At 39.2% G+C, this 143,699-nt stretch overlaps 10 protein-coding genes across 14 annotated transcripts in view; 5 read left to right on the top strand and 5 right to left on the bottom strand.

The window, feature by feature from the left end:
- The window catches only part of cldn23l (claudin 23-like), a 7,516-nt gene extending 6,445 nt beyond the window's left edge, over positions 1-1,071 (bottom strand). Inside the window, exon 1 of one of the 2 annotated variants that reach the window (XM_088314711.1) lies at positions 779-1,071. The gene's annotated coding sequence lies outside the window, so the exon portion shown is untranslated. The remainder of the gene's footprint in view (positions 1-778) is intronic. The other variant, XM_088314701.1, reaches the window with a different exon arrangement.
- Positions 1,072-1,710: 639 nt separating this feature from the next.
- grhl3 (grainyhead-like transcription factor 3) lies at positions 1,711-12,577 on the bottom strand. The gene is made up of 15 exons (XM_088314724.1): positions 12,434-12,577; positions 11,209-11,383; positions 11,067-11,131; positions 10,416-10,683; positions 9,872-10,111; positions 9,276-9,387; positions 9,100-9,194; positions 8,387-8,545; positions 7,516-7,591; positions 6,611-6,732; positions 5,974-5,999; positions 5,152-5,237; positions 4,981-5,066; positions 4,840-4,904; positions 1,711-2,659 (listed from the first exon to the last, which is right to left on the bottom strand). Exons 1-15 carry the CDS (start codon positions 12,448-12,450, stop codon positions 2,542-2,544), a joined length of 1,710 nt encoding a protein of 569 aa, XP_088170850.1. The 5' UTR covers positions 12,451-12,577; the 3' UTR covers positions 1,711-2,541.
- Positions 12,578-41,494: 28,917 nt separating this feature from the next.
- On the top strand, positions 41,495-48,056 carry nipal3 (NIPA like domain containing 3). Its single transcript, XM_088314737.1, has 11 exons — positions 41,495-41,705; positions 41,826-41,894; positions 42,152-42,323; positions 43,578-43,637; positions 43,985-44,130; positions 44,268-44,364; positions 44,465-44,600; positions 45,785-45,873; positions 46,120-46,183; positions 46,532-46,626; positions 46,714-48,056. Exons 1-11 carry the CDS (start codon positions 41,670-41,672, stop codon positions 46,899-46,901), a joined length of 1,152 nt encoding a protein of 383 aa, XP_088170863.1. The 5' UTR covers positions 41,495-41,669; the 3' UTR covers positions 46,902-48,056.
- A 572-nt stretch (positions 48,057-48,628) lies between these two features.
- Positions 48,629-87,531, top strand: rcan3 (regulator of calcineurin 3). 2 transcript variants are annotated; one of them, XM_088314750.1, is made up of 5 exons: positions 48,629-48,786; positions 50,588-50,845; positions 83,160-83,333; positions 84,561-84,732; positions 87,074-87,531. In XM_088314750.1, the coding sequence occupies exons 2-5, from the start codon at positions 50,633-50,635 to the stop codon at positions 87,226-87,228; spliced, it is 714 nt and encodes a 237-aa protein (XP_088170876.1). In that variant the 5' UTR covers positions 48,629-48,786; positions 50,588-50,632; the 3' UTR covers positions 87,229-87,531. The 2 variants fall into 2 exon arrangements, with proteins under 2 accessions (XP_088170876.1, XP_088170884.1); XM_088314758.1 differs by lacking the exons at positions 48,629-48,786; positions 50,588-50,845 and adding an exon at positions 62,062-62,321.
- Positions 87,532-93,400: 5,869 nt separating this feature from the next.
- On the top strand, positions 93,401-103,019 carry ncmap (non-compact myelin associated protein). Its single transcript, XM_088306315.1, has 4 exons — positions 93,401-94,180; positions 99,971-100,068; positions 100,148-100,232; positions 102,293-103,019. Exons 2-4 carry the CDS (start codon positions 99,975-99,977, stop codon positions 102,546-102,548), a joined length of 435 nt encoding a protein of 144 aa, XP_088162441.1. The 5' UTR covers positions 93,401-94,180; positions 99,971-99,974; the 3' UTR covers positions 102,549-103,019.
- A 604-nt stretch (positions 103,020-103,623) lies between these two features.
- Positions 103,624-106,299, top strand: tmem234 (transmembrane protein 234). Its single transcript, XM_088314866.1, has 5 exons — positions 103,624-103,873; positions 104,179-104,330; positions 104,418-104,484; positions 105,896-105,988; positions 106,115-106,299. Exons 1-5 carry the CDS (start codon positions 103,858-103,860, stop codon positions 106,204-106,206), a joined length of 420 nt encoding a protein of 139 aa, XP_088170992.1. The 5' UTR covers positions 103,624-103,857; the 3' UTR covers positions 106,207-106,299.
- Positions 106,300-107,562: 1,263 nt separating this feature from the next.
- Positions 107,563-117,567, bottom strand: dcdc2b (doublecortin domain containing 2B). 2 transcript variants are annotated; one of them, XM_088314803.1, is made up of 14 exons: positions 117,505-117,567; positions 116,023-116,320; positions 115,338-115,389; positions 113,897-113,967; positions 113,693-113,824; positions 113,474-113,608; positions 112,757-112,796; positions 109,643-109,708; positions 109,193-109,358; positions 109,008-109,114; positions 108,439-108,507; positions 108,263-108,343; positions 108,110-108,196; positions 107,563-107,761 (listed from the first exon to the last, which is right to left on the bottom strand). In XM_088314803.1, exons 2-14 carry the CDS (start codon positions 116,292-116,294, stop codon positions 107,699-107,701), a joined length of 1,341 nt encoding a protein of 446 aa, XP_088170929.1. In that variant the 5' UTR covers positions 116,295-116,320; positions 117,505-117,567; the 3' UTR covers positions 107,563-107,698. The 2 variants fall into 2 exon arrangements, with proteins under 2 accessions (XP_088170929.1, XP_088170938.1); XM_088314812.1 differs by having other exon boundaries at positions 116,023-116,317; positions 117,505-117,517.
- Positions 117,568-118,935: 1,368 nt separating this feature from the next.
- iqcc (IQ motif containing C) lies at positions 118,936-121,890 on the bottom strand. Its single transcript, XM_088314852.1, has 5 exons — positions 121,819-121,890; positions 120,492-120,635; positions 120,119-120,404; positions 119,835-119,956; positions 118,936-119,002 (listed from the first exon to the last, which is right to left on the bottom strand). The coding sequence occupies exons 1-5, from the start codon at positions 121,858-121,860 to the stop codon at positions 118,967-118,969; spliced, it is 630 nt and encodes a 209-aa protein (XP_088170978.1). The 5' UTR covers positions 121,861-121,890; the 3' UTR covers positions 118,936-118,966.
- A 219-nt stretch (positions 121,891-122,109) lies between these two features.
- The window catches only part of fancm (FA complementation group M), a 45,326-nt gene continuing 23,736 nt past the window's right edge, over positions 122,110-143,699 (top strand). For both annotated transcript variants that reach the window (XM_088314771.1, XM_088314780.1), the window contains exons 1-5: positions 122,110-122,851; positions 124,219-124,391; positions 125,296-125,373; positions 125,447-125,605; positions 142,345-142,476. In XM_088314771.1, coding sequence (XP_088170897.1) covers positions 122,200-122,851; positions 124,219-124,391; positions 125,296-125,373; positions 125,447-125,605; positions 142,345-142,476 — 1,194 coding nt within the window. In that variant the 5' untranslated portion in view covers positions 122,110-122,199. The remainder of the gene's footprint in view (positions 122,852-124,218; positions 124,392-125,295; positions 125,374-125,446; positions 125,606-142,344; positions 142,477-143,699) is intronic.
- soul3 (heme-binding protein soul3) lies at positions 127,714-136,023 on the bottom strand. Its single transcript, XM_088314838.1, has 5 exons — positions 135,459-136,023; positions 130,762-130,856; positions 130,066-130,207; positions 129,803-129,986; positions 127,714-129,254 (listed from the first exon to the last, which is right to left on the bottom strand). The coding sequence occupies exons 1-5, from the start codon at positions 135,685-135,687 to the stop codon at positions 129,083-129,085; spliced, it is 822 nt and encodes a 273-aa protein (XP_088170964.1). The 5' UTR covers positions 135,688-136,023; the 3' UTR covers positions 127,714-129,082.

Raw genomic sequence — 143,699 nt, forward strand, 5'->3', positions numbered from 1 at the left:
GTTGGCAGCAGGGAATGAAATGTCACTGACACGCAACACAAGTGTCACCTCCCCGCTGCCTTAATGAACGTGCTGTTGTTATACATGTGAAAATACATAAAAAATTATCATAAAAGTTATGTAAAATGATTATAAAATTTAAAAAATGATGATAAAATAAATAAAATAATAAACGTTTTAACTTAACTAATAATAAAAGACGATAATAAATTGCAAAAATAATAAAACTTATAAACCGTTTAACATGAAACTAAAAATACGAATTTTGACAAAAATAGAAAATAAAAATGTGTAAAATAAATTAAAAAAAATATATAAATATAAAGATAAAGATACATATGGTAAAAATAAAATATAAACAAACGGGCAATAATACATTAAATAGCAGTTGAGAATTTGAAGGTAAATAAGACAAGAATATATAACAAAATAATAATTATATATGCGTAAAAGTAAAATTGAATGAAAACTAACAAATTAAAATAAACACCAGTGACGGACAAAATGGAAGTGAAGACTACTGTTCCAGCATCATCTGCGCTGGGTGGGAATAAACCAAAATAACACGCTTGTTAAGAGTGGTACTGATGCAAAAACAAACAAAAAAAAGATGGAGGTGTCTGCAGAACAGTGCAACACTAAAAATGCTTGTAATGAATAGAAATGAACACGCTGAAGGCTATTTTTAACCCAAACACGTGTGCACTTTCTTACACATGTGCAGAGAATGCGATCACACAAACGCGCACACGCACACACAAACAAGAGAGGCACTTGCCATTCAGAAGGCTTTCCGGGTATCTGACTGCAGATCAATGGCTTCTCTCAGAAGAGCAAACACGGCGCAGATGGTCTTCGCATCTCGTCCTTATTCATCCCCGCCTGCCTCCCCTTCTGCCTCCGAGCTTGTTTGCGTCTGTCCTTACGTCCTTCCTTTTTCCGCTAGCCTCCCGCCCGTCTGCTTCTCTGTCTCACCTTCTGCTCAGTGAGTGTGTCTGTGTTGTATCGAGCAGTCTGCCTGCCTCTGCCAGTGTCTCCAAATAGGGGAAGAAGACAAGCTGCTTTCTCTCTCCATGCCCATTAAAAAAAAATAAAATAAAAAAAACTGAGAGGGCTAAATATATCAAAACGGACTAATTGATTGAGCTCTTGGGGTATTGTGAGGTCAAGTCAAGTTTATTTACATAGCTCTTGTTCTCAAAAGGCTCCATAGTTGATGAAAATTAACAACATCCCCATACTAGGAAGGTGACGCCCAATCATGGCTCAGCTTGCGAACATTGACAGGTATGTATAACAAAACGCAAGAGAGGAATAGAACTGTAGACTCAAGTGAGGTCGTCGGTTTTATTTATTTATTTATTTTCTTCATACTTGCGCGTATCATCTAAAGCACTGAGTATAGGCTGTCAAAGACCCAGTGTAAGTGCAACAAAGACATGTCTGCCATCTAGTGGTGATTGGTGCTATTACAACTTAAAAGTCAGATTTGCATATTCTCTGATTTATTCATTTATTTTTTTCAATATTGTTTCATATTTTGTATTTTAAATTTTTTTTTCGGGATTTTATGATGTAACACAGTGCTAAATATACCCCAGTCCCTTAAGTCACCTTAAGAACAGCACGTGACTACTTTTACCTATTTATCGCTCAATGGTAACAGTTTGAAATGGGGAAAAAAAAAAAAAACAGAAACAGACACAACAGTCTCATCCACTTGTTTATTTTCCTACAAAACAATTGGCAAGATATGACGAATGCAAACATTTGCCTTTTGCTTATATGATGAAATATTACAGGGATACATGTTCGCTTTGAAATGATAACATACGAGGAAGCACAAAAATGAAAAAATAATATATCACACACACACACACACTCACATTCACAAACACACATTCCATCCATACTATGAAAGTCCAAAGGCGGACCAACTATCTCCACCAAACAAACAGGAAATGTCCACAGTTTTGGGGCTAAATCATGACCAATACTAACTCGTGTGGTTTGACAGAGGGAAATGTGTGACGTTTGCTCGTGAATTCATTAGTGGTGAAACTACCAGGAAACCTACGAGGAGGTGGCAGTAAGAAACGTTATCAGCAGGTTTTTTTTTTTTTTTTTGCGTGATGTATTACAAGAAAAATAGCAACACACACTCGGTGACGGGTTCATTGAAAAAGAACGATGATAGCAACCTGCTAATGCTATATGCCGGAGTGCTCTGCTAATCATGCTACAGAGCGCCACGTTCATCTGAAATACATTGAATTGTAAAAATGGTAGTTTATAAAACACTGTCATAATAAAACACATTTACAAACGTATATGTACAGGTAGAACATGATAATTGCTTTGACAAATAAGAACAGGAGGGAGAGGATACGGCATTATTTACAAAATGGAGATATTTACGTCTGAAATTGAAAGGTCAGCTCAGGTGTCTTATTGTTTTGGTCAGTCCACAGCTGGCTGGCTTGTTTTGTTCTTCTCGTACTGATGGCGTAGTGCTTTAGAGATGAAGCTGTGATGGCGGCATCATACTTCGATGAGAGTGACCTGGAACTGACCGCTGGCGACCTCCGAGATCTCGATGAGGAAAGCAGATTGGTTGGTGTAGTGTTCGATGATGATGTCGTCCATATTGACGTAAATTCTGCAGGGGAGAGGGGAGAGACTTGAGTCGGCAGTTGCTCGAAAGTCGTGTACAAGACGACGCGTCTGTGTACGATCTCAAGTCTTTCAGGTGTACAAAAAATGGAATTGAAAGTAACTTTGAGGCAAATATAAAATCATTTGTTTTGGATTCATCTAGAAGACAACAGGATTACTTATGAGAAACCAAGAAAAGGATTTCTTGGCTATTGAACACAAAAAAGTTGAGGACCGAGAAGTAGTCATTCACAAGGCATCTATACGTCTTCTAGGTTCATGAACATCAAAGAAATTGATGAATTGTCAACTTGAGAAGTTCAGTCGCTTTCTTTTTCTGTTGTTGAAATGCAAGTTGTTGAATAGAAGTCAACTGGACTTCTTAAGAAGTGAAGAACTAAGAAATTGAACAGAAATCAACTTAGAAGTTCAATCGCGTTCTAACCGAAGCTGAACAGCATTCAACCGCAGAGATTGAGAGAGAGAGATTGAACAGAAATTGTCAACCTTAGAAGTTCAATGGCTTTCCAACCAAAGTTGAATAAAAGTCTACTTTACTTCTTCAGAAGGTAAGAACTAAGAGATTGAACAGAAATTTTCAACCACAAAGAAGTTCTAACAGAAGTTGAACAGAAGTCAACGGGACTTCTTGGTTTTAAATCAACAATCTTTCATATAAACCAGGCAATTGTCGTCTACTCAACTTCTGTTAGAAAACAAATGAATTTTTTTTCTCGGTTGTTGAACACCAAAAGGAAGACTGAACCTAGAAAAAGTCCAGTTGTATTCTGTTCAATTTCTTGGAGTTCAACAAGTCCAGTGACTTTCTTATTTATCTTTAATGGGAAACAGTTGGCCTTTATCCAGGTTTATTGAAAACTAAAAAGAATTGATTAAGAGGAATTCAATTATACTAAATTTGGAAATGAGCTTGGCTTTTTCTTGGTTGTTGAAAAGGAACAATTTGAATGGTAGGTGGAAGAGGAAGCGAGAAAAAGAAGAAGCAACAGGACTTCTAAGTTGTTGAGCAGAATAAGTTGAGTTGCCTTTATTTAAACTTCATCCAGAAGTTCAATGGACTTCCTAAACCGGATGTAAAACACGTGTACGATTGTGAAAACCAAGAATTCGAATATAAGTCTACTGGACTTTAGTGGAATAAAAGGCAACTGGATTCTTTGTCGGTTCAATCTTCTACTTGGTGTTCAGTAACCTGAAAGAAGTCAAATTGCCTTCTCTCCAAATTTAATTGAACAAAACGTGACTTCAACAACCAGTTCAGTTGAGTTTTCTTCTCTCAACCTCTTGGTTTCCCAAAAATCTAGAAGGCGTCTCTTTGCTTTCTAGATCAAGTTTGATCAAACGCGCCCGACTTCTTCCTGGTTTTCACCACCCTTCAACACAGTTCAATTGTCTTCTCTTCAAGAAGCCTTTTACTCCACTTAGCGGTTGGCTAAAGGTGAAGTCAACAACGAGGACTTAATAATGCCGCTTACGCAACCTCTCGTCTGACATAAATAACATGTCATCGTGCTGGTCGCGCTTCTATCTTGTAAAAAATGCTGCACTGTCCGCCTATCTCCAGCATCAGTGTTGTCTCGTAAATCAAGTCTGAATCTTTCTGCTCCCGGGCTTTTGCCTCAACCCTCACCTGCAAGCCCTTCAAAGACTAATGAGTGAATTAGCGGCACGCTCATGCACTGCGCCTGAAGACGAAGAGGGAGGGGAATTGCCGGGAGAATGTTACTGAACCTGTTGGCTCGGCTTCTGGCCCCTGCGGTGACAAGTGGCAGGGAAAACAGAGGGAGACGGTCCGTCCTTTCTCAACTTTGAACTGTTCGGAACTATGTCATCCTTAACGACGCCGATGTTCTTTTTAGTCGCATGTGTGACGGTTGCGTTCGTCAAATAGAATGACAACAGTGGAAAACTGCCTGATTCACGGGATAATGGAAAGACAACAATCAGCATGACTCATCTTCAGGACGTTTGTAATATTTATATCCTTCCTTAGTCGTATTTTTATTTATTTTTTTTTCCTCGCCGGGAGCTGCAATTAACACATTCCTTGAGGCTGAGCCAAACCGAGCGACCGACTTAGCCGGTCTGTCAACTTGAGATTCCGGAAAGGAACTCATCATGGAGTCCCATGAGTCAAGTAAAATAACACAAAAGGCCGCTCACCCTCGTTTACATTTCTTGTAGATTTTCCCAATGGTGTCTTCTTGCATGCCGTACTTTTCTGAAATCTGACAACGGAAGACGAGAAGATGAGTTTGCGTCATACGGCGTTTGGTATGTTTTTGTCAATCAGGATGTACTCACAGCTTCTCGGAGACCCGACACCGTTGGCGTGCTCAGCATAAGCGCGTCGAAAACCTCTTCGGCGGCTCTCCTCACGTACAGCAGAACTTTTTTGAAGGAAAACCAAAAATGGAAGCGTTGAGTACCTCCGATGGCTCGTTGACCACCAAAATCATCTGTTGGTTTTCTTACCTCTTTGGGAATCGTCTCTGCGCGCTTGCTTGCCAGGTGGAGAGCTGCTCTGCTCTCCGGCCGAGTACAACCTCTTCAGAGAAGTTCTGAACACACATCGACAAACATGTTACACCGGGGAGTCCATATATTGGGGTGCGCGTGCAGATCAGTAGTGGAAACCCAAATCTATCGACCAATCTTCGATGAGCTGCTTAGCTTCAATTCACATACAAGGATGATGATTTCTTGTTTTTTGGTGTTTCAGTTCAGAAAAGGGATGGATAATTAAACAGGACTGTTACCGATGCTTTGAGGGGGGTGCGCCGACTGTTTAACATCTTAAAATGTTTCAGAATTGCGGTTTTAGGTTGATAAATATCTGATATGAAATTACTATAAAGGGGCTTTGAGGAGGGGGCACCAATTTTGTAGGGAAGACTGAAGGAGGTGCACCACTTCAAAAGTCTGGAAATCACTTGTAAATTGCTAGAAACAGGCTTTGGAGCGGGACGCCAAATATGTCGTCTTAACAAGTTTGAGAATGGCTGCTTTAAATTGATACATGCCACAAATGAGCTTTGAGGGGGGTGCGCCAAATCTGTTATCATTTTTAAGGGGGGCGCGCCAAATCTGTTATCATTTTTAAGGGGGGCGCGCCAAATCTGTTATCATTTTTAAGGGGGGTGCGCCACTCTATATGGATGTGAAAGGCTGATAGGAAATAAATTGCTCAAAATGGGTTATGTACCAATGTTGGAATATTGAAAGGGAGGTGTGCCGCTGATACATTTTTGACTGCGCATTGCAACATTAAGGAAAGAGGTTTTTTTCCACGCTTACCTTTCGTTCTCGTCGATAGGCGTGGCCTGCAAAAGTAGGACACAAAGATCTGATCAGAAAGCTGATAAAGACATTGCTTCATGCCCCCCCCTTTGTAATGCGCTCATGAAGGAATGTTATCACGGCAAGACTGCGTTTCCCATAACCTCCACACTCTCAGGAAGTAAAGGCAAGACAGTGCTCACTGATTTGGCTGAAGATGCTGCTACAGCTGCTTTTATCTCAATGGAAAGCCTCCAAGGTTTTGTAACTCTCACACTCACTACCTTATATAATGCATAAACTCCAGTGTGGGAACGTCGGCTTGTCTGAACAGCACTGTTGTGTGTGAGAAATAAGATGAAGGTGGCGCACGGGTCTTGCGACGTGCTGACGTGCCAGGTGTGGAGGCCCCCATCTGCTTTGCAGCGGCTTGCGCTGGGTTTCGACTCCAATTAGCTCACCTCACTTTCATTATCCCCTCCCTTTTCCCACACTGACTTTTCCCACTGCATACTTTCCCACACTTTTTTCCCTCGTGCCTGAGCTGTTGCCTTGAGGGATGAGCGACGTGTTGGGAATATGACTCACTCAAACGGAGGCACCTTGATTCATTCAAAAAAAAAAAAAAATGGATGGATGAATATGGGAGGCCTACCATGCGTTGTAAACTGGACAGATGTGCTTCTGGGATAAAGAGGACCGGCTGGGTGATGTGGTCATCCACAGTCTGGAAGAAGGTACAGTCGCTGCCCATGGAGCTGCTCACTAAAGACTTGGCTGAAAATAAATAAATAACTTAATTAATTAATTAATTAATTAATTAAAAAAAAAAAAAAAAGGATTGTCACAATATAACAAGGACGGCAAGGAACCATCTATCCATAAGGGCAACTGGAGTCCAGGTGATCCAGTTGACACTATGGATGGATGTATAAATATATAAATGAATTTAAAATATAATATATAAATATATTATAAATCTCTCTCTCTCTCTCTCTCTCTCTATATATATATATATATATATATATATATATATATATAATAAATATATTTATTTATATTTCATTTATTTTATTTCTTTATATATAAATTAAAAATAAATATATATATATGTATATATATATAAATATATTATTAATATATTTATTTATATTTCATTTATTTTATTTCTTTATCTATAAATAACAATATTTTATATATATATACATATATATATATATATATATATATATATATACTTTGGGCTAAAGTACACTAAACATTTGATGATTTTACATTAATTACTCAATATTCAAGCAAATACCCGTTGCAAGCTTCACAAAAATAGTTGTTAAAAATGTGATTAATCACAATTAATAACGGAAATTAAAAAATGTAATCAATTGACGGAAATTAAAAAATGTAATCAATTGACAGCACTAATATATATGTATATACACTCTTCCTCTTCTACAATCCTGAGAAGTGACTTTGGAATGTGGGAGGAAACAGGAGCGCCCAGAGAGAACACACATACAAATCAGGGAGTCGTATTTTAATTCACCGTTTTGCAACACTCACCACTGGTGTCATTATTGGTCTTGCCCCTCCTCTTGGTTCTCTTCCTCTCTTCATCACGCATCTTCCTCTCAGCCCCCTGAGGACGCAACAAAGAACAATAAGTTGCGAACTGAAATGGTAATATGGTGATAATGTTACTGCACAAAAAAATAATTAAAAAATCTTTACAAATTTTCATGTTGTTTTTAATTAGGAAAATAGCACCCTACTGCTTGAAAATCTATTTATTTTACTGTTTAAAGACTATCCGTACTGCAATATCTGGTGTTGGATGTGTGGCCTGTTGAGATATTGTATGTCAAGAGCTGGAGTTGGCCGGTGTCGGTGAATGTGGTTGTTTGACTGCTTCTTCCATTTAAGAAGTGTCTGAAACATCATCAGCGCTTGTGGCTTCCCTTGCCCACATGCAAGAGCATTATTATCCCTTAGTTCAGGGGTGGGCAAACTTTTTGATTGGCGGGCCCAAAATTTGACAGAGGGGCCGGACCAGAAGCAGACGGGTGGAGTGTTTTGGTAACCTCACCTCATCGGAGAAAATAAAATGCATTTAATTTAAAATGAAAGTGAACCAAAGCATTACAACAAAATATATGTCTTTGAAAACATTAACAAGGTTTATTCATTTAATTTCTTTCAAGTTCGGCGGGCCGAATTAAAACGTATAATGGGCCGCATGTGGCCCCCGGGCCGTTGTTTTCCCACACCTGCCTTAGTCGGTCCATTAAATTTTTTTTTCTTACTTTACTCAAGCTGCTCGTCTCTCAAATTTTGCCTCGCAACATCAAGCAAAAAAAAATGACGGCTCATAACTCAAAAGTTGGTGCAGTCGTAAGTTTATTTTTAACGACCAAGATTAAACGCGACAACATACCTTATCGCAGAAAATCTTGACTTGGCAGGCGGCTCTGTGTATGAGCTGATTGTTCCCAGAGCTGAAGTCATACGTGTCGATCTGCAGGTTGAGAGGCAGGCCCTTCACGCCCTTCTGCGATGAGAAGTCGGTGCTTAGGGAGTTGATGCCAATAAACACCTGCAAGAAGACAAAAAGACAATGTTTGTGTTAGCATTTTTTTTTTTGCTCTCATCGTATCTTGCGTTCAGCCTTGGGGGATGTGATGACATGTCCGAGGCCTCTGGGCCAATGATAACAATTCGAGAGGCCGGCGTTTAGAAGGTGCTTTTCCTTGATCAGATGATGTACTTTGTTCATTGTATTTAATTTTCACGTGCATTTTGTAGGAGTCAATTGGTGCTGTTGAAAAATATTTTTTTTTTGTATCCTTGATACTTCTACAGCATTAGCGTCTTGTGTTCCTGATTCACTCTACGTGCAGCAGGTTTTTTACCCGCAGCCCCACCCAAGCGCCTTTGGGCCAAAGCGAAATGAGAATTGGCCTTTTGCGGTGGTGACGGAGCCTCGGGGCCAAAACACATTTCTTGGATTCTTACCCTCCCTCCTCAGCCACTCCTCCTGTCTTTCTTTTTTTCACCTCTAAATCTTTCACATCCACAGTGTCTTTAATACGCGTCTTAGTCTGATTTAAAAAAAAAAAAAAAAATTAATTAATTTATTTATTTTTTTACCTTGGCTTCTTCATGGGGATTCCAAATGAAGGAGAGGGCGTTGAAAGCGACCTCCTCAATGTTGCTAATGCCGGTGAACACTTCTTTGTAGTCGGCTAGGAAATGGTTGAAAAGAAGTAAGGTGAGGCTTCAGGGTGGCGAGCGTTTGTTGTCGGTTCGTTTGGGAGTCAACCAACCGATGTCAATGACCCTCTGCTTGACAGTTGGCTGACGTGCGTGCCAGTGGTTCCAAAAGCGAAGCTGCATTTCTGGCGTCTTGTCATTCTCGAACACGGCCATCACCACCGTCTAGCCGTAGAAGTAAAAGATAGAGAGAAAGACACGTGAGAGGAGAATTTAGTCTGGTGGATGGGAGCTCATTCATCACTCCAAATCCTTCTTTTCTGCTCACATTGTCATTGCTTATTTACTGTGACCCGTCGCGTGATTGTGTATTTTCTTTTCCTTGCAACGGCTTGACAAAGAAAAGATTGTGATTGACCTTATGTTTCAAAAAAAGAAAAAAAAATACACCACACCTTCCTGAGCTTCTCGGCTTTTTTTTTTAAATGTTGTTTTTGCTCACACGTCACCTCAGATATATGTAGCGGCATTGACAATAAATGTCACACCATGTCCTGACTGAGTTTGAGGAGGGAATTAGTCACTCACAAGGCGGTTCCTTGGGAGGGACACTTATTTGGGAAGATTGGCATTTTGGAATAATCATCCCTCATTTCTGCCCAAAAATTTCTGCCGAACATTAAACTGAACCGGGCATTTGTCTTCTTACCTTGACTTTGGTCGCAGTTATGCAGGCGCTGCTGTCCACTCCCTGAAGAGTGATGGGGTAGAATTGCCCCTTATTCAGGTAGACCATGGGTAGCTCGCTGGATTTGTAAGGGGAAGCCGAGGGAGCGCCCAGCGAAAATTGGAACTCGCTCCTGTATGTCTCAGGCGGGGAGCCAGAGTAGGAGCCCGAGTAGACGGGACTGGAGTGGTCCTCGGGGAAGTGATCGTTGTAGGTAAGAGTCTAAAGCATCACATAAGACGAAGAAAACCTCTTAATTTAATGCCAGCCGTTTTCCCAAGAGGAAACACTTCAATCACAGTGCTTTTCTTTGGCTTTTGACTGATTTTGCAAGGCCTAGAAATATTGTGTTCTAAATATTTTAAAAACGTGGAGCTCTGCCGCAAAATGCTAAGACGTATAAATACGTCTCTGGGAGGCGGGGACTACAATTTTGAAAACGTATATATACGTCTTATGGATTGAATGAGTTAAAAGATAGCAAATTGGGAATAAAAAAACCTCTTTAGGAGATCACGAGGTGTACCTCTGCGCTGTGGTCGGGGAAGGCGCTGCTCTCCGGCCACTTCTGGAGGAGAGAGTCGAAGATGTTACTGAGCTCCTGCTTGTCGCTGTCCGCTGCCACGCTGGTCAGAGTGGCGTAGGTGTCGGCGTTGGGCGGCAGGGAGACCGGCAGCGACGGGTTCTGCTTGGATCCTAAGACCTCAAGAGAGTAGCTGGCGGGGACGCTCTCGGAGAGGATCTTCATGACGTTGGCCGACGTCTCCAACGAGACGAGGTCATTGCTTGGAGTTCTGGTGGGGGGGGAGGAGGGAAAGCGGAGTTGGTTGGTCATTGGATCGGGATGTTAGCAAGTAGTTTATAATCTCGCATTTGATCTGTGTCGTGTCTCTGAGCACACACAGCTACTGCGAAAGGCCGTGAGTCAGGGTGGGTACTATTTGTGTCTTAAGACATCTCTTGTTTGAGTTTCTCGGTGGGGTGTTTGGCATGTTGAAGGTGAACACTGGAGACACGAGGGGAAGGGGCTCAGTGGGGACAGAAGGAGGGGACCGCTATTGTCTGCCCCGAGTGTTGTGCAACTGCTTAAGCGAGGCCGAGTTGATGATGGATTTGAGCCACGACTGTTTGACTTGAGGATTACCTCACGAGTCACTTCTTCTAATTTATTTTTTACCTCTCTGTTGGTTTGAAGATGCTGCTGTTTCGACTGCAAGCAGGAATTTTCTGCTCCTTCTGGCTCTGGAGGGATAAAATTACAAAAATGTTCAATATAAAGACGCGCCCGTGAATTATATTTGACTTGCGATGAGTTTTACCTTGCACTGTTCGTAAAGCATGGTTATGGCTGCCAGGTCGTCTCCCGGGTGGAGTCTGGGTTTGGCCAGGTTCTCCTCGGGCATGGGGTTATCCATGTACGACCAGGGGTCCATGTAGTTTGCGTTGTAGCGGTTATAGTTGAAGTTCTCGCTCTGAAAGACCACTCCCAGAGTCCTGGGAATAAGACGCCATTCATGACACAGGGTTTGACAGAGAGCGAAAAAGTGAAGTAGTGGAACCTCGGGCCAGCGCACAGTCTCGCCCCTGAGCTGGGAAGGGTTTCGATTGCAAAACCACAAAGTTGACTAACATCCGACAACACAAGTGTCTCAAAAGCCTCAGGACCACCCACTGACGACTCAATTCCCATCCTATTGACACAACATCCCATCTTGTACTTTGTGGTTTCCAGTGAAAGCAAAACAAAGAGCATTCTTCAATCCTCCACAAACATTCTTTATTTGTCCAACTCTTAAAAACGATGCTTGTCCTTTTCAACCAAACGGAATCCCGGGATTTAGAGGATTGGATTTGTTTGGAGAACCTGAGCGCGACGTCAGATAAAAATCCCAGAGCCCGCCAACTAAACGGTGCCCCCCCCCTCCCCCTTGAAGGTTTTCCCTGGATAAACAGTTCATCAAGTGTGTCGACGGCAGCAAAAGAACACAAGTGCTCAACGCTTTGAAGCCCTCGGACTACCGCGTTGCGTTTGTGTGTGACTCCCGCAGCTTAGTGTCTGGGTCACTTGCACCCAGGCGCACCTGTTCCTGACTTACAAACCTCAAAAGCACATTTAACCGACTGCCGAAGACACAGTAAGTGAGGGAGACTGCGAGAAAGGGGGTTGGCTTCTTGGGTTTCTCCATTATGTAATTCAATGCATTCCATGCAGTCATTGCCCAGTGTCTCCATCCAACACCATCAAGAGGAGATTCCTATTCCCCCGCTCTTCTTTTGTGCGCTTTGGCCTCTAGGTGAGATGCGAAAAGCACAGACCCAACCATCCCATAATATCCGTATCAGTTTTCCTCGCAAAAAACACCCCTCTTTTAAGTCAAGCATCTTTCACATGGGGGTCTCGTTGCAGATACAGGAAGAGGTGGTGGGTGCGCGGGGGTGGGGTGGGGGGGGGGGGGGTGTCAGCATGGAATCCAAAACATATCATCTCACTTTCTTTCAACCGTAGCGGATAAAAGCGACTTAAAATACAGAGGCGGAACTTACTCAGTCTCTTTGGTCATGTCTCCAGTCCAGGTGAGCTGGAATAGATTCCTTTAAGTTTGTCGTGATTGACTTTAGTGGATGACAGGAGCCCTGAGTGACACGCCGACAACTTCAGTGTTTTGATTGCGTCCTGACGCAGCCCACATTTGATTTATACAAGCGGCAGCCTTCCCCTGCTCGGCTCTCATTGGCTGACATGCCTGGAACAGGTGTCTGATAGGACAGGTGTAAGATCTTTAACCCCCTCCTGCCTGAAGAAGGAGAGAGAGAAACCGCCTTTTGTATGTGCATAGGAGCGCATAGCACTTTGCAAGACAATATGAGGCAAGGAGTGCTTTGAATGTCATTAACGGTGCCGCATAAAAGAGCGAGATTGGGGAGCCCAGAGTGGCGAGGCTTTAAAATGGTAATCCATTTCTAGTTTCATACACCGGTTTTGGTGCAAATGTTTTGCTGGCTGTCAGGAATAATAGTGGGATGAATTTGCTTTATCTGATTTCATGAAGTGGTTGTGTGAAATATTTTTAAGTCTACTTCTAAGATGTATCTCCATCCATTTCATGCAATCACTTGACAGATTGAAACGGAGTAAATTAAGCATTTTTCTTTTTTTTTTTTTATCAGCATTTCTATTCGTCCATGTGTATCTATGCAGCTAATGATATTTGATTTTGAAAAAAAAAAATGCACAATTTGATACATTTCATATTGTTGCAGTAAATATACACTAAAAAAATAATTTACAGTATTTACAGGTTTCTTTGATACTTTTTAAAGTGTCTTTTCATTTTTGCAGTGTTGCACACTAATGAATAAATTATATTTGTCACATGTGCATGAATAAACATTTTACAACGTGTTATTGTTGTAGCAAAACATTTATAGTTGAAAAAATAAAAGTACTCCTTCATTTTGTACTTATTTTTAATTAGAGCTCCATCCATTCTGCTTTATTGCAGGATTTTTTTTTTTTTTTTTCTGGTTCCTTATGCAGCTGTAAAAGTGTTAAGAATTTCCGAATATTGTTTCGTGCTTTACTACATTGCATCGTCTCATTTGTTGCAGCAAAATATTTTCACATGAGTAACATTTATTTGATTGTGATCAACTTTTCAAAGAGTCATTTTTTAGCAAAATATGTTGCGACACAATCCTTTCTCACAATTGTGCCCTTGGTGTCATGCTTTATTTGTATAACATGAAACAAATTAAAGAAAAAATAGGCTGCAGTATAGCATTCCTGAGTAAAAAAAAACCAACAAAAACACAAAACTATTTCTCACCATTAAATAGAAAATGCATTGTTTTGTACTTGTTATGATGCTGCAGAAATAATATAAAGAAATAAAAAATAAATATCATTTCATGCTTATTTATCCATCATCTGAGCCGCTTCTCCTCACGAGGGTTTGCGGGCATGCTGGAGCCTATCCCAGTTATCTTCGGGCGGTAGGCGTGGTACACCCTCAACTGGTTGCCAGCCAATCGCAGGGCACACAAAAGACGAACAACCACTCGCACTCACACTCACACCTAGGGACAATTTAGAACGTTCAATCAACCTACTATGCATGTTTTTTGGAATGTGGGAGGAAACCGGAGTACCCGGAGAAAACCCACGCAGACACGGGGAGAACATGCAAACTCCACACAGGAAACCCGCAGGCGGAATCGAACCCTGCACCTCTGAGCTGTGAACTTTATTTATACATCACGTACACAAAATGTAGTTTTTATCCAGTACTAATCAACATGCCCGACGATCAACGCTTGATCAACTGTTGCATGAAATCACATCAACACACACACACACGCTCACACACACATTCTCCGCTTGAACGTTGGGAGGTCTTCATGTCAATCAGGCATAACATCACAACGTCTGCCCACGCACTTACACACAAACACATGCACACCCTCACGCGCACACACTGGCATTGGCTTGAAAGAAGGAAGACTCCTCGTTATCCTTTGCTTGGCACAACTTCATTCCTCCATGCTATTGTGTCTTTCTAATCTTCAAATTATTTCAATTTATTAACGGTTAGGGGTAGGGGTTAGGTTAATAAAACAAGGCTCCACCCCCAGTGAGGTGGAGTGGGCACTGGCCTCTGATTTTAAACAAACTTATTTTAAATTATTAATTTAAAAGATGTTCCACATTAAAAAAAAAAGTAAAGAAATACTTAAATACGTAAATAATATTTTTTTAAAACAATGTCTTGGACACACCGTGTAATTAAAAAAAAATTGAAAATAAAAATAGAGGGGAATGTCCATTCTGAAAAAATATTGAGTTGGGATTAAAAGATGGAGTTATGGTTAGGATAAAAGAAAGGGGTGGCTTAAAAAAATAAATCTATTTGGTTGGGGGTAGCTACGAAAAAAAGGGGGGTGGTTAGGATCAAAAGGGGCAATATTATGATATAAAAATATTTGGTTTGGAAAACAAACAAACAAACAAAATAAAAAAATAAATAAGGGCTTGGTTGAGGTAAAAGGATGGAGTAGGTTATAAAATAAAAATATTTGGTTGGGATTAGGAAAAAAGAAGGGGGGTGGTTGTGGTTAGGATAAAAAAAAAAAGGGGGGGGGTTTAAAAATTTGGCTTTAGAATTAGGATTAGGGTTAGTCCTTTCTGATGCAAAACCATTTTTTACGTTTAAACACCGTCAACGTTTCAGCAGCAATGAGTTTCTCTTTGATCAGATCATCCAAGGCGTCTTTCGACGACTTTCTCCTCATTCCGTTTTTTTCCACTCTGGCCCCCGATGACCCCTCATTAGCATGGGACATTAGCCCATCTAAAAAGATTCTCGCTGTTATTTTCTCAATCCTCCAATTTCCTCCACCATCCACACACATTGTAATAGAAACTTAGAGTTAAATTCTAAATCTGGGGTGGCATCTAAAAAAAGGGCAACATCAATGAGATATTGCACTTAATCCAAGACTTTCCCTCCTGTTGTTGTGAAATATCATAAGCGTGATTACTGCTAGAACGTATCATTATTCGGCTGTGGTAAATTTATATTGTGGAACATGTTCATACTCGCATCTTTACAAGCAATGGGGAAGAGCACATGACCAACTGATTCCATCGTGAATTCATGGCAACAGATATGTTCGTCGTAAGATAATATTTTTGCAGTAGAGCGTTGGTTGCTTCAATTCGCACTTGCGCACTTTCATCAAAATCATTTGAATAAAATTTTGTTTTATATGACAGCAATTTACAGATTTTTTGGGTTATCTTCAGCACTTTGTAAATAATGTAGAACAGGCGTGGGCAAACTACGGCCCAGGGGGCCACATGCGGGCCGTTAAGCGTTTTAATCCGGCCCGCCGAACTTGAAAAAAATTAAATGAATAAACTTTGTTCATGTTTTATTTTCTAAATACTGTGGTTTTTCAAAGACATATATATATAGTTGTAATGCTTTTGTTCGCTTTTATTTCAAATTACAAGTTTTTTTTTTTTTTTTTTTGATGAGGTGAGGTGACCAAAACACTCTGTCCATCTGCTCCTGGCCCCTGTGTCAAATTTTAGAACCCATTGTGGCCCGACAATCAAAACGTTTACCCACCCCTGGTAGAGTGAGGAATTTCCGGATACCTTATTATTATTTACCTCTACAGTAGCAAAAATGCTACAAATCTTAAAACATTCTTGTTGGACACGCAGGATGAATGCTAAAAGCAAAAATGTTTGTTAACAGTGATTACGATGGTACCTTGAGACGTGAGTGAATTACAAATTGTTCAAGATATAAGCTGTCAAAACATAAAACAAAGAAAATGACACGGTGTCTATTTAACACTACTACATAGCCTCTGCTAACATACAATGCTAAATGCTACAGGCATACGGGAAAACAATTAGAAACTATGTCGCGGCGGTGTTCTGAACACAAACATTGCAGCAACACATGTAGACAGATATAAAAAAAAAATACTCACAGGCATGTGGTCTTTGCCCTCTGTGAAGAATGACTGATATGAGTGCCGTACTGACGAGTGGCGACGTCTCAATGAACATTATATCCATCTGTACGTTTTACTATGTGCTGCCAGAAAGTGGCCAAGACGAACACGTCACAATGAGCAGCACAATTTGCATGGCAGCAGAATGTGAGACAAGAAATTTTATTTCTTAAAATTCTGTATCACTAGCTAATGTCGTTATTTTATGTTTTTATAAAGTAGAATGTTCTAGAAGAAATAAGATGGGGTTTTTTTTTGTTGAATTTGTGAATTTGTTTATTTAACCATCTCTTTCACTTTCATTTCCGAGTGTGTGAAGGTCGTTAAAGACTCACAGCCATGCATCCCTGACACATAGGTTCAAAATGTAGATACTACATACGTGTGTGTGTGTGTGTGTGTGTGCATGTGTGTGTGCGTGCGTGCGTTCAGTCGAGCATGGCGGCACACATGCAGTCGTCACGACACCTCCGCAATGAAGGGCTTCTCTCAACACTTCTCTATTTTCTTCGCTTCCTCTCCAGCTCTCCTTCACCTTCTTTTTTTTCTCCTTCCCCTTCCTACTCTTCCTTTCGCTTCTTCAAAGAGACAGGTTGTGCAATGGCGCACCACATGGAAGGGAAGAAAAACGTTTAAAAATCAGACGAGGCCCTCGAGCACAACAGTTTTGTAACGTATGCCCTCATGTTATGCACAGTGGATGTGGTTCAGCATTCGCATATTCACCTGTTGGCTCAATTTTGGGTGGTGAACTTCTTCGTCAATATCTTTTTTTTTTTCCCCCCTGCTTAGTCCCATTTTTTTCCCCTGTTCGATCTTGGGTCTTGTGCCCAAAGTTAAAAAGAGATAACTGAAACCAAAATAGTCCGCAATCAAGAACTTCGTTATGCTGGATGCTCTCTCTAGATTTTTAAATTTTTTTCAATCATGGGCGCTCAATCATAGATAGAGCCCTGTTGATATTTTAGAATCATCCACAATTCCTCTCACTTGATCAACATGCATTATTCCACTTTCCAGTGAATTGAGTTTCTGTTGTGATCATTTGTTATCTGTTATGTTGATTTTGTCATGCTTTAGAATCGCCTCGTTAACGCAAAAGGAATGCAGAAGTAAAATTTCATTTCAACTTGAGCAGGGTGTTTTGTTCTGAGATCATGTGATAAAGATGGACAGCTTACAGTGTTTAAATTTGGATTTGCGAGATATGCTAATTATTTTTGAAGTAAATAAAACTCAATTAACTAAGTTAAAATGATTTTTTTAATTAATCTTGATTAATCACATTAATATTAATATATATATATATAAATATATATATATATATATATATATTTATTTATATATATATATATATATATATATAGATTTTTTTTAATTAATTGCAAAAAAATTCCATGATTAATTGCGATTAATCACATTTTCAACTACTATTTTTTGCAAAGCTTGTAACAGATATTTACTTGTATAATATCTTGGAATTGATGCAAAACCACAAATTATGAAGTATATTTAATTCAAAGACTACTCTAATAACTTTCTTGGATTGAATATAATCTAAATGGAAACATCTTTACAGCATTTTTCTTTTCAACATTTCTCAAAACTGCCCACAAGCGTCACACTCCAGCAGTGTTGGTTTACAAGGCCCAGTGGAAAATTGAACACGGTGTTTTGTTCTGAGATGTACAGCTAATAAGTCACAATATTTGCAAAGTATGCAAATTATTTTTGAAGTAAATCAAACTGAGTTAACTGAGTTAGAAATTTTGGATTAATCACCTGAGTTAACGCTTTAATTTTGACAGCCCTAATATATATATATATTTAATATTAGCATTAATCCTGACTATAAACATGCATATTGATAATTTCGCGTGCAACTCTTACTTGACTAATGGAGTTGGCCTTGTTTGATGCACTTTTTTTTTTTCGTTCATTGTGCTGAGTCTCTGACACAAAAGTGCAGCTTGATTTGTGTGTTGCAATGGCTTGACCCCTGTGTTGTGCTCAAACCCCCCTCGGCACAACTTTGCCGCTGTCACTTTTTGTTTGGTCGGACAGCAGAGAGGCTCCAAGGGTCTGTAAGACACCGCGCCCCCCCCAACACCCAACCCCCCCGTCCACCTTCCACCACCTTCCACCGGCAATATCCCCAGCCCTTGGCAGCCCCTCTTCTTTTGAAAATTCCTCCCACGAACCACCAAGAACCACTCCCAGAAACTCGACATTGCCCCAAAGTGACAGATCATTATAGTTGGAGGAGTGGCAGGGGGGAGCATGGAAGTTTAGCTTTGAAAGAAGATTATGGAGGCAGGTACGGGAAAGCGACATGACAGTATATATGTATGTCAGTCATGTGTTTCTTCAATTGAACAAGCTTTGATCTTGGAGCGCTGATGAGAACTGAAACAAAATTTAGTCCAGCTGTGTAAGCACGTACGTGCTACGAGTTTGCTCACGATCAGATCAGAAATGAATGACAATGACTCAAATAACTGCACAATCTTGCATTGCAAATCTGTCCAGTGCATGTGGTTCAAGTTTAGTAATGAAAATATTGGGTGAATTAATGGTTCAGCTTAGGCGTTGAATTGACGTTGTAACTAAAATTTGATCTTTCAAATTTCTTAATTCAACCAAAATAAAATTTAGATTCGATGTAGATTTGGAATCACAAACTTCAATGCTGACAAAATGTTGTTCACCATCAGTCTTCAACAAAAACCAAAAAGATACCCCAAATCAACCTCCACTCCAGTAGGTGGCAGTGGCGCTCTCATTGCTCATTGTGCACAGTGAGTATTAACTCTGCGTTGTTGGTTTGTTTTGCAATGAAAATGCTATTATTGTTTTCTTTTTGCTACGGGGGGGGGGCGTAACAGAAAATAATTGAGAAGCACTGCCCTAATGCGACATTGATTTAACATCTTCTGCTATCTGGGTGGACAAAATCTATAGGATGGAAAACCTACTTGAACCTTAAATGGTCACTTGAAATCAAAATGTCAGACTTACTGATTGTTTTAAAGTATGGTTTTTGAGATTTTTTTTTTTTTTTTGTGGGTCCACTCACAAGAGACGTGTCCACCAAATTTTGTGCTGCTAAGTGAGACTGACTTCAGGGTAAAATTTTCTAAATTGTTTTGTTGTCTTTGAAAGATATCTGAAAATTGGAAAATGATCCTAAAATGCTGGCGTCAAACGAAAATGACGGACTTTCTCGAATTGTTGTTGAGACCTTTTGGAACTTACTATCAAGGCAAACATTTCAACCAAATTTCATATTGCCAAGTGAGACTGGCTTCAGGGGATCATTTTTAAAATTTTGATGTTTGTCCTCAGAAAGTGAGCAAAATCACCCTCAAACCAAAATGGCCGACCTCCCGTTTCGTTTTTTTTTGTCTGTCCTGTCATGACATACATTGCCTGCCAAATTTTTTGTTGCTAACCAAAGCTGGTGTTACTGGAGCTAATTTTTTTTATTTATCTTTTTTTTTTATAAATTCTATGCGACACTTTATTGGGAGCACAAAATGCAACCATTTGCCCACGCGTGAATAAAACATCAGAGGAACTGCAGTAAAAAGGCCAAACCCATAAATACTTCTAATATATAAATAAAAATATTTTTGAGTGATGCTGCATGAATTGAGTAGGACTCTGAGATGTCTCATATAAGGAAAACGGGTTTTTCAGCCCTGATTCGTTGACGACGTGGTTTGGGATCCATACTGCCACTTCAAAGTTTAAGTGCCCGAATTCCATATTAGCGTCGACCGCAGCTCAGGTCACGGCGCGCCTCAGGCAGGGGAAAGCTGCGGTGGAGAAAATGATGCAAACGTTGCTTAACACGCCACTCTGAGCTATGCCTGAGGGCAGTTGTTGACAATGCACCCGCGTACGACAGCGGTGAGGGAAATGCCCCAAATCTTTGAAACATGCACAACTTGCTGTTGAGGAAAATGCTCATATTAGGAATTCATGATGCAAAAATACAGTTAGAATGCAAAGTTGTGCCAATACAATTGTATGAAATCATATTCTATAAAAAATGTAACCATGTGCTGTAATTTATAGCCATGCCATTTAAAAAAAAATCCACTAATTGCTCAACCTGACCATTAATTCATAAATGTTCCTATACCACATATGATATTATTATAATTATAATTATTATTATTATTATTATAAATATTATTATCGTGAAAACCTGAAGAGGGCAGATTGAAAATCAGCGTGGTTGGACTTCGCTGATTAAAAACAAAAATTGTTGATCAGTGCTATTTTTAGCCACCTGGCTGGAGTGGAAAATCTTTTTACTTTTAAAAACCACTAAAGCAAATAGAGACTTTCGCTTTGCACACCAATTACAAATATTTTGTTTGATGTTTTTTAATTATTACCATTGTATTGAATTTTAATGTGGTATTATTAGTAGCTGTGCATTCATGCATGAAAAGCATTCTTTTTTTGGGTCATTTTAATGTTTTGGTTTTTTTTTATCAAAAAGCCAGATAAAAAAATCTAAATACTTTTTAAATCAAATTTTTATGTGTGTCAGTTTATATATATTTCAAAATGTGTGATTATTATTTTTATCTCGTTGGCCATTGTGAAAGGTCCCCAAACTTTTACATGGCACACGATTAAATAAAAAAACCAAAAACAACAACACCAATTATAATTATTAATATCAATCATTACATTGAATTTTAATGAGGTATTATCGGATATTGTGTAGTAACTATATGCATGGAAGCAGTTAAAAAACGCTCATTCATATACTGTAATTTTTTTTATATACATAAAAAAAATTCCAGACACAAAAAAAAAACGAACAATAAAATTTAAATTAAAATTTAATTTATAATTTCACAGCAAAAATGTCGTCTATGTATATACATTTTAGCTGATTGGGAGGAAAAAGTAACTCCACTTCCTCATAGTGAGGCATACACTGTTTCGCATGACCAAATATGGTTTCTTTCCTTATACTCAACTCAGAGGTTTACTTCCCTGTAGATAAAGTCCAAAAGATTATCGTCTATATTCAAGTTAGTTCAATTAAATTGGGGAAAAAAAATAAATGTGTGCTTTCCTGAAAACGTTATACCACTTTGTGGAAGGAAGCTCTCTTAAATCATCTTCAATGATGCAGTGCACGGGTTATAAAATGTGTCCTTTTCTGACTTCAATTTTTCATCTCAATACCTCCCACACACGCGGGTGCACTTACCTCTATTTTTGTGCCTCTGTTGTGAGCACATCAAAAGATGCCGCTAAGAATACAATGAGTAAGGACACGCACGCCCACTCACGCACACACACACACACACACACACGCACACGCGCAGGTCATCAGTCACAAAAATAACACTACGTGCAGCGGACACTCCGAAAGAGATTGTGAGAAGCGATAAGGTTGTCCGTTGCCCACATCGCCACTTCATCTGCCAAACATAGTAATGTTGTCACAGATATATTAATTCCATTTACATGCCGGAAAAATTGTTCCTTTTGTAAGCGTAACAGACACTCATGCCAAACGGTAAGATGCCAGCATGTGAGCGGTTTGTGAGATTGTTGTAAAATATGCAGATGTAACTGCGTTTTTATTGTGTTTCAAGGAAGCTGAGTGCGGTTCCACCCAAGCAGAGCGTTAGCGGGTGAGCGGTGGTGGGCTCATCTGCATATTTGGTTTCATTCGACTTGGCCATGCAGGCCACAGGCTGATGTCGCCGCTAAACAAAAAAATTGCTTATCTGTTGCAGCGAACCACTTATAAGAAATAACGCATGATTTCACTTATATACCCTGACCAAGGGCGAGTGTCGGGAATTAATAAATACACACAAATACTTTGTTCATGTACTTGAGTAGATTTTTCAGGGCTTTGTACATTACTTGAATACAATTGTACAGCAACTTATGAGTGACCTCCACTCGCCATCGCTCGTTTATTTTTTCATCTTGAGTTGTGAGCGACAACGACATAAAGCCGTTTGACAGATAGTGAACGATTCTTCAAAAATAATGTCGAGTAGTTGCTTCAAATGTTTTATTGTCATTCCGAGTAGAAGAATACTAGAACTAAAACACACAGCAAGTAAAATTATAATCTTTGTACTTAACCAAACCATATAACTTTGCCTTATGAAAGTCCGCAAGCTTAATGCTAACAAACAATTCAGACGGGCTAAGGAACTAGCAACAATGTCAGTGTCATTCCAACGTTTTAAATAGCTCACATTTCAACACAAACAAGCAACACATGCAGACGGCTCAGCAATTCTCACAGGGCATATATTGTTTCGCTTTAAAAAAAAGCTATCTACTTTATTTCTAATTCCGTTACTTTGTTCAACAACACAATGTTAAAATGATGTAAGCTAAATAGAAAAAGGTCAATTCAACTGTGTTACCAACCGATGTAACATTTGCTAATTTAGCATTTTTAGCATAGCACGTTGTTCTGAGACATGATAGTAAGCGTACACGTCAAGCCGACGCAAGCTAGCTCTTAAACAGTAATGTCCGATTCATATTTTCTACTCAAGTAAGTGTACTACTAAGAAGTACAGAATGTGAATACGTTCTGAGAACCATACTAAATTTAGCAAGACGTGTTCTAACGTATGTTTGTTGTCATTACGGTATATTATTATTATTATTTGTGGCATACGGATAATGTATTTGAGGTTTTTCAAAATGACGTTGCAGGCCAGATCAAATGCTACCGCCGTTCAAATGCGGCTTATGCGCCTTCGATTTCTGTGCTTGTGTTAGGCTTAACCACTAATAATCCAACGTATACTATGAATACATTTGAATAGCTTTGGTCTGGAGTAAATTGCGCTAATTGATTGTTCAATTACAGAAACAGCTTGGCAAGTTTTCAACTTGTGTAAACAAAGGATGCAGCCAGGATGAGTCCCTCGCCTTTTGTAGAATTTCATACAAAATTTTATTTCATAAAGTGTGAGAATTCCATGACATTATTGTGGTTCATAGTCTGCACCCCCGCTATGTCACTGATTTTTTTTTTTTTTTTTTTTTCGGAATATAAATCATCAGCCTCTTAAAATATTGGCCCAAGTAATTTTTTCTTTTTCTTTTTTTTTGGGAAAACACGAGAAACGAAACCACATTCTGATTATTACTGACATTTGGGAGAGGTAAGCCACCGTTGCACTTTTCAGTCTTTCATTAAATGCTGGGAGAGCAGTAAAACAAAGAGCACATTAACGCATGATTTTCTGTGGATGACAGCTCACACCCAGACAATCACACGCCAACTCACCAAAGTCACACGACACGCCATCAGGCCATGACTCTAAAAAAAAGAAAAAAAACATGAAAGGGGAAGTCAAATCCAAATTTTCCTGACAATAATATATTCAATGCGGTCCTGAAAGTGTAAACATGGCATTCTGTTTAATATTGTTTTTGTGGAATCTGAGTTAAGCAGCAAAATCCACCTGTTTATAGCCATCTCCGGGGGCGGCCATTTTGCCACTTGCTGTCGACTCAAAATGACATCACAGCTGCTCGATGTTTGGTGAGCGACCAATAATGGCTCAGCTTCAGAAATCAGGTGAGTCCTGATTGGTCGTTCCCTCAGCCATGAGCTACTATGATGAGATTTTCAGTCGACAGAAGTGACAGAACGGCCGCCCCCGCAAATGGCTGAAAACGAGTGGATTTTGCTGCTTAACTCTTATTCCACAGTTTGCCTTATTGACTCTTTAGGGCCACCATACTTGTCCTCAATACAATGCAGAGTCAGTCACAGTCCAACTTTTACATCTGACCGTCTTTCCAAATGTATTATTTTACCCTTTAGGGCTACTGTACTTGCTAAAAGCATAACATTTTAGACAGTACAATGTGGAGGTGTGATCACAGTTAAACTTGGAAAAAAAATGTAGAGAAACTCTATTAGTCACCAACATTGTTTGCATTAGGGGCCACTCCACTGCTTACTCGCGCAGTGCGCCAGTGGCCAACTCTCAGCCACTGTTTTTGTGTAATTCAAAATATGAACTGCAGTTGTGAGATCAATCATAATGCACAAATTCTTCCAGGCTGACGAAAAGACAATTTTCAGATTTAAGCGAACGAGGCATAACCGGCCGCCCTCAAGACAAAAAAGTTATTATGTACAATACACATACAGCATAATGTGCTGTGTTTTATAACAATATTTAACCATATTTAAAATTTCATATCAACTTGTGGATGAAAGAGCGGAACTTGTGAACATGTACGTGAGCGCGTACATGCCGCACCGTTTCATTGTAAATGGGTGCGAGAGCCGCCCTCAAATGATCCCAAGTCTTTATTCTCACCAATGTCCTCCTTCTGTCGCAAACTGCGTCTTGCTTTAGTGAAATTTTTTGTATGGCGTAAAAAAAGTGATACAGCGCAACATGTTGCATGGGGAGCCTCAGAATGCGATACAGGTTTACACCGTTTCGTTCCTTGACAAAACGCTGCAGTGCTAACACAATTTTTGCAATGGAACGTCTTGATAAAATGATGCCCTTTTGACCCTTTCGTGCCACCGTACTTTTCCGCAAAGTGAGAGTTATCAAATACAGCACCTTTTCAGCCATTAGGTCCACATCAAACTGAAATAGCTGTTTGCAAACATAAACTTGTCTGGTCTGTTGCCATAGCGCCTTGACAAGAACTTGAGCTGCGATGTATCCACCGCAGCCACTCATCGCCCGCATGGAGTGTTACTGCCCGGAAGAAATTGTATCCAAAACATTTTCCTCAGTTGCTTGCAGGTCACTGAGGGCTCGAGGAAATTAACACTTACTGTAGCATCTACGTCGCTCAGGTTGCGTGATAGTCACAAAACCTTATATCCACATATGTACATCTATATATATTTATATTAAATAAATCAATGTGTTAGAGTTGTTCTAAATGAATAATAAATGAATAAATGTTTTCTCATAGCAGTCATCTTCGACAGTATCACCACCAATAAAGTAAATAATGAAGAGATTGTGTGATAAAAAACAAAAATGATTGGAACTGTTAACTGAAAGTCAACCCCAAAAAATTCCTTGTAACGATATATTGTACTATGCGCCTTCACGAGTCTAATCATGGCATTCTGATTAATATAACGTTTGTACAGTGGCGGGCGGTCAAGGCCTTCAAGGACTTCTCTGCTGGCCTAACATACTCAAGAAAAGATGATCATATTCTTCACATTGATGTCAAACTATATCCCAGTGTTGTATTTTTAGTGAGAGTTTTTATCCAATCAGAATTCGGCTAGCTCGTGTTGCCAGGCAGATTTCACAATACTAGTAGCACGCACTATTCGTCCGAGGCCTTCAGATACAATTGTGCGGGCATTTGTTCTGTCAAAGACTGTGACATTTCAGAGTTGATAAACAGTTGCGATAGCCAATCAGATCACAAATTGGTTCCAGTGAGCCTTCTCGCTGGCCTTACACTGAAGGTGATGAACGCGTCTTGTGATTGGATACTCGTGAGGGGGCAGCGCAATGCGGAATCAATACACCCGGAAGTCGTAAGTGGCGACCGTTCGAAAATCTAAAATATATTCCTGCTTTTTTAAACCATTTTCAAGACGGCCATTTCAAGAGAAGTTAGGTCGTCCAACACTCTCTCAAGTGTAATTGTCTTTCTGGATATTATTTCTCCAGCTGTAGTGTAATAAATTATGGTAATATGAGGGGGATTTATTCACTGAATGCCTACCTGTGAAATGCACGGCCCACCACAGTTATGAGAGTTTGTTCCATTATTATATAACTGGGGTTCTGACCATTTTCTTTTTCTGCGGCATACTTTTGTGACTTGCACCAAGATTGGCCTCAGAGCAACAAAAAGGCACATTTTTATTTATTTATTTAATTATAATTTTTTTTTAATTTTTTTTTTTACAAATTTTATGTTTACCCCACTCACTGACAGAATCATATATTTACCCCAAAGGACAGAAATTGTTCATTTAAAAACCCAATGTCTTACTGTGCTTCTTAACAAAAAGGCACATTTCTATCTATTTATTTAATTATAATTTCTTTTTTTTTTTTTTACAAATTTTATATTTTTACCACGCTCTCTGACAAATTCATATATTTACCCCATAGGAGAGAAATTGTTCATTTAAAAACCCAATGTCTTCCTGTGCTTCTTCACAAAAAGGCACATTTCTATCTATTTATTTATTTAATTATAATTATTTTTTATTTTTTGCAAATTTTATATGTTTACCCCGCTCACTGACAGAATCATATATTTACCCCAAAGGACAGAAATTGTTCATTTAAAAAAACCAATGTCTTACTGTGCTTCTTAACAAAAAGGCACATTTCTATCTATTTATTTAATTATAATTTTTTATTTTTTTTTTTACAAATTTTATATGTTTACCCCACTCACTGACAGAATCATATATTTACCCCAAAGGACAGAAATTGTTCATTTAAAAACCCAATGTCTTACTGTGCTTCTTAACCGAACGAGTGATTGCAGGTATGATTTAAGTGTGATCCAAAAATGATGAGGGTAGCTTCAAGGATATGTTTCTGGGAAAACGACACTCAACCAGGCGTGAGCGCAGCTTCCAACTATTATCACACGTCAATGAGGCAGGCCGTGATTCTTGACGATAAACATCCCCCCCCCCTCTCTCTTCTTCTTTTTCTTCAACCCCAGTCACCTCTCCGCTGCACTGAGTGACATTTACCCTTTTTCTTCCCTCCTCCTTTTCCTCATCCACGATCCTCTCTCCATCCCTCTTCCTCCGCGGATATTCCCGTGGGAGAGTGGGGGAGGAGAGCTTTCCAGGACTGTTGCTTCATCATCTCAAATAAAAAGCTTGGAACATGTTCAGACCACCACAATGTCTCGCCGCTTTTGCAGGCATGCCCGTCCTGCGCTCGCTGTCCATTTTTTTTTTCTCACTGAATGATTTAAATTCCCATCAATCACTTTGTTCTCTCTTAATTAATGGCACTTTCACCAACTAAAAAAAAAAAAACCAGGCCTTTATTGAATATGATGTATGTCCTAATTAGTTTTTGAATGACTCACAGCCAGTCTAATATATGCAAAATATAAAACATATATTACAATATAATTGTCATATGATCAAATGAACTTTTTGGAAGATTTGAGCAAAGCAGTAAAAAGTCAGTGTGTGCATTACAGCCAAACAAAAAATAAATGTTACAAGAATGATCATATTTCATGACAAAAAGTAGAAATATAGTATATAGAATGACCAAAACTCTATTTTTTTAAGGCAATATTTTCATCTTACAGTCATATTTTGTAAGGTGAAAATATTGTAATAACATCTGAAATTTTACAGCGAAGCAAAATTGTGTTGGAAGAAAAAGTGACAACTGCGTAGGAATAAAGTTGTATTTTAAGAAAATAAAATCATGTTTTTCTGAGGAATAAAAATGTAATTTATGACAACAAAAATCATATTTTCATGAAAAAAAAAAAATTACTTATGAGGAAACCCATTATTTTAGAGAGAAAAATATGTTACTACTGTGCAAAATACGTAATTGTAAAAAATTGTAACAGTATGAAATTAAAATGACCAACCTGTAAATTTTAACTCTTGATTCGTTAAAAAACCTTTAAATGACTTTCACTTTTAGTCACTAAAACCAAAAAAAAAATCTTGACATATCCACGTGTGATACTTGCCCATAACCTACTCCAGCTTCCACTCCCTCCTTTTTTCTTTCTCTGTCTCGTGCCCAGTTTCAGTCTACAAGTCCCAACTCGTCAGGGAATTAGAGGAACCGCACACTCCTTTTCTCCACAATCCTGCCAAACAATCACGGCGTGCCCTGCTCAAGGGCTGCAGCGGGGCGTGTTTGCTCTGCCGAGTGCAGAAACAGGAAAATTGACATCTTGCCACACTGGCCCGATATCAACCTTTGCTTTTACAGACTTCATTCACGCCAACATTCATATCTGGTCTAATTCTTACATTTACAGGAACTCATGTAAGAATAACATACTAATACCGCAATGCTACACTAATATGGAATTTGAATAGCACGGAAATTATTTTGGTCAAAATGTGCAATATTTTGGTGAAGAAATATTGAAAGATATTTTTTATCTTAGGCAGCTGGCTAAACCGAAGCCGCTTCTTTTTCGGCAGCACATTGAAAGAGTAATCAATGCCTTTGTTATATTTTGACTGGATTACTGTCATGCACTTCATTTTGGACTCAGCCAGCCCTCCTTCAAGCATCTCCAGTTGTTCCAAAATGCCGCTCCTCGCCCCCTAACTATAGCTTGTGGAACATTACTCTAATTCTGGCCTCCTTTTATTGGCTTTGTGTACATTTGAGAATTCATTTCAAGATTCTACAATTTGTATTTGAATATTTTAATGGTCTCGCCTCATCTTACATCTATGTGCTTGTCCACCTCTACATACCGGCCCAGTGCCTCAGGTCAGCGGACCAGACACTACCGGAGGGCTAAGTAAATCCTCAGAAAGAATTTTCTATTCGGTCTCGCCCTTTTGACAAGCTCGCTCTCTGTCCATCATTGAAAACGCTTTTTTTTTTCCTTTGGCTTTCGACTCAGCATTGTTTTAGGATTTGATTGTATTTTTAAGTGAATAGTTTATTATTCTAATTATACGTCTGATTTTTACTTTACATCCAGCACTTTGTAAGCAATGGTTGTTGTTTTAAAATAAAAATAAAAATAAAAATAAAAGTAAAAGTAAAAGTAAAAGTAAAAATAAAAATAAAAATAAAAATAAAGAATAAAGAATAAAATAAAAATAAAAAATAAATAAATAAATGAATAAATAAAGGTAAATTGGGTAAATTATGGAATGGTGTGGAATGCTGGTGAAAATGTATATTAATTGATATGCATTTATATCCAAGCATGGAATGATGTATACAATAATATGGAATAATTTTGAAAGGTATAAAATTATATGGCGTAAAGTGGACTTATATTGGTGTAAAATGAGGATTTTTTTTTTTTTTATGGAAAGGGTGTGATTCTGCTGTATTGAATGTGTTACTGGGAATGAAAAGCAATTTTTGGGTTAATAATGTGAAATTGTGGGAAAAGAAAATTGTTGGAATGAGACAAAGGTTAATTATAATTACTGTCAAATTTGCGACTCGTTTATTACCATGGTGTAAAGTACAGTATATGCCTGCGACCACAATTACATCATAGGGTGCCTGTAAGTTTTGGAGCAACTAGTCCGTAGTGGCTAGATTTTCAGTCATGTGAGTGACAAACGCGTCAGAAGACACTTAAGCGTAAAATGGTCATGTAGTCAAACAGGATACGTTTGGTGAAGTCAAATGGAAAACATTTTTTTCCCTCTTGAGGTGTCTTGATTTTAGTTTGAACAAAGACAAAACTTCAACGTTGCATGCAAAATAGTTACCTTGATGCTAGTCAGCTGCTCTAAGCTCGAAAACGTTCAGCATGTCACACGCTAAAACGCTTGCTGTCCAAGTGACGTTGCACAATTTTTTTTTTAAATGCCTTCTATTTTTAATGTAAAAAGTACTAAGTTTAAACTGAAATGAATATGTTTGAAATTGCTCCACAAAAAAATATTTACAGATTAAATTGTTCAGATTATGTGATTTTTTTTTTTTTTTTTAATTTTCCGCAAGATACACAAATAATAAAATATTTGCTTCCTGCAGCCCATTCAATATCCATTCGACTCCTCCGTTATATTCATATTTTATTGTTAATAAAACCTATGTTTCAGGTCACTACTCCTTCAAATTCAAAATTTGCTCCTCAAAGAAAAACAAAGTTATTTTCAGCCTTGACGGCACCCGTGCACCTACTATTGTCATGAACGAGATTCCACCTGTCAAAAGAAGGCGAGGAAATGAAGAAGGGAAGGAAGGAAGGAAGGACGAAAGGAGAGAGACGAGAGACAGTCACGCCTTGCAGACAAACACCACGTGTCACCCGTTTAAAAAAGAGAAATGTAAATGGAACCAGACGTGTGAACGAATCAGTGGAAGTAATTTGAGGGGGAGCACATCAGGAGGTTAGAGGAGGAGGAGAGGGAGTTGTCTCCTGCAACAAGTCTAACCTGAATCCAAAGCTAACAAGATGCGCTGATTGCAGGGTGCTGAAAATATGAAGCGGAAAAAAAAAAAAAAAAAAGAAAAGAAAATTAAACACAGTCTTTTGTTCCACTCGCTTCGCCTGAACTCTGTTGCTCAGGTTTCAGCACTTAGTGTTTTCTTTTTGTCTCGCACAAATACGAACAAACAACGCTCACGAAGGCTAATGTTGCATATTAAACTTTCAACGTGTCAAGTCTTCGACACACACCGATGGTGAGTGTTTATTAATTTTGGCCTCTCTGTTGCCACGTCATTCATATCTGCCCCCAGGCCTTTCGAAATGACGAGCAGTGGCCAACGGAACATAAACACGCGAGACTCAAAAGGATTTCTGTTGTGGTACGTGAAAGATTCAACGAATTGAATCTTCGAACTGGGGCTTCATTTTTTTTTCTTTGAAATCTGTCGAACTACTCTAAAAAAGTACAAGAAAAAAAACATATTCAAATGAAGCTCGCAGCTGTGCATATAGCTTGTTTTAAATCAAGTATTATATAATTTTTACTTTTCAAGTACGGTTTATTTTTATGTACAGTTTATTTGTATTCAACACATTTAAATTGCATTTTTTAAAACTGTATTCATCTTTTTTTTAATTAATCAATTAATATATTTTTATTTAATTTTCATGATGCATTATATTTGAAGGGAATCATCATTTTAGCCCCCCCCCGACCCCACCGTACTTAAAAGTAGCGTTAAATTCCAAACTGTGCATCATGTTCGAGTAGTTTAGAATAGGGCATGCACTTTAGAAGAATGATACCTCTCCCGTTTTTAATGAAATTTTTACCGCTACTACATTACTGTACGTTATTGTTTGGCATCAAGTCGATAGTTGGAATGCAAAGTACTTTTGGAGGTTGTACTTGGCATAAAAAGTATGAGAACGACTGCACTAAACGTTTAGTGCTATCCAGCCACAAAACTTTAAATCACACTCCGGCAAATGACAAAAATGTAATCAGCTCCCTCTCTCGTTCTCAGTGGCTCGACTTAAGTATGATTAATGCATCAGTCAAGTGCTAAAGCAGTTTATAATTTTTTTAGTAGGTCAAAACATACGCATCTTATGTTTCCCCTGATTGTATAATACTTTTAAAGACTACACGTAACGTCAAAAGGCATTCCAGTTATTCACAAATGACACGCTGCACTGCTTCTTGTCACAGTCCCTGAAGCAAAAAAAAATAAAAAATAAAAATCCTAATTTACAGATGAGAGAACCTACACAACATTCACAACCATACCGCCCAGCGGGAGGTACAATGGACACTCGTTTCTTGCCAAGTGATCTTTATCGTCTGGTGTTTTGTTGATTTGCTCACAAATACGTGTGCACTTTCCCAAAAGTTCATTTGGGTTCACCGACTGTCCTTTCATTGGCTGTTTGGCACGGTGATAAAAGATAACACCTCCGTCAAGACCAAACAATTCTAATTTGAAACAGGACATAAAAAGTACACCTAAGAAAAACATGTTTATAGATACACACCGCAATTGCTCAAATTGTTTTCAGGAGTCAAACGCTTTTGAACTGAGATATTATGGAAAAGGACAAAAATATGTCCCACTACGTATGACCTTATTTAGTTTAAAGGAACTATTTTTTTGCTCAAAAAGCTCTCTTTATGTTTGTTTTTGAAAAGGAAAATTTTATTATCTCGCATTTTCAATTGATCAATTTGTTTTGGAGAAATAAATAGTTTCTCTCAAAACGCCTCATTGTACTTTGCGATATGGCCACGCCCCCTCCTTCTTCTTCTGACGCGGGAGTCGACGGTCGAACCGGACACTATTTGTGTATTCAAAATCATTGTACGTACATGGCGACTTTTTAAAAACGGCGATAAATTGTCACCAAAGTTTACAGTATCAACATCTCTACTTATGCCCACTTCAACCTCGGAAAATATCCCAACGATTAGCCTCTCCATAGCTCGTGTATAATAGAATGAGGACATTTTCTCTCATGCCGCATCTGTTTTCCTTTTTACGTCCCCAAGATACAAGCACAATGCGTTCTGAGAGGCTTTTTGTAAAATGAGTTATTTCTGGGTCGTTACGTTATATAAAAAAAAAACGTTAGCTTGACTTACTTACGGAAGAAAGCATTCGCCACACTAACTTCGGCTGTATAAGCAAAGTGCGGCTGACTGCTTTCCGCGACGCGCAGCACCATCTCTAACCTTGACTGTATGAGCGGCCGATCGCCAACTGCTGCCCCGTAACCGACAGTAGCGTTAGCCAGTTAATTGCAGCAGCTTGCTGCCAGGGCTGGATTCCAGCGTATGGAGTGTCCAAAAACGTGAGCGTCCATAAAGCCCATTTTTCACTGCGCATGGCACGAATGTTTTTTTTTTGTTTTTTTTGTCAGGGTTCGTTCAAGATTGCAAAAGATTCCATAGACGTTTGCAAGACATTCGCAAATAGTTTTACTGATTGCAAAAAAATAAATAAAAAAATCAACACATTAATTTGAATGGAAAATGAAGTTGAAGTTGAGGGTGTTCAACGGGGGGCCTCAACATGCTTAGGGTCTCCCCGAAAAGTCCTCCGTTCACCCCAGACTGACACTCGTGTGCAGTAATTACACTTTAAAAATAAAAAATAAAATATTTTCTCTACATTTCCTTTGTGTTTTACACTGTACAGTACTAATTTAATCAATGTAACAAATAAATGATTGTATATTTTTGAAGGGCAGAACAGGTTAACGACATTTTAATTCATTGATGTGATCTGCTTGTAAACTGGGTACAAAACTTGGTCATGGAACATATTCAACTATTTCTTATGTTGCGAAAATTACAGTCTTTCTACTGCCGGCAGTGGAAGTTTTTACTTCTTAAAATAAAACATTTTTCAGCAGAGGGTCTCCATTTGATTTATAATATGAAACTGAATTTAAATTAGGATTTTCAATGCAATTATTCAAATTTAGCAATTAAAATAGAAAAGATTCAAATTCTGTTTCCGACAGCATATTTTTCATACCATAATCTCCATTTTGTGAAATTGCTTCTTTCAAACTAAGAATATGATCCACACTTGCTCCTTTGTCATAAATTGGATGCAATTCGATGCAAACGGTATATTACTGACATATTTAAAGAGCTGAAGTTGAAAATTACAAACTGAAACAAAAATCTCCAAATCTCCCGTGTGCAATCCGGCAAATTTTATCGCGCGTTGTCATTAACTTTAGCGGCCACTGCTAAAATTGCTCCCGACAAGTCCTCACATGCTCAGACTTTCCGAAAAGCCTGCTTTTCCACCGACATTTTATAACAACTTTGTCAGGCCGGGGATTTAACTTCCTATTTACACGACACCCACACACGCACCCACACCTACACACACCCACACACACACACAAACCTACACACACGCTCGTCTGATCCCCTTCAATCCGTGTCTCTGGCTAACGTACGCACATTCTTCAGTCATTACAAATGGATGATGATCCGTTTGCGTTGCAGAACAGGCCTGGCAGTTATTAAGTAGCGCTGCCACGCTTGCCACTAACGTTCACGCATTCCTCGGGAGATGGCGGATGTCGGCCCACGCACGGCGGGGAACACGCCACCGACAAATAGAACATGGGCCAAAAAAAATAATAATAAGGTACGAATGGCGAGAAAGGTAAATGACATAATGCCACGGTTAAAAATGCTTTTTGTTTCGTATAGATTACAGGGCCCAATGTAGGGCCTCCCCAAAGGCACACGGGAGAAATTTTTGTCGTTGTCTGAAAAGTCCTTCTGGTCTTAGAATCATTTGTTAGGCAAGGGAACTAAGCAGTCTTCCAAATGCATGTCAAAAAATGTGATTTGGTCCCATGAAACCGAGGTGGGACTTTTTGGCCATAATTCGAACGGGTATGTTTGATGCAAACACAATGCTTCACATCACCAAAAGAACACTATTGTTACACTGAAATATTTTGGAAGCAGCCTCATGCTTTGGGGATATTTTTTTCAACTCGACCTGAATTCTTTTGCTTCTGTTAAAAGAGAAAAAAAAGTCAGGAAAAGTCTACTAGAACATCAGAGCTTTGTTTGGGGTTAATCATTTTAAGTGGGGACAATTATGTGCTGACTCGCATTTGAAATTAAATGCGATTGGTTGATTTTGAACGCAGTCATGCACACTTTTCAAATTTCTCAGTTGTTTATTTTTTTCTTGTCCTCTGGAAAAAAAAAATGAATTCAGTTTTCAATTGCTTTGTTCTTTTTAGGTGATATCAATTGTGGAAAATGTTTTGAAAGGACCATTCTCCTTTTTGTAGGTCACGGAAACGTGGCTTTTGAAAGGGGGTGTGTTGACTTTTTATAGCGACTGTTTTGGCAACTGTAGCGGTGCACAGATGAAAGGTAAAACATATAAATGTCATCAAAATGTCCTAAAAATTAATAAATAAATGAAGGAATAAATAAATATATGAATAAATAAACCAATAAACCAATCAATCAATCAATAAATAAATAAATAAATACAACTTTGAAAATTAAGAGGGGGTGACTGATGGGATTTGAGGTGGAGGTTATCAATTAAACAAACCAAAAAGTAATAATTTTAATGATCATTTTGTTGACACTTACATTTTTTAAATGAGAATATAAGTGAATACAATTGTATTTAATTTTATCTTATTAATTCCTAAGTCTGGAAAATGACTGTAGTTCCATACTAGAGTTTAAATTTTGAAGAAGTCTAAATATATACTCAGGATAGAAAAAAAAAAACAATACCAATACCAGTAACCAATGAATCACTTCAATAATTGTTGTTACTGTTATTATGAATTGCCTTGATTACTTCAGTCTTCTGTTTTCGCTCATTTGTTCACCTATAATTGTTATTCTAGATCTAGATACGGCCCAAAGTATCTTTCGAACCAGCACTACATGCAATTTTACAAATGTCTCGGCCTAAGGATAATAAAAAGAACCTAACCCTAACATTTCTCATACTGTAGTGACACACATTTCGATTTTTTCCGTATCTATTAGGGCTGGGTATTGATTCAAATTTCCAAAATCTATTCAATTTAATACACAAGGGCCCGATCCGATTCGATTTTCGATTCACGATTCACTTTGATCGATTTTTAAATCAATCAAGGATTTCACGCAGGACCAATTTTACTTTTGTATGGAAGGCATTCTCAGGAGAACCAATGTTGTAATTAGCACAAAGTGTTTTCTTAACCTAGATGCATGAGTCAAAATATTCACATTTACATAAAGAATTGAATCCGATGCAGTTCCATCAATCATGTGCGTTTTATTTAACACGACCTGATCAAAACAATAAATACATCTGCCTTCATGCTTGTTAGCGCTGACTTCCCGGCTTCCGCCATTTTCTTTTGATAAGCTACTTTTGCGTAGTGACAAGATCTCATGTGAAGAATAAAAATATGTTCTTAATAAAAGTATGGCTATATGGTTTAAGGTATCGAAATCGGGCTATTCAAAGGATCGATTTTTTTTAAACCCAGGCTTAGTATGTATGGCCTTCGGTGGACTGTGCAAAAAGGCTCTGGAGCGGTGCGGAACAGGTCGGTCCACTATGAGCGGGGATGACTTCATGCTGTGAGGACACGAGGAACACGCCTTTGTGGCACTGAAAAGCGGTTGACATTTAATTCTTGATATGAAGCCGCATGGTAATGCCGTTAATGTTTTGAAGGAACATTTAAAGGGCACTGCTATTTTCTGTAACTGTACCATATGGTTTGCATTTAGTAAAACAAAAGATAATGAATTCTGATTCAGTTGTGTTTAAACGCTTTTTGGTTACATCAATGGATGTTGTTGAGATGATATGTTCAGTGTAAGTAATTCTAGTACAGCAAAAGAAAACAAATACTCAAATAATATTGGAGTATTTACTGTGTATTCTGCATGATTGGGTGTAAAAATGTGAATTCAGTTTGAAAATGGGAAAACATTGCGTATTCACTGAAATTGAAACAGTCAGTATTAAAGCACTTAATGATGTTGTAATTGTTATTGACAATTTTGGCTTGAAATAAAAACAAATCATCATATGTTGACTTGTATTTTAGTCTCATTTATTTGATTTTTTTACATCTGAGTTAATTGTTAAAAAGTGGGAGACGTGTCTCACTCCCAAAGCAGATGTCGGTTGCAGTACCAAGACTGACCAGTGAGCGGCAGCATGATGCCACAGGCCAACCAGACCTACACAGAGTCATATTAGAAGATAAAGTTTTGCTTCACAAGCAGCCTAATTGCATTGCGGTTGCAGATTATTCATGTAATTTTTAGTGTGTTAAGATTAGTTTAGATTTGTGGGACAAGTTAAACAAACACTGAACACAACCAGTTGCTCTTCTGATTGTGGTCAGCAACAGCGAAAGCTTCATTTGGCCTCCCGATTGGCTATCGCATCATCTCAGGCCGGCAGCTCCGTTCAAATCGGTGAGCCCGATAGTACGTTCAATCATTTACTATTGTCGGTCTGGTCTGGGCTGTTCCTTAAATGTTGTATGTATGAATATTCTTATGCTTTTTATTGCTTATGCATTCTCCTTGAGACCATTTTTCCTGTCAAGAGGAAATCCAAATCTGGATGTCACTCAATTTATTGAATTTCAACGGAAAAAAAGACAGAAGTTATGGTATTTGCTCGTCTTTTAACTGGAGCTCGGAAGATGGATCGCATAACCCCAATCTTGGCCTCTCTTCACTGGCTCCCAGTTCACATTAAGATACTTCTGTTCGTCTTCAAATCATTAAATGGCCTCACCCCATCGCACCTCTTCGAGCTCCTCCACCCCTACGCACCTGCTGGCTGCCTCAGATCTACGGACCAAATGCTGCTGGAGGTGACGAGGACTAATCACAGCCTCAGGGGGGATCGTGCCTTTTCTGTTGCCGGTCCTTCCCTATGGAACGAACTGCCATTAAATGTTAGGCAAGCCTCCTCTCGGTCCACTTTGAAAACTTGTTTGAAGATGTGTTTATGTTTTTTCATTTGTGTTCTAAAATCCTGCTAATTTGTATCACGCCATATGGAAAGCACCTTGTTACAGCTCCAGCTCTTGTGAAATGCGCTAAATAAATAAAGTTGTATCGTATCGTATTGTATTGTTTCACTCTTTCACAGTTTTGTGATTTACTTGTGAAAATGCGGTGGAAACACAGACCGTTCTCTGGACTTTTTCCAACTCCTCCGTGAACGTCCTCACCACTGTCCCTCCCAAAAGAAACATAGTGTGACTTGGCCTCTTTTCCTGTTTCGAGAGTCTCCCATGACACTTCAAATGTCTACAAGTGCATCTATTCTTATGTATTTGCAGGAAGATTCAGTTCTAGTTCAAGGTATCACTTGAATGTTCTTACCATTTTCTTTGATTTTACACCCACTGGTTAATCTGGCTAGTTAGTAAATTCACCTCACAGTTGTGAGGTCATTGTTTCAAGTCAGCTCAGCCCTACTCTGCGGGGTTTACAAAAAAAAAGACATTTTGAAGTATTTTCATTTGTGTGTTTTGGGGTGTCTTCCCAAAAAGTCATCAAATTGCATTTTTCCATTTTCCTTGTTGTCAAAGGTAAAAAATGGTCAAATTTCAGCCCAACAGTATCTAACCTTATACTGGATGCTTGTGGCTGATAGACAATTTGAGAATACTTTAAAAGACTTTCTGTAGAAAATCAATGAACAATATTCAAATTCTTGCGGTTGTTGTTTGGCGTTCTGCTGCTGTATCTGCAATTCTGCAGCCAAATAAGACAACTAAACTATGCAGAACAGCTGTTCATCATTACAAGCTAAAACCACAATAATGATGACCTTTACATCAGTATCTCATAGGCAGTGCAAGTGCTATCATTACTTTATTATTACTATTATGATTATTACACGATACAGATCTTGTATTGGCGTTCAGTAGAATTTGCAGGTATTGTGAACGTGTGTGCGCGCGCGTGCGTATGCACGCATTCATACCACGGGACACTTTTTACCCCCAGTGGGTGTGTGACGTCATCAGGGGGGGGTCGTGTGTTAGCACGTCATTCCGACTGCATAAATACGACCAATAAAAATATTTGTTTTCCAAGACACGTATCTTACCCCAGAAAAAAAAAACTTCTCATGGCACAGCAACCTAACAGAAATTTCATTTTAGTCATAAATGTACTTGAAAACTGGTCATGATTAGTTGAACACGAAGCTATTATTATGTTGTGGAAACGGGTCGATACACAGGTTAACTGTATCTGCTGCTTTCTAGAAGAAATTCAGACTGGATAATTTAATTCCTCACAGGTAATGATGACGTGCTGTTTCACTCCCTCTGCTGGTTTGTAAAGGTTTTATGCCCAGACGGAAGGGGAAATTGTTGATTGAAATAAAAATTGCAATGAATTCAGCATTCGCGAATAGAGCATGTAATACAAAGTACTGTACATGAATTTGGTACTCTGATCCATTCAATTTCTATTTTTCAAAGGAAAAAACTCCCTATATACTCATCTGCGCTTTGCCATTTTTTTCTTTTTTTTTTTTTTTACAAAAGGTGCAATGACGCATCCGCACCTGACATGATTAATATCTCCTTTTTGAGGCAGAGGTTGCATCCAAGTAGCAGTTTACACCTTGGTGCCCATTGTTAGACTCTTTCACATTCGTGTACTGTCCCGATAGCACTTATTTCACACGTCTAAAAATATCCTTATTCGTCAAAATTATTATTTTTATTTTGGAGGCACAAGTAGGACACCACATTGATGTGAATATTTTTTTTTAAGTTAAAAGTGCACTTTAGTGTACCATAGCTAACAAGCTATGCTAATGATTAAAGTCAGAATTGCATCAAATAGGGGCAATCCATGCATAAAATTTTACCTTTTGTGTAAACTATAGTTTGTCCTGACACAAAAGGTAGCTGTAACTTCCAGTAGGACTGATTCTTAAGTACTGTGCAAACTTAAACAAACTTAAGCTCTTTTCTCATGCCCTTCCCTTGATGAGCAACATGCAGATCAAATGTAAGTCATAAAATAAGTTTTGAATCATCTTTTTGAAATGTTTTTTTCTTGATGTCTTACTTGTGATTGTTAAAGCATTTGTTTTATCACGAACATTTAAATAGTTGAGATGTTTTGATATTCAACATAGCAACCCATTACTAAGGCCTCTTTTTTTTTACCATGTAGAGGATGATGGTGCAATAAAGTGTGTTACATGACTCAGCAGAAATGAAATCATCAAGCTTAATAAACTAATCATGAATGGAGCTAATGTAAATAATTTATTTCATTTGTTTGTTTTGTTTGTTTGTTTTCAGCCATAACGTAGTGTCACACAAACCATTACAACTTCCCATTACGCAAATTATTATAGAAAAACATTGATAACGAAATGTTTCTTTTTTTCTAGCTAAATTCGTTTTTCACCATTAGCAGAGAAGCACAATTTACATGTACTCCTGAGGAAAAACTCTAAAATTACCATTGATTTACAACCCTGTTACTTCCAAGCATTAGTGCAATTGTGCAGTCCTAGGATGCAATATACACTACTACTGTACTTTCAGCCAATGGTGTACTTAAATATTGACCAGTGATGTATTTTGTTTACCATTACAGTATTCTTATTACAGTACTTCTATCACTGCAGTATTTCTACCATTGCTGGACGTTCACTATTACAGTACTTTTGTCATTGCAGTATATTTCTATTGTTGCAGTACTTTTACTATTACAGTACTTTTACCATTGCAGTATATTTTATCATCGCAGTACTTTTTACCATTACAGTACTTTTATCATTGCAGTATTTTATAGCATTGCAGTACTTTTCCATCAGTTCAGTACTCTTACCATTACAGTACTTTTATCATTGCAATATTTTTATCATTGCAGTATTTTCAATCATTCAGTAGTTTTTATCATTACAGCGTTTCCCCCTTGAGACTGTCTGTGATTAAGGGCTATACAAATAAAATTGACTTGACTTGACTTGACTTATATACGTTTATACTGTGTATATTTGCATGCTTTTTATGAATGTCTGCTGCTAATGTAATACATTAACGGCTACATTACGCCGCCGACTCTGTGTGATCTATATCTTTGCTGCTGTAACACCTAAAATTTCCCCATTGTGGGACTAATAAAGGACATCTTGATCTTTATCTTTATCTTTCCTGAAAGTAGTGTAATTCTAAAATTAAATTAGTATTTAAAAATTGGTATTTATTCAGATTCTTTTTTAAATGTCTGAGTATCTCAACTCATATCAACTCAACTATATTTATAGGGCACTTGCAGCTGAAACAAAGTGCATTGCATAAATAAAAAAATAAACAGGGAAATTACATTAAAATAAAAATAATTGGTATTTTTTCAGATTTTTTTTTAAATGTCTGAGAATCTCAACTCATATCAACTCAACTGTATTTATAGTGCACTTGCAGCTGAAACAAAGTGCAGTGCATAAATAAAAAATAAAAAGGGAAATTAAATTAAAATAAGAACTGTTTTAATAATGCTACTTTGATAACCTGAAAACTTCCGTAACAAAGTTGTGGTAGACAGAAAAAGTTCATGTTTGATTAATAACATATGATGATTTATCACCCGGTTCTTTCTAAAAGAAATTAAAAAAAAATCAACATCTACGCGTGATTAGTCCGTCACTTTTAGCTCAACAGCACCACCGACTGGCCTTATGCGATATTGTAAACATCTTTTTGTTATTTTTAATAAAACGAAATCACATAAATATTTTTAATAACTGATTTGTATTCATATCATGTTAACACCACCCCAAAACGCAAGTCGACTTTTTTAAAATTTGTTTTTTATTTGTCCTTTTTCCTGACCTCTCTGTCACGTGACGCCGGCATCATATGACGCAGCTTCAAATGGTTGTCAAACTGGTTATTCCAACCCGGAAGTCATCAGCTCCGATTCAACAAAAGGGCGTTTTATTAAGCAAATACAATTAGAGATTGTTTTTTGCAATAGGAAAACACGCGACAGCATAAAATATCGTATCGTAAATGTGACTGCAGTTTCCTAAATGCTGAATTGTGATCGAATGCTAAAAGGATGGATGTTAGCAGAGCAGACGAAGACTCGTACACGGTATGTATTTCCATTCACCTCGTTTCAAATATATTCACTATTTATCTGAGAAATAAATGCAAAAATTTGCAACAAATCTTAAACCATTATATTTTACTATGAACATGTTTATCTTTCTAGAATAACCTAATCGGGACTTTGCTTGGCATATTTGGAAACGTGCTTGTCAGCATCTCCTTAAATATTCAGGTATAGTGGGTCTTTGCTACATTATTTGTATCGCAATGACTATCTGTCTCGCTGTCTTTCAGTACAGCTGTTATAGCAGATGTCTATCTATCTATCTATCTATCTATCTATCTATCTATCTATCTATCTTTTCAAAAACCACCTACCTGCAGTCAAACGGTAGTCATGATGGACTAGGACCACTGTTTATTTTCTGTTTATTTGTTCAATTATTGTTATTATTATTTGTTGTGTGTGTTTGTTTTTTTTGCTGACAGAAATATGGCCATGTGTCTGTCGTGGGAGCCAAGGACCCACGCATGTTCTACCATACAAAAACCTGGTGGTTTGGCTTTTTTCTGGCTATTCTCGGCGAAGCAGCCAACTTCGTGTCATATGCCTTCGCACCTCTCACTCTCGTAGTACCCCTGAATGCCGTCTCCATCCTGAGTGAGTTGTCCTTCTTTGGCAGAGTTATTGAATGTCAGTGTTAAAATGGTGGGGGAACTTTTTTCTTATTGGTGCCATTTTAGGTGGTTGAATAAATACATGTTTATTATTCTATATTGTAAGCATTTATGGTTTTTAATAAGTTCTTCTGGGGTTTAATTCCTTTTTCACCAGGTAGTATCGGGGCCACACTGAAAAGAAGAAAAGAAAGATTTACACAACACGATTAAAGTCGTTATTACAAGAATAAAGTTTTATGCTATTGAAAAAAAATAGGCAAGGCAGCTTTATTTTTAGTGCATTTTGTGCACAGGGCAACTTTTTGATATCTTGATGATTAAAAGTGCAACATTTAAAAGCAAATAACTAAAGACATTTCTAAACTAAGTGCAGAAATAAGATGTTTTGTCGAAATGAATGAAGAAATGTGGAATGTGAAAGAAAGACAAAAAAAATTATACATAGATACTGTGAAAGAGCTCAATTAAAAGTGCAAGGAAAAAAAGGCATTTTTTTTTTTTAAACCTGGAATTTAAAACATTCACATTTGCGACTGACTTTACTTCTCTTGGCATGTTATTCCATTTGTGTGCAGCATAACAGCTAAAGGCTGCTCCACCATGGGACTCCACGAATAGAAAAAAAAAAAAAAGAGAGAGAGAAAAATGACCAGAGAATACATCAAATAAATTGTCATGAAAATTGATGAGATCCTCTTCATTGCACATCCTTATACTTATAACTTCAATCCTGGAGAAAAAAAAATCTTTTTTGAAAGTCATATGACTTTAAACACACATTTTTGTCTCAAAAGTATTTTTTTTCCCCTAATAAATATGACTATTCTTATAAGATTCCAACTTTCTTGAAAAGATGTAACTTTTGTGTTTCAAATGGCGTTCTGGTATATGACAATATAACATGATTTTGGTAGGTTTACTTCTTTATTCTCGAAACAAAACGACTTTTTTCATAGAAATATACAACAGATTTCTAGAAAATATACAGATGTTTCTCGAATATATGTAGAAACCGCAATTCATCTACGATTCCATCTTGAATCTAGCAGGGTAATTTTTTTATTTTTTATTTAATTTTTCATTGTGGTACCCACTCTTTATTTTTCATATTTGTCATTTATTTTATTTAGTTTTTTTGGAAATACATTGTGAATGAAAAAGGTACTTCACCCCTGATGTAGAGGAAACAATGTTGTCAATAATGTCTTATGTCCTATGCTTTTTTGTCTTTCAGCAAGCTACATTTTGGGTTTTATTTTCATGCATGAGAAATCAAAGCCAAAGGACTTTGCAAGTAAGTGGGATGTTGGCAGGCGGTCTTTCTCTTACAATATGCACCACAGGTAGACAACTGATGTTAGTTCTGTAGTTTGTTTTTGCAATGTTTTTTGAAAATATATTTTATACCCCTGGAAAGCCCTTCAAAATATGCTTTTGTTGCTATTTTTGCATTGCACTGTTTCAATGTTATCAGTAACAAGGAAGCAAGAAGTAATCTCGGCAATTTTACAATTTCCCATTTTATTTGAATTTCATCGGTCAAGAATCTCAGTACTTTGTCACACAGTGCTGCCGGATGGCAAGAATTAATTCCGTTTTGTGCTCTTTTTAATAAAACAATGCAATGTGTCTTGCTTCCAGAGCGCCACGGGCTGTCCTTCCTTGGCGCTGTCCTGGTTGTCGGAGGGTCGTATCTCTTTGTGGCTTTTGGGCCAAACTCGCATGAAAAACTGACAGCGGAAGTCGTAGTGAAACACCTCGTCGGATGGCCCGTTCTCTTATATCTGGTAAGTTCACACTCAGTGCACAGTCGGTTCTTATGAGAATTTATGTGTGTGTCGCTTATGCCAATAATCATATCGAATATATATCTATGTACATATATGCATGAATTGAAATTATCTTGAGTAATTATTTATTTCAGGTGCTGGAGATCATCACGTTCTGCCTGCTTTTATATTTCTACAAACAGAAAAATGCAAACTACCTCATCGTTATCCTGCTGCTGGTTGCGTTGCTGGGTAAAAAAAAACAAAAAAAAAACTTCTCCTTTCATTGGTCAACAGCATAGTTTCTCATTTTAATACCCTAAATATGTATTTGTGTGTGTGTGTTGCTCAGGTTCAGTCACAGTCATCTCAGTGAAGGCCGTGTCCCACATGCTGATATTGACCCTCGAGGGCTCCATGCAGCTTAACTACCCCATCTTCACTGTCATGTTTGTGTGCATGGTGTCGACAATCGTCTTTCAAGCCAGGTGAGTGGCAACTATGGCTATAATTGCATTTTTTGCCCCCCCAATATTGCGATGGCGATTTAATGCGATTTATTTTTTTCAATGTCCATTTTTCACAGCAGACATTCGTCCCAAACACTTTGACTTGCAATCTTTTAAGCTTTTATATTACATCTTCCCCAAATTCTCCCAAACAAGTGTGACTTCAACGTAAATCATAAATAGGTTTAAAAGAATAATGCAAATAAATATGTGCCATTATCACTTCAAATGTTCATGTTTCATGAAGAATAGATAGGTTGACTGCACTTCTTAAGCTCTAAACTTATTCAGAAAATATTTAGATTATTAAAATATACATAAATCTAAGATACCAGCCGACCGCAATGAAGCAGTTAAGTTTTTTTTCCCCAAATTGCAGCTTTTGCAATTTGAAAATGACATTGCAAAATCAATCTGAATTGGATTTATTGATCAGCCCTAAAATAAATGTACTAGAGAAAAAGAACACACAACATTTCTGCTGGCGCTTCAAAAATCTGCATTTTTTTTCCCCCTTCGTCACCAAACAGTTATTATATTTCCTCAAATAGTGGGCTCTAATTTACTCCACTGTAAATGGAGGAAAGCGTTGATTTAAATTCTGTTAAACAATGTTACTGGTAGATTGATATAAATAGACATTTAAATAGAATAAAATAAACTGGAATATAATATAAAATAATAGTTACTATAAAATAAGTAATTTTGTGCACGAGTGTCCTTGGAATTTGATTTATTAATCAGATTAAGTGTCAATATTCATTTTGTTTATCACTTTAAAAGTGTTTAATGTGCCTTAATTCTGCTGTGATTGTGTTACCATTTGGTTGTATTGGTAACGTCATGGTTAGCACAATGAGTAGTTGTTAGCAGGTTAATAAGTCCTCCTCGTTTTGAATTGTGAGTTCTCTTCCACATCCCAAAAACTTGGACGTCGGGTTCATTGAAGACTCTAAATTGTCCTTTGCTGTGCATGTGAGTGTGAATTGTTGTTTGTCTCCATGTGCCCTGCAGTTTCCTGGCGACCACTCTAGGGTTTACACGCCTCGCCCTAAGTGGGGCCATCTCCAGATCACCTGTCACCCGAATGAGGACATGCAAAGTAGAAAATGGATGGATAGTAATTTAGCTTCTATATGTGATATGTTTTTTTTTTCTTCTAGTTTTCTCTCCCAAGCCTCAAAACTGTATGACTCATGCCAGATTGCTAGCATCAACTACATCCTGTCCACCACCTTTGCAGTCTTAGCAGGTGAGTCAAGGGATGTTTGTATTGGTTAAATATTTTTGGTTGACTCATGAGCAGGGGCGTGAATAAGAAGCAGGTTTGGCAAAAGCTCCGTGTTTGTTATCCCAGAGGCTAAAGTCGATTTGTTCTTGCCTGTGTGTCACAGTGCTTGGAAATGCTTTCAGAATGAAAATGTCAAAAGTCCAAATTGAGTGAAAGTCTTTAGTTGGCTCGAGAGAACAAGTGCTGATGTCATTTTCTGTTTTTTAGGAGCCGTGTTTTACTTGGAATTTAATCACGAAGACATCCTTCACATCAGCATGTTCTTATTGGGGTGAGTCAGTAATGGAAAACGACCCACCACAAATACATCATTGTTCCATTATATCTTTTTTTTATGTGCTGAACTTGTTTTTGTATCTTTGTGATCTCAACTGAGAACTCACTGTATGACTTTTTTTTTTTTTTTTTTTTTTCCTGGAGTGTGGGGGCCTTTAAACCAATCACTCTTGTTTTGTAAGTCTGCTCATCACTAGCATAAATGGATGGATGAACAAAAATACATTATTTGTAGTAAATAATCCTTTTTAGACCAATGAAGTTTAATTGGATAAGTTTCCCGCAGCACACTTTTAGCAATCAAATAGACAGTTTTGACCTGGTTTCTTGTTGCCTTATGTAGAACCTCAGCATGCTATCTGGGTGTCTTCCTGATCACCAAACTCAGGAAAAAGAGCAAGAATTTTGAGCCCTACGTCACCATGAATATGAGTAACGGTATGTGAAAATTGCATGTTCATTAACCAAACACGACTCTGCGATTGGAATGGCTGATTCTGAAACGCGGGTGTCGTCCACAATCAGGTGTACCGACCATTCACAGCAAGGGTCCAGATGTCCCGGCTGACTTCACAGGGACTTTCTCTTATGGTGCTCTGGTCAATAACGACGGAACCACTTCTTCTAATCAGGCCGTCAACACGGAGCAACCCACCACCAGCTTCAGACCAACGCGGGCATCTAATGGACCTCCTGAGGGGAAGCAAGATTAGTTACAAGGTTTTACTGTCTGTAAGGTCGGTGGAACCTCCAAAGTCAAACACAATTCATTCAGTGATTGGAGAAAATGAATTAAAAAAAAAAAAAAAAAATATTGACCAATACAAATGTTCACGGTAAAAATTCTGAAAGTCCCTGTAAAGTGAAAATGCATGTGGTAAGTCTTCTAAATTTGATACACAACTGTGAATAGTGTCGTTGACAATGTTGCTCATGTTTGAAGCAATTTTCTCCAAACATGTATGATCAAAACAAATCTCTGAAATCGCTCAACGGGGTATTTAAGTATAACTTAATGTTTAACCAAGTGATGGGAAAACCTCAAAGGTATGTTTCATGGGTAAAGTTAAAAAAAAAAAAAGATATATATATATATATATATATATATATATATATATATATATATATATATATATATATATATATATATATATCCTAATTGTGATTATTAGCCAATTAACTTAAAAAAAAAAATAAAAAAGAGAAAATTTTGACTTTGGAGCTTCCACTGTATTTGTGTCTGCCTATTTAACTGCAAGGATGCCCTAAAAGGAAACGTGACATCCCTAAAGTAAAATCCATGCTCAGGACCCACAAATCATCTTTTAAAGGTGCTGGGTTTTTAAACGGTACATGTGGAAATGTGACTTGTGCCTTGAAGCTTACTGCCTTTAGCGTTGGCAATTATAAGAGCTGAGATTGTACTGTTAAGGGACTATTTCGATGTTCTCAATGATCTCCGCAAACTGATGATGCCTCGCCAATGATTGCTTAAAATTCAGGACTTCCTGTAAATTATCTGTCTTTTAAGATGTCATCCTCCATGCAGACTTTACTCCGATTTTACCTCCTTTGTTTGGGGGTTGTATTATTACTTTTGTTTTGTGAATGGGTCCAATGCAAATGCTTTAATTTATTGTATTTATTGATTTATTGTGCCTTTAAAGGGGAGTAGCTCTACACTGGATTAATAAAACAAAGACAACAATCCATGTCTGCAATGTATTTAGGAAACATTTCTCCTTTTGACTCAAAGATCAGAAAATTTGTGATTTGTGTAGTTTAGGTGACCTGATAACTTAGATTTGTACTTCAATTCAACTTCAAAAATAAATACAATATGCTCGTGTTTTCACTTTTGGCACTTACGCGTGTGGGTTTGTGTGTCAACCCCCCCACCCTGTCATTCCCCAAAATATTAGATTTGAAAGGGAAATATTCTGTACAATTTATTTTTGTTTGTATACAAATAGGTAGATTTAACATCTCTTTTAATCATAAAAAAGCACACCACGTTCCATTTTTATATTTGGCAATAAGCAGTGAACGCTTGAAATGAAGAGATTCGTGCTGCGATGAGTTGTGTAATATAAGCATTCAAATTTCAGTTATTGAATGATTTTCTCTTCACTTTTACTTCATTCATTTAATTGTTATATTACCTAATTGGATTTATCATAAATCCAATACAATGAATTTCTCATTTACGTTTTACATTAAAAGTTCAACACTTCAGCAGAAATTGTGCATTTATATTTAAATTAGTATTGTCCAAAATATTTAGTTCACATTTTTTATTTGGCATTAGAGATGAGGGCCACCGGTTGCTCTTTAACTTCTGAAGGGCGGGGCATCATTTTCCATCTGCTTTTTCATTGGCCGCTTTTAAAGCCCCACCGCCGTCTCATTGGCCCAGCTTTCCTCAGCGCCGTTAGGTTGCGCCGCACTAATCCCCATCATAACAAACATCGCATTTGACAGCGAATTAGACTTTTTTTTTTTTTGGGAAGACGATAAACGGCGTCACGTTACGTTTGACTCCTCAAATTCTCCATTAGGTTCCCCTTGAAATGATTTATCTTCACGAACGGTAGTCGGGTGAGTTATGTCAGAACCGGCATTTATGGTCCGACTCACGAAGCCGAATGATATTGTGTGTTTTTGCTGTTTGTGTGCTTATATTGCTCGTGGACGAGTTTCCAGCCACGTTTGTCGGTATTTGAATGATGTCCTTTCGTAATATTGAGTCTTTTCTGTGTCCTTGGGTGTCCTTGGATGCAAATAATCCCTTCGCGTGCTGCGTTCTTCATAAAATAAATATTTAAATGGTTAAATGTATGAATATATGACCTTCTCAGCCGCATTAATACCAAACGTGAGAAGCGGTGAAAAGCCTCACAAGTGAATGACGTTCTTTGTTTCATTAAATATGTCACTAGAGGTCGCTGTTTGCTCAGCGCTTGTTTGAGGAGAAACAGCAACCTGCTGCTTCTTTTCATTCTGATCAGCGGCGGTCCGAGTTTGTATTCCGCCCTTCCCTCAATACACACATACCGTTGACAAATTGTGAAACAGTTAGATGCAGCAACAGCAAACAATAATTACAATTAAGGTAACTGATTGCATTGCAATATTTACGTCTCCTGCATGGCACGAATGATTCGCCATCCATTTTATTTCGGTTTTGATTTCCATGCAATGAATTTACGTCAAAGGCTCTCATTGAATATGTGACGGTATGAAAGAAACAAGTAATTTATTCGATTATGGAAAAAAAATATTAATCCCTATTATTTTAGCAATAATTGAAATCACGACGATTTAAACGATGTTTTTTGGGGGTACAAAACAAAGAAAATGTATAAATGGAATTTGTTTATGAAATTAAGTAAATCCAATTTATTTTATCTATCTAAAAAAAGCTGCCAATATATAAATTTGGAGTTTCCTTACTGTAAACTTATAAATTGACATAGAACTGTTGTTTACACACACATATATATATATATATATATATATATATATATATATATATATATATATATGAATCAGGGCTGTCAACATTAAAGCATTAACTCAAGATTAATTTAAAAAAATTAACGCAATTAAATAGTTTAACTCAATTAACTCAGTTTTATTTACTTAAAAATTATTTGCATATCTTGCAAAGCCGAATTCAAACAATTAGTTGTACATCTTTAGCACATCATCTCACAACAAAGCACACTGCTCAAGTTACCACTGGGCCTCGCAAACCAACACTGCTGGAGTGTGGTGCTTGTGGGCAGAATTATATGTATAAGTTTTGAGAATTGTTTTTACGATTTTACAATAATTAAAAGATATTCACGTAAATATCTGTTACAAGCTTTACAAAAAAATAGTAGTTAAAAATGTAATTCATCGAAATTAATTACAGAATTTTTTTGATTAGTTAAAAATGTAACTACTAATTTAATTTAATCGCTTGACAGCACTAATATCCTGTATATAATCATTTTTTTACTATTATGCCAATTTTGTAATGGTTATATGTAATAATTGTAATCGTAATTGAATTTCGATTAATTGCACAGCCTTAATTCAAAATTTAATGAATATTCCCTGCCTCTTCCCCAAAGTCTGCTGGGACTGCCCAGCTCTCATCTGTGACTGTAATGAGGACAAGTAATGAAAATTTTTATAAATGTATTAACCTCACAAATCTATATTTTTTATGAATAAATGCAGGTTCAATTTATTTTACTTTTTTCACAAACTTAGCTTATGCCATTTAATTTTTAACCCACACAATATTTATTTATTTGTATTTTTAAATGTCCTCTGTGTATGATGGTTGAAAGAAAACTACTTCTTCATGAAAGGATAATTATTTAAAACCCTCCACCCTCCCCCATAGTGCCAACACTTCCTGCTTGTGACCCACCCACCAGCGAGGCTCATCATGCTACGAGAGAGCTCCAAGGCGTGGAGCAACGGCTCCGAGGCCTACAGCAGCGACCCGGAGGAGGATGAGGAGGAAGAGGAAGAGGACATGGTGTTCGGGGAGAACGACCAGGACGGCGTCGGCGAGGAGATGATGGACCTGAGCGACCTGCCCACCGCGCTCTTCGCGTGTGGCGTCCACGAGGCTGTGTTTGAAGATGACGTGGACAGGGTGAGTCAGCTGACTTTTCACCTTACTACATGGGAACGCACCATCAAGCAAGGAATATGTTGGTACAGATCTGGATGAACTCTGTATAGTTGTTTTTTTTTTGTGCGTGTTGAATATATATATATATATATATATATATATATATATATAAAAAGATCCAACATTGTCTGTATAATGGAGCGTTGAAAGTTGAACACCTCAAATGATCTGAAATATCCACCTCAAAAATCAATATTTTGTGACATATCAGTAAGTCTGAGGTCACTAAGGATTAAGTGTAAATAACCAAGATTTTGAGTTTTTTTTTAATTTGCCTTTTTATAATGTCATCAAAGGCTACTACTGATGACAAATGGGAAAGTGTGATGATAACCATAGAACGGGAATTTTTTTTTTTACACACAAAAATCTATGGATCATTGCATCCTGCTTGCATAGAGGTGACTAAAAAAACAGACTTTTAATTTTCTGCCCTTTTAATCCAATTATGCTGTCCTGTCAAGTCCTCCCTCGCCAGCATGCTTCACATCTCTTGACTTAAGTAAGCATCAGTCCAACGCTTCTCCGTACAAGTCCTTCTCTCTGATCGCACTTTAACAACTCTCCTCTTTGATCTCATCTTTCCATATTTATGGGCAAAAAAAAAAATCCCTTTAAACCAATCACTCTGGTTTTGTGAGTCTGCTGTTTTTCCTCCCCGTTTCTCTGCCTCATTACAATTCCAACTGCCTCTTTTTAAGTGGAAATGCCACCCTCGCACCAGTCGGAGCGTGTCAATAGATTTCTCTCCTCTGCGCGGTTCAATTAAGCGAGGCGGGCTATAAATAGATATTTTGACATTTGTTTCAACTTTTCACAATGAGGACTGAATGGTTTGGAAAGGGAATAGAAATCAGCGTTGTTCTGATGAGGCAGTTTTTGAGCTTACGGAGGTGCCAATTCGATGGTACAAGCACATAAGACACACAGACAGCTTATGGTGGTCCTTTTACAGCTGGGGTGGGGAACCCACATATGGGTCCACGAGAGCTTTTGATGCCAACTGCCGTGAAATCTTCCGGTACAAACCATCTAAAGAGGACATAATGCAAAATGCACTTTCTTAAGTGGTTCATTGTCTTCATCCCGCATTCCGAAAATGTGCATTTGAGGTTCATTAAAGACTCTAAATTCCAACTTTTTATTACCCCAAAGTACCACCATCACAATTAGGGATAGGAATTGAAAAATATTTCTTTGACAGATCCTAGGAATTAGATTCCTGGGAATCATTTGTCCGCTTTCTTGATGATTCCTCTGAGTGAAGATGTCATATGCAGGAATAGTCTTTTGGTTCTGAATTATTCCAACATGGCACTCCCGTACGATGTAACGCTATGTCGTTATTTAGATATGAGGGGTAGCACTGTGCTCCATCCAGTCACCTTTCTATTGCGTCATCCTTGTGCCTCAGGCATGACTAATCAACCCACGCTTAAGCCAACTTTTACGTTAGTGTGACAGTTCATCAAAAATATAGCTTGTGACCACATAGCGGAAAATTTTAAAATCACTAACTAATATGTCTTACATCAAGAGAAAAGGCAACCAACATTTTTTGTCATTGGGATCTTGGCTCTCTCCCAGTGGCAACGTTACCTCCTTCTCACGTGCTTATACCGAAGGACAGACTGTTTTTGTCATCTCACGCCGTGTGCTTCTTTACAAAAGATGATAGAGGCGGACAGCCATTTTGGTAAGACGCTCTTAGCTGGCTGTAGAAGCGTGCCCCTGCCTTGTGTGGAAGCTAAGAGAGGACCTGTTTGTTTTCAGTTTATCGGCAGGATTTTTGTTCTCTTGATGGTTCTTGTGTATGTAAGATGGAGAGGCATGTTTGGACTGAGATGATCTACTCCAACCATCTTGCTTCTGACAGAGTTGGAGCTTTTACTGTGGTGATGGTGATTATTTAAATCATTTTTACTCATTTATATGCATTTTTGGAAAGAAATGAAACCAGAGTAGGACATTGATACTAATTGGTTAAAGCGATATCAGTGGAGGAAAAAAAAGGATAATCTTGAGAACAGCGCCAAATGTAACTTTTATTTATTTATTTTTAAAAATCTATTCATTATTATGGTCTGTTAATTTTCTAATGATTTTTTTAAATGAAAAAAAAAACATTAATTATTGATTAAGAATTAAAATCATATAGTAGCAAATTTCTTTTTGTGGTTCGATGTTAATAATTTAACTTAATTTCTGACTGTGATCATTTTGAAATCAGAGTGTAAAAGTCCTTATTCCTGTTCGAAACTGAAAGAAATCAAGAGCTTGTTGAATTTAGAGTCCACTTTAATGATGCTGGATACACTCTTCTTTTTTTTTTTAATGACAGATGGTCTAATACGTTTGTTCAACACTCAAAATCGTTCAATTTGCAGTTCTGCAAAGAAATTCACAAAACTCACCAAAAGCTCACCAGTTGCAACGATTGTGATGTAAATTGTTGACATCCTTTCCAGTTTAAGTTATCTCCAGTCACTCGTGTTTTGCCAGTATGGACTCTTTAAGTACCGTAATTGTGCTTGATTGCACCGGGAAGATTGAAGAGCTCTTCAACTGATATCAGCAGCAGTAGCAGCTTTTCCCTGCACTGATTGGCCCTCATGTCCGCTGACTGGCCACTGTCAGGGACAAAGTGACAGTATAATGGCCGAGTTGACCTTTCCCTCGACTAACACCAATTTGTCTCTCTACTTTGCTCAAACACACATCCATCATGCAAGGAGCAGTGCTTGTTCTCCATTAGCAGTTCGGAGAACAACGACTTTTATCAAGACCTGAATGCACTTGAACATCGGGACTGTAAGAAGACCGTTGTTGATTGGCGCGGACTTTTCTCGTCACATCATTACATTTATCTGAGCTTTAGTTTTGTTTTCAAGGTTTTGTTCCCATTTGTTTTTAGGGTGCTTGCGTCTAGCAAAGTATGTTTGTCGTAATCGTGACGTAGAGCTCCATATTCCATTCATCTTTCTTAGATACTCATTTTTGGGTGACCTCAAAATCGCTATAAAACTTTGACGTCAATTCCTAATATTACAACCATCCATCCTCTGAACTGCTTAATTAAAAAAACAAAAACATTACTGCTGAATTTGGCGTACTGGTTCTCGATAGGGTTGCGGTCACCCCATGATTATTTATTTATTTATTGATTGATTTATTAGTTAATTAATTAATTAATTTATTATATAAATAAATAATAATTTAATTTGGGGTGTTTAATAATATCAATATTTTCTTTGGGGTGTTTCCAATTTGAGGCATATGGCATAATTTGAGTGACAAGGGACTCGTTTGTGTGTTATCTGGGATTGTGTTGATGTAGCGATATGTTTGCATATGTCAGACTGCAGTCTATATTTGGCAGCTGGCCTTGAGGAAAGAAGGTGGTGGTGTTGGTTCTTTTTGGGGGGGGCGAGGACCGCGTGGATGGCAATACACCTGAGGTAGTGTGGTGCGCTATAGGCTGAAGGTCAGACATGATGCGCTGCGGGCGGAGTGAGTGAATGCCGCTGGCCGCTACTCCTGCTGCGGCCTCAATATTAGTCTGTGCATAGAAGTAGGGGCGGTATGCTTTTTTTTAGTTTATTGACCTACCTCTGTATGCAAATGAGGATGTAAAGAGCGTGTTATCATTTCACACACAAACATGAACAATTGGGTGGATTGGGGTGGAGGCAGTCAACCCTTCACAGCAGTGATCTGATTGACGTGGCTAATTTTCATCATTCGCCCGTGGCAGTCCGCTCAGTTTCTTAAAACGCACTTTCAGCGCCTGAGCCTCCTGCAAATCAGTCTATGCTTCCACTGTGGACCTCTCACAAGACCATGACAAGAGTTGCTTCAATTGATGATGAAAAAAGCTGTGTTTCTGCCCACAACGGTCCAAAACGACAGTCGGCTATGTGTTGCTAAAATACCAAAACGTGGTCTAGCCTGCCCCTGCGCAGATTTATGCCACGCCCTGCATGCGCTCCACTTGCACTGGGCACAAAAATAGCACCAATTATGTTCATGCAGCCAACCTTCAGATTAAGAACGTCAAGGAAAAGATGTCTGCACTGTGGGAGCGATTATGATCAGTCTTGTGCGTGGTCGTCTCAATAAAAGTGACAGCTCATCTCCCCCCCCCCATCCTGCCCGGCTTGTCGCTGGCGACACAGTGGGTGATTATAAAACCGTACTATTCAGAAATGTCACGTAAGCCTCCGCGTGCAATTCTATTTAAATCAAGATTGTTCCGCGGCTCAGTCGGCTCTAAAAAAAGACTTGGTCTGTGGGCGTGTTCAAGAATAGAATGTCGCAATAAACCAACTTATGAGTTGCATAAGGCATGCTGACAATTTGCATGCAGAAGGTTTTGTGGGGATCCATGAAGTTTATCAGTTTGGGATTTTGTTTAGGGTTACACAGAATTTATTGTCTATCCCACCACACTATTTGTGTATTTAGAACAGTACCCAAAATCTCAACATGGACCAATTTTATTTGACATCGTTAGTACTCTTGTATCGCGTTTCTTCATTTGTTAGTCTAATTTTTTTTCATTGTCTATTATCTTCTGTATTTATTCCTTTTTCATAGTGCCCCCTAGAGTTCAGATCGAGATACCACATGATGAAAACGCCTTGCGTTTACATGCTCCATTTAAGTTAAATGTGCAGCCAGACTGTTAGAAAAACATGCATTTGGATTTTAACATGTCAGTATAGACACAATGTTATTTAAAAATGTTATACTTGAAACTTATGCCATGTTGCAGAAGAATTTGAGTTTTGTATTTTTGAACAATATGTGATTAAAATAAATAAATTTTCTTCACGATTAAAAAGATGTCATGGCATTTTCAAGCACTCTGTATATGTACTCTGTATTTGGTATCGGCGCTTATTAAAACACGTTTTTGTACTCGTTATTGGTCTGAAAAAGTGGTATTGGTGTATTTCTATGTACAAGATAAGCATCAGAGAAGTATAATAACAAATTATTGTTGTTTACTCCACAAAATAAAAAGCTCATGTATAAGTACTTCGTATACAAAATATGGTAAAACTAAGAATAACATTAAATAAAAAATCTCCAGAACGTTCTGGTCTCTCATCATTTTTTTTCTCCAGTCAGTGCAGCACTCCAAAATAATTAACTTTTCTGTGGTTCTGTTTGTTGGTTCTGTTTATTCCTGCAGTTGCGCTCCTTACCCAAAAGTGTTATTTCCTCTCATTGTCTCCCTCTGCGGTGCTCATTCATGCTTAACGCCCCCGTTAACGGCGGCTCGAGGCCGACAAGTTGAGGAGTGTTCGAGTTGGGAAAACTTGAGCGCTCGAGTCGGCAAAATCTTTTTTCTCGCATCTTTTGTTTGCCTCCCTCATAAAATGACATCCATCTCTCAGAAAGTGGCCGCCGAAGCGTCTCATACAGCCTCGGGTTCTTTTCTGACCTGATTTCCCCCCCCCCTCCTGCTTTCTTGTTATTATGACTGGATTTGTGGTTTGGTTTGTTGAGTTCGCCTGACCCGTTCCAAGATTTGACCCCATTATTGAAAAAAAAATTAATTATCTTCTATCTCTGTCCCATTCACACAACGATGGCTCAGCCGGACGACCCCTAAGCTGTTGTTGTACTGGGTCAAAACGCTCAACAGCTGCTGGTGGCCTACCAGATGCGAGATGTGGGCCAAAAGCAGACGACACTCACATTTGGAATATTACGGGGTTTTTTTCTTTTTTGTCAAACGCATTCTGTACACACTGTTCATTAAGTGCCATTTTCCTGGGTAAAATCTCAAAACAATACACAGTGGTAATTTGATTTTTGAGTTTAATAATTTTGTGAACAAGCTTTTAACCTCTGTACCAGCTTCTCCAAAACCCAACATTTTTGTTGTCTTAAAAAAAATGTTCTGCGTTCTATACAAAAATAGTAAAAAAAAGAATGGCACGAAAAAGTTTTATCGTTTAAGTTTACGAGTGTTGACTGTTCTGTAGTATATGTCTGTTGGATGTAGGTTTGCAGCTATCAAATATTTTGTATTCAGATATCCCATTGAAAATTCTATCAAGTCAAGTATTTGGAGCAAATGTATTTGTTTTAGCTTAAAAAATGAGATATTGAATAATGAAAGACCCATTAGTTTTCTTTTTAAGGTTGACAACATTTTTTGCGCGGCAACAAACTGTATTTTCCCCCTCTTAACAGGCGAGATTTTGGGCAGTGGTGCGAAATAACGACGGAACCTCAGCATAGCTTTTTGTCAGCGAAAAAACACATTGGAGTGAGCCTGTTTTGTTGAGAATTTATCAATATTGCAATTGTGTCAGGCTGTCATCCTCAGTGTAAAATCACTTTTGCCTAATCAACTGCCTTTGAAAAGTAGCCCAATGGCTTTTGCCATCCATCACACAGCACTTGCTGCTAGCCACTTGTTATTCATTTTTAGATAATCAACATTTTATACTTAAATTTAATCTATGCATAGTGGCAATCTGTATTTTATTCTCTCTAAACTTTTGAGAGATTTTGGCCTTGAGACAAAGTGAGGTCTGAAACAGTCTGGATTTTGCCTGCTAAAATGGCACATTTGAGTAAGCCCGGTTTGTTAAAAAAGTGGTCAGTCGTTACTGCAACCGTGCCATGCTGTCAGCAAAAGTGCAGAGTGAGAAATTGTCTTTGCAAACAGCTCATGGCAACCGATATCGAGTCCTAGCTTAACGGCTAGCTGCCAGTCACTAGACGCTAACGTTGGCAACAGGTGCTGTATATCAAGATCAGTGCAATTATTTTGTTTTTTATCCTTAATTGGTGATTGAATATGATTTCAGGACAATGTGTTGGTATAAGTTGCAAAATTGTCTCAGTGTAATACAATATAAACTGGCCCCAACTACTGTCAAGAAGCAGAGTCGAAACAGCCACCACGTGCTGTAAGGAACAATTTAAAAATAAAAGCATAACAACCGGACGGTGGACACCAAATCAAAATAAGACTAACTCTCCAAAAATTGAACAGGTTAAATTACAATAGTGCATCATAATAATTATAATCGAATAATAGGTGTGAGTCCAGATATACCAAATCTGCCTTTTGAGGACCTGTGTCTTCAGTTATGCTTTGCACCTTCCAGGACCTTTACGTCTGTCGGTATTCTTTTCTCTCTTCACTCCTCGACTCGCGCCTTTCATACCTTTTCTGGCTTTCTCGCCCATGTGGATGTTTCACTCCGTCCCGTTCTTCGCCTCCCAGCTGCCCGCGCCTGAATGTGGCTGCTTGTTTTATAAATAGCTTGGCCTAGATTAGAGCAGCTGCATTGACGCTGGCACCCGTAGCTGGTTTGGCAGCCCGCTTGGCATTGAGGGGGACTGTGTTTACGCGCGCGCTCGCGCGTGTGTGTGTGCGCGTGTGCGTGTAGATGCAGGCTGGCTTGCAAATGACATGACATTGACGCCTGCACTGCACTAATGCGGCGTGTTCCTCTACTGTACTTGCAATGTCAGCCATCTATTTTGGGGAGGGCTGAGTGTTGAGAATCCACACGTTAAACAGCACCCAGTTTATATTTATTGTGCGCTAAGCCCATACACATTAACATTGTGCTTGCATTGCATGTGATGATCCACTACCCTGATTTTTTTTTTTCATCCGCAGAGCTCTTCTAGGGAATACAAATTATTTCTCATCAGCAGGTCTTTAGACTGCTTTATTCTCGCGCGCTAATTTGCTCAGGCACAAAAGCAATGTCTTGTACCCTGTCAATTTTTTGCATCAGGGACTTTTTTTCCATGAATGTCAAGATATTGAGGAGCTTTTTTGTTGTCTCTTCCTATCATACCGCTAACATACAGCTATTTTTTTCTTTCTTTTTGGATTTTCACCAAGAAACATGGTATAGCTGAATTTTCTCCACGAGAAGGCGGCTTGGTTGACTGACAGATCTGAAAGAGAATTGTGAATGAGCAGAGCTGGACTGGATTGAGGAGTGGGTGTGCCGGGTGGTGGGGGGTGCAAAAATGAGGCCACACAGAAGGAAAATTGCTTCATCATCCATTGCACTCCAGCCCACTTATGGGCAGTGACAAACGGGTCAGGGCGCGGCATTTTGATCACTCATGACATTTAGGTGTACTGTACTGTGTGTCCTCTTTTGTTTTTTTGTGTGGTCCTACAAAAAAAATCTACCTGGTTACAGTAATCACAACCTGACCCACTGCAATCTGTGAAATCAGCAAAACACAGACCATATAAAACCAGTGATTTTTTTTTGGGGGGGGGGATTTGTAACTTTTAAATTTGTTGAGAATATTTCATTAAAAAAGACACTTTAATAACACACGATACAACAAGCGCAACATGTTTAGAAAATACTGTCCGTATTGTATTGTTTGTGTTTTTTGTGTAAGTGACCAACAACTACTTCAGCCTGAGTGGGCTTAACAAGAAACCTATGAACACCGTCGTTCCACTTCTCAAAAGTCATAAATCTAAGTAAGTGGTTACATGTTAACACTTGTATCATCCCAAATTTGAGCATAGTTTTCCCATACCTCGGCAAGCTGAACCTTTCTGTTTGGTTCAAGCGTTGCCCTAGCCCAAGGTGTTAATTGCCTTCATCCGTGGAATACTACTCTTAGACAAACTGCTTTGTACCCTTTAGCACTTGACTATTTCAGCTTGGGAACATTGCTGTACCTTTATGGTACTGGGAAAGGGACAAATTGTTACCTTGGTGCAATCATTTTCCCACTTTAGTGAAGTGGACGTCTTGAGGGACAGAAATAAGCCGTGTTTTATCAGAGCTGTACATAAAATGAATTTCTATCATGGGTGACGTTATTCTGGGTCACTTGTTTGACTTCTATGCTGGTTCATTTCCAATTCTGTGACGGGTGAATGTGATTATGAGTTTTGGTTTGTCTGCCAGCAAGAAAGTGACGATAAATTAATCAGAGAACTTTAACCGCAGCAGTACAGTGCCCATAGACACATGACTTGGAATTAGCAAAATGACTACCGGAATACTAGTGCTGTACTGATGAGCGAAGTGAAGCAGTCTCAATGAACAGTATATCAGCATCTTTCTTTTTGTCTCATACTGCCCCCAGGTGGCCATGGTATGCACATCGGAATTAATGGAATAATTGAATAAGAAAGTGTAACAAAAGATGTCCATCCATCCATTATCTGAGCCGCTTCTCATCATGAGGGTCGCGGGGGTGCTGGAGCCGATTCCAGCGATCTTCGGGCAGTAGGCGGGGTACACCCTGCACTGATTGCCAGCCAATCGCAAGGTACACCAAGACTAACGTTATACAACATTTTCTTTTTCAGTGGGCAGGGCAGTCTTGACTGATATACACGGCATTTTGTTACGAGCGTGATCCGGGATCTAATTGAATTCATTCAATTCACGTCTCTACAATTTGGTGGGGGGAATCTGACCTGTAGTGATGCCACAAAAAGTGAACCGTGATATATCAACGGGCAACTTCATACAGAATGCTCTCGAATGACTGGAGACAAGTCTCGAGCATCAGCTGGGATGGGCTTCAGCTCACCCGCAACCCTAATGAGGACAACCACTATTGAAATTGGATAGATGGACAGGACTTATTTTTAATGAGCTCATTAATGAGCAATGTTAAGTTTAAAATGGTATGGATTAGTGTTTTTGTTTTTTTTTGTTTTTTTTCTTTTTGGTGCAAGTAAGTCACATTCATCCTCCCACAGTCCAGTGTGTTCCGTCTGCCCTACATGGACATGCACGGACATAAAAAAAGCCTCAGCACCTGCAGCTTTTATATTAATGGCTTATTGGGGACTTAGCCGCCTCACACGGCCCGGCAATTATTACGAAACGAGCGATAGGGATGATGAGAGTGACGGAAAGAAGACATGGTATGCTTGGTGATTATGCAACGGAGCGTCTGTGGGATTTTTGTAATGACTGGTGCTGAGCTGCAGCGGAAAGTGTCTCACCGCGTGTCCTTGTAATTAAGGAAAGCGGCGCCTCGTCGGCTGCTTTGTGAGTGACGGTGCTGCGACTCGCTTAATCCCCAGTCAACAACGCTGCTCGTCAAATTTTCATATTTAATGTTCCATTTATTGAGCTTATTACCTGCATGGCCACAACATGGCCTTGCATTTTTGAGCTAGTCAATCCTGAGCGCAAGCAGCTGACACTTATGTAACGTTGCTTCAATTGTGAGATACTATTCCGTTTCAGTACACTAGGTGGAGGAAATGCGCTTTGAAAAATGGGTGCAGTTTTTCTGCTCTATATTTTGGGAAACTGAACCCCACCCATCCCCCCTGGAAAAAAAGCATACTGTAATGAGGAAAAGGAGGAAATGTTGTGACATACAGAGTATTTGACCTTTGGCATTGTGCTGCCTCCTACAGGTCACATCTGGTACTACATATAATTATACAACTCATACGTTACATTAGCACTTAGCGCAGTGCTTCTCAATTATTCTCCGTTACGTCCCCCTAGCAAGAAGAAAACAATTCGCGCTACCACCCACTCTCCGCCACAACTATAAATAATAGCATTTTTTGTTGCAAAACCAACCTACACCGGAGAGTTAATCCTACCTGAGCATAATAGGCAATGAGAGCGCCACTGCCAACTACTGGAATGGATGTAAAATTATGGTATACTTTATTGTAGTGCTGAGGGGGGGAAAAAAAGTGTTGGAAGGATTTTTTTGCAAAACAACATTGAATTTCTGTATGTGTGAGCTTCAGACAATCCACGGTTCTTAAATACTCTCACATGTTGGCAATGAACTTTCAGCATTTTATTGAACAGGACAAATTTCACAATAGAAAGTTGTGCTTTTATGAAGTGCACTCAATATACTATATTTAATTTGTGATCAGTTCATCTTGTATTGCTCATTCCGTATTGCAAGAGGCTGGCTGCTTTTTGTGCGCAATGCAAAAGTTAACAAAGAAGGACATGTAGCGCAGAACCATGTCTTTTTTTTTCCTCATCAAGCCCCACTTCCAGTATTGTAAAGAAAAAAAAAAGCGGAGGAAACCGGACCGTGTCTTTTTTCCCCCCCCGCAGTGTTCCTCTGCTCGGCTCGCTTCACTAGTGGCGTAAACGTGAGCGTGCTGATGACGTCAACGTGGCACTGCGAGAGGGGGGAGGCGGGGCTGCGCGAGTTGTGGCTGTGCTGCAGCATCACTCAGCAGCTCTCCTCTAGTCCAGCGAGCACACATTCACACACTGTCAGCCTCGTGGACTTTTTAAGCTGACTGCAAGCTCGCGCGGAGCGCACGAGAGAGCGACTTTTCTTCTTTTTCTTTCTCTCACGCGATCCCACCCACGCGAGGGGAATGCCGTCGATAAACATGAAACTGGAGATGGTCACCATCATCGCCTGCGAGGTAGACGTCGAGGTGTTTACGTCACACAAAATGCAGGTACGAAACTGGCGGCTGTGCGCGCGGAATGCATGCAGACGTTGTGACGTTATTTTTATCAATGGGTGCAAGGGTACGCGCGGCGCGCGCGTTGCGCGAGCGACGAATGGTGCCGTTTAGTGCCTTGTAATGCGGTAACGAGGTGCTGATTAACGATGCACCAGTCGAGAGAATGCGCAACCTGTGCTCTTGGAAGGTGGCGGTGGGATGACTTGAGTGGGGGGGGGGCACATGCCTGCATGCATGGGGTGCATTGTCACTCAACCTTTAAACCTATCAGCATTGCAGGTGCACACTTAGAAATTCAGTAATCGACCACAATATTAGGTACACCTGCACTATCTATATGTAAAAGAATTCTGATCATTTTGCATTTCATTCTGCTTGTGGTTGTATAGTTTGCACAGCATTTCACTGAGAGGTTTTTCTAATCTTTTGTCCCTCTCGGGGAGTTAGGTAACCCAAATTTTAGAAACCGCTCTTGGTGTGATGCAGTGCAGCCCAACGTCATTGTGTACAATAACGTGAAAAATTAACATTTTTAAATGACTACATCTCTGATACTGTGGTTCAGAAGTCAGCATTATCTTTGTAGGTATTTAATTGGATCCCAGATAGGCAACACAGTTTACTTTCATAAAAAGAATACTTTTTTTGTGTGTGTTAAAAACATTCTGGTGGGCTTGCCCCACATCTCTGATGTTCTGAGTTCAAATCTAGGCTCCATCCATTTCTATTCTATTCTATTCTTCTTGGACGTGACATATTCTCCCGCTGTTATCCTCCTTTCACATTCCAAATACATGCATGTCACGTTCGTTGAAGAGGTATGGATGTGGTTGTGAATATTAATTTGTCTACGCGTGCCTCGTCTCTCGCCCAAAGTTAGCTGTGATAGATTCCGGCTCACCTGCTAACCTAATGAGGACAAGCGCTATAGAAAATGGATGGATGGATATTCTGTTGCTTGTCTGTCTTGTCATAGCCAGTTGGTGAGGGGACGATATTCTACCTTTTGCAGGTAGTGGTGTAAAGTTTGACACTGCCTTTAATTAACCACCGTGTTGTGTTGAAGGCAGTTGTCACTGTCTGGGAAGGTCTTTACATTTATTTACTTTTGTTATATCTGATGGCGTGAGGTCATGTGGTTAGGGCTGGGAAATTACGTAAAAAAATTATAAGAACAATTATTTTTAATCCCATTAAGATCATGATTAATATTTTTTTTTTATTGATTTCAAAACTTAGTATTTATTCAACAACCAAAATTCAACAACTCAACACTACCATTATAATTTTATGCCTCTCAAACCATGATCTCTTTTGTATTTATTTTTATCTTATTTTGTTCTATTTTTATTTTCACAAGGGTTGGGATTTAGAATTAGAATTACGTGGGACCTCCATGCTTTGTCATGTGGAAATGAGTGTGGGTGTGAGAATAAAAATTACTTAAATCCTTAAAAACGCAACGCTTGAAAGATCAACTAGAAAATTAATTTGTAATTCTTCAAGATACCACTCAAGTGTTTTTATTGGCCGGTGCCCGTTGATCCTCACCAGACAGAATGGACAAGCCCTGTCGTAGCTGAAGTGTCGTCCTCTTTTAAAACTTACTGTCGGGCAGCTCTTATCGGATAACCTATGCCATTGTGACCCGGAAAGAAAAGAAGGATGCGCACACAATTAAAAGAGCAGACGGAGAAGGGCTGACTTTCGAAGCGGCACAAAGAACATGTTTAATCCTGGTTTTCTGCTGCGCAAGAGAAGGAATGAGTGTAAGAGTAGATTAAATTCAGTCAGTCTCATCTTGTTTTTTTTTCTCTCTCTCTTTTCAATATTATCACTTAACAAGATGCCCCCCTATCTGATGTCCCTGATCTCACAAGATTAAAAATAACCAGACAGGCTTGCAAGTTTTGTGGCATTTAAATGTATAGTTTGCTTTTTCTGCTTCAATTAAGTTTTGTTTGTGAACTTTACAATCTTGCCTTGGCGACAACCAAAATATGTCAAAAGCAAAGATGTGAGATTGCTGTCTTCTCCTTTTGGCCGCAAGAACGTGAACAGGATGACGGCTTAATGCGAGCATTCATCAGCGGAACTGCGACAGTGTTTGTTTGGAACCATAGCCGAGTTTGATTGCTGACGGTGGAAACAAACGCAAGTTTGATTGCAACGAACTGAAGTATGCTGGTGTGAAAGTACCCTTTGTTGGAGGAAAAACATTATGCTCTTGGCGAACTCCCTGCTGGTTACATGAATAATGCGGCAAACAGAGAGGCTATAGTCAGAACAAGTAGGTCGGACCATCTCGGCAGAATGGACGTACTGGTGCGAGGCTTTCATTCCACTTATCTTTGTGGCCATGCTGGGCGAAAACAAAGGCCGCATCGTTGCCGTGAGGGTTAATGAGCTCGTTTTCCGGGTCTGACAGCAGGCATTGTCATATTTGGTTGTGACGAGGCCGTCATGACCTGTAAAGTCGACTGGCGTTAGCAATAACGCAGGACACAAGGTCGTAGTGCGAAGGGAGTCAATGTTCATTTTATTTGGGAAGTCTGGAGTTAATGTTCTGTGTTGATTAAACAAGATGTTACTTATTGGGTAGAACGGTTGTTTTAAATGATATACTAAAGATTACGCAAGCAAGTCTGCAGAGAGCATTCGTGAAAACATGAAACTATTCTGAGTTTGAAGGAAATCCGAGCATCGGGAGCGCAACTTTCATCACACTCAAGATTTAACCTTGTGATCCTGGCTTATTACGAGTGATCTGTTTTATGGCGAGTCATCAAATTTAGAAAAAAACTTTTTAGCGTCATCCATATCTTCTGTATGTTGTGGGGCCGGGTATTGTTTTGATGTTCATTCTTTAAATTTTATCTGGATTAGATTGAGGCTTCAACTAACGATTAATTTAAAAATCAATCAATCTGTGAATTTATTTTGTCGATTAAAAATAGTAGTACATTATTTCAAATGAGAGTGCAGAAAATGCACAAGCATAAATAAATTATGATTCAGTTACTAGTTTGGTCCGTTCATGTTCGAGGGAAAAGCAAATGTTTTATTTGGAATTGACTACAAAAATCGGATATTTACATCTGAGAAGCGGAACGTAAGATCATTTGTAGTCACTTGTCCAATTAAAAAAAAAGATGTTTAAACGATTAATTGATTATCGAAGATAATTATTAATTTAATAATCGATTAATTGTTGCACATTTAGATTTGATACTTAAATGTTCCGATATTGATTCAGAAAGAAGTGGAAATGCATAAATAACTACGTGTACATTTTGACAGTTTTGAGTTATTTAACCCTTCCATGTAAACTTGCGTCACGTCACATTTTTTTCTGAAAATTTAAATTTGTGCAAAACATATTTGTTCATTTGAAAGACTGAAAAAGTAAAGGGCATGTAAATTGTCTTCAAATGAGAAGTGATCGTTTCGTATTGGTCAGTCCAACTGCGACGTGAGATTCACTCTCCCTGACAACTTTGCTGCCTTGCTCTGCCTACATCCAATAACAAAAACTCAAATTCCTCAACAATTAGTGTCACCTGTTTGTCTAATCACAGAAACTTTTCTAGGATTTGTTTGCTTTTTTTTTTTTTGGAGGAAACTTTGAAATTGGCTAAATGAACCTGGGTGCCTTAAACCCAAATGAAATACTTGCTTTTCTGGGGTTGATTTATTGGTTATTATTTTTGGGTTCTACTCATGATAGGCATGCCTACCAATATTTTTTTATTCTTCACGGAAATTGGCTACAGGGGCGGAATTTCCAAAATGAATTTGCCAGCATATGCCTGCCAGATTTAGAGAGTTTTTGAGTTATAGTAATAACCGGAGGGGCTGAGTCATACCGTAAATAAAAAAATAAAAATAAAAAAACTGCCAGGAATCGACTCACCCCATTTTTATTTGTTTTTACATGTATTTTATTTCTTTATGAAAGCCCATTTTTAGAATCAGTTCTCAATTACCTGGGAAAATATTGGTTCCTGAATGAGTAAAATGGTTAAAAAAAAAAACTTTCAAGTGCCTCCAACTGGTGCAAAACGCTGCTGCTCAACTTTTAACTGGAGCTCTGAAGACGGCTCACGTTAACCCCAATCTTAACTTCTCTTCACTGGCTCCCAGTGTACTTTAGAGTTCGCTTTACAATACTTCTGTTCGTCTTTAAATCTTTAAATGGCCTCAACCCCAGCGTACCTCTCGGAGCTCCTCCACCCCTACGCACCTGCCCGCTGCCTCAGGTCCGTGGACCAAATGTTGCTGGAGGTCCCGAGGAACCCCCTCCGGGGGGGTCGTGCCTTTTCTGTTACCGGTCCTTCCCTATGGAATGACCTCGCATTAAATGTTAGGCAAGCCCCCTCTCTGCCCACTTTTAAAACTCGTTTGAATACTTTTTATTCTTTAGCTTTCAACTCAACATGAGATTGACGCTGCCGTGCTGTTCTTCTGGTATCGGTTGTTTGTGTGTTTTACCTTGTGTTCTAATGACCCGCTAATTTATATTGCACCATATGGAAAGCGCTTTGTTACAGCTCTAGCTGTTGTGAAATGCGCGATATAATTAAAGCTGTATTGTATTGTATAAATGTTCGTTGACAAAGATATAATGTCTAAATTTTGTTTTTTTTAAAAGCAAAACTAGCTTGAAGTCGTTTTTATGGCTGAGGCTGATGCAATGACATCATCACAAGCATTATCACTTTTGGTTAATGGAGTCCAAATCTACTGTATACTTTAGGCCAAATTCATGCCATCCAACAAAAATATTAATGAATTTATTAATATATTTATGCCACAAAAGCTCATAATTCATTATATCACTAGAATTTGATGTGAATTTTTTTTCATATACAATACTTACAGTAGTACTGTGAACTTTCCCCGTGGTAGGAAAAAGGTTTCCCATTTGTGCTTTATCGGAACGTCTGCCCTCGTCTTCCTCCTTTTCCATTTTGTTTAAGTCATTAAATCGCATGCCAAATGGTTGTTTCTCTTGTTAAGTGCTTTCATGCTGCCGCTCCGTCACTGAAATGTGTCTCTTTCAATTAAGCGAGATCCAACGCAACAATCGTGGCGACTTTATGACCTGTTGGCAATCAGTTGAGTAGTTTAAATCAAAATGATTACGACAGGGAATGCGTCGCAAGCTGTTACACGGGGGGAAAAAAAATACACACGCAGTCACAATAGCATACTTGTATAGATGAATGCTGTTAACTTTCCAGCACACTCTGTCACTTTCCACTTGTCCTAATCTCCCTTTGTATGTCGGCGCGTCAAATACATTGCGGCTTTGTCGGAGCCATAAACAATTTGATGACTAATGCGCTATTTGTGGTTCAGCAGGACTTCGGACATGTTTTTTTTTTTTTGCTCTCGTTGTCTCGCCGCCGTTTGTGATCCGCTCAAACAATTTGTCACTGCCTCTCATTTGTGATCATGTCAAAAACAAAAGCGTCAAGCTCGGCATCATCTCATTGTGATGCTGTGACCATTTAGCAAATGTTCCTAAGGTTTGAGAGGCATCTTTCGGGCATGAATGGAATGAAAAGGCTTTATTGGCGTCATGGAAGCACGTAGCGTAAAATTCGAGGCGCTGCAACTGATTAAACAGCGACTTAAAAATAGCAAAAAAACAGGCAATGAGACAACTTGTAGAACAATAAAAACCACAGGCACCAGAATGGAATGGAATAGAATTATTTATTTATTTTTAGAAAACAGCAGAAGGCGTACTAGTTTTCTCCCAAGAGATGTAGGCAGGGACGCCAACCCCCGCAAAATATTTGCAATTGAATGTTCGATGTGCCTTCACTAGTCGAAGCCTGATATTCTTATTCATACTGTGTTTGTGGAATGTTAATTGAGCAGCAAAATCCTCCCGTTTTTAGCCATCTCGGGAGCTTCCATTTTGTCACATCTGTCAACTGACAATGACATCACAGTTGCTCAGCTAACGACCAATCACGGCTCGCCCGTGTTCTGAAGGTGAGCCGTGATTGGTCGTTAGCTGAGCCCTGAGCAACTGTGATGTCATTTTCAGCTGACAGAAGTGGCAAAATGGCCGCCCTGAGATGGCTAAAAGCGGGTGGATTTTATTGCTTTATTCATATTCCACAAAGGCAATATGAATAAGAATGCCATGTTTAGACGAGCGGGCCTGCATAGAACTTTCTTGCTAAGACATTTTTTGGGTTGACATCTCCTTTAAGCAATATGCCAAGGAATTCCATATGCTACTATTTCCTGGTGTTAAGTGAGTGAGACTCAGTCACCTGTCTTCTGCAAAGTAAATAAAATACAGTGTATACAGTACACATCCATTGTTTTTTTACAACAATACGTAACCACATTTACAATTTCATATGCGGATGAAATTGGAAGCTTGTGTTAAAAAAAAAACAACAAAAAAAAAAAACGTACATGTGTGGCGCGCCGCTCGTCACATCCATTTCAGTGATTGAGAGTGAGACCCGTCTTTCAATATATGCACGCTTTGCTCTTTAGGGCGAGTGTCCACTAGACTATGTCAGTACAGGACACTGGCAGGCCTCTCAGTCGCCACTGATTAAAACGTGAATTTGGTCAAAATGTTAACATGATGCAGGAGCAGCAGGCGACCGCCGCCGTCAGGATGCACAGTGACCGCTCTTTGAGGCCCGGGATGGGACACACTGCAACCGGATCAAGTTCTGCACTTTCCGGAAACCAGAGCCTGTGTGGCAGGGTTGAACGATTCAAGGCCCGGAGAACTGCTGGTCTGCGGGGGCTCAGGTGTGCCTGCTCCCGCGGCCTGGACGGCTGGGCATGTTGAGCTGAGCGGCTCACGTTGGCTTGAAACCTTAGAGACGTGCCGTGGCTCAAGTGTCGGCTGAAGGTTAGGGCTTGCGCCCGTGAGCGTGACGTAAGACAAAGGACGATGTCCTGGGCGGTGGATCCGGTTACGCCGCCATCACAATGACAAAATGACCAAAGCGATGATGTTAGGAGAAAACGGGAGCATGCTAAAATGAATTTACAGTAAACCCCTGATATTCTTGGGGGATAGGGAACGAGCCATGCCGCGAATAGTAAAATAAACACCAGGAACTGACAACGCCACGCCTTTTTTATTTATTTATTCATTTTTAAATAATTGCCTATAATAGTTTTAACCATGAAACCAACCATTGTTTGTTTATTTATTTTATTTTATTTATTTTATTTATTTTATTTATTTTATTTATTTTATTTATTTTATTTATTTTATTTATTTTAATTATTTTAATTATTTTATTTATTTTATTTATTTTATTTATTTTATGTTATTTATTTGTTTATTCATTTTTAAATAATTGCCTATAATAGTTTTAACCATGAAACCAACCATTGTTTGTTTATTTCTTTTATTTATTTTATTTGATTTATTTTATTTATTTTATCTATTTTATTTATTTTATTTATTTTATTTATTTTATTTATTTATTTATTTATTCATTTTTAAATAATTGCCTATAATAGTTTTAACCATAAAAACAACCTATCACAAACCCTAAACAGTGTACAGTTTCATACTGATCTTAAAATGTTACCCTTGAAATTAAATGGTTTACGGATGATATATTTTAAAAGTATTGCGCATGTATCAATGATTATCCATAATTTCCACTGCTAACCCAGGCTAACCCTAACGGTAACTATAATTTGTGAACGTCTTTTGGAGCGTCCCACTTACTGTAGGTGGTTCCACTGTAATAGAAAACCACTTAGCATTGAAGTCCAACAAATAAAAATACAAAAAAAACTTGAAAAATTATTTGTTTTTTGGCTACTGGGGAAAAATATGAATGCGTTTCTGTGAATCACACTGATAAGCACAATAAATAATGACATGAGAATGATATAAGCATTGTGAAATGTAAATCGTTGTCACACATAAGCAATCTAGATCAGATTTGGATGAAACTTGGTTTGAAATGACAACTTGCCCAAGCTAGTTGGATAAGAAATGTTTGCCCAGTGTAAAAATATTTTGTGTGTAAACAACGCATGAAAAACAATCAAACCCCAACCTGATGAAAACACAACATTTTTTTGGCAGCGATAATAAAACAGATCGCCAAGGGATGCAATTGGAGCCCAATTTTACTGTCATGGAAAAATGGAACATGCTGTTTATCTGAGAGAATCACTCTAAAGATTGTTTTCAGCGCATAATAACTCAATTTGTACCCTGACATGCTGCCTTCTTGCCAAATTGCATCTTCACTCCAGTAATCTTTGATCACCAACATCAGATATCAAGCATTTGGCTACACTTACTTGAACATCTCCGGGGGAAAATTCATCCATCAATCTATTTTGTGTACCGCTTATCCTCGATCGGAGGGTTCTTCAATCCTGTGCTCAGAGGGCCACAGTCCTGCTTGTTTTCCATCTCTCGCTGCTGCAACACACCAGATTCAAATGATCAGATCATCGCCATCATTTCCTTTATCCTCTGCGAAGAATGACTAATATTAGTGCCGTACTAAGAAGCTGAGACGTCTGTGTACAGTACTTTAATCCGTGTGTCTTATACTGCCCCCAAGTGGGCAGGATGAGCATAGCAGGAGGACCAACACAATTGCCAACCAATTGTTGCAAAATGTGAATTTTTCTTTTATTGTTTGAATTATGCCATTACTTTTTTATTTTTATGGAGGACAAAATTAGAGAGCTGATGAGACAACCAAAGACAAATGGGGGCTTATCTTCCAGCAGTTCTACTCCACTCTTTTCTTTACCACTAAATACTTGCTTATACAATATAATTGTAATTTGTTCAAAACATTCTATAATGCATTTTTTATGTATTTCACATCAATCATGAAGTTGCAAGAAAAGTTAATTTATTAATTCTAATATATATATTTTAAACAAAAAAGTACAGCTAGGAATACCGTTAAAGTACCTTATTAATAAGTCGCATTGTTAAGAGTAGTAGTAATGTTGTTACTCGTTGCATCTCTGCCACTGTGACTGCACAATTCTGTGACCATTCCGTTAGTTGAGTGATAAGAAAAATGTGGGTGGGGCTGTGCGGCCCAATCGGCACTGACCTGGAGACGCTCTTACCTCGATACCACAAAAAATACCTGCCTCACAGGCAGAATATGCGAGTTTGTGTGGTTTCCACCAGTATTGGGGAAAAAAAAACATGCAATAGTTTTAATGAAGATAAGTCCAGGTAACTTGAACTTTGTCTCCCTAATAATGACGAATGCGACAGAAAATGGATGGATTGATATGAATCAAATAGATGGGCAGTCATGGGATCACCGAATTTTGAGCTCATACATTTAAACCGTTTCACTGATTCAAAAGTTGACAGGTGCAAAGAGAAAAAAACAACAGGACAGCCAGCACGTTGGCTCTGTTTGAATGTGGCTCAAAACGTAAAGCCTGCCGGTCAAGTACGGTCGCTAAAACTGTGACCCCGACGAGCCATCCGTCAGCAGATTGCCCTCTGGGTAACAGCCAGTTCTTTCCCTGGCAGTAATGGAAAGCTTTTCATCACAGGGGCATCAACGCACGACTCACAACACGGGCGCACTTCTGACATTCAATCACCTGAGGAGTCGGAACGGTTTTATTGGGGTGCGTCCACGAAGGTTTGATAGCTGACGGCACCATAATAAAATGTGCTGGCTGAAACAAACGGGATTAAGGCGAGGGTGAACTACAATACAGTTCATTTAGTGCCTGTCAACATGGAGAATTTAATTCTGCAGGAGACAGTGACCTCACAGACTGAAGCGAATGGATCAGTCAAGTGGTGGAAATAGGTAGAACGCAGGATTGCAGTTTGAGTGTCCTTTTAACTGCCAAAATATTATTTGTCATTTAATTTATTATAATTTTATTATTCATCAAACAATTGGCAAGTTGACTTTATTGATAACTTGTGCATAGTTGTCATGCAAGTTTTCTTTTCCTATTTGTGAATCCTTTGTACGTGGAACAATAGGAAAGGAATTATATTGTTTGTTGCTCCGGGGACGTGTTTGAGAGTTGCACTGTTCATGCTCATGCGCTCTGTACGTGACAAGGCAAAGTGCCGTTGGACATTATTGACAAGCTGAATTTTGTTTGTCGGCTGAATAAGAAGTTTCTGAAGTGACTTTTCTGCCAACATTTGAAGCTCATTTCCCTCAGGATTATTGTGCAGTCATCGAGGTATGTTTTGCTGCTAACAAATATGTTTACACTCGTTTACTTGATAGTGATGCGATACTTTTCTTTTCATTATCTTTGTAAATATTGTATATTGCAGTTGTATATTTATATTTTTGTATGTTTTATAGTTTGACGGTGACAAATTAATAAATGTCAGCTGTGTAAGAAGATTCGAGACTGTGACGATTGTCCTTATGTAAAGCCGGCGTCCGGTTTCCAACGTGCGTCGGGTTCACTGACAAATCAGCGTTCGTCCGCTTGCGTCAACACAAACACAGATGACGTAACACGTTTTCTTTGCACGTACGGAAACACAATCCAAGTACACGTAACCTCAGCCATGGATATAGACGCCGTACGTCTTTCTATACAGATACCGACTGATTACATTTAAATTGGAGATGTGTTTCAGTGTGTATATATGTATATATATATACACGCACACCTCTGAACATTCTGAACTCGATTTTTAATGAGTTTTGTAATGCAATTGCGAAGATTGACCATAATTACCCATATTTGACATTGTGCTGGACTTCTTCAGCGAGAAAAATAAAATAATCAATGACTGTAATACTAATACAGTATCTACATGAATTTCAAACCTTTCCCTCCCGCTCTTTGATTCACTCCAAATTATGTGTAATATTCTACATTCTTAACCATTTAGACTCACTTAAATCCTTGACTGTAATCCACATTTTCATTGGATTTGCACCATTTGGTACAATGAGATTAACAAAGCCTAATTGGGACATACAGAAGGTTTATTCATGTTTTTTTTTTACCCTGCTTTGGCAAATCAGTCATCTGTGACACGTGCGTGGATTTAGCTCGGTCTAATCCAGCGCCTCATGTTTCAATGAGATCTGGGTGAAAACCAACAATTTAGGTCACGGAGCCTCACGGTGAGTCAAGGATGGTAATACAGTATAGTCAGAAATAATGCTCCTGAAATAATTATGTAAATTAATCCTGCATGCGCGTGGACCATCGTTTTTAATTACCTTAAAGAACCAAATGGGAAGCAAGGTAATGGGGAGACTTCTAAAACGGCTTTTATGGTCAATGTTGACACGCATGCAACTATGAGCATCAGTATGTTTTGTGCACATTGAGATGGCTACAAAGGCAGTGGGGAGTGTTTTATTGCAGCAAGGTCGATACCCTGAGCAGCGAGCCATATCGACAGGGGGCGACGTGGACGCTCTCTTGGGGACGGTCTGTCCAAGACTGGAAGATTGAAATCAGATTACAGTACACTGGGACACATTAATCCTATTACCGACAATCTGGTCGTTATGTTTATTTATATGCATATATTAGTATTGTCAAGCGTTTACATACTTATTTAGATAATTGCAAAAAAATCATTAATTAATTTCAATTAATCTCATTTTTTCTGATACTATTTTTTGTGAAGCTTTTAACAGGTATTTACTTGAATAATATGTTGTAATTAATCCAAAATCACCAAATATGAAGTCTTTTAAATCAAAGACTGTTCTAATAGTTTTCGTTGATCCTTTAATACGGTCGAAATGGAGTCATTTTTACAGGAATTTTTCTTTAAACAATTCTCAAAACTTATACAGCAGATTTCGTTGTAAGCACCACACGCCAGCAATGTTGGTTTGCAAGGCCCAGTGGTAACTTGTTCTGAGATGATGTGCTAAATATGCACAGCTAATATGAAAATACGTTTTTGAAGCAAATAAAACAGAGTTAACTGAGTTAAAATATTTAATCGTGTGGATTTAAAAAAAAAGTTAATCTTGAGTTAGCGCTTTCATTTTGACAGCCCTAGTGTATGGATATATATATATATATATATATAATTTATATATAATACAATAATTATTATTTATTTTATATATATATATATATATATATATATATATATATATATATATATGGTTGAATGCCTTTAGCAAGGAAAATGAAATTGGAGAACCGTTACGGTTAATTGAAAAAAAAAATCAAGCACGTTCACTACGTCTGCACTTTGCTAAGACTCACTTAGTTTGCGATGTGCCATCATACTACGCACTAAACTTCTGTCATTTGAATACGTGCGTGTGCATTACTTCCAGGGTTCGAGCTTGCTGGCTCTCAGTTTGACACCTGCGCGCTAAATCATATGGGGGCTGAAATGTATGGAGGTTTCTTCAGACACATGCTGCAGGTGTTAGATGACCCGTCACCCATCGAGAACTTGGCAAAACATTATTATAAGTAGCTAATGTCGTCAAAAATGTTAGCTAATGCTATTCTGTCTTAACATTGCAGTTCTGCTTACCTTTTGACTTTGACATGAAAGTGCCTCGGCTGCTCTGGAACTTGGTTGGTGTGGAGGTGATGATCATGCTAATTCGCCAAAGTGCAGAACGGTTCCCTCAAGGACACATTTTCAGAAATACAAAGATAACTAAAGATGTATTTGATTGTGTAATTTCACACTTGATGTGTGGGAGGGCACTCCAGAGAGGCTGTTATTTGTATACAGATGAGCTATCACAAGATAAAATAATAATAATAAAAAATCCTGCAGAAATAGTCCCAGTTTGCTAGTTTGTGCAGCAGCATGTATGAGGTAGACTGAGTGACATTCAAGAGCAGCTTGGAAATTAATTTCTAATCTTTACCTGAATGTTTTAAACTCCTGTTTCCGTCGTGGGATCATATAGAATGTCATAATGCTGCCTGGAGTTCTGGACAAGCTATCGCAGCAGGGGTCCGAATGGTTGTCACTCAACTTCCTGTAGCTGTCGTCACGATCTTGGTCATTCATCCCGTCGGTGAAAAACTTGGCCGGTTACGTAAAGGTGACTCAGAGAATCATGCGCTCAGCACTTTGAGAAATCCTTGCAGTTTCCACGTCGCCAGGTTTACTGTTTGACGCCTTGTCCTCGCAGCTTGCAACACATTCAGGAATCTAGCAGAACTTGGGCTGTTTTTCTTTTTGCTGGAACTGAGGGCTTAGTCAAGGCGGAGGCAATTGTCAAAAGTTCCAAACACTAGAATGAAAAACAGTGCTGTCAGGAAAGGCGTACTAAAACTGAATTTTACTTAACTTGAGTTTGAATGTGAATTTCACATATTTTTACATCCTCTCTGAAAAAAGAAATCCCCCCTTATAGAGTTGTACATGTTTAACTTATAGGTCTTGCTAACCTTGAGGTGATTTGTTTAAAAAATGATTTACTGTATGTGTTGGTCTCATTTAATTTATATCAGAACATCCCAGCATTTGAACATGGGTGTGGTAGACCTTTTACATCCACTTACAGGATACACGCTTATAAGCGATTCAGGCTGCGTTTATAATAATCCACTCATTTTCTACTCCCTAATCACCATATAGAGATTTTGCAGACTACATAATTAGTTGACTCACCAGTGAAATGAAAACTGGCCTAATTTTGGAACGCGACGCTGGCGTGCTGTCAATCACGTCGTTGCTGTCACATATTTACAAGGTACCAGATTAAAATCTACTGGTGGACCCTCCATAATAAGTAGTGAACACATGTAATAGAATACATTGTTGTTTTACTGATATTAAATATAGTTTGTTATATTCATTCCAAATAATACCCCAGAAGCAGCATCTTTCTGTACAGGGAATAACGTGCTCACGACACATTCTATCAGGCTAGGCCATGAGGCTGTTTTTCACCTAGGTATAAAATAAGATACAAAGGAAAAATACCATTCAACATATCTGGTGGTAAAACCAGTTTTCAAGGAATGTGCAATGTTTTTGCGAACATTATAATAGGGCTAAATGATTTTGAATTTTGGGACCGAAATCGCGATCTCAGACAACACGATTTCAAGATCATCAAGGCGGTGTTTTTTTTTTTGTTGTTTTTTTTTAAAGGGCCGTTGTGCCCCGTGCTCACGAAGCAGGTCACACTAATACACTGATTTTAAATTTAAATAAAATAAAATAAAAAAATCGCTCGTAGTCATTTCTTTCACGACAGCTTGAATGCTAGGCGTCAAGCTATCTTGCGCCACAGCAGTATTGACTTTATTTGTACTATATGCACGTCCGTGCACAGCAACAGGAGCCGCGTGATAACAAATAAACAACCCCATTAACAAGTAGCATTTTAAACGAGGAGGTCGCTAAGCGTGCTATTTGCTAAAGTGGAATACAGAGTCGGGAAAGATCCAAAATATGTGCTTAGTTTTACAGTCAACTTTTAACAGAAGAACATAATAAGTGGTCTTGTATTTTAATACATGTTGCTCTGCTCTTATTACAGAAATTGCTTTTATATTTTTTAATGGTATAAAGGCGTTTTCAGTCAGGTTTGTACATGGTGAAGAAAATCGCAAATCAAATCGAAATCGCAATCAGAAAAATCTTAAAACAATTTTTTCCTAAAATCGTTCTGACCTACGTTTTAATGCAGACTTCATGACGATGCTGAGAGTTGAAGCCGGCCAAAAGACACGGGAGCTAGCAAGTCAAACGCAGTGAAATCCTTGACTTCTTCTCCATGTATTCTTCCAGAGTTGTTGCGCAGTATAACTTTGTTGCAAGAGTAGCACTGAGGCGACTCGTCATTTATTTGAACGGCGCCAAGCCACACTTTCTTTTGGCGCACCAACCCCACTTGAACTCGCGAGCGTGCAACTTTGTCTTTGTTGGTTCGGCTGCTTCTTCTTCATAACCGCGCACTCGGCAGACAGTCAGTGACTCAGCTGTGCCCCAAACATGTTTTTGTGCTCAGAATTTACTCTTAGGTGCTTAATCGTGGCACAAATCCATCCATCCATTATCTGTGCCGCTTGTCCTCACTAGGGTCGCGGGGGGTGCTGGAGCCTATCCCAGCTATTTTCGGGCAGTAGGCGGGGGACACCTGGAACTGATTGGCAGCCAATCACAGAGCACACAGACGAACAACCAGCCGCGCTCACACTCATCCCTAGGGACAATTTAGAGTCAAGGGAGATTAATTAGAATCAATTTAGAGTGTCCATTCAACCTGCTCTGCATGTTTTTGGAATGTGGGAGGAAACCGGAGTACCCGGAGGAAACTCACGCCGGCACGGGGGGAACATCCAAACTCCACAGAGGAATCAAACCCACGACTTCTGCACTGCGAGGCCATTGTGCTAACCAGTCGGCCGTCGTGGCACAAATCTAACGCATAGGCTTTCCCTACAGCACACAAAATGCTGGGGTTGGGGTTTGCTTCCTGATCGAATAAAACTCATCATATAGTGGCTAAAAAGTCATTTTGAAGAGTTACCACCTGTGGTAGTACCTTCATGGTGCAAGTACTTGTACTATTTGTGACTGTGAAGTTCTGACTGAGATGAATCGTGTTTGTCAGGCAGTTTGAATACTTGTGGAGTGAAAAGTAGGACATGCTGTTCTAAGCAAATTCACCTGATGTCCTGCCACTCACAGCAGCAGGTGCTGCAGCAAGTTGTCCGTCTGTCTGTGCGTGTCGTTCAGCTGGCTATTTTAGACGGACTAGAATTTCATTAATCAATAAAAATATGACATTTTAACACATGAACAATTGCTTTCCTTTTGTTTATATAATTAACAGTTTTCATTCATTCATTCAAATTAACATGAATACTGTCTGCTTGCTCAAGCTTTCTCAAGCGCTGGCATAGTTTCTGAGGAGCCGTACGGCAATTAGACTGATTCCGACACTGACGAGAGGGAACGTGTTGCGTTAAATACCTCAAAACAGTCAAACCGGACTCAGTTTTTCTCCCTTTGCCTTTTTAAAAACGTACATGCATGCATGCTTCTGTATGTTTTAAGATGGCGTATATTTTTTTACCATGCCTGCATCCAATAATACAGTGAGCCTTATGTATGAATAGAAATATCACCCGTAACTGCTTTTTAATACAGTGTACCCCTCGTGAAAATATGGTACTTGATTAATATATACGTCACTGGCAAGAAACAGTTTGACATCAGTGGAGCCATAAACGAGCCGGTATCCCGTTTCACTCAGTGTAGAAACATTGAGAGGAATCCGAAACGCATGCTTATTTTTGCAACATCCTTTTAAAAACCAGACGAACAACGGAAGTGGGTCCGCACGCAGACCGGCGCTCATTTTCAACCTTGTGAAACGCGACACCCATCTCTTCTTCCTCAGTCCCCCTCTTCTTTTCATCACCTCCGTCCCTCATGGTTCTCGCGCACGGCGATCACATAAATTAGTGATCAGCACGCTCACTTGTTGCACGCTCACTTGTTGCACTTGTGCATCTCGGGGGTTAATATGATGGAACATGACCGTCGAGCTTGGCCCACCTCTCCTCCCGTGCCAAAACATCCATTTAGCTTGACGGAGTGCATCGCTTGTCACTAATCACGTATGCCGTTTCATGACATGAGTCACGGGAGCTGGTCGCCACTCATGGAAGATTTACGTGGTGGATAAGAGATTAAGTGGGATTCGCAGGCGCTAACATTCGTTTGTTGAGCTGATTCTAAGTGGCGATGTAAACACGATCGTTGCATCCGCAGGTCACGTTGGGCTAAGAAACGATTGTTTGAGGGAAACACACCCTGTGTATTATGACATCAGTTGTGTCAGGTTGTTGACGAAGTGGAGGACCCAAAAATGCAGGGAAGCGAGGCAGGGGTAAATTAAATGTCAAAAAATACAAAACAAATGGGAGCAGCAAAACGCAAGGACTTGACTTCACTGAAAATAATGCGAGACAGGCTTGAGGACAACTGACGTTGACACTGACAAGAACTGAATGTAAACAGGGAACTAAATACAAACAAATTGACGAGACAACGAGGAGCACCTGGACAAGACACAAAGGGTTGGAAGGACCTGATTGGTTAACACTGGAGCTTGGGAAGACGAACACAGGTGGACACAATGAGAATGACGAGACACACCAAACACAAGGAAAAAAAAAAAACATGAAACTAAGTACTGAACCAAAAACCGCAAATACAGATCGTGACAGTTTGTAACGTCTCTTAAACGGAGAGATTTTGCAAATTAGCCATTGGCTGTAACCTAGCATATTTACGGGAAACCGTTTAATTAATATGCACCGTCGCTGTATACATTTAAAAAAAAATAAAAATAAATACAAATAGAAATATAAAATATTTGGCATCCCGTTTTCTGTTCTATTTACTGTTTAGACACAATTTTTCACTTTTGGACAAATAAGGATCAATTGTCCATGTTTCTGAATCTTGTATGGTGAATATGAAACCAGACTAAAAAATGCGTTGCTGAGTGATACAAGGTAAAGTTATGGCCCACTCAGTCTACACAACTTTTTTGTTGCTCACTATAATCGCCCTGTCGGACTACATGATGATGTTCTGTGTCTTGGAGCGGGCAAGATGTCACACGAGAAGTCCGTCACTGAGTAGACCCCGCCCAATTGTCACTTGCTTTTCTGTCGTTCAGCGCAGGTCCGTCGGGCAAGCGGCACAAGCAACTGCCAAAGTCATGTTGACGGAGACATTATGGGAATGTGCGTTCGTTCTCTGCTAGGAAAAGAGGGGAAAAAAGTCAAGTTTACTTTTCCAATATTTCCTCTCTACTGTCCATTCCTTTTTTTTACCATTTTGATTGTATGTGCGCGCCACATCCAGTCTCTCGTCATAAGTAGGAGTGCTCTGTCTTCCTTTTGGTCAATGCCAAAGAACCAATCGAAGGACGACGTAGGGCATGTCACAATTCGTCCCAAATGCCAAATGACCAATCATTGAGTATGTCACATTACATTTACTAAAAAAATAAATACATAAATAAATAAAAGGGTTTTTGTGGATCTATGTATTTAGAATTTCTGCCCTATTTATCTAATTTCCAACAAGGATCTTGTTTTTGTCAGTGATAAACAATAAATAGAGGTCATATTGAACATCTTGACATCCGCCGGCATTGTGAGTTTTGTCGGGTTGTGATGAATTTGCAGAGGACTATTTTCAGTTTCTGGGAAGACTGAAGGGACTGACTGACTCTCGGCGATAGTGCACATTTAATTAAGATTAGAGTCAAGATTCCTGGGGCAGCCGGAGGAGATAGTGAGCGGGAGCGACACTGACGACCTCCGGTTCATCTCGATCCACCCGAATGCATTGATACAGGAAGTTAAAGCCAGGTTAATACTGAGAATGAGAGAATGAGAATGCCCTTTATTGTCATTATACTCGGTGTACAACGAGAATTGGAGAGCTGCCCCTCTCCAGTGCACATATAAAGATAAATAATAATAAATAAAATTAGAATAAAAAGACAAAACAAAAAGTGTGTTGAAATGTGCTCTGGGTGCCACATTATGTTGCAGTTCTACAAGGCAACGGTAATTGTGCGCAAGAGTTCAGCATGGAGATGGCTCTCTGGAAGAAACGGTTTGTCTTTGTGTTGATGCACCTGTAGCGCCTGCCAGAGGGCAACAGGTCGAAAAGTTGTGCGCTCAGGTGAGTATTGTCTTTCATGATCTTGTGAGCTCTGCTGAGGTGGTGTAGATGTCCGACAGGGAGGGAAGAGGGCAGCCAATAATCCTTTGCGCTGTTTTGACCGTCCTCTGAAGCCTCACTCTGTCTGCCTCAGTGCAGCTGCTGCACCCGGTAGAGTCACAGTACATCAGCAGGCTTTCAATGGACGTGTGGTAGAAGGCCAGCAGCAGCTTCTTGTCCAGGTTGTATTTCCTGACGACCCTGCAGAAGTGCAGATGCTGGTGGACCTTCTTTATCACTGCTGTGGTGTTGTGTGTCCAGGCAAGGTCATCCGAGATCTGTACTCCCAGGAACTTGAATGAGTGGACCCTCTCGACACACATTGATGTAGAGGGGCGGCAGTTCACTCTTGGGTGGGGTGCCTGTGAGGGGCGGTGATTGTATTGAATGCCGAGCTGTAGTCCGCAAAGAGCATCCTGGCATGCCTCAAAAGTCAGACCAAATGATCTAATTTTGTGAGACCTCAGCTAAAGTTTTAATGGTGGTGAGAGTTTGACCCTGTGATATATATTGTGAATGAATGTGCTTGGACTTTGCGTCTTTGGAAACCAGACCTTATTTCACTGCAGTGTCTTTTTTTTTTGTTGTTGCCGTGAAGGGAGTTGGTGGGCTGAGGCCTCAAGAAAAGCGCCGCTGATTTGTCAGCCGGCAGTGCCACCTCCCAGCGGCCTCTTCTCTGTCGCTCTCCCGCCGAGTTGGCTGATTGAGTTCTCGGCCGACGAGGCCAAGGGTGCCCGCTGAGAAGAAACGTAGCATACATGGAATACATCAGGATGTTGGGGATAGAGGAAATGGCATTGGGATTTCCAAAAAAAAAAAAAGAAGATTGAAGGAAAGTGACAGGAAGTTGGAAATCACATTACAAATTAACTTGAAAGAAAATGAAAGAAGGGCAGCTAAAGTCACGTCTGAGTCTCAGACGGAGGCGGTGGTGAATCACTGAACAATATTAGCCCTGTCTCGTCTCATTGGCAAAACAATACAGGTTATACTGCAAAACGACTCGTCCTTACAGAACATACTAAAATGACACTCAGACTAGGTAGGAAAATGTACTGTATCCGAAAATTTACCTCAATCCAGTTTCTATAGCGCTTGTCTTCACTTTATTTTTGCGGGAGAGCTGGAGTCTATACCAGCTGACTTTGGACAATAAGTGAGGAACAACGTGGACTGGTCGCCAGACAAATACCAAATTTACACCTTAAGATCCATGCTACCAATCATATCATACAATAATAATAATTAATAATAATATATTGTTCCCATTACATTTTAACTTGTGATGCGTTGTTAAGTATTTTTTTTCAAATGACAGACTGCAGGCAAATGGGCCCTCGAGTAATTATTTTTATTAAGAATTCATATGTTTGCATGTGTCCAAAAGTTGAATGTTTTTTTTGTCTTTTCCTTTTTTTTTTTTTTACAAACCCACAAAATTCTTCATAAAACACTGTTGAACATCCAATTTCCCCATGGGAAAACATAAGAAGGGGAATGGGGAAATAAATATAGGGGGGAAAAATGTGAAAAATCCCAAATGTGAAAAAATATTGGTAAAGAAAGATTAGCAAATTTGCATATTTATAGGTGTCAAACTGCAAATATGCACAGGTCGACTGTAGTTTTAACTTGTAATATCACCAATCACCATTAGATGGCAGACATTTCTTACTTGTGCTTACGATGGGTCTTGTAGTGCCCTCTACTACAATGTGAGTAGGCCTAAAAAAATGATTTAGGAATGACATGCGGAACAAACATAGTACCCAATAATACAATTTTTTTAAATGAGGTGATTTATGTGGAAAAAATGTACAATATGAGTTCTTGCACATTTTTGTTTCTTGTTCAGCAGTTTTGTGCTGCCCTTGAATGCTAATTTTGATGCAAGTGAGCCCTTTGCACTGGGAAAAAATATAGTATGTGGTTATTTTGTTGTTTGCTTTATAAGACAGTGGATCATAAAAATGAAAATACAGTTTTTGATCATCCTAGAATGTTGTTCCTAGTGGTGCGCACGTCTGCCTCACAATTCTGAAGATGTGGTTCAAGTCTCATGATGTTAGCTCGTCAGCATACTTGGCACTAAACTCAAATATTTGTTGACGTTGTTTTCGCAGGAAAGATTCGAGGCGGCCTTTCGGATCTACGACGATCAGGCAACCTTCCAGTTGTTCAAAAGCTTCCGGAGAGTCCGTATCAACTTCAACACCCCTGAGGCAGCCGCCCGCGCTCGTATCGAGCTGCACGAATCTGAGTTCAACGGCCGCAAGCTCAAGCTCTACTTTGCCCAGGTGAGACGCACCAATCGGACACTGAGAGTGAAAAATACACCCCGAGGTTCCACGTATTGTGTGACAAGCTGCATCACACCGTCTATATACTTGAGTACAATGACAATAAAGGGATTTCTAATTCTAATTCTAAAACTGTCATTGATCATTGACACAACTTGTTATGACTGCTGCCGCGCCTCTCAGTGTGCAATTATAAGAGGATTAAGGATTTTAGAGTAGAGACAATTGCTTCATGTCGGTTTTGGTACAAAGCTTGTCATTAACTACACACTGACTGAAGTTGAATGTGCTTTTAAAAGAAGTCAATCACATGTACCGGTAGACACATCGAATTGAAAAAGTCTGCACACCCATGTTCAAATGGCCGGTTTCGTGATCGATAAAAAAATGAATAAATAAACCAACGTAATTATTAACGTTTCTAACGTAAATGTGAATTATACAGTAATACCTCATTTAGACAAAAATCCATGAAGTAGCGACCATATCTACCTATTTAAGATTTATACATAAGTCCAACACTATATGCATATGAAGTGCAGGTATTTTATTTGTCCATAGTGACTATTTGGATATGACTTTAAAGATACGGCCTGGCCTGTTAAAGGAAGTGGTTGTCACCGGATAGCAGTGTAGAATTGGTTGGCAAGTTGACTGAGTCGGTCAGTTGTGGCAAACGGCAGCTCGCGTGTGAATATGTCCTCCTATTTATGTTGTTACCTTTGTTCAATAAATTGATTAAAAGTGCGTCAGCGGCTGCCCAGCCTTCTCCGGGCTGTACATTTTGTTCTCACTGGCGATGAAAGGCTATTTTAAATTTGCTTATGATGGCTACTTGACCGGAGGCTTGTTGTTGTCTACCTTCAGTCAGTTCTACTTTGCAAAAGACACATTCCGCTTTCATGCACTTTAGCTCCTTTAATTCAGGGTCCTAAACTTTGGATATTTCCTCTCTTTTATGCACTCTTTACCTCTGACTCATGAGCATCGCTCTAAAAATAAATCATTGGATAGCCACTGCCAGTGAGGTTGGTGGCTTAGGGGGGAAAAAGTGAGCGCCGAGCAACAACCTTTGGTGCTCCTCTGGAACCAAAGCCCCCCCCAAAAAAAGTGCACCCCTGCTTTTAAACTGTACAACTGAATTGAGAAAAAAAAGATTTTTTTCAAGACGGGACATTATATAAAACGCCTGACATCACTTGTTGTCATCATTGTTGCCGCCAGGTCCAAAATGGCGACGAGGACATCGACAAATCCTACCTGGCGCCCCCACAGCCCGTCAAACAGTTCCTGATCTCGCCGCCCGCCTCGCCGCCCGTAGGCTGGAGTCAGAGCGAGGACGCCACGCCGGTCATTAACTACGACCTGCTGTGCGCCGTCGCCAAGCTGGGACCTGGTGAGTAGTCATTAACGCGACTGCAGTTTAAAGTGAATAATGACTTGACGCTTGTCAGGAGGAGCAACAAGCTGTTTCGACTTGCGTGAATCGTTACCGTTGAGTTGTTGACGTTCCTCTTTGATCGCTTTCAATGAACACTGCGTAATACTGCCACCGGAAGCTCTTCAAAGCTCATGAGAAACAACTTTTTTACTGCTAAGTGGGAATATTGTGTTGCCTTGAAATATGAGTTTAACTTGTTCCATATCTCAAATCTTCTTTCCCCACTGAAATGAATGGAAATGCCATTAATCCGTTCCAGCCTTCCTCCCAAGATACTTACTAACAAGAAAAAAAAAAGCTTTTTTTTTTTTTCATAATTTTTCCTTTTAAGTCACTGGAGCAAAAAAAAAATATCTTATGGTTCTGCTGTATTACATAATAAAGCAAGCTTAATTGCGTCACTAAATCAGTAAAAAACAAACTGAACAAATATGACAAATAACTATTTACTTGAATATTTCCAGTTAAAACCCGCTTTGTTTTTTGTTTTTTCTTGGATGTGGTGAGCGTCTATTGAAAAGAGGCAATCATTTTTAAGAATGCATTTTTTGAAAAGTATTGAACAATGTTGTAGATCTAGTTCTGTTTTCACAAATATATAATGCTTGGTTATAGTATTGTAATATGCACAGTACTTTTAATACAATTCACTCAACTGCAGATGGTGTGTGCCGTCTATCAAATTACTCTCTGCAAATGCAAATGTCAAAAAAAGGGCACTGCAGTTTCTGCAATTGCTGAAATTTGACATTTCATTCGTTTGTGCTCAGACCGAAGCCATGTCTAATATAAAAATATTGCTTTGGCGCCACCCTATGGCATCTTGGCGCTACGCAACTATGTTGAAATGAGGGGAGGTGCTTCATTAAGTCAGGCCTTAGCCTTTGCCGAAAATAAAAGCTAAAGTCAATTACAAACCTTTTTTTGGACTGCCATCAATTACGCACAAACAGAACAAATGTCACATGGTTCACAACGTGCACGAAGACTCCACAAACGCTATACGCATTGCTAGGTGCTGCTGTTTTGGTTGGCAACTGAGTCATCTTTAATGTCCGCGTCACCACTAGCGTCCGTGGTTTGCGATTATTACTGCCACTACCGATTTTGCTTCTTTTGATGGTGAAAGTGAGGCATCTATTGGTTTTTATTTGCACCCAATAAGAACAGTAATCGGGGTATGGTGTCTATTATCGAGCGGCAGCCTCGTTGCTAATGTCAGCGCGGTGTGAGACGTGAGTCACATTTCAGATAGCAACCTTTTCGAGAAAATGCCAGCAAACACAAAGGAAAGCGTCGCCCTGTTTGTGCTCTTTAAAGCTTATCTGTTGTTTTTTTTCCTTTTCCCCCTTTATCAGCTAAAACCTATTTAGTGTCCTCGCACGGACAGTCCCTCCAAAGAGGACTGTTTGGACAATGGCGCTGCTCTGTTACCATGTCAACGCAGGGAGTCAGGAAGTGGCTTCAACTCTTGAGTCCAGATAGGTGACGGTTTTGTGCCCACAGCGCACTCACGCCCTCTGTTGGCTCACAGTAATGACGGCACATTGTCGTTTTGTTGTTTCTCAGGGCCAATTTCCTGTCTCATCTTATCGCCGTGGCAACTGCGATGCAATCTGGAGAGCGTATTCTTTCATTCTGAGTCACCTGTGCTTGTCACATCGGAGCGAAAACACACTTTCATTCATTGCCTGGCTTATTTCATATCGTGCAAAGCGATAGTGTAGAGTATTATGCTTTGAAGTCTGGTGCGTGTATACCATTATGCAGATCGTTTTTATTTTTATTTAATTTGTCGCATTTTGCATTTTAGAGACGTGGTGTACTGTGAACTCCCCAAAATCAAGTTTGACAATGAATATTTATACATCCTTAACTCATATTAAGATGTATTATGCATGAATTTATACAAGCATAAAAATAAGTTAAGCACTTGCATAATCAAATCTAAGTAAAGTAAAAGTACTAACTTTTTGAGTATGCCTGAATGACAAATAAAAGAATATATATCGAAAGCCAATTTGAATAAAAAAAAATCGATCTCTGTCCGCTATCATTATTGGCGCCCCTGGTAAAGATGTGTTCTTGAGCCTCTGATGTATTTTTTTCTAAATAATATAGGACCATCATTTAAAAAAAAAGGAAAATTCAACCTTTAATTCAAGGACTATTTATTTATCCATTCATTTCATTTGTGGGGGTGTGTTCTTGCTCACTTGCTATTCCCCACAAATTGTGTGGGGCTCCACTTGACCCTTCATATCATAAAAAAATAATAAAAATGTCATTGTGACAGGTGAGAAGTACGAGCTGCACGCTGGAACGGAATCCACCCCGAGCGTGGTGGTGCACGTGTGCGAGAGCGAGACGGAGGACGATGAAGCGGCGCGGCCCAAGCAGGAAATCGTGCAGACCAGACGTCCCGACGGACCCCCGAAGGTCTTCAACTAGACCCTTGCCCCCTCCCCCACAGGCCGCTTGTTAACCTGCAGCGCAGCACGCCCTCTTTCTCTCGCTCTCTCTTTTTGCCTCTTCTCTCACTCTCTCTCTATCTCTCCCATCTTTGCACTCGCAGAGAGTGCTGCCGCCGTCATTCCAGCTCAAAAACAGACAAACATTGCTCCAGTTTTTGTGGGCCATCGGATGAGGCGGCTCGGAGGGAACGCATGAGGAGACGCGTACACGCACATACACGCACGCACACACACATTCCTCCGGTGGGGCAGCCTTGACTCCGCCCCGGCTCGCCGAAGCTCCGCCACACATACACACACAAACACACCAAACACTCAAATTATACACGACGCTAGTCCAATTAGCGTGTTAGCTCCCCCGCACACCTCATTGTTTCATTTTGCGATGACTCGTGTGTTTTGGGGTGATTTGCACATTTTTCTGCCCCTTTTTTTTTCCACTCATCTTCATATCAGCTCGTATCGGGATGCATGTATATACTCTACGGCGTGAAACAATACTAATAAAGTGAATATTTAACATCACACACACTGCACGGAGCGCCATATGTGACTAAAAAAGTTGTGGTGGCTGAATATTTCTCCTGTTTTTTTTTTTTTTCATTTAATTTAACTAGTAGATGTGTGTTCTTAGTGTGTACTCGATACACTTTTTGCATGCTTAAGATGCAGACGATTTTTTTTGTGTTTGCATGCAGAAGTCCAAATGGCATTTTTCCCCCCTTCCTTCATTTGAAATTTTCAAACTCCTTCCATCTTTCATTCGGACCGCAACTCCTTTTTTGCAAGGGTGGGAGCGACCTCACGCTTTTTTTCACCCCGGCTTGTACATAACGCTTTTGGTCTTTGTAGACGTTTTTCTAGTCCCAAGAGGGAAAGCTGCCTGATGAGATGTCAACCAAAGCATTCTCACGTATTTCCCACAATGAGAGGGATTGACAGTATTTAGTTGCTGTTATTGAATGCGTTTTCACCCAGCTCTGCCTCACATCGTTTTATTTCACGAAGTCATGTCTTCTTCATATCCGCTAGATGTGTTCACCAATGCTAATAAGACACGACGAAATAAATAATTAAGGGTTAACTGTATTTATTTGGCGCAGTAGACAGACCGAGGAAAGCACACTGGCTGAGATGCCTGATCCAGCTAATCAGGCGGTTGGCTAGCAACTAAACTGCGACTAATGAGGTGTACAACTCGTGGCTGTCGGTGGAGACATCGATATGTGTCGGTCATGTTGATTACCCCGGGCACTGTAAGAGTAGTTAACGCAGGTAATGATTTTTTTTCTCATTTTAAAAATCTGTATAGCAATTCATTGTTGGCAGCAGCGTGAGTATACGAGAAGCTAACTAGCCTAGTGGCTAGCTAGAAAAAGCATTTTTGCCAGAGCCTACACAAGTCTAAATTGTCCATCGGTGAGAATGTGAGGTGGATTGGCTGGTGATCGGAGTATAGTATAGAAAATGGATGGATTAATTTGTACTTTCTTTATTAATTTGTTTAAGCCTTATTACGTTAGCGTAGGGGTGGGGAAACATGAACCATGAAAGATGCATACGCTACTCCCAAAAAGTTAAGGATATTGCTATTTCGGGTGGAATTTCGGAATGAGCATAAAATGCATTGTAGCCTAAACAGGTGAACTTAATTTGAGTTCATGTTCAACTTTTCAATGTTGCGATGCGTTTTGCACAACTCGCTGTTCTCCTTCAAGGAGACGAATTCTTTTCCAATGACGTCCACCTCGAATTCTTCTACTTTTAGCAACAGTTTGAGGAATATTGAAAAACACGTAAAAACAAAAGAGGCTTCAAGATGTTTGAAGCCAATCCCGGTTGAAGTTTATCGTCTCACTAACCTTAAAGATAATTGTGTATTTCAAACTATTCCATAGATGTTCCTAATGAACAGTCCGTTTAGCTTAATCCGAACAAATGCCATTGACATGCTAACCGTATCAATAGTTGTTTATTGGGAGAAATGGATATTTGAATACAAACAGTTGAGCAACACATGTAGACAGATAATATAAATGAAACATTAGACTCTTCTTTTATCACTCCCAAAAAGGTTTATTTGTACCTTTTGTTCCTTTTTATAATCAACAGTCGAACATGGTTTGGGCTCACCCAAATCACCTATTTTTGACCAAAAATCGCAGAAAACAAGCTTTTTTGTGGAAATATGTGCATAACAGTGACTTTTTGCTTTAGTGATGCCTCAAACATCTGAACAGTCATTCAACAAAATACCACCAACATTGAAAAATTTGACTATCATCCTTAAATTTCACCTAAAATCCCAAGAACACTAATTTTATATGAGTAGTGTACAACAGAACAAATGTTTGTCATACATTGTGGGTTCACTGTTTTAAAAGGAGTTCCTCCGAGAGTTTAATTTGTCTTTGGATTTGCATGACAGGTGCGCTCCCTGGGCCATTTATGGCCCACAGGCCGCAGGTTGCCCACCCCTTTGTAAACCTCATCCATGATCACGTTTTAGAGGGTAAGACTGCGATTTTTTTTAGTAAACTAAAAGATGCATGTGAGCACTTTAACTCTGTTTTTTTTGTGATGGCCTCCTTCGCACCAGTTAGGAAGCACATACGTTTCTTCTTTGTTAGCGTTCGTCCGACACCTTAACTGGCCTTCACGAGCATGTGGCACTCGTTTTTTTTTTCCCTACGTCACAACATTTCAGCTGTTGCTTTTTGTGTGTGTGTGTGTGTGTGTGTGTGTGTGTGTGTGTGTGTTGGCCCTCAAAACAAAAGCATCTCCTAAACGTTTTTATTCAAGATGTTGATATGTGACGTAGAAACGGAAAGCAGTTTGGCGGGGCCCTTCTTAAAGGGCCAGCGACGTGATGACTTTTTTTGTACTCTCTGTGCTCACAGACGTGTGTGTACGTGTATATTTTTGTACATAATGCCAAATTTTTATGTTGCTGAGGCGCCGTCCCAGCAGTATGTGTGCGTGTGCGTCCACGCGCGCTTTGTCACGGCTTCTCTCGGACGACGATGATGATGATGAAGAAGTGCAATGATCATTTCAGAGAAAAAAAACTCAACGATGTTTGTCACTGTTGTATTGTTTATTTCATTTTTTGTTGACTATTTTGACATGTGACTAATATGTCTTGTACGGTAGTAAAATCCTGAAAACAAAGTAGCAAAAATGAGCAATAATTTACAGTTGTGATAATACCGGTCTGTGTGTTTTCATGTTTTCTCTCTTAACAGTATCTGCTTCTATTTGTGTAGAATTGTTTCACATAGAGAACATACATAAAGACTTCTTCTTAAAAACCACGTTTGGTGTCGTTTATAAAAAGACAATGTATGTTTAACCTCCTTTATAGCTCTAAATCATCCCAAAAATGTCTTAACAGTTTTTTTGTTAGGTGTAAATTAATAATTATTTATGTATTTAATTCATTATTTCATGGTACCGTGTTGCAGTGTTTCGTGAATTTATTTTATCTATCAAACTCGTCCTTCAAAATTAGAGGGCGGGGCTAAACGCTGATTAACTCAAATCTTGTCTAAGCCGTTGCTTTGGCCTGAAGTGGTTGCAAACATGGCGGCTACGACGATGGAGGACTTTTGTGAGCTACATTGACTGAGCGATCGAGGCTTGTATTTAGTTGTTTTGCTTGAATATTCATACCAAGTGAATCGGAATATTTTCACGAGACACTCGGTTGGCATCAATCCATTATTCTGGAATGGATTTGCCTTGACTAGATGAGGAACTAAACTGATGTTAGGACCTATATATATATATATATATATATATATATATTTTATTGGTAATTAATTTAATTCTGTATTTAATTAATACATGAAAAATGTAATTAATGACCCTTTTCTTTAATTATGCTAGGGGGCATTTATTTATTGATATGATTTATTAAATTCCATATTTAATGAATGAATGAAACAATTACCCTCGTGAGGAGAAGCAGAACTGATAATGGATGGATGGATAATTAATTTTAATTAAACATTTCATGTTGTAATTATTTATTTAATTTTGGCCATTTGAAAATCTAAAATCTATTCTTGCTGTTTTTTAACCCACATTGGCCGAAGGTGGGAAAAGTGTGGATTTGATTGCAGATACACTTGCGAGGCCATTCTCAAGAGAGAAGCTCGCTCTGGTGAGCTGAGGTCGTCCAACACTGAGTCGTGGGTAAGTGTGTGTCTGGATATTATTTCTCCAGCAGTCGTGTCGTAAATGACGGTATGATGAGGGGGATTTATTCAAGTTGGGCAAAGTAGGTGTGAAATGCACGGCCCGCTACTGATTTCTTCGAGTGTATGAGTTGGAACGTCTGGTTGGAAATACACAAGCAGATGGAAACGATGCAACTCTGGGAGATGCTGCTCAAAAGTCCACTTTTGCATCGAGAGGGAAACTTACCGCTTTATTCTTGTGGTGAGTGACATGAATATTATGTCTTTTTTTTTGTCATTAGAAAGCAACCATATGGAAATGAATTTGTGTCGGAATTAACATAACAGATTATTCTTCAAAATCAAAAAAACTTTTTATTTTCTCTTTTTTTCATCTAGGAGATTTATGTCATTTGCTCCACTTAAATACTTTGCAATTCCCAATCATTCTCTTCGTTTTATTTTCACTTCAACCGAGAGTGGCAATAAACAGCTTGAAGCCTCCTTTTTGAAGTATTGTTCCCAAACTGCTGCTTGTTGTGAGTTGAGTGGCATTCACTGGCACCAGCGCTCATTTAAAACTTTCAATCTGGACCCGGCTCGTGTCACAAATAACTCATAAGTTGGGTCACTCATATCTTAAGGCACCAGTGTATGTGTGTTCACTCTCAACATGTGCGACGTCAATTTTGGGAAGTTTTGCTACATTTGCACTGTGGTGAAAACAGGAGTTCAGAACATTCATATCATTTCAAAATTATCACACCTAAGTTGAGTAAACTTTAACCGTTTGTTAAAACTTCACTTTTCAGCCGTGGTTGGCTGCATCCACCTCTTTTGCGGAGTGAAAGCTGACCTCCTTGCGGGTTTTTAAATGGCTGCTCTTCTTATGTAACTCTGGTGCAGCGACATGGGAACACCTGGGAATGCTGAACAATGCATTCACTTCAAACTTGCTCACAAAAACGCTACAGTCGCTGCTTTAATATCCTCCGGATAGTAACTGGAGAGCGCAGTGATTTGTTGGCACTATTGAAGGGTAGGGGGGACCACAAACGAGGGTGTGTTACTAGAGATACAATAACAAGACCGAGATATCGCTCATATTCACTTCGGCAGAAATGTGACCGTGTTTATAACACACCCTTTTACCTTAATACCCTTTCAACAACTATTGTAGTTAATATTTAACCACTCGTATGCTCGTGCTAAGACAACTGGATTTGTGATAACGCTTCAAGAAAGTAAACCGGAAAGTCACTCAGACCTCATTAAAAGTCCAAACAAACTTCTTTTCAGTTTTCCACACTATTCCAAATCTATTGCGATGCACTTGAATGTTGAGATTTGGGATGTACCAATACTGCATGTCAAGTCTCAAACATGCGGATACGCCGTCACCCAAATTTATTTTACTAGCCTGTCATATAGTTTGTTAGTCAGTGAATGGGTCCTCAAAAAGAATCCACAAGGGCTTGCTTCAAGCTGTTTACATGACACTCACAGTTAAAGTTTACAGTAAAATTAACGCGAAAAAAAATAATTTACATGGTGATTCAAGCAACTGCATGGCTTTGTCTTACAAGTCCTCTAGCTCAATGCTAACATAATGCTATTGATGCGCTTGTAAAAAAATAGATGTTGTAGGGAAAGTCTTTAACTAATGAATATTTAGTAATATAATTATACTCACTGCTATATATTCTTTTTACTCGGTGAAATCTGAGTTGTATTACCGCCGGCGTTCTTTGTGTCTTCACGTTAAATCTGTGTTTTATCTGCATGTATGCAGAACACTGCCCCCTGAGGCAGCACGTGGCAAGTAGAATAGAATAATTCCGTATAACAAATGTTTTATTTGAGTAACATTTATTGCATGTTCATTGAAAGTTTGTGTTTTTGCACAATATTTGATCGATCAATAGGCCGGCCGATATTACACTTATTAACACGTAACAACACAAGACGGCATATTTTTGCATTTCTTTTTTTTTTTCCTGTGTGTTAAAGTTAAACAAAGAGTAAAAGGTCAAATGATCTGCCTTTAATTAATATTGTTACTGTTGTGAGCGTTAAGTGACTCAAAAAGCAGTTTTTTGCTCAATATATATTTTCTAAACTAATCGGAAATTAATCGATTATCCGCATTTTATTCTGCCAAATATCGGATTCATGTCCGCTTTAAAAAAAAATCCATGTTGGTTGAGCCCTAATTAAAATAAAACACTTCATGATCAAAATTGCAAAACCTCATGGCATTATCAAGTATCATGTTTAGGAATCCCTGAACTAATCGAGTTTAATGTTTCAACCAGGCACACCCTGGCGTGAGACTTTCCGCCGATTCCACGGCAAGTGTGGCCACCTCTGCTTTTTTTGATCCGCCAGGCGCCACGGCGAGCCCGACACGAGGCCCGAGTGGGAGGACCTGAAAAACCAGCTGCCTCATTATGACTCTGTCCCGGCACACCAGGTAAGAAATCTCCTCCTCTTGCTCACTTACTCACAGTGAGAGAGAGAGAGAGTGGCATCCCGCTTGTTTTTAAACCCTATTGTCCTGTGTGAGACGAAGGAGGTGGTGGGGGGAGTTGCCGACGTTGGATAGGACTTCACTCCTCTCTCGTGGACTATGCCCCCCTCTGTCCAGTGAGAGAGAGAGGGAGGGGGGTTGGTGAGGTGGCGAGACGTGTGCTCCTCATCCTTCCACCAGGAGAAAGCTCGGACTGATATCACAGAAGAGCGTTGGTGGTAAGTTCCATACACTTTTCTGATTTTTGGGACTTCTGGGGACCGGGTGGTTCGGTAACTGATGCTTGGAAGTTATTGTCAGACTATTGGAAGAAGGCAGTGAAGCCTTGAGATACGAGTGACTTAGCTTATGAGTTTTTCAAAATACAGGCCACTTTTTTTGCTATGTCTTTTTGGCGCTACTTGAGTTAATAGCACTGTATGGTGGCGGTAAGCTTAAATTAACTCGCTTAATAAGAAACGGAAGTTTGTTGAATAGTGACAAATTCTAAAAAAAAAAAAAAAGTGGTTTCAAGCTGTTTAATGCCCAGTGTACGTTTACTGTTAAACTAAACATAAAAGTAGGGGAATACCTCATTGTGTATTTAAAACAAGCACCTAGCACGTTGTCCAATGGCAACTGTTTGTGCAACTGAGATTTGTATACAAACAGTGCAGCAACACATTAAGACATTCATTATTAACGGTATTCAGTCATATATTATTTATCCTCAGTGAGGCGCTGAAATGTCTTGTACAGCTATCTTTCTATTGTATGCTGCCCCCAGGTGACGGAGGTGAGCGGCAAAATGTGACACATTTTAAAAAAAATATATTTTTAGCTCAATTTGATAATGTCATGAGTGTTATTTAAAGTACTGTATTGTAGAGTGCAATTTCCTCATTAAAAAAGAAAACACGTTTTTTTTTGGGCGGAGGTCACTGGAACAAATTCTTCCCATTTGAATCAATTTCAATAGGGAAAGATTATTTGAGATTTGAAGTATTTTGAGTTATAAATCCGGTCGTGGAATGAATTGAACTCTCAAGGCCCCACGATAAATGAAAATCGGAGTTAAAATTTTGTTACTACTACAACAATCACTACTAACAAATTGGTTTTGTATCAAACTTTTCAATTTATACATCGACACAAAAAAAACGTTTACAACTTCTGCTTTATTGAGGTTCATCCACTCTCACAGATTTAATATTTTAAATTTAAATTATTTTTTTAGTGTTCACGACCAACTCCGAATTTAAATTGAATTCTATTTTATTCACACCGCACCAAATCCCAACAGAGGTCATCTCAGGTTACTTTACAAACGGAGCAGGTAAGTATAATGAATTAGCAAAACAAGAATGTCAAAGTAGCCCTGGCATCTTTTGATTTTTCTACATGCAAAGTTTAGACAGCTCTGTTTGCTGTAGCAGGATTATGTTTCATATTCCCACCACAATCCTGGCTGCTATCATTTTATCAGTGTGGCTTTGCTTCGCATTCCATGACATGCCAACACAGTATACACTTTCACTTATGTAACTTCAAAAAGTGTTTCTTAGTTGTCTGCAAAAGTTTGAAAATAGAAAATGCCACCCTCCATGCTAAGGACGTACGTGTGCGGTGGTGCAGAATTGGCATTGTGTCATATTTGAATGCTCCAAAAATCCCTCAACTGTTTTGTATGAAATAACAGAAAGATCTTTCGGTACGATATTTGCAATAATACAAATAATTAAATAATTAACGGTGTCTTCATTTTACTGCTTGTGAGTGTCTTCTATATTAAAGGTGAATGATTAGCTGGAATCGAGACGATAAAGTCTTCGCATGATCCGGTTTGTTAGAATAGATTGTGTCAGCCGAGTGAAGCTGGCTTAAAAAGCAGAAGATGGCGACACGATAAGTGTGAGCAAACTTTGTAGGCTCATGTTTGCCTTTTAAAACCGACGGATGAGCCAGGCTGGTCAAAGATGGGGTTAATTTTTTCATTTATTTATTTTTTTTAATTCTGCCTGCTTTTCTGCTTCGTCTCACTAGTGGGTCAGATTATGTGTATATAAAATACCATGTAAATTCCAAATATTTAGAAAATAACTAAATTATAATAAAAAAACTACAAATATATATACATATATATATATATATATATATATATGTGTATAGTAAAAATTAAAAAAAAAAGAACAAGGCAATCGTAAAAAAAATCGTAAAAATTTTATTTATTTTTTGTTACTTAAAGGGAACGTTTAGGCAACATTTTGACATTGACAAGTGTCACTAAGTGTAAAGAGAAATTGCCTTACAAATAAGAAAACGAAAATACAATAAAATTACTCAACATTTGACAGAAAAATAATGAAAACGTTAGCTTATTTGGTCATGCCGGGCATTAGCTTCACATGCTTGCTACATGCTAATTACGTTAGCATCTACTTGTTAACAGTCATTTTCATATTTATTTGATTTCATTCATTTAATTGTATTGTTCATGTTGTGCTGCAGAACATTAAGTTCCTGTTCTATTTTTCTATTTTGGCTCGACTGTTTCTGATGGACTGTAAGTGCGTAGGATTTTTTGGGGGTGAAAAATAGCACATTGTCATTAGAAGGAAGCTGATATTCTGAAGAGGGTGTTGCTAGAAAATCTATTTTGCTAGTCATTGATGTTCTAAAAATGAATTACCCTAACCTTAAAATATGACAGCACGCTATTGTGTTCTTGGAAACATGCAACAATTTCAGTGCAGCATGTCAGTCATATTTGTGGAAAGTGTGATGTAATGCTCGGGACTCCACTTATTTTGTCGTTGGTGTTTGTGAGCTCATCTGGAAATTGAACTTCAAATGTGTATTAAAGGGGAAATTTCAATAAATTCGAATTTTCATAGAAAAGTTAATTTACTCAGAAGCTCAAGTCAAAGAGTGAACATATTTCTTGAGACGGTCAATTGTCACAAAAATTATTTTTTTTAAATTGAAGTACAGTATTTTACTAATTTGTTTTATATGAGCTTTGCTTTTTGAACTGATCTTCTGAATTAAATTGTAGTTTTTCCTCAATGTACTTGTATGTTCTCTTTGAATCACTTTCACGTGATTCATTGTGCCACAGCGGTCTTCAAACGTACACCTCAATTTAGTTCCTGTTCTGCATGGATGACAGACCATTAAACTTGTTGTTTACTGAAGGTGAAAGGGCATCACATGATGATTTGTGGAACTCTGCGGAGATTGTCACACGCCGAACAGGAAGCGCCGACCGATGGCCTGATTTGCTAACGTTCCCCTTTGCTTGATGTATGCAAATACATCATCCTGACATATCCCGTCCACTGACGCACGTTTACGCAGATGGTATCGTGAATATACGTCACGATGACACAGCTGCTGATGATGTAGCACAAGGGTCTCTCCTTGACACCAAAGTTTAGTTTTTATTAAAAAAAATTCATTTTTTTTGCCGTGTTACGTGTGCTTTTTTTTTTTTTTTTTTTATCGCTTATGAGCAACCATTGCTGAGGCTCATGACAGCTTTCGGCAAAATATAATTCTGAGGTGACACAAAGTGAAAGGAAACGATATCTTGTCACACAGTCCTAGTTATGTCTTTTTCAAAACCTGCCATGAAGAGAAAGGTTAGTGATGAGAACAGACAATTTCAAGATAAATGGGAGACAGATTTTTTTTTTCTTTTTTTTTTTGATAACGAGGGCCAGACTGACATATCTTGAATGCACAGAGAAAGTTGCCTGCTAAAGGATATCATTACGCAACTAGACATGCTGACGAGCAGGTACCAGGGAGATGAGAGAGTCAACTGGGTCACCTATCCTGTTCATGTTCCAAAGAACCGTTAACATCCTGAACTCTTATTAACAAAGATCGAGAAGTTGAAGAATTAGTTGTTTATGAATAATTTAACACCTTTTTTTGCGACCAAGACACCCTATCTCAAGCGGCTTCCACATAAATTGAATTTGAGACCCCTGATGTAGAATGAAGGGAGCGATGGAAACTATTTGATATATTTTAATTTTTGGAGTGGACAAAATACAGTCATCGGCCTTTCAATTGTTACACCGACACGTGATTATTATTCTCATCTCAAGACTGGACTAAGAAAATTAACAATGTAACAAGAGTTGAAAATAACAGATGCATTGTAAAGCTGATAAACAGTAAACCAGCAAATGTATGAATTTGTATTTTTGAAATCAAGCTTGAAAACCAGCCTGGACCAAAACATTTGAACCGGAGCGATATTAATGACAGGATGTCCGGCCATCAAGCAGCCACTTATCAGAAGCTGTCGCCTTTGCAAATAGTCCACGTGATGTGATATGTTGCCGCTAATGGGTGCAGTTCATAATAGGTCAACATTGCCATGTGATGTTTGATGTCTAGCAGGAGTGCAAAACTATATGTCACGGCAATGCATAAATAATTCTTCTCAGTCTGTGGACTGAGCATATGACAAAATATGACGGAAATACATCTCGATTATCCGGCGGGTAGCAGGACCGGACTGGCCTATTGATCAAAAAATTCTGTATAAATTGATGCCAATTATAGATGCATTAAAAAAAAAAACAATGTTTTCTTTAATACATGAAACATGGGTGTAATTTTTTTTTTTAAATATTGGAAAAAAAAAAAAGGCTCCAAAGATAGGTGAATCCATGAGTCTTTAACTATTGACTGATTTTCCTCCATGAGTCATCATTTCCTCTTTTGTTGCGCATGTGAAAAGAAGACACGGAACTCCCATTATGACGTGTGTGCCGTTCTACTTGTCAGTGTAATAACACGAGAGTTTATTGTCTCTTAATAAATGTTTTTTTTTGTGACATATGAGTGCGCGTGTGTTCACGTACTGTCACAGAAACGTCTTTCGCAGATGATTTAGTGGAAAGTTGTGAAAAGAAAAAAATGGGACTAGGGGTTAAAGTATGTTATTTCACAAGATTTACCGGTAAAAATAAACTTCAACTAAAACAAAGATATGTCCTGTACGTTTCCCCTACCTAATTTTTCCTTTTAATATCCTGATACGTTCATAGCATAATTTAAATTTAGTTGATCAAATTGAGAGAAAAAAAATGATGATACAATCTGCAAAAAATTATTGCTCCGTACAATATTTGTTCAAACGACTTCCAAATACCAATTTTAATTAGTGATTGTTTTATTAGTGAATAATTAATTTCCGTTTTTAAAAATAGGTGAGTCCCAATTTGCTGTTGTTTTAATATGATTTTTTTTTCTAAAATCTTTTAAAGAAATGTGTTGTTCAAATTGAAATGATTGTACAAATACTGCTGTGTAATCTGATTGCCAATATATTTTTTAAAGAATAATAGGAAAAGGAGAGGCTAAAATCTTTTAGACAAGCCATTTATAAGATAATCAAAGTGTAGACAAAGACAAAACTTTGTGACAGTGACATATTAATCACAGAAAAGATGTGATAATCAATTGTGACAATTGAGCTAACAGTTTTTACTCAGAGGGAAATAAATCAGTAAGGCGGAATTTCTTAAAGGGGAAGTCATGTCAAAAAATAGCTTTCAACTAATATGTTTTATGCGGCCCCACGACACCATATTCTGTTAAAGATTGCGTTTGTGAAATAATATTGAGCAGAAAAATATCCGTTTCATTCTGATACTTGTCGACTAAAAGGGTGAGCTTGCGACCATCACAGACGGCTCACCTGGTTTCTGGGTTTGGCCATGTGATGTTTGCAAGACTTCCCCTTAAACTGCGGTTTGGCGAAGAGCCCTGTGACGAATTATTCAACTCCAATTTGCCTTTCATAATTGTTTGTATGTTTCTAAAAATATCACGTCTTTTGTTTTCTCAAATATTGGCAGTTGTTACAGTTACATAAACACCTAAGTCAAATACATAGTTGCAGATGATGTCATTGCATCGCTCAACATAGCCCTTCACACATTTGTGGACATTTCTAATTAGATACTCATTCATAGTGTTTAAAAGCAAAGTTTTTGTTGCTTATGCAGGTTCATGTTGAAGATGCAAACTTCAACCGCTTCACCTGAAAGCAACACCACATCACCTTCCAGCGTCACCAAATCCAAAGAACAAATCCTCATCCAGAGTGAGAGCCTTCCCATGATGCGTTTTCGATCGACCCACATCATGCCGCTAAAATCACATTTTGTTGTTTTTCCTCCCAGGTTCCGGCGCTATGATTGCTGTCATCGTCGTCGGTATAATTGTCATACTCACTATTCTTCTCGTCATCTTAAAGACGTACAACAAGTAAGGCTGCATTCCTTTTCAATGGTGCATAGCAACTATAAGGAATAAACACACACACACAGACGGAGGGAAGATAAGCCCGGGAAGGCTGGCAGCCGCTTTTAAACAAAGACTGAGACACTTTATCACTTTTGATTTCTGATGAGGTCCCAGGTGTGTCACATGCAAATACTGCACATACAACCAGGTCAGCATGTTCCCTGTGAATCTTTTTCTACTCAAATGACGTCAGCTCCAAGTAGGAAAATGAAACAATTGGCAATAATCATAATACAAGGACAGTTTAGACCAGGCGCGGGCAAGCTACGGCCCGGGGGCCACATGCGGCCCGTTAAATGTTTTAATCCGGCCCGCCGAACTTGAAAAAAATTCTATGAATAAACCTTGTTAATGTTTTTTTTCTAGATGCTGTGGTTTTTCAAAGACATATATTGTTGTAATGCTTTTGTTCATTTTCATTTCAAATTAAATGAATTTTTTTTTTCCCCGATGAGGTGAGGTTACCAAAACTCTCCATCCATCTGCTCCAGGTCCCCTCTGTCAAATTTTAGAACCCATTGTGGCCCGCCAATCAAAAAGTTTGCCCACCCTGGGTTTAGACCTACTCAGAGTAGGTGAAAATCACATCCTTTAAAAACTTTTAAACGGATCAAAACACTTATTGATGCACTGTATTGTGTTCCTTAGCACAGTGCTTCTCAACCGGGAGGGGGGGGGGGGGCGCGTGTGATCCTGGTAACATGCTTTTTTTCCCGCCGTAGTGCAATCAAGTATAATTGCACATCCACTCCAGTAGTTGGCAGTGGTGCTCTCATTGCCCATTAAAAGCGCAGCGAGTATTAACTACAATGTAGGTTTGTTTTGCACCGAAAATGCTATTATTTATAGGTGCAGCGGAGAGTGGTTGGTGGGATGGGGGCGCGAATTGTTTTCTTTTTGCTAGCGGGAGCGTAACAGAAAATAATCGAGAAGCACTGCCTTAGCACCTGTTGTTAGACTCACTCACACAGTTCTCCAAAGAAGTTGGCTTGTTTCAAGCTGTTTGTTATTCCTTGTTGAAGTTTCCTGTGAAACAGAGATAGAGTTCACAATTGTATATTTAGACGACAAATGTTCAACCAAACTATATGATTATCTCCGGAGTTGCTTAAAAGTTTCTAATTGCAGCTACGTTGATGGTAGTTAGGTTAGCCTCTTTACGTTTAGCATTTTGCACTGTGCGTTAGCATTAAGCTAACAGACTTCCGTACAGCAATGTTATGTTGATTTCAACAAGTACAAATTGTCAAATTCTCTTTTTTTTTCCATATTTAGTTCACATTTAGTTTTAAGTAAACTTAAACTGAGAATGGCAATTAAGCAGCTTAAAGCAAGCGTTTTGCCTCTCGTAATGCTACCATAGCTCGCCCTCGTAGCTATAATTTTTGCTCGTAACTCAAGAGAAAAAAAAAATCAAGCAATAGTTCATATTGCGGGTCACTCGAAACCAGGGTTTTAACCGTTTTTAATTTTTCATTATAGTTAGTTTGAATTTTGTTTTGTTTTTCTTTTCAGATAGCTTTAATTAGTTCTTAATGCAGGTGTTTTCATTTGTATTTTTTTCAAAAATGCTTTGTTTCCGTTAGGTTTTCTTTTACGAGTTTTAGTATTGGATTTAGTTTTAGTTTATTTTTTATTTTTATTTTTTTTTTTTACATATGGTGCATTTTATCTTCTGTACAGCAAAAAAAAAAAGGGAAAAAAAGCCTGAAAGCTCATGTATGATATTAATTGACAACGAACACAAAGGACATTATCACTGTAGTAATAGTTTGAATAATTTTCAAAAACGTAAGATGTCGTTTTTGTTTGTTTTCATATGTTTGAAAAGCATTTTAATTTTCATGTTATTTCCTTAATATAAAGTTTTTTTCAATTTTAGTTTGAGTAATTCCGTTAGTTTTCATTAACTATAATAACCTTGCTCGACACTCGTACGTTGGGGTACCGCTGTTTAAAGAAAATGCATATTTTGACTCCATGTGGATATGTTGTCCTTAATTTCCGTTTTCTGGGATCAGGCGGACCCACGCATCCCGGCTCTTGGGCTCCAGCGAGGGATTCAAACCTCGTAAGAAGACGTCCCAGCCTGCGGTTCCGACCATGCCGATGGCTACCATCGGCGTCACCTCCGTGTCGGCCAACGTCCCCTATTCGAACCCCGTCTCATCACAGTGGCCAAGAGCAAACATGAACTCTGTTGACCGCATAGACGAGTTCAGCACGGCCAGCGGATCCACGGCGGTTACCATCCATGACACGTCTGGAAACACGTAGCAATAGATTGACGCGCCTGCCTTTATAGACTGAATCCTGTAGAAATATGACTCGTTGTTATGGTTAATCTTAGATGAAATGTGAACAAAAAGACACCACAAAAGGGCTTCAGGAAGGATGTGATGTGAGCCTGCTTTTTGTCGAAACAGTCAGTGTTTTAACTACCAGTTCTTGGTTAGTCTTAACTGTGTACAATTATTCAATACAGTAACGTATCGCATGAGACACACAACCACTATGAAATGAAAAAAAAGATAACTCATTCCTGAGCACCAGTGTGACACATTCTTTCTACATTTGTCCTCCACTTTTATTTCTTGCCAGTGTCTGCCTTTCCCCACATATTTTTTTATTATTTGTAAAACGTACTGATGCCAAACCAATTTTGCACTTTACTTTTCATTGTTGTCCATAATGGTAGTGCTTATCTTAAGATAGCATTGCAATTGAATAAAACTGGATGTTCTGGTATTCAGTGGCAATTATAAAATGCTTCTCCACTAGATGGCAGAATGTATCAAATGTTTAAATGACGGGACGCATTTGTTTAGTCACCACGTCTTGTTCAATCTCGGTGACACATCACAGCTAAATGAATAGCATACTTGATAATGAAAGACGAAATTAGAAATAAGGAAATGTAATTGCCACTTTGGTGTATGTATGCTGTACAAGTGCTCATTTGAAAATGTGAACACTGAAAGATTTATCTATATAGCGTTGCATATTGATTCCTTTCTGGTGAGAGAATCGTTCACATAATTGATGTCCTCACATACATGAATATAGTATCATTAATGACAAATAGTAACATTGTTGGAGTTAATTTGAACAAATACGTCATTTCAGAAGTGTTAATTAAATAGTTCGCAAATAAAAATATTTTAGATGCATTTTGGGGCAATGTAATATAATCCAATCTTTATTTAAGACCAATTGTTTGTTGAGGTGGTTCTGAATTGATCCAGGTCGGATGTGAAAACAACAAACAAACGGAAACGCAAACGAGTCGTTCAGGCTATCGTTAAAAAAACGGATATTGCGCCTCCTGTTTGCCAACAATGCTGAGGAGACCCTCCTCGATAGGGGAACATTCAAGAAGGACAATGTAAAGCAGCTAAATACACCTAGTAAATTGAGGACTTGAAGGCTATAATCTGCTCCTGGCGAATTCAATACGTCTTCTTGGAAAAAAAAAACCAATAGCCCCGGATTTCGTTTTCACGTGCATCAAACACTTCTTTGCTTGTTTATACATTTAGCGAACACTTCAATAGCGGTCTTGAACGCAACTCGTCAGCAGTTTGTTATGATGGTGACGCTAGGTAAGTAGCCAACTCCAGTCTTTCGAGTGGTCTCAGCCCTTTTATAACCCGAATTGTACGTTTGTATTATTTCATCTTAAACTTTATGCAATAACAAAATTAATAATATTCTACTTGGCTTCATAAAATAAATTCCATGGAGCTATCTGACAGCTAGCATCGTAGCCCTCGTGTTAAGGAAGTTAGCCAACTACACCGGAACTCATCACTTTTATGTCTCGAGTGGCCGAGTATAACATGAATAAGTGATAAGAGTTTATAAACATTTGCGTATTTTAGCGACCCAAGTGTGTTTTGCACAATAGGAGAAGTGCTGAGTCTCCTCCTGGTGTCCGTGTTGTGGGGCTGCACGAACCCATTCCTGAAGAAAGGCACGGAAGGTATCGAACATGTGTCCAAGTCCGGCAAAGTGGCTCAGTTTCTTGCTGAGCTCAAGTTTCTCTTCCTTAATATCAAGGTAAACACAGCACGTTTCGCTTCATTTCTGTTTTAAAAAATGATGTCAGCATAAAATGGATGCGCTTGCTCCTCTGTCCATCCTCAGTACCTCATCCCGTTTGTCCTGAACCAAAGTGGCTCCTTGGTGTACTATTACACACTTTCCACCACAGGTGAGATATTATACTGTGCATCCCAGGTGGCAAACTCAAAGGTTTGGGAACAGATCCGGCCAGTCACATCATTTTATGTGGCCCCCAAAAGCAAATTATGGGCATCAACCTCATGTTTGCTATACCAAAATTGAAAATTGTTTTCACTTTAAAATAATGTTGAGATATTGCCAGCATTTTTTGTTACCGAATTAACTTTTGGAATACATGTAAAAATATTTGAATGAACGGTCAGTGCCCTCTGATTTTAAAAGTCGTTATTCCACAGTTTGCTATGTATATCCAACCATATCGGCCCACTGAAGGAAACCTGAACGACGTTGCCCGTGACAAAAATGTGTTTTACTGTAGATTTAGTTACCTGAAGCAACAACATGTAAACAGAAGTATTCCTGTTCGCCTCAAATGTTTATATGGCCATTTATTCAGAATTTTTGCATTTTCTAAAGTCAACTATTTTTGTAAAAATAACACAAGGTTACAAAGGTCTCATAGTTTTTAGATAAAAGGTTGTGTATTTTTAAGATTGCAGTCTAAATTGTAAAATTTTAGGAGAAAAGGGTTTCATTTTCTTGTGGAAAAAAAGCACATTTTTATGATGCATAATTTGTAATCGAATGAGAAGAAATTCATTTTATATTGAGAAAAAACTCTCATTTCTCAGTGAAAAAAAATAGTAATTTCCAGAAAAATTGTGCATATTTTTACGATGTATCAATTGGTAATTCAATGACAATAAAGTTGTTTTTATTATTATTATTATTATTATTATTATTATTATATCAGATAAACTGAAAAAATAATTTCAAGATAATTCATAATGTTATGAGAAATAAGTCAAAATATTTTGAGAATTTTTTCTAAGCTATTCATGTTTGAGGAAAAATTCACATATATTGACATAAATTGGAATTTTACGTGAATAACGTTAAGGTTAACAATAGAGCTGTTTATTTTCAAGAAAATCTCACAAATTCAAAGTCAAATTAAATATTTTTTGGTTAAAATAATTTTTTTCTTTTTTGCAAAAAAGTTATATATTTTCTCAATGATAAGTTGCATATTTTCGAGATAAGTTGTAACTGTGAATTTTGGTCATGTTTTTTTAAAAAGTAATATGTTTTTTAGATCAAACTCATTATTTATGAGAAAAAAAGTTGAATATTTGAAGCCGTATTTTTTTGATAGCTTTATTTAAGTTTGTGAAAAAAGTTGCTCATGATGAGTCATGATTTTGTGTGAATGATGGACAATGTAATTAATTATTAAACATTTTAAATCAGTCAATTCATATTTTATTCATGTATTCAATTGTCGATATTTCATTTTGGCTAAAACAACCCTTCATTATCTTTTTTGGGGGTCTTTTAATAATTGTCATTAATTTCCGTCTTCCGCCTTTCTCATGCAGACTTATCATTGGCTGTCCCCGTCTCCAACTCTCTCACCTTCCTGTGGACTCTGCTCACTGGCAAGTTGCTGGGCGAACACTTTGGAGGCAAACGTGAGTCCGGTTCCATCGTGATGCATTAGTTTGCTTTTCCACAAGAAAAAAAAAAAGCCAACTTCATCAGCCTTGTTCAAACGGTTTCTTTAGTTTTGGAACCTTTATCTATCCGTGTCTTTTCAGAGGCCGTTGCCGGAATGGTCCTCACTATGGTTGGGGTCACTTTGTGTATCGTAAGCTCCATGGATGACGTCGGTACACGGGCTCAGTCCTGATGACCTTCCAGTGTGCAAGAACGCACTTGGAAGAGCATCTTTGCTGAACATGCTTGTTATTATATTGCGCTGCCATGACTTCTGAGTCTAATTTGTCCCTCAACTCAAAACATTCATATCTCAAATCATCTTGCCTCTAAATCAGGGGTGGGCAAACTTTTTGATTGGTGGGCCTCAATGGGTTCTAAAATTTGACAGAGGGAGCAGATGGATGGAGTGTTTTGGTAACCTCACCTCATCTGAGAAAATAACCCCAAAACATTTAATTTGAAATGAAAGTGAACAAAAGCATTACAACAAAATATATGTCTTTGACGCACCTCATTATTTAGAAAATAAAACATTTGATTTATTCATTTAATTTTTTTCAAGTTCGGCGGGCCGGATTAAAACGTTTAACGGGCCGCATGTGGCCCCCGGGCCGTAGTTTGCGCACGCTTGCTCAAAATGAATAGAAATGCCATTGAGGCTTTGCAGGCCACCATAAAATGGCAACGCATTTTTTCATCTGTTTTTAAGGAGGAAATTAACAATTTACAGTTTTGCAATAGCACTCAAAGATTCACTCATTGTGAGCACGTCCCAGCGCCATTGAAAATAAAACTTTAATTAATTTAATTATTATTTTAATAATATTTTGTGTTATAGCGATGAGTGTGCCCACGAACGGATTAATTGCATTTCCATTCATTTCAATGGGAAACATTACCTTGATTTATAAACATGTCAGGTTACAAACGGAACCAATTTCATTCTTAACTTAAGGTTCCAAGTTTAAAAAAAAAAAAGCGCAATTGCCCTTTTGGTCCTCAACTTTCCACTGATCCAATATCGGTCAAAAGGAGGTCACTGCTATTCATTCCGACCATCAAGGTTGTTTTCATTCAGGCGACACGCTCGACGGGAACCATATTTTGGAGCCTAAGCAAACAAGTGAAGATGTGTCCAGTGAGTTACGCTGAGTGTGTGAGGGGCGCGGGTGAGTTCACGCAGGGTTCACTCCCACAACTTGACTAGATTTATGGAGCGCCGATAGAAACGTTCACTTTGGCACACTAAAAAGACATTGTGAAAGTCGTCTGCTTACAGGCCTTTCGAGGACATGTCCAAATGAGTGCGTGGGAATTGTTTATATAAATGTTTTAAGTGAGGCTTGAAAATTTTATGAAATCGGAAAATAAACCACCAAATAACCACTTGAGTCACATACGTAATTCTAATGATGTTCAGACATGAAGATGTGTATTTCTGAATGTAATATTGTGTCGTTGCATCAAAAAAAAAAAAATAAATACATTTTTATTTGAACACTTTAATTCTTCTTTCTGGAAATGATTTCATTGCACAAACTAAAATGTAGACTTCCTGAAGCATTTCTACTTTTTTTTTATGGGGATTTTCTTCCTGAAAACAATAATTAATGTTATTACTTGGATCTTTTTTTTTTTTTTTTTTTTAAATACAGTTTGATAAAAGCGCATTAAGGGAGTGGTTATGATGGTTCTTCAATTCGGCCTTCTCCCTGGTGGTGGTTCTGTACTGTTTTTGGATCCTCCTGAGAGAAAAAAAAAAGTCTATTTGATTTTAAGACCTGATATGATATACTTGTGTGTTTTTCAAACTTTTTACACTAAGTACTACCAAAATAAAATCTTCACTAACATTAAAACATACAATTTTATTCCTAAAAATTATGAATATAATATTGCAAGTCATTGTAACGTTATTCTCTAATTAAAATAAAAAATTGTAAACAACACCTTCGTAAATGTTTAAAAACAATCAGTTCCTAAAAATTCAATCCAAATGTATTGAACTTAAAAGTTGAATACAACAGACGTTTTTCCTCAAGCAGCGATTCCCTCGCGTACCACCAGAGGCAGCCTAGTGCAGTTAGACTTGCCTTTTCCTCTTGATGGTCCAAAGCATTTCCCTGAATTTCTCTGTGAGAATTGGAAGTGTCCAAAGTCATCCTGTTGAGCTCAGGCTCCTTGAAAAAGAGACAATCAGTTTCATCCCACAATGCAAGAAGTTAGCTCCCAAAAAGTGCGCGTACCAGATTTTCACTATTAAACTCCTCTTCTGTGCTTTGTATTCTCGCCGTCTTATCCGCTTCATCTTGCTCAGATTGGTGCAGCTATAAAAATGCAAAAATATTCCATTTTTTCGGAGCACTTTAACCGCAACAACAGAACTTTTTTAATGGGATGCTTGTGTTTATATCGTGTGTACCTTCATTGTTCCATTCATAGCGTCATATGTGATGTTCAGCTCCTCATCCTCCACTATTTCTGCCACTCTCTTGCGGATAAGACAAATTTACGGTAAATAAAAAATACACTGACTGTACAATTTACTAGGCACATAATCTAATGAAGGCGGCTCGGTGGACGTCTGCTTAGCACGAAGGCCTCACAGTGCAGAGATCGCAGGATCGATCAGCTCTGACCTTCCTCTGTAACGTTTGCATGTTCTCCCCGTGCCTGTGTGGGTTTTGTCCGGGCACTCCCACATTCCAAAAACATGCATGGTAGCATGATTGGACACCCTGGTGTGAGTGTGAGCGTGGATGGTTGTTCGTCTATGTTTGCGCTGCGATTGGCTGGCAACCAGTTCAGGGTGTCCCCCCGCCTACTGCCAAAGATAGCTGGGATAAGCTCCAGCATCCCCCGCGACCCTCGTGAGGAGAAGCGGTTCAGATAATGGATGGATAATCTAATGAGTGCCAATATATGACCTGTGTCAAAAATTCTGCCCCGACAAAAATAATCCTCAATTTTCAAGTAGAATATGTGGTAAACCTGATCAACCGGAAGTTCTGTCGCTGTATTCTCGTCCTCCTGCACCTCCTCAGCTCCTCTGACCTCCTCCCTCCTGCGTGCTCCCGGCTTAAAGAAGCCGCGGTAGACTTAAGCATAATAACACAGGCGATATTTTAGATTCAGCTGAGAAGAGATGGCGAGAATGTATTATGTTGTGTCCTGACCGGGTCCGTTGCTGTGGGGAGGTCTCGGCGTTCCTCTGGCTTTAGGGATTCTGACGGGTTTGGCGAAGAGTACAGATGTGTCGTTCGCTCTCAAGTCTGTCGTCAGTTCTGTCTGCTGCGGGGGAGAAGCTTCATAACCCGTCGATTTCACCCGTCGCTCGTCTGACTGGTGGAAACAGTGTGTTGGATTTTGAGGGATGTCGTGTTTATACTACAGCGTATAAAAAGTTCGGTGAATGATTAACAATGTTATATCCGGTGTAAATGTAAGACAGAAGTTGATTAAGAAAAATAAATAAATAAATAAACACAAAATGCCAACAGTTATAACAGTGGCGCTAGTGGGATGGTCTGGGGTTACTCTGCTTCATCAGAACCTGGACGACTTGCAACAGTGGATTCAGAATATCCGGCATCTCTACTATATTTATACATAGTGTATAGTTTTACCTCTGGAGAGTTGAGCAGAGCAGAGTCACTACATTGGTCTTCCGGACCGCTTCCTTCCTTCCTGTTCTACAACCAAAAAATATTTTAAAAAATATGCACAGAAATGCAGACTATTTTTCTGGTTTAACCCCAGCCAGTGGATCAAGAAATGTAATGACAACAATGATTGCGTTAGACTTCAATCTAAATAAACAGAGGCGTTACCCTGGTAAATGTATAAATTCTAATGATTAAATGTGAACGAAGGTAACTATAGTAAAAATGTCATGTACTGAAATAATTTCCGTGATTCAAATTTGGAATGTTCAGGTTTTTTTTAATTATATTTCTAAATTGATGTTTACAACACACAGGGTAAATAAATATTCAAATGTATATTGCAGGTTATAATAGATTTCTTGGAAGAAATATAATATTTATTACTTTGTACACATCTATACAGCATTTTACGAAAGTGAGTACCCTTGTCGTATTTCTTTTTAAAAAAATTTTTTTTATTGGTATATCCAATATTATATTGCCTATATTGGATTTTCATGGCCCAACAATATAAAAATGACACTTTGCTACAGTATAGTTTATACAGCGTCGGCTTTTATAAGAGTGTGAATTTAGAACTTCCAGTGACCATGCGGAATGGCAGCTTGAGAGTGATAAAAACAAATAAAAACAACAAAAATGCCTTAATCTTGTAAAACTAACAAGTCATATGACACTGGGAAGGACATTTTCATTTCGGGGTCCACTCACCTTTGTTGCCTGCAGTTTTGTAATTAACGGTTGTGTTGTTATTTTGGGAGGATTGAAAATCTATACTTTTCCACAAACAGTACACTGACTACTTTATGCGAAGCCCTGGATGTCCAGCAGGGTTCGCGCTCTCCTCAAGGCCCGTGACGCTGCCTTCAGGTCAGGCGACAAAGCCCAGTACAGGGTGGCTCGTGCTGACCTGAGCAGAGGCATCAAGCTAGCCAAGGCAATCTACAAGGGGAGGCTGGAGGCCCACCTTGCCAGCAACAGACCACGGGAGGTGTGGCAGGGTCTACGGAGCATCACCAACTTCCGTGGCAGCAGCATGACCTCTGTAGACCCGAGTGCATCGCTGGTAGAGGAGCTTAACTGCTTCTTCGCTCGCTTTGACTCGCCCCAACCGTCACACCCCCGCACTTCAAGCTCCATCTCCCCCCACTCATCGTAGAGGAACACGATGTGAGGCGCGCGCTCCTGGCGGTCAACCCCAGGAAAGCTACTGGACCCGACGGAATACCAGGCAAGGTCCTCAGAGCATGTGCCCACCAACTGTCACATGTTTTCTGCAGGATCTTCAACCGCTCCCTGGCTCAAGCAGTCATCCCCTCCTGCTTGAAAACTTCCACCATTATTCCTGTCCCCAAAAAGTCACCCGCCGTCCACCTGAATGACTACCGTCCTGTTGCTCTCACACCAGTCATTATGAAGTGCTTCGAGAGGCTGGTTCTCCAGCACATCAGGGACTGCCTTCCTCCCACTCTGGACCCCTACCAGTTTGCATACCGGCACATCAGGGACTGCCTTCCTCCCACTCTGGACCCCTACCAGTTTGCATACCGGGCTAACAGATCCACTGAGGACGCCATCGACACTGCTCTGCATGTTGTACTGGGCCACCTGGAACAACAGCGGAGCTATGCAAGGATGCTCTTTGTGGACTACAGCTCGGCATTCAACACGATCATCCCAGACATCCTCGTCGCCAAACTGGACACTCTCGGCCTCCCTGCCCTCACACGCATCTGGATTAAGGACTTTCTGACCAACAGACCCCAGACTGTGTTGCTCGGCCCCTACATGTCCTCCACCCTCATGCTGAGCACCGGTTCCGCCCAAGGATGCGTGCTGAGCCCTCTCCTGTACGCCCTCTACACCTACGACTGCAGCCCGGCCCACGGCAACAACACCATCGTCAAGTTTGCTGACGACACGACAGTGGTCGGTCTGATCTCGGAAGGTGACGAGACAGCCTACAGAGAGGAGGTAAAGAGACTGACAACTTGGTGCAAGGACAACAGACTGCACCTTAACACTGCAAAAACAAAGGAGATTGTCGTCGACTTCAGGAGGAACAATACGCTGCCGCCCCCCCTCTGCATCGAAGGCGTGTGTGTGGAGAGGGTCCACACGTTCAAGTTCCTGGGAGTACAGATCTCCGATGACCTTTCTTGGAGTCACAACACCACAGCAGTGGTAAAGAAGGTCCGCCAACGTCTGCACTTCCTGAGAGTCCTCAGGAAATTCAACCTGGACAGGAAGCTGCTGCTGGCCTTCTACCACTCGTCCATTGAGAGCCTGCTGACGTACTGTGTCTCCACCTGGTACAGCGGCTGCACTGAGGCGGACAGAGTGAGGCTCCAGAGGACAGTCAAAACAGCGCAAAGGATTATTGGCTGCCCTCTCCCCTCACTGTCGGACATCTACACCGCCCGGTGCCTCAGAAGGGCTCTCAACATCGTCAATGACAATACCCACCCGAACTCACACCTGTTCGACCTGTTGCCCTCTGGCAGGCGCTACAGATGCATCAAATCAAGGACCAATAGACTGAGAAACAGTTTCTTTCCGAGAGCCATCTCCATACTGAACTCTCACACACACACGAGACCACCCTAACCTTGCAAAACAGCATTGTGATGTGTTTCTATATGCCCTATTCAGTCTTATTTATTTATCTAATTTATATATTTGTCTGTATTATTGTTGTATTGTACTGGAGAGGGGAGCCCTCTAATCTCGTTGCACACTTGAGTACAATGACAATAAAGGGATTTCTATTCTATTTCTATTCTATTCTATATTGTAGCAAAGTGTCATTTCGTCAGTATTGTTCCACAAAAAGAAATGAGCAAATGTTTACAATAATGTGAGGAGTTTTCTTACTTTTGTGAGCTACTGCAATTTATTGAATATGAATACGTCATAAATTTGCATTCTTTTATGACCTATAAGTCAGTATTGTGCGCTATATGATTTTCACTGCATTTCCACCGCAACGAAAACCCGCTCATGTTTGAATATTTTTGGGAAAACTAGAGACGTCTGCTGTTTGCGTTATCGTCAGCACATCAAATTGATATTTACCACGTTTCTCCTCAGTGCCCGTCTCCTTCCTGGATCGTATCTATAGAGGCAAACGCAATGTCAAGTGAACAAAACAACACAAATGTCATTAAATTCAGTGAATATTCAAAATATATATTTAAATATCATATAGTATAATAATGAATATAATATTTAAAAAGAAAACAATGGTCAACATCAATGCCGATTTCCTGACATGTTGCAGACCAAACCAATAATTCAATCATGATTACTTTATGTTAGTGTATTTTCTGCACTGTCAATTTGAAATAATGTGTTATAAAGGGATGTATATTAAAGTTTTTTTTTTTTTAATTTATCCAATTCATAGAATAATCGACGAAATAATTGACAGATTAATCGTAATAATCGATTACTGCTCAATTTAGCTCACTTACCAAAAAACAGCAGTTTGGCAAATATTGAATAATTAATTAAAAAAAAAGGGCAAGTTTACTGTCAAACTAAAAATAAAACAAAGAGAACTATACTTTGTGTTTAAAACAACCACCCAACTTTGCCTTATTAAAGTTCGCTTAATTTAATGTGAACAAACAATGCCAACCGCCTTTGACATGCTAATGGTTACCACCAAGTTGCGGTTTTAGAGGCAACATGTATTTGAAAATTGGCGGAGCAACACATCTAGACAGTTAATGTGTCAATACTCAAGGATCCAATATATTGTTTCATAAAAATGACATAAGAGCGCAGTACCTCTCTGTGGCTTTCGAGACCAGCAACTCCACGTATGGAAGCTTCTTGAACTTCTCGGTTCCCACGGCAACGTAGCAGCGTCCGGTCTCCAGCTCCCCCGCCGAGGTCACCGTGACCCCCTCCACAGAACACAACCTGACAGTCGCGCGTAATGCTCAATCGGTCCAGTCAATGCTCTTATGTCTGCGTGTTTTTAAAAATTTTTTTTTTATAACTGACCTCCGCACGGCGCCGGTCCGTAAGCTGACCTTCTCGGTTATAAGGCTGAGGATCTGCTCCAGGTCACGCTGCATGCTACGAGGAATGATGAATCGGAAGGGTGGACAGAGGAGGTCCCCGTTGCGGAAAACGCTGAAATATAACATGAAGGCGTTACGCAAATCGGTTGAGTGAACGTGTGCGATCGGATGAGTTTTGTCTTACTGTATAATACACGGCACTGGAACAAACTTCCTCCATTTGGCGGATACATTCGGCCTCGGGATTATTTTTGCCTGCGGGAGACATCCCACGAATGAGCCGTCAAGCATAAGTTTGATGCACAATTTTACGTGTCTGGAGTAAAAACTGGGCAGCATGGTAGTCTAGTACAGTTTTTCTCAATTTTTGTTTTTTTGTTTTTTTTTGCAGTTAGCTCAGAATTTTTTTTTGCAATTATCTCGGAATTTTATATTTTTTTTGCGACAAGGCAATCGTCTGGCCTTGTGAATACAGACCTGCGTATTCTGTATGAAGGCAGCTAGCTCACCTCAACTCACTTACGCAGAGATTTGTCGGGAAAGAAATTTAATACCGATCACAGTTCAATTTTGTCATCAGTCTAAACATAAAACAAAGAGAATTACACATGTTTCAAACAACTAGGCCTTAGAAATGCATCCGCTAGCTTAATGCTAACACATGATGGGAAATACCATAGACATGCTAACAATTAGCATTGATAGTTGTCATATGACATGAGATGCATTTTGAGCTGGGCGCCCATAGCGACATAAACGGTGACGCAACACATGTAGACCGACTTTTTCACAATACTCACTGGGATATATTCTTTATCCTCTGTGAAAAACGACTAATCGGTAGGCAAGCCAGGCACAACAGAAGAAACGTGACTGTAAACGAAAACTTTTTTTTTTTTTTTTTTTTTGCCGCTATCTTTATCTCTCATCATCCATATTACATAAGAACACATGATTAGCTATAAAGCAGATAAAAGCATGCTAAGCACTCATTGAATAACGTGAATGAGGTCAAATTGAGGCTAAAGACGTATGTGACATTTACTGTGCCCGTGATGGAAACAAAGCGGCTGTTTGGACTTGCCCCGACATGCACTGATTAACTCGCTAGGCCATACTGTGAAGCTTAACTTTCACATGATGCCACTCTTGCCGCAGTGCTCCACAGCAACCACAGCAGGTATGCGAGCGCTCCGCAATGCACATAGCGGACGTGGCAGCGCACGGGGCACATGTCCAAGGAACACACAATTACTCTCTTTTAATTCCGTTTGAAGAAGAAGTAGCGTTGTTGGATTGAGAACAAAGCGGCAGATGCGCAGAATACAAAGTGAGCACTTGAGCAGCTGTGTTCGACGTGGTTGTTACCTCCTCAGATTTTTTATTTTTTACTGAAATTTTGGAGTTGGGAAATATTTTTGAGGGGAAAAAATATTTCACACATATACAAGGTTGAGCCCCTTTTCCACAAATGTGATTTTCCTCAAATATATAAAGGCTATTGTCTATTTTTATCCCGGTTGACTTGGTAGGAGGTCCACTGGTGCATTCCTGTGGTTAGACTTACTTGGATAAATAAGTAATCGAGTGAGCAGTTAATAAGGTAGAAAGATGAGCCGTGCTACCTGAGTGTCTTCACGTGCTGCCGGCTGCTTTTTCACACCTGTGTTGATGTAGCTACATCACGAGAGGACACACACAAAAACTCTTCAATACAAATGAGCAGTAAAAAAAAAAAACATCGCTGCTGGCAAAGTACTTTTGCTGTTTTATTAAGTGAAAAGGGAAAAAAAAAAGTTACTTGTCAAGGTTGGCATTGTGGGCGACTTGCTATGAAAATTAGCTTTGCTAACATTGTCAAGTGACTAACAATATTTTTCAGAATTGAAACACCATCATAGTAAAGTCAAAAATGTTCTTAACAGTAATATGTTCAATGATCCACCATTAGTCTAAACATGATATTCTGATTATGTTGATGGAATAATAATTTCACTGAAAAATCCACCATCTTTTATCCATCTCAGGGTGCGGCCATTTTGTCCTGTCCCGTGACTTGCTGTCCAATGAAAATGACATGACACTGTCACATGACCAAACCTAGAAAACAGGTGAGCCATGGCGGTCATTATCTGAGCCCTTCGGCATTGTGATGTGATTTTCCATCGACAGCGAGTGACACAGGACAAAATGGCCGCCTCCTGAGGTGGATAAAACCGAGTTGTTTTTTTTTTGCGTAATTCATGTTCTATAAACTTAATATTAATCGGAACACTGTGATCAGACTAGTGGGGACTCGCTGCTACTTACTCCAATTTCTTGAACTTCTCAAAACCGGCGGCAACATACTGGGCCCCCGTCCGCAAGTCCTGGAGGTCGGCGACCTTGTGGCCCTGCCTGGGAGTGTACAAGGTTCTGACGGCCAACGGGGCGGCGATATTGTGGGTCACCTCGTTGAGGAAGGCCTCCATGGTGGACACTTGGCGCTGGTTGATCACGAACCGGCGGCCGCTGAAGAAGGGGTCACCGTTCCTGTATACCACCACGCTCTTCACCGGGGGTAGCGCCGTTGTGGCAGCCATCTTGGTGCCCTCGACTACTACTGCTGCTACACAAACACACGCACACGCACGATTTAATGATGTGAATGCTGATGAACACATTCATGCTACACCAAAAAAAAAGTTCCATATTCCTCCACCAATTCACACCATTCTGATTTCAAATGTTCATTATTCATCATTCATTTATACATTTATATTAAATCAGGAAATTGCTTTTCACGTTCCAGAAATTTCCACTTTTCTCACAATTCCACATTTTCCACATGGGGGAAAAAAACTGTGAATGAGACATTCAACAAAATGTACCCCATCTTTCGCATTCAAAACTCAACTTTTCATCTTATTCATAACATTGTGGGGTTTTTTTCACATTTTTTTCCCTCATTCCCCAAATTCCACATTTTCATAATAACAGTTACAAATTGAAGAGAATTTTTACATGTTTAATTTTTTTTCCTATTCCCCAATTTGGAAAATAAAAAGACATTTCAAATAAAGTATTTAATACCTCCTTTCATAAATTATTGAATGACTCTCATCCCATTCCAAATTTCAATATTACTTCCCCAGCATCTTTGTTCTTTTTTTTTTTTGAGCAATCACATCCAATTTCAACAGCAATTTCATTGTGTAGCTCTCCACACAAAATCTTCATAAGTGTTATTTCGCCAAGTTCCACCGTTCTCCTCCTGCTTTTCTACACTAATTCAAACGATTTCAATTCCAAAATATTCACCGTCACCTTTCAGCATTCTCTTGTTCCCTATCCAAAATCTGATTCTGTTAGACATTTCTCAATTGATTCTTAACATTCCAATTTCGAAATATCCACCTCAGTCTAGATTGTTTGACATTGCTTTCCCATAATGCCACATTTTCCACACTCCAAAAAAAAACTATTAAAAAAACTTCAGACTCTTTCCAATTCCAAATTCAAAGCTTTCAGCAAGCCCTTTTCCCCCACATTTCCCAAATGCCACAATTTTTACAATGAAATTCCAAAATTCAAGTCATTCAATTTGTCTACCACGACCTTCCACATTTCTTGACCCATTCAAAGCGACTTCAATTTTTTTTCCCTCATACAAACTATTCATCACATTACCCAAAATTCATTCCCATCGCTTTTCAATTCAGCATCCGCTCTTCAACATTCACACACAATCTACAGAAATGGCAATCTCTCGTCAAATCTATACATTTGGGAACACACGCTGCAGATACACACCATAAACTGAAGATAGAGCTGAATCCCCCTCTGTGTGGTAGTGCTAGTGGCGGTACGTTCACCACGTTCTTCTTCTCCCACTAACACACAAGCACACACACAACAACCAACAGCCTTGTGTATTTCCTGGTTGCTATGACAGCGCGGCCAGCAGTGAGTAGCTTCGTGGGACAAACCACTGGCAGCAACCACAACAAAAGGGACAGAGTGGTTGGTGGGTGGGGGCCGGGACGTGGATGGGATGGTTTCCACGTGTAGGAGGATGATGCATGTTGAAAAAAAATATTGTACTGAAATGGTGTCAAAACACTTAAACCTTACTGCACATATAATAACCCTAATGAGGACTTGCCTCATAAAAATTCAATCAAATTTTTTTTTTCATCAAAATGATACGGTCCACAAATGGTTCATATCCTACCTCACAGATGGGACTTTCATGAAAAGTTTAAATAGCTGCTTCTTTAAGGGCTATAAAATGCCATGTGGTGTGCCCCAGGGATGGATTTTAGGCCCACTGCTTTTTAACCTGCTTCCTCTTGTCATCAGAAAACATGGAGTCAACTTTTACGGTTGCGCTGATGAGACACTATTGTGCATCTCCGTGTTTCCTGAAGACACATGACCAATGGATGCACTTTTTAAGTGCATCTTAGATGTCAAATCCTGGATGGCAGAAAACTTTGTCCAGCTTGACCAGAAGTTTTAGTCATTGGTCACAAGGCACAGTGAGAGAAACTCTTGAGCTGGCTTTTATTCCACACATTGGAGGAGGTGGGGTGAGTATCATGTGTGATCATGTTAATCTTGTGGGCGGGGTCTGTAGATTTGGCAGAGGGTGGAATGATCTGAATCTGTAAAGCACTTTGAGTTATAAACTGTATGAAAAGTGCTCTATAAATATTGTCTTGGTTTGATTGACAAAATGGAAAATATGCATTTTTAAAAATGTGTCCAAAAATATATATATGTATTTTTATATTTATTTATGATAGGAAAGGAAAAATACATGATTTAAAGCTTAACTATTCTGAAAATTGTGTACAATGAATTTCAAATGCAATACTTTTTAATTTCAGCCTGAAGTTGCGTGGATCTAGACACTAGTCATTTGCATTAATACCAGAGAGCAAAAAAAAAAAAAGAAGATAATTAACAAAAGGTGTGAAATGAATTGTGAACACGTTATGCGGTGCAATTTAATCACTTTCGGCCTAACAGGAAATTGAAGCGTGTTATTGATACACGGGGCGTGCCACAGATCGTGTTATATCAAAATAAAACAAAAGTACGTGACAACAACAGTAATAGACAAAAGGAAGCAACGTATTAGGAAAATATAGATTTATTCTTATCATATATTAACAAATGCAAGACAAAATGTACAATAAAGCCATTTAGTTTAAGAAATATGTAAAGGCAGTTCATTGACAGTGTATTGATATGCACAGCAAGGTCCGCTTCAGTGCATGCTCAGTTTGTTCTTCAGAGACAAGTACTGCAGAGGAGATAGAAAGACAGGAACACAATTCAAAGCATCTGAAAATGAGTGGTTGAATCAATTCACTTTTTGAAATGCCACCGTCACGACCGACATTAATTAATATACAACATAGTATGCTTAAGTGATCATCAAAAACGAGACAAGTTTTATTTTCTAATGCATTCATTAGGCTAGCTTTATTTTATCATTAGGCTGGCTTTATTTTAAAGTGGCAAACAACTTCTTTATAAGTCATCAATGGGTGTGTCATTTTTTTTTAATCATGGTTATTTTAGTCAGCCGTTAACTTTTTTTTTTTCCACTAGTACATTTTTACATTTGGAGATGTTAAAAAATGTCCTAAGTGTTAAATTGGGATCTGTTTAGTCAAAATATGTCATTGTGTCGTTTGAGTGGCAACAGGTGGACAACCGTTTGATTGTATCTGCTGCCACCTAGTGGAAGAGCATTTTATTGTCCTCTTTGCCACTACAAGTCCCCAGCAGCAAAGATGCATTGTTTGTAGTTTATAAAATAAGAATTTTCACACCAATTACAAAGTTGAAATTTGCCACTGGCACCAATGACTTATGTATATTAGTAGGAAATTTCATTTTGAAATGAATAAATATCTACTGGCCACCATCGTCCGCGGATTACGTGTGTTTCCCTGTACAGCAAGTACAACCTGACCTTGGTGTGAAAATAAGGCCGCTGTCATTAAATAAATAACGCTGCTGACTTACTGAGGCACTATAAATGTCACTGTTGTAAATCTTGAGCGTCGGCCTCGTGGTGGAGTGCCAGCGCTGATTAAATGAAGGGAAATACTACATCAGCGGCTCACCTTTTTCCTGCTGTCTATGGCCTGCTGCAGCCACAGCAGCTCCATGGTCAGGGCGTCTCTACGGCATCGCAGGGCCTCAGGAGTAGCGGGAATCTCCTGGGCCGAGTGGGTCCGCGGCCGACCTGGAGGAGAATAAATTATTTATGCTATTATTTATATATATTTGAAAGTTTTGTCCACGCTTCATCATCAACATATTCCATACAATAATATTTGCATTACTTCCACATCAGTACAGAATGTGAGTACTTTCTTTTACTTTCTGCAAATGACAAAGGGATTACCTTTAAGAGGGATACTTTCCATGCTACTCCAGATAGAGGTGGAGTCCAATGTGCTCTCCAGAACCTCATCAGAGCTCAGGTTCTGACCTGCCTCAAGAACTTGGCTACTTCGCAAACATCCTCTTGTTTGTTGTTTAACTGCCAAGCTGTCTTTTTGTGCTTTTGTCGTCTGTAGACAGTGATTTCCTCCTCCAACTTCAGACAATGGAGCTGCATCTCCTGCTGCGGGGTTCTGTGAGCAGGCGCCGGCATCTGATACTGGCTCTTTCCTGGGTAGGGGGTCATCCTGGTAAAAAAAAAAGAAAAAAAAAAGGCATGAGAAAGGTGCAAGACGGTGGATAAATCAGTTTTTATTACAGGTAGAGAGACTTGCCGTGTCTGTGAAATGGGGGGTGGGGATGATGGCATCTCTCCACTCCAAGTGGGCCAGAGTGCCATCTATCTCTTTCACGACCTCCTCAAAGTCCAGCCGTGCACGACACAGCTCCGCCCTCACCAAACGGCCGCGTGCACGTGCCTGTGGAGAACACATTCAACAGGTAATCATCTACACGTACAGTGGTGCCTTGAGATATGAGTTTAATTTGTTTATTTCATTTGAATCTCAAATCATCTTTCCCTCTTAAAATGAACGTAGTAAATTGTTCCACCCTGCCCAAAAAAGAACCAAAATTGTAATGTTTTCTTTAATTAGAAAAAACACATTCTACAATATTGTACTTTATAAAAAAAAATAAAGTAATAACATAATTAAATATAATTATATCGACTTAATGTCCTGCCTGAAGACAACTGGTATAGGCTTCAGCAGGCCCACGACCCTCGTGAGGATAAGGGGTTTGGATAATGGATGGAAAAGCATTCAATTAAGGTCAAACTTCGTAGCAATTGAATGACCATTGTGCTTCTACCTAATTTGGCCACCCGTGGTCAGTATTAATGACTGCAAACCCATATGAATGTATGATCACCATGCGTTATCACATACACACAACCAATTGATGGAAAGGCAGTTTTGAAATCGAAAGCTAAGGTAATGTCTCATATCTGTTAAAAGTGAAGAAAATGTGATGTAAAAACAGGAAGTTGACGCACATTGATTTGAGCTTCGCGGGCCACATAACATGAGGTCGCGGCCAGATCTGGCCCCCGGGCCTTGAGTATAACACCTGTGGTGTAAAGCTATGTGCTCGTTTTAAAACACAAAGTGCGCAATTCTCCTATTGTCATGTTTAGTTTGACAATAAACTTGAAGTTGGATATTTATTAAGCATCTCAATGCCTCTTTTATGAAGAAATGTTCATTATTTTCCAAAGTTGTCCGTATGAAAGCTTGCATCGTGAAAAACTCACGAGTTGGGTCAATCGTATGTCAAAGCACCACTGTTCCTTGGTTTTAAACCATCAACTACCACTCAAGGGTACAGTTGATTTTTAAAATGGAAATATTGTCAAATGGTTGATGGTAAAAGCGAGTTATTGTTGTTGTTTTAGCAAAACAGGCCAGTGGCTAGGAGCCACTAAAATGGACTCGAACTACACACACGAGCCCAATGCTAACAGCAGCTAGCATCGTTTTCGGTTTGCCACAGCCGCTCTGCATAACCTTAACCAAAACTAGTGCCACAATGGCTGCGGCCATAAAGAAGCTTTGCCGCTTCAAAATGTGCGAGCAGATAGACTAGCAACGAGGTTATTACCTGAAAAAGAGCCAGTGTGTTCTCCCAGTCACGCTTGAGCATCACTATGGTAACGGGACACGCTAGACAGAGAGAAGCGGGAGTTTTGCGTTTACTTCCGGTGTCAAGTTCGAAAAATAAAAGTAATGTTAAAACTGTAACCTCGTGCTGACTCCACATCGAGGTTACATTTGTTTAATCTTTTCTCAAATAAAAATATCAAACCTTAAAAACCGATCAAATGTATAAATGATAAAAATAGACGTAGGGTGGGGCGTATGCGCTACTATATTTTGAAAGACGTGAACCGGAAAGTAGCCATTGTTTGCATCTTTAGTTAGCTATGGCTACCTCGCTTTCCAAGGCCCCCAAAAAGTTTTATTTCGGACATAACTCGAGGAAATGAGCTCTTCTTCCAACCAGAGGACTTTATTTCAGACCTGGGGTGCGTCCGCGCCTCCAAACAACGTTGTTCGGCCTCCAAAAGAACGGAAAAAAGCCGCTGCACCGCGCAAAGCGAGCCAAAGCAGCACAGTCCAGAGACCAGCTACTCCAAATCCACTATGGCCTGAATTAGGCTCTTTAAACCCAACAGAAAGTCCAAAACCTTCTTTTAATGAAGATGATGAAGATGACGACCTCATATTGGTCGCTGTCAAGGAAGCCGAAGAGAACCTACAACATGATATTGGCAGTTTACCCCGAGAGGAGAGGCCCCTGTCTCCCACTCCATCTGTTGGGAAGACCACATATCCAGACTTTCCTGGTTTTGACAGCTCCTCCGCGACAGTGTGGATTTATCCCACTAACTACCCGATTAGGGAGTACCAGCTCAACATTTCGAGGGCCGCCTTGTTCCAGAACACACTCGTGTGTCTTCCCACAGGTTTGGGGAAGACGTTTATCGCCGCGGTTGTGATGTACAACTTCTATCGTTGGTATCCAACCGGGAAGATCGTGTTCATGGCCCCCACCAAGCCACTGGTGGCGCAGCAGATTGAGGCTTGCTACAACGTGATGGGCATCCCACAGGGGCATATGGCCGAGCTGACTGGTAAAGAAATCACTCGCCATATTTGCATTTCAATATTCATAAATTCATCTATTCAAGTTTTTTTTCTGTGGAGCCTATCCCCAGCTTTCCCCCCAAAAAACTCACCTCTTCACATTTATGTGGTATTTCTGAAACACTCCCTGCGAAGACTCCAAAAGCCCGGTATCAATAGAAATTGGTGTCATGGAAGTCTGATGAAGCAATGCCTTATATATGTCAGAGAGGAGTTATAAGTTTGACCTGGGCTATTACCGGAAGTTACAGAGTATCTTCACAGCATGTATATGTATTTCCGGTGTATTTAGATGATTGGGATTATAGTTTGTGTTAGAGGATTTGGGCAGGTGTGCGCAACTCCGGTTCTCGTGTGTGACTATCCTGTATGTTTTATAGATGTTTCTCTCCTCCAACACACGTGATACCAATGCTTTATCCTTAATCCTGATCATTGGAATCGCTTATGTTGGAGGAGGGAAACATCTAAAATATGCAGGATAGTTCGCTCTTAATCATTGGAATTACATGTGTTGGAGGCGGGGAACATCTAAGAAATGCAGGATAGTGGAACTCGAGGACCGGAGTTGTCCACACCCAGTTTGGGTTTTAACCAGGGGTTCTCAAACCTACACAGGTGAAATTTTCCCAAGAACTCAAGCAAAGTCTGAATTGAAGTTAAAAAAAAAAAAAAAACTCTAGCATGGTATAGAATTGTGTGTGTGTGTGTTTTTTTTTTTTTCAACGATTTGACCTAAATTATATATATTTTAATAGTTTATAGCTGGTTTGGGTTTAGGACCACTTGACACATTTAAGAGGTCACATGAAAAATATGTATATTTAAAATATGTTCTGTGTGTCCCCTCTAGTTTAAACATCTGATTAACATAGCATTTGTGAAATATGAATCATGAATCAAGCAGCAAAATCTGCCTGTTTTTAGCCATTTTAGTGGGCGGCCTTTTTGCCACTTGTTGTCAACTGAAATGACTTCACAGTGGCTCAAGATTCTGGTCACAGCCGATCAAGACTTTACCTGTGTTCTGTATTTGGTCATGTGACATTCACAAGCTCATCTTTTTATCGATTAAGATGGGCAATTGCGATTTTATTTTATTTTTTTAAGAGGGGTTGGGCATCGACAATACTTGCACTTTTAAGCTTTTTGAGGTGACATTTTGTCCGCATTTATTACACTTACACTTATTTCAATTCTGCGATTGATTACCGTGCCAGGGTGTACCACTTCTCTCTCTTAAAGTCTGGATGGATAACTCAAGCTCATCTGCAACCCTAATTAGCACAAGCGCTATAAAAAGTTAAGGGATGGATTTCTTTTATGATAATAGCCACCGTCTGTGTTTCCGCAGGCAGCACAGCAGCTCACCGTAGGCAGGAAGTGTGGCGGTCCAAGCGCGTGTTCTTCCTCACGCCTCAGGTGATGATGAACGACTTGTCCAGAGACACATGCCCGGCCCTGCAGGTCAAGTGTGTGGTGATTGACGAGGCCCACAAGGCGCTGGGCAACCATGCCTACTGTCAGGTAAACATGGCATTCTTGGACATCAAGCTTAATATACGTGCCTTTCACCCAAAGTTAGTTAGAAAGTATAATCAGATATTAGTCCTTCTGTTTGATTTGTTATCAGTTATGATATATAAATTAGGTTAAAAAAATATTAGGAGATAAAGTTAAGATTTAAAACCTTGATCAAGGTTTCAAACAAGGGTTACTGTTTTAAGACCGGGATTAGACTTTCAATTTAAGGTTTGGAGCCTTGCCTAAGGTTTCAAACGAGGGTTCAAGATAGCGCTAGGTTTTTAAATTCAGGTTTCAAGTAGGGCTTGGTGAGTATGGCATAAAATAATCACATGTATTTTGATTGATATTGAAATCACAATTAATAAAAAAAAAAATCACTCATTGATTTGAAAGCTTCAAACTACTCCAAACTACAATCGTAGCCTCATGCTGAATCATCCCTGCACGTTGAGCCCTTTAATCTTGAACACTCTTTATGGAGTACGCACTTGCAATGGGATAAGAAGAGCAGAAGACGAAAGTTGCAATTGAGCTCTCTCAATATAACTTGATTTTAACAAATTGGGAAGAATGTGTGCCTTTGAGTATTGTTATATTACATGCATGTATGTTTTCCTCTCGAGTTTGTGTGTGAATATCCGTTATTTGACGGAATGTCACTCCTGTAAATCAATGCAAATTTTTTGTTAGTATGACAAGGGGATTTTACATTGACGTTGGCATTAGCACTGACAATGTTTTTATGCGCTTTAATGGCGCATATCTTGTTTTTAAATATCACTATGTGATTCTCTCACATGCACACGCACACACACGCGCAAATAGGTGATTGGTGAACTGCGAATCGGTTCACAGTGGCAGTCGCAGATGAACATTTTAATTTGTCGTCTTCTCGTTCATTCAGGTGATCAGACAGCTCAGCAGTCAGACTCTGCAGTTCCGCGTGTTAGCCCTGAGCGCCACTCCAGGGGGAGACACAAAGGTGAGAGTTCGAGTCTCTTCTTTCTGCAAAACCACCTTGACACACGCGATTACAAAGTGTTACATCCGTGCAGTCGGTGCAGTCCGTGATCTCCAATCTGCTCATCTCCCACATTGAGCTGCGCTCCGAGGAAAGCGCGGACATCCAGGCTCACTCGCACCAGCGCAGCGTGGAGAAAATGGTGGTGCCGCTGGGGGCAGCGTTGGCTGCCCAGCAGGCTCGCTACCTACAGGTAGGCCCCATATTATATTTTGTGTGTGACTATACAAGAGTGTGCGTCCAGTTCAGCGTACTGAGCGCAGCCTCTATTTTGCTGTTTTGCTGCGGCTTAGTGGTCACAAGTTGCATGGTCAGTAAATGATTAACAATCATGAACTCACTCGACCGGTGGTTCTCAAAACTATTTTACCTTTATTTAGGTTTACGTGTTTAATCCAAATCTTAAATGTAAATGGATTGAATTTGGATGACTACAGAAATCTCCTAATTCATATTGTCCATATGTCCTGTTCACACAACATAATTCGCAAATGTACTTTATTTTGTTTAAAAACCTCTGTGGCCCGCAATCAAGGGGCTGGGCCGTTGGTTGGGGATCCCTGCTCTAAAAAATAATCAATTATCAAAAACAACTGTTGAATTAATTTAAAAACATGTACGGTACGTTAGGTCCTCTGAAGACTCAAAATTGTCCGTGTGTGTGTGAGAATGACTGGCAGTTTGTTTTCATGTGCCCTGTGTTCGTGAATTGTTGACCAATGTAGTGCTGCTGTTTTTCTTTCATCAGGCCAGTGAATTGACTTGCGCACACCTCTTACTGTACATGTCATTTTGATTGATTGCGTGTGACTTTGACAACATACTTTGTATTGTAGTGTAATGAAAGACCCGGTTTAAATGTGACGTCATGGGAACGTATGGCCTCATTTCGGCTGCAGGTGTAGCAGGATTCTTGCAGTTAATTATCCATGTTGATAGATTCTCTCGACTGTTGTCTTCATATGGTTATTAGGTATCAGTTTTGAGTGAGAAGCTGTTGTGCGATTTATGGTGAAGGTGCGTCTAACTTTTGTTTGCAACAGTTGATTCCATTAAAAGGGAGGGCTTTCCTTAAGGGACATTCCAGTGTGAGTAAACAGGACTTGTACTGTAAACTGGGAACTGTACTCCTACAAAATTCTGATTGTATTTGATTTGGGACTGATGAAGAGGCTTCATTTCGGATTGTATGTTGCAGTAGTGTAATCTTTTTCATAAATATTGCGGTCAGCTAGTTTTTAGTCCACATATAGGACTTGGCAAATATGATGAATATGAATTTGATCATGGTTGTTTTGAATGAAACCTCTTCTCCGTTATTTGCTGAAAATTTTATCTATTGGCAGTTTTCAGTCATATTTTTGATTCTTCCAAAGTCCAAGCGTCCTAAAATGCCATAGATGCCCATAAGTCGCGCATAATCAGATAATAAAAGTAGTAATTGGTGTCAAGGATGTATACTGGCTATGTTCACACTGCACCTCAGTCCCAATTTTATTTTCCCACGTGCGACACGTATCTGATTATTTATTTTAATCAGTGTGAACAGTACACTTTCAAACACATCTGGCTTATACATTATTAAAAAAAAAGCTCAAAATGGACATTTGCGGCGATAGTAGGAATTCCGTCACAGTTTATTTATTACATGCAGCAGTGATATGATGTCATCTTTCGTAGACGTTTCCATGAAATGAGATTATGGAGCGTTACCTCATATTACCAAAATATTTCTACCTCTTTCCGCCTCGCTACTGTGATATGAAATGATAAAATAAGCCCTACATGAGAACATATTTACTTCTATAAACACTGGGCCACCCGATTTTTTTTTTTTTTTTTTTCTCGTACACATGACTCGACGTCATGCTTGGCGTACATGCTTGTTGCATCACAAACGCATTGTTTTCACATTAGAAGTCACACTGATTTTTGTAGTGTCCACGAGTACATAAAAAGATCATCATCACGTGATGCTCTGCAGTGTAAACCCAGCCTAATTTTGACTGTTGTATGTTAATAATATGTGAAGTAATTATTTTTAATGGTTATGTTATGTTTATTGACCTCTTTGAAATGATGTATATTAATGTTTTGGGGTAAGTTTGTCGTGAGCTACCACCAGTGGTTTACATCACGTTTACAGTACTGGATTTTTTTTTTTTGCAAAAGGTAAAGCACCAATATCAAGTTAAAAGCGCCATTCATTCAGCTCAATGGGTAATGTGCTGTAGAAATAAAATACATGAAGAAACAAATGACATAACAGGAGATAAAAAAAAAGGTCAATAAAACAGACTCTTGTCATTTTTTAAAGACAGGAGACAAGCCCATGTTTATTTAAAACCACAATAGCGATCTGCAGTTGCACTTTTATATTCACAGTACAGCACTCATGAGCTTTTCAACTAAAATAAGCAAACAAAACGGAGGGTTAATGTTCCCATATAACCAGGCTCACAAAGGGGAGAAACACTCGCATTGTGCATCATGGCTTTGAAACACCTCCACTCACAGTCATGGTGTGAAAAATAACATCTTAGGATTTTTATTAATTGACACTTGGGCAAATCAAATGCAATTTTCTATAATATTTCAATGTCCTGTCATTCATAGAATAGTATATAATCTTTTAAAAAAATCTTTAAGTACAGCTGCTGGATTGGTTAGTTTAATCTGAAAATATAACGAAAATATACACATTACTTTGTCTTTACCATACAGCACCACTTTGCAAGGGCACCACCCTCAATAACCAATTTATTTATGATAGAACTTTACAAATAAACAGAATTATACCATTTCGCTTTCCTTATGGTCTCTGTCTAAGAAACTGTCTGGCTGCAATGTCTCTACTCATCAGCAGCGATGGTGGGAGTCACGGTACAGTCGTGAGTACGTACACACTGACACAAAGTAGCGCATCCAGCGTTTTGCGAAAGAAAAATAAAAGACAATTCCCAGATGGAGGAAAATGAGGAATGCTTTGACTTACTTGCATTGGATCTATTTAAGTGCTTTTGATTGTCATTCAGCAATAGAGTTTGGTTTGCACACACACAATCTCTTCCATTCACACACTGATGCGTTTCTCAATTTGCGTCTAGTTTCATTCAGGGCATCCATCGTGTTGCTCCTACATAAACTCCATCCCGCTTCTCCACGCTATCGACTCGCCATGCAAACACTTCAATGGTCCAGGCTATAGAGAAAGAAATGGGTTTGCTGTCGTATGGTCACCTGTTGATTTAATAATCTCGTAAAACCATTTAACCTGCAGGGATGCCGAGATTTGAACAATAAAACGAGTGCATCAACACTTAGAGATTTCACATCACGAGTCAGCAAGCTAAAATGCGACAGACAAAGCAGTGCTACGGACAAAAAAAAAGGGAGCACAATTAGGCGGCACGTCCGCTACTAAGGATAATTTAGCGGCTTTATGACAGCACTCCCAAGGAATTTAATGTGGCATGGGTGAATGTGGAGTGCGCTGTTCTTTTGAGGCAGCGACTAAGAAAAAGGACGTTGTTGCACCTGAGAGCTGTGTACTGGGCTGAGGCGGTATGGGATGTGACTGGGATGAGTCTTTGTGAGGCTCAAAGTGGGGGGTGAGGGCGGATTCACGGGTGGAATGCTGCCGGGGGGAACCTCATTCTGCTATGCCCCGTCAACGGCGCTCCAGGAACCAGATCTCGTTCTGGCGCTGGCTGTGCGCCGGGTTGGTGTAGCCGGCCACGATGAACGAGTCATTGACGCACACGCCGGGGGAGTCGAGCACCTCGGCCATGGCGTTGATCTGATCCACGATGGTAAACTCGTTTGTGGGGCCAGTGAAGGGCCTGCAGTTGGAGAAGGAATTAGCTGAAGATTGTTGTTGAAATAATGCACCTTTACTTATAACCTAATCAATTGCAAATCCTGCCGTCATATAATATGGTCATGAGTAGTTTCTGAGATAATGCACTTTATATTATTTTGTACGTGCTGACATTAAAAAAAATCTGATTTGTGTGAATTATAAATGTACTTTCTATTAGAGCTGCAACGATAAATTAAAAAACTCTGATTACAAAAAATGTCCAAGCAATACTGTACTTTGAAGCTTATTAGCGATCATTTTTCCACAGACTGCAAACGCATTTACCACTCTGTCGAAATGACTTCATAACAAACAACAATACTATATTTACTATATGTAATTATTACTGCCCCAAAGACAGCTGGGATCGGCTCCAGCATGCCCGCGACCCTCGTGAGGAAAAGCGGTTCAAATAATGGATAAAATCCTGCGTGTTGGAAAATCAAATATAAGGATCATCAACAGATACCATGATAGGAAGTTTCTTTTGGTGGCTACGTGCACCATCGCACTCCTTTCTTTGCTCACCTTGTGTACACAATAGCTGCGGGCCAGATCTCGATGATGATGTCGCTGTCATGAGGTTGAGGGGGCTGCGCCTGGTGGTTGGTGGGCAGGTAATACGCCACAGTCACTTCCTGGGCGATGGCCGAATGGTTTTCATCCGTGCGCACCACCGTCACGATGGGCAGTGACATGCCCAGATAGTCACCTGCACACGAGGGAAATTAGTGAAATATAACGAGTGAAATAAAACTGTTTTTTTTTTGGCAACCTGGATTTAAACTCACCTAAGGAGTTCTGCTGACAGATGTATCTCATGATCCTCATGAAGCCGTAGCAGATGCTCTGTTCGTACGTCTCTTCGCGCATTGTTATGCAGGCCCAGTGCCCCTTTTCATAATGGCGCTTCTCATATAGCACCTCCCCACACTAAAAAAGGGATGACAACAGAAGAGCTATTATCAGGTAGAGTAGTGAAAATCCACGGATGATTGAACCCAGTGAAAAAAATTACAAATAAAAATGTGTATTCTCCAATAAAAAATGAAAAACGATGGTTTGCTCTCAAAACAGTTTTTTTTTTAATCTGCAAATTAGGTAAATCTGCACTCGGTGAATGTGTGAAGGGTGAACCGTGAATATGCGTGAATGTGTCCAATATAGTCACTGGGAGACCTCATTCCATGTTGGATCTAAAAATCCCTGATACCTGCCCTATGAATAGGCTGACGGATAGTGTGTGATTGTCCTTTGTTTACGTAAAAATCTTCAGCCAAGTTTCAATGAACTAATTAACTCAAGTTAAACCAATTAGCCAACTTTATTTATATGACCCCGAGGGGGTTTAAGTGGCTTAATGCTCTGGGAACATGATCCCTTTGGAGATGAAGTAGTTGGGAGTGCACTCCACCAAATGATTATTACGGCAACAAAGAACAAGAAACGTGTTGAAAAAAATTGGTAAAACAATGTCGGATCCATACCTTTTCTTTCCGTGACAGGAGCGTGAAAGGGATGTGTTCTCTGTTACCACGTCCGTTGTTATTGGAGGTTAACTGTTGAATGGGTTCGGACATTTCTGCAATAGAAAAACGAAAACAAATTCAAATAAACTAATTATTGCATGCTCACTTAAGTTGAATTGAGATTATTGCATGTTTAGAATTATTTTTCAATTGTGTCTTGATGTATGTAGTACGTTTTACTTACGCAAACAAACCTGATCAAAATGACCCACGGTTCCACAAAAAATACGCTAACCCTCCTGAACAAAACGTCGTCTTTCTCATTGGTTTACATTTTATGTTCATTTAGAAATGTAGGTGACTCAGTTGTCGTAATTATTAGGCATGGGACAGAAAGCCACGTATAGTTCGTCCCTCGATTTTCACAGTTTGGTACATTTTTGATATGTATTGTGCGTAGAATCTTGGTTGTATTGTGTGTCTTTGGGCTGAATATTGGCACTTATATAATAGGTCAAGTTGAACTTGGAATTTTTTTTTTTTTTTTTTGCTGGTCGTATACGTGAAGGTGGACTAACCCAAGCTAGCCCTTAGATTGAAATTTCATATTTTAGTATATAAAGACCTATGAACAATTTAGCCTCTGAAAAGTCTCTCGGGATTCTTTGTTGTCATATCCTGAGGACTTATCAAAGAAAGCAAATCTGGCATAAGAGAAACTGCATGTTCGCAGGCTCATCCTTGTGATATTTTCCAAGGGTGAAGGTGGGCTAAGTAGAGTTATCCACATATATTTTGGTGCGGCAGTGCTGTGCTCCATTGGGACAATAACATCTTGATTTTATGTTTCCTGACACTGGCAGTGGCTTAGTGTAGTAATAGTTGAAGCCCCGACGAGCCAAGCCTGGGGCTGCTGTCCTTAAATGAGAGAACCACCCAAAGTTCACATGAAGTGTGTGTCTGTGTGTTTGTATTGGTGTAAGAAGACTGCCAGATGGGCACAGTGCTGTGCCAAGGCATCACATGGAGTGATGTTTATTAGAGGTGACACGGAGAACACTGATTAAAGCTGCTTGTTGCCAGCTACAGACCACTATTGACGCACAAGTCCGTGCATTGGAAACACTGCCAAATTTTTAATCAACTATTAAAAATTAGTCTGCTTTGCTGACTGACCTATAATTAATTAAACTCAATGACAATGGAACTCCATCACCTGGAATTAAAAAATAGGCTGATGTACTGAAAAGCAAGGCGTTCACACCATTTCAATCACATTAAATCAATACGATGAGAGGATAACTAGGTCACATGGATCTGTGCTGTTAAAGCCACCAATCAATTGAAGTGAGAGTACCAAAGTTTTTTCACGCGTATATCGGAAGAAATCGATGTCTGTCTAACTCGGTCATCCATTCTCATTGAGGACAAAAGCCATGTAATCTGTTGCTATGGCAGCACCTTAGTCTAGATGCAGTCACCAGACACAACAGCTTCCTTGGCTTAAAGCGACGCTCACGTCACATCCAAATTTAAAGCTAAGCGGGTGCTCAGCTAGCTTGAATCGCATTGTCTGGAATAATTGAATATAAACGTTTTCTGAGCAATTGTATCAGCTGTGTCTGAATTGAACAACGGCAGATGAAACTTAATTCAAGGGCATCTGGGTGGAGTGGTCTTTGAAGACGTGACCTCTTGATTAATATTGTGTAGCTTTTGGGGTTGTACAGGCTACTCGACTTTACTCCTCAATGACGTTCAGAGCGTGATGTCGACTAATCACTAATCCGGTTTTTGGCTTTAGGAGAACACAGAGACGCTTGATACGACAGATGAGCACTCTGAATAAAATGAGTCTGTCACTTTAATTTAAATTGTCCCGCATTTCTGAATGCACAGCGTTGGTAAGAGAATGGGAACTGGTAAAGGGGGGCAGGATTTAGCAGGATTGTAAACAATTTCCACTATCAAATTAAAAGGGGAGCGGGGAATTATTCCACCATATTTTAAGAGGTTTGCAATTATCTACAAACTCCCACCATGCAGAACATGGCACGGTGACGCTCCAAGAACGAGGACCGGTTTCCCCGTTTGGCCAAGTTGTACCAACAAACCCTGGCAGTTCCAGGTAACAAGCACAACAATATTTTATCTGGCCGGAAATACAATCGCACAACATCCGACGAGCCTTCACCCGGCCTGTCGGCTCATACCTAGTTGTTCATTGTTGGGGAATACAGATTACGAAGCGTTCCTTCCGATTATTTTCTTTGCTTTATTATAGCACTGTATTGATAGATTAGCACTGAATTCATCAGCAAATAGTCAACTCAACTTTTATCACTTAAGTGCTTTCTTAAAAAAAAAAAAAAAAAAAAAGTCTTACACTACTACAATAGTATCTTATTACTTACTCGAGTAATTACATCTGTTCAAAATAAAAAGGGAAACTTTCGCGCCAACCAAAAAGTTGCAAATGACAGAGTTGGATGTTCAATTCTTATCGTCCTTGTCACCCTCAAATCTCTGTCCGTGTTCTATTCTGTGTCCTTTTAAAAGTATGTAGCCACGCAACCAATGTCTTTTAAAGGAACATCTCCATTTGCTGCCGTTAAAACAAGTAGGTCGGCTTTAGACCACACCTCCACGTTCACACTGTTTTAAAGACCAAGTGCTGTAAAGGAAAGTCTTAGATAATGTGTGTTGATATTTTGAGTAAATGAATAACATTTAATCACGGCATTCATTATCGTGTGGCGATAGAACTTCAATAACTTAACATTAAATATACACAAACGTTATACAGCCGTGGTAGACTTTGGTGTTACGTGTCTAAGAATTGTTGTTTGTGGTGTTTTTATGAAATCTGGTGCTGTAAAGCTTTTTTTTAAATGCATGGTTGTCAGCATTTGTATTCTAAGGCAAACTAGTGCAGAGATTGACAACCTTCATTAACAACTTCGACGATGGTCGTCTCGTCGTTCACCCCCAAGAACCCGTTAAGCTTCGATACGTTCCCGAAAGTATGATAGGAGCTGATTTACATTTGAAATGTCCAACGCATGTTTGGTGGAGATCATCACGAGGCCTGCATGGCAGACATCTCCCATCTGCCGAACCTGTAAATCTCGGTAAAGGACGCTTTGCCCATGTCCTTTGCACTGTATTTACGTGCAGGACTTGGCGGCAGCAGCCACGAAGCGGCCAGCACACACTCTGGGTAGATAATCTCTCCCTGAGGCAGAGAGCTCCAGCAAGCCATTTTGTGCTAAATCCTCAATTAGTGCTGTGCTTGGAGGGCAAGAGGAGGGACATGCGCCAATGTTGTTGGGTTTCTCACTGAGTAACAGTCAAAGTGCTAACTGACAAAAATCTTAATTAGTAATATCAGTATGTAAAACTGAGATGCTTCAAAAGTGTAATACTTTTGAGCAAATATAGTATGAATATTTTAAACTCCCCCAAACCCTAATAAACATTCAAAATGCGAACCATGAGTATGTAGGGTCTACTGTAAATTATTTGTCCTAATTAATTTCTTGCAGTGGTAATTTTAAACATATCTAGATGTTTCACTTGCTATTTTGTAAAATTGTTTCTGTAAAAATGATTCTCATGTTTGTTTTTTTTTAAATGTAATGAACCGTGGCTCTCATTTGTTAGTTCTTACATGAAATGGTACGAGGAGAATGTCTTTTCCAAACAGGTGACATGTTCCCAAGTAAACAAAATGTGTCAATCTTGGTCACAGTTCACTACGCAAACAATTTTATTCTAAACATTTAGTGTTTTATCAGTCGTAACAGAGGATTACATGTAGTTCAGCTTTGCTGCACGAAGACTAGTGATCACAAATATTGAACAGTTATGTCGTTCTCCCCGACCACTTAGGGGAGAGAATGGGGGGAAAAAAATACTAATACACTAAGATAATTGGGCAAATAACCTCTGTGACGTCCGATAATTGGGCCTTTGCCGACTTTGAGTTAGGGAGGGAAAATGCCAGATTGTTGGTTTGTGTTAAAACGCTCTTAGGCTATAACACTGTATGACACTGTGTACTTTTCCCCAGTAATACAAATATAATTAACGTGAATAACTAGTTGGTATCAAATGTCCTTCTGTTGTGCTAGTGTTTTGTTGTTGTTTTGATCAAGAGAGCCCAGCTTTGCAAGCAAATTCACCTTTGGCAGGCTGCTTCCTCCCAAAAAGGTCATGTAGTGCTTTTAATCGACAATAAAATATATTTCTTTAACCATGGTAACCCTACAAAATGTTCAAAGACTCGTTTTACAAGTCCAAAAAGTTAAACAATGAAGTCTTGCTTCCGAGTATCACTCCAGGCTACTTAAGAGTCCCATGATCTCAAACTCTTAGTGAGCAGTAGCTTCTTTCACTCTGTAATAACACATTAATGTGCCTTTTTGTTTTTTTAATAAATGTCGCCTTTTAAACCCGCGTCACAATGTATTGCGATAATCTCGTAGCACGGTGGTTAGTTTACACGAACAACAAAGTTGAGTCGAACCAGTTGAACTTTACTGACCAAAAAAAAAAAAAACACGTCGTCACTTGTTTCGACCTGTCTGCCTTGTGAAGGCATGACGCTTACAGCTAAGCTAACTGGGTCACATCGTCCCTTTTTGCATTCAAACTTAGCAATATATAGTAAGTTAGTCATGTTGGTTTTTTTTTCGTTTGTTTATATTTGTTACCCTTTGCAACTTCCACTTGGTGTCCCCTGGCTACGTCCTGCCAGTAATGCAGCAGTCGGTCGGGGGCTTCGTCGTCGTCCTCCAGGCTCCCGTTGCCGGAGTCGGACAACTGGTCCTCGGAGAAAGACTCCAAGTCCTCCAGGGTGATCATGCCGCCGCCGCCGCCGCCGACGGGGCCGCTGCCACCTCCACCACCGCCGCCATTCATTTGACAGCCGCCTCGGTCCATTTTGTCACGGCGATTGGGAAAAAAAAGACGTGATGTCGTATCTTAAAAAAAATAAATACAAATACGATCGAATAATATTACGCTAATATCCAATTTTTTCTTCCTTTCGTGACGTCGCTGCAGCGCGTGTCCTAATCAGGTTCACGGCCGCTCGTGGGTCAACAATCGGGACTCTACGCAAGTGTCCACGAGGCACTTAGCCATTCTAAAAACAATCACCACGTCGTCACAACGGAGTACAAGTCCCTCGTTAACTTGTACATTCTGTTCGTGAAGAAATAAGCCAACAGTGACCGCCCTCTTCGTCTTTGGGGCTTCCAACTCGGGAAGCGGGGAATGCGACGTTTATAGGAGAAGAGGCACACCACGTGACTCATAGAGCCTTATCACTCCCTCATTTTAGCGCTGCTGCCGAGACGATAAATAGTGCCAACAAAAATATCGCTTTGTACATCCATCCATCCATTCCAAGACGCTTCTCTTCACGATGGTCTATCCCAGCAACAGCGTTGATTAAGAGTAGCCACAACTAAATTAGGAGTAAGGTAATTTAGAGCTCAGGAATTAAACAGTCAGAGGCTTTTGAACGGTCCTCCACAGTATAAAAAAAAAAAAAAACACAGGGAGCCACAAAATCCTTTTTACAGATAAATTGAGGATAACACCGTTTTTTTTAAGATTACTGATATGTATATTTTTTGTACTTGACAGAAAAATATACATGTTTTTAAATCAGAAACATCACAAAAAAGAGCTTGAATAAATGAACGAAATAGTGTTTAAATTTTGTCAATATGGTAAGAATTAAGGAAGTTCTGACATTTTAAAGACTTCATAAAGTGGGCAAAAATGACCCCTTGTTTCCGATCCAAAACAACCGAATGGCCTGTGAGTGAGTGTATGTGTGTATGCATGTGTGTGTGCGTGCGTGAAGCGATAAGTGACTGTGTAGAGAGAGCACATATTTTAAGTCGAGATCAGCAGAGGGAACGACGATTGTCATAAAATCCATCTTTACCGTGTGCCCCCCTGTCTGACTGTTGTTTGTATCATTAAACATCCTGTTTTCCTCAAACGCTAATTTTCGGGATTTATCTGCAGTTTACCTACCGGGAATGAATAGCGCTGTAAGGTTACTCAAGTACTACCCACCTTTGATAAATAAACATTTTTGAATAAATGTTAAAGTAATAATCTAATGATTAAAGCGATGAAAACGCAGGCAAAACAAAAACTAATTTTATGTAATTTATTTTTTAGGGACGAATGGTAAGCCCATCTGCCTCACAAATCTGAGGTGACCGGTTTGAATGTGGGCTTCCTCTGTGGCCTGTTCTCCCCGCGCGTGTGTGACTTTTCGCCAGCTTCCTCCCACATTGCAAAACAAGCGTGTTACGTTAATAGGGCTGGGTATCGATCCAGATTTCCAAAATTGATTAGATTCACAAGGGCCTGATTCCATTCACCATTCACTTTGATTTTTTTTATTTTAGTTTAGGATTTCACCCGGTACCATTTTACTTTCATATGGCTGACATTCTGAAAAGAGGCAATGCTGCAAATTGTAGAAACTTCTTGCTCTAACTTGGTGCAGAATTAAAAAAAAAAATATTTACATTAACAATTGAACTCAATGCATTTGCATGAATCCGTTTGAACATGAACTTATCAAAACAATAAACAACTTAAATCAATTCCAACCACAGACCAGGCTGCTTAAACAAAGTGCCAAAAATACACTGGAACTCGTGACATTCCTGTGACAATCTAAAAAAATTTCACTTCATCGCTGCCTTTGTGTTTTTTAAAACCAAAGCATTTCAGACATTTGCCTTCAAGATCAAGCTAGTATGTACCCCACAATCACCCTAAAGTCAGCGACCCTAAATAGAAAAAATAACATATAAATAATTATTTAACATATAAATAAATATTTATGCATATGCTTAGTAATCTTATGTTTCTAAACTAATTTACAATTTAAAAGATATATAAAAATAGATCAATATATATAAAAGAAAACAGAATATTGGTACAGTGTGAGCATGTCACAACCACAAAATCTGCAACCACAGAATCTACCACCAAAACGTTTGGAAGTCAATATCAAGATTAGACAGAGACCATAATAATTAAATTTAAAAAGCCACAACATTGTTGACATATTATCTCTTTCATTAGAATTTTGTTTTAAATGCATTTGACAGTCAAAACATGGTGTCTGAAACCCTTTAAAGAATGCTTGCAATAGATACGGTAAATCCCATGAATGTATTACAAAGTGATGAGTGAAAAAAAAACAGCAAATTTATCTGATGTGATCAGCTAGACATATATTATATATATATATATATATATATATATATATATATATATTTTTTTTTATTTTTTATTTTTTTATTTTTTTGGGGGGGGGGGGTTATCATGATCCCTATTTAAATGTTTCCACATTATGTTGGTGGTAAACATTACTGCGAAATGTCACATTGACGATCAATTCGCTGAGTGTTATGCCGCCTCAGATCACTTCACTCACGCCATGTGTTTTTTGCTGTCATATTTGTTGTTGTTTTTTGCTGGCATTCAGCGTTGGTCGCAAACGCCTCACAAAAGTAGCGATTCGCAAGTAACGCGACATTTCCAGTGAAACTGCAGTCGATGCGCTATTAAGACATTTCATGCACTGGTGCAAAAACAAATGAGCACAAATGTCCTACCTGTGTCATCCTTGTTTCCACGGTGTTACACACATTGCCCACCTTGCTGCACTCATTGAGCGAAATGTCATAAAAAAAATCATAACTATTGTGTCCAACTAGAGGGCAATCATTATGTGGAGTGAAGTAACAAATGGCACAGCACAAAATAGATTAAAAAAAAATAAATCAGCGGTTAAAAACGATCCAAATCATAGCTTTCTCCATTGGCTCCCATTCAAAGTTGGTAGCTGATGTTCCTTATTACATTCCATAATGCACCGCGCGACCCGGAGATCTGCAAGTGGTCTGTTGAAGGTATCTGTTGTTTCTAGAAGTGCTTTTTACACGTGCATATTTATGAAGTTGAAGAATGTCAGACGGAAACTCCTGAGTTCGGCCAGTTCAAGACTGAGTCAAGGCTAAGACTTTTGGCAGTCGAGTCCGAGACACGACCTTCAAAATATGGTCTAGAGACCAAGACCGATCGAGAGTGTTCCAACACCGGTGTGCGTGTGTGACAACGTTGACTACTTTTAATGAATTTCCTTTCCACCTGCAAGACAGTTAATGAATGTTCGAGGCTTTATGATGCCACATCTCATTTTACTTTGTTTGCTCTTGAAAATTTGCTTTGAAATCAGGACAACTTGGAAGTCAGCTGGTGTCACGAAACGACTTTGTTCCACTTAGGAGGTTTCGCCGTATTGTAATATTTTAATGTGGCCGAGGGCGGACAAACAAGGTCTTTGTTGGAGCATAATGAACAAAGTTGAACTTGGATTTTGAGCTGTCTGATCTGCGGTGCTGCGACAGCCAGCCACCATGGTGCACCCTTCCACACGCACGTAGGGAGAACATTATATAATCCTCTCCAGTCTGTGGGGGAGTTTCCATGTACAGTAAATGCATGTGCACACTAAACTGTAATCATCCTCGTTGTTCAATTTGTTGACACGCAGCCTTGACAACAACTAAAGGATCGCGCCAAGATGAGTTTAATTATTCCAAATGCTTGTGCTAAGATGAGCGTCATCAATATATGATGAGCTGTATCAACTTTATTACACACGAGTGAGGTTGCACTATTTATTTATCTTTTTCGTGGACCTTAGGAACACTTGTTCACACGCACACACACCCACACACCCCTTCCATTGTTGACACGCAGAGTTCAGCCATGAGCAGGTTCCGTTATTAATAGCAACCCTCAGAGAGGCTTTTTTCTCACATTCTTCACGTCACTTAACTCCATGCCCTTCAACCAATCAGCTGCAGGCACATACACACACACACACACACACCCAGATACACACGAACACAAACACTTCTTAGCTGCCCCTATCGCCACTCCTCGTCCTTGTCTGTAGTCTTTGGTTCATACACAGATTTTTATCAGATTCCACAAATGAATAAATCTGTAGGGGTAAAAAAAAACAACAACACATTTTCTCTTTTTGTGGTGGAGCAATCAAACTCTATAAATTGATCATCAGTCTTTCCTGTTGTGTGCAAGATGATAATTGCACAGCAAGGCATGCTGTCAAAACAAAATAATTAACACCGTATTTTGATTAATGGTACTTTATTAAAGTAAATATCTGACAAGCTAATTCCATAGAAAATGAGATTTTGTTCCTCGATAAATTATTTTGACAGTTCTATTTTTTTCTTTCATCCATCAATTTATCAAGAGTTGTTTTGAAAAATACATGAAAAGTAATAACAAACCACCACCACACGCCTAACAAAGCTCTGTCCCAGTCTGAGGTTTTGCACATTTTGTGTAAGAATATATTATGATAAGCGACATATTCACTGCTGGTTTGAGTGATAGGTCTGCGGGAATTAATGGTTGTTATTCAACCCTTAGCCTTTGCCGTGTAAAGCACCTTGCTTCACCGCCCTGACAAGCATGCTGAGATTTAACCCAAATGGGCCAAGTGGCTCAGTTTTCCTATCCCAAAGCAAAGCACGATCACTATCGGCCACTTCTAGGAAACGGCCAGGCTATAGGTTTCACCATCAACAGTTGATATAGAAAGTCACACACCCTTGTTCAAATACTAGGTTTAAACCATTTGAAAACCTTTTAACCATTAATGTAACCCTTAACCTGTACAACTCAATTAATCAGTGTCTTTAGAGAAGGGGAGTTAAAAAAAACAAAACACCTGAGATTATGTGATGCAGAAGTGTTCAACTCTCATTACTGGGATGTCTCTGTGTGCAGAATTAACCAATCAAATTGATATAAAGGTCGAGTTCAAGTTCAAATTTATTCAAGCATGTGTCAGGGGTAATCTTTTTTTTTATTATTAAAAAAAGATGGCTGTGTTCTTTATTAGGCTTGGGCCAGTTACCAGTTTAAAGGTGCAGCTGTAAAATGGGATATGACAATTTTAAAAAGGCACAGTTTCAAAACCGCTGAAACCTTTCATCAGCGGTACCACGTTTGCCATTTTTACTGAGGTTTTTGGCATTGTCTGTCCATGCAACTCAACTCAACTTTGTTTATATTGCACTTTCATAACAGCAACAGCTGTTACAAAGCACTGCACAGAACACATGAGATAAAACATTAACAATATCCTTCTTTGACAAATTGGTGTATTCATAATATCGTTCATTTATTACTCTAATCTGGTCTGAAAATGGACATTTCAACCATCGAGTTGGCGTGTCTACAATTGGAGACGTAAATACAGTAGACTTGCTCGAGAGTGAAGTAAATACTTCTACAGTTGTACATTTTCATTTTATTTCCGAAAAAAAAAAAGATTGTCTATTTTGTTGTTCTATTCACCATTGTACCTCCAGAGCACATTCAATATAATTAAAAACTAGTAATTTTTAATAATTTATGTAAACTTAATTATATGAAAATAAATCATTTATTTAATCATATAACTGGAATTGCCGTGAAACTGTGATGTCACTGTCTTTTTTTTTTTTAACAGAGAGGCTAATGAAGGTTTTGATGTGTGGTGTTTGCTCATTCAAGTGATTGATGCACACCAATTAATTGTGAAAAACACGTCCATTTTTGTCATTTTTTCTTAACTTTTTTTTTACGATAGACTGGATGATATTGTGACTCACAAGCAATCAGGTTAGGCTACTAACACTTTAATAATAGCACCTTACTTCAGTGCTTCTCAAATAGTGCGGCGTGGGCGCGGTGAGATGTTGAGGGGGGGCGTGTGTGAACCTGGAAAACATGCTTTTTTCCCCGCCATACTACAATAAAGTGTAATTGCACATCCACTCCAGTAGTTGGCAGTGGCGCTCTCATTGCCCAGTGTGCACAGCAAGTATTAACTCGACGGTGTAGGTTTGTTTTGCACTGAAAATGCTATTATTTATAGTTGCGGTGGAGAGTGGGTGGTCGTGTGGGGGAGGGGGCGAGCGAATTGTTTTCTTCTTTCTGGGGGGGGCGTAACAAAAAAATAATTGAGAAGCACTGCCTTACTTGAAATGTTTTGAAAGTGTGTGTAACATACAATTAAATTACTCATCAAAGGTTCATGCTGTACTGCATTGTATTGTCTTTCTTAGTATGTTATAATGACTGTCTGACACCGTACGAGTGAATAGATGTGCTCAAATTGTCTGTGTGACAAATTGCTCACATCTTTCGCTTGCTTTTATTTGAAAATGAGGGCAGTGAGAAAGAAAAAAATCACATCCTGTCCAAATGCTATTTCCTGTCTATTGTTGGAACTTGAATAAAAACTCTTCCTCTTTCTGTTGGCGCAAGATTGGTTTGGTAAATAACAGAAGTGCGTGTGTGTGAGCGTGATCAAGCATGTGTGGAATCACACAGCTTTGTGCCTGCTCGTCAGTGAAAAAGTATTGGCAGGAACTGGCCAATTATGATGACCTATATACATGCCGTGTGTGTGTGTGTGGGGGTGTGCGTGTGCGCATATGTCTGCGCATGTGTGCGTGTCTCCGCCAGGTGCTGGAGAAGTTCATGTCACGTCTTGTCCACAACCGAGTGATGGGACACAAGGATCTTCAGAGTCTCTCCAAATACCAGCTCATCCTTGCCCGGGACCAGTTCCGAAAGAATCCCCCAACCCACATCAAGGTCCGACTTTTTTCCATGGCTGAAACAAAAAAATGACTGGTTCAGTTCAAATTGTTCTTGAACCATCATCGCACTTTTCACATTTTGACTTTGCAAGCCGAAAGGCCTTTTCACACTGCACTTATGTATTTAATTTTTTTGGGTGCAAGATTGACAATGATGCATTGCAAGCTTGTCCATATTTGGAAGTGCTTGCGTCGCAACCTGCCAGGAAGTAACGCGGAGGTTTTTGTTTTTGTTGGTCTATTGCTGTTAACACTGAATCACTTGTGGGAATTTTGCTGCTCGTTTACTTTTTAGAAAACAGGTTATCAAATAAGTGCTGAAATACTGAACAGTTGGATATGTGTAGTCAAAAGTTTAAAGAGCGTCAAATAAAGTTCACCTGTTAAGATTAGAATGCATTTTATGTTTATCCTCGTAAAGTTCCATCTTTGTCTCTAAAATCTCATGTCTATTAAAGGGATACTTCCCATATGTACACCATTTGCAGCAGAGATAAGTTAATATTTTTTGTCTCAAATTAATTTGCCAACTTGGTACCTTGAAAAACTAAATTAAAAATTAAATAGCCACCATGTCCATTTAATTCGATAACCGTCACGTCATGTGTAAAAGTTGGTCTAGACTGAACAATGACACGCATAACTTCATCGAATGGAAGTATTCCTGAAAGAATGTTGCCATATCGATCCCAGCCTATGGCATAAATCAACTGGGGGGGGGGGCGATTCCACTTTTGATGTGAAAAATGCAGCACCGGATGATCTTCTAATGGCACAAAATAGACTTTGGAGACCAAGAAGTGTGGCAGACTGCACCATGTCTGCTATGTTGTCCGCTTGCTACTCACGCAAGGGACAATGCCGTAATTAATATGTACTACTATTTTACATGAAGTTCAGAGTGCCGCTTTGGTCCGCTGTCGCAGCGGCTTAATTTACGAGCGCGAACACCGCTCACATTAGGGCTATTAGAAATCCCTTTATTGTCATTGTACTCAAGTGTGCAACGAGACTATAACACAACGCCGGCACTGGAAATGACGAAAGGTTTGAGAGTAAGCAAATCCTTCCTTGTTTATATATATCCCACTTCTTAATCTGCACAGATTTTTTTTTTTTTTTTAGTGTCACCTACTCTCAAATTGTAACTGGCTCCTCTTCGCTGAAATGCTCTCTGCATGCACGCGCGCGTTCCTGCCTGTTCTTGTGCACGAGAGC

This window comes from Idiotropiscis lumnitzeri, chromosome 1, assembly GCF_059441095.1.
Source record: "Idiotropiscis lumnitzeri isolate Australia: NSW breed Sydney's pygmy pipehorse chromosome 1, RoL_Ilum_1.0, whole genome shotgun sequence".
Taxonomy (NCBI): Eukaryota; Metazoa; Chordata; class Actinopteri; order Syngnathiformes; family Syngnathidae; genus Idiotropiscis; species Idiotropiscis lumnitzeri.

Excerpts from the sequence above, each read along its gene's own strand:
- grhl3 (XM_088314724.1), bottom strand. Across the intron at positions 9,195-9,275 it reads GCAGAGGGTCATTGACATCG|CCGACTACAAAGAAGTGTTC; the intron begins GTTGGTTGACTC and ends ACCATTTCCTAG. Across the intron at positions 4,905-4,980 it reads TGTCGGGTCTCCGAGAAGCT|ATTTCAGAAAAGTACGGCAT; the intron begins GTGAGTACATCC and ends TTCCGTTGTCAG.
- nipal3 (XM_088314737.1), top strand. The coding sequence starts at position 41,670 with ATGGATGTTAGCAGAGCAGACGAAGACTCGTACACG. Across the intron at positions 41,895-42,151 it reads GCATCTCCTTAAATATTCAG|AAATATGGCCATGTGTCTGT; the intron begins GTATAGTGGGTC and ends TTTTGCTGACAG. Across the intron at positions 44,365-44,464 it reads GCTGCTGGTTGCGTTGCTGG|GTTCAGTCACAGTCATCTCA; the intron begins GTAAAAAAAAAC and ends TGTGTTGCTCAG.
- rcan3 (XM_088314750.1), top strand. The coding sequence starts at position 50,633 with ATGCTACGAGAGAGCTCCAAGGCGTGGAGCAACGGCTCCGAGGCCTAC. Across the intron at positions 50,846-83,159 it reads TTGAAGATGACGTGGACAGG|GAAAGATTCGAGGCGGCCTT; the intron begins GTGAGTCAGCTG and ends TTGTTTTCGCAG. Across the intron at positions 83,334-84,560 it reads TCAAGCTCTACTTTGCCCAG|GTCCAAAATGGCGACGAGGA; the intron begins GTGAGACGCACC and ends TGTTGCCGCCAG.
- ncmap (XM_088306315.1), top strand. The coding sequence starts at position 99,975 with ATGTTGAAGATGCAAACTTCAACCGCTTCACCTGAAAGCAACACCACA. Across the intron at positions 100,069-100,147 it reads AGAACAAATCCTCATCCAGA|GTTCCGGCGCTATGATTGCT; the intron begins GTGAGAGCCTTC and ends TTTTCCTCCCAG. Across the intron at positions 100,233-102,292 it reads ATCTTAAAGACGTACAACAA|GCGGACCCACGCATCCCGGC; the intron begins GTAAGGCTGCAT and ends TTCTGGGATCAG.
- tmem234 (XM_088314866.1), top strand. Across the intron at positions 104,331-104,417 it reads TTCTCTTCCTTAATATCAAG|TACCTCATCCCGTTTGTCCT; the intron begins GTAAACACAGCA and ends GTCCATCCTCAG. Across the intron at positions 104,485-105,895 it reads TTACACACTTTCCACCACAG|ACTTATCATTGGCTGTCCCC; the intron begins GTGAGATATTAT and ends TTTCTCATGCAG.
- dcdc2b (XM_088314803.1), bottom strand. The coding sequence starts at position 116,294 with ATGGCTGCCACAACGGCGCTACCCCCGGTGAAGAGCGTGGTGGTATAC. Across the intron at positions 112,797-113,473 it reads GTCTCGAAAGCCACAGAGAG|ATACGATCCAGGAAGGAGAC; the intron begins GTACTGCGCTCT and ends TTGCCTCTATAG. Across the intron at positions 108,344-108,438 it reads CTATGAATGGAACAATGAAG|CTGCACCAATCTGAGCAAGA; the intron begins GTACACACGATA and ends GCATTTTTATAG.
- iqcc (XM_088314852.1), bottom strand. The coding sequence starts at position 121,860 with ATGCTCAAGCGTGACTGGGAGAACACACTGGCTCTTTTTCAG. Across the intron at positions 119,957-120,118 it reads GGAAAGTATCCCTCTTAAAG|GTCGGCCGCGGACCCACTCG; the intron begins GTAATCCCTTTG and ends ATTCTCCTCCAG. Across the intron at positions 119,003-119,834 it reads CCATAGACAGCAGGAAAAAG|TACTTGTCTCTGAAGAACAA; the intron begins GTGAGCCGCTGA and ends TCTCCTCTGCAG.
- soul3 (XM_088314838.1), bottom strand. The coding sequence starts at position 135,687 with ATGGACCGAGGCGGCTGTCAAATGAATGGCGGCGGTGGTGGAGGTGGC. Across the intron at positions 129,987-130,065 it reads CTGTCAGCAGAACTCCTTAG|GTGACTATCTGGGCATGTCA; the intron begins GTGAGTTTAAAT and ends CCTCGTGTGCAG. Across the intron at positions 129,255-129,802 it reads GCAGCTATTGTGTACACAAG|GCCCTTCACTGGCCCCACAA; the intron begins GTGAGCAAAGAA and ends CTCCAACTGCAG.